Source organism: Miniopterus natalensis, chromosome 5 (assembly GCF_054644295.1).
Source record: "Miniopterus natalensis isolate mMinNat1 chromosome 5, mMinNat1.hap1, whole genome shotgun sequence".
Taxonomy (NCBI): Eukaryota; Metazoa; Chordata; class Mammalia; order Chiroptera; family Miniopteridae; genus Miniopterus; species Miniopterus natalensis.
Window position 1 is genome coordinate 39,076,320 of NC_142085.1, and position 144,179 is coordinate 39,220,498.

Here is a 144,179-nt window from a genome sequence, read left to right on the forward strand (position 1 = left end):
CCTCTCTAGATCATAAACTTATTCTTACTTTCCCTGCTATAGAGAAAATGAGTTAATTTTTAGTTCAAGTCTTTTATCTTTTCTAGCAATTTTCATTCTTAAACATCTCTTGATAATTGATTCCCAAATTATTAACTTGATCCTACAGTTTCTCCTGGACTCCAATTCTGTGTTTCTAACTCTCAGCTCAGCTAATTCTTCTTGTTGTCTTGTAATCACTTTGAACTTTCCATGTTTAGATATTTCCTTCAAACCTGTATTTACTTTCAGGTAACTGTCCTACTTCTATTTTTACTTATTCTTTCAGGCTATTAGATTAAAAATTTCCTTAGAGACTCAACCTCCACTAATTAAAGTTGACTAGGATTTGCCAGTGTCTTCTACTTACTTTTTTCTTTCTCTCTGTTACCATTATTTCAATCCCCCAGCTTTAAATAGCCACTTACAATGTTCGTGTCTTCAGGCTCCTTCCCTATTTGATTCCTTCTGATGTGTTGCTTGTATTTCTAACCCAAACTTTTAACATACACCTTTTCAGTCAGATATATTTAATGATTTTCCAGTGTCACATCTAACTCATAGTAGGTATTCAATAACTAACCTATAATAGTAAAAGTGGTAATAATAGTAAGCAATAAAAATGGTTTTTGTTGGTTTTCTCTTCTTAGTTGGAGAAAATTTTTTAAAAATTAGGTAAGAAGCCAATGAGAATATACCTAATTTGAGGGTTCCAAGGCCACTTCTTTCCTCTGATTGTTTAGATTTCTAGAGTTCAAAAGAGAGAGTTACGTCTGATGTTCTCATGCTAAAAAACATCATGAGATTATAGATGTCTACCATATTGGTGCAGAAGGGTACATTTTGACAAAAAGTTGTGTAGGTCCCAAAACCTCTTCTCCTTTTGCATCATTTTACTCATTCCCAGCATTTTCTTCTCTCCCATCAACATAACAACTCATATTTCAAGTAGATGTGGCCATATCTTCAAAGATGAAAGAAGAGTGAACTTCATGTCCAGTTTCCCCTTGATAGGTTCACGGCAACTTCTGCGAGGCCTCATAGACCAGTGACACACAACAGGTCCATAGACTTTAGAGAGTTTTAGATAGATTCAGGATATACATAATTGTATACTAATAATAGCAAAGATATGTGTGAACTCTATTCAGATCCTGTGCTAAGTAATTACATCTCCTATAATCTATGTAACAGTCTTATCTGGTAGGAATAAAATTATAATCCATTGTTTACAGAAGAGAAAACTGAAACAATAAGAAGAAATAACTTGCCCAAAGTTGCACAGCTAAACTAGGAGTCAAATTGGGTATGTTTGACTCTAAAGCTTTTTCTTTAACTATTATTCTGCTAAAGCAGTGCACAGCTTTGGTGTTTAGCTTAGGCTTCCTGACATGTCTAGCTTCATTCAATCTGAATTATTAGGGGAAAGGTGAAGCTACAATATTCTAAACAAAAACAGTGTACAGATTATTATCAGGTGACTCTGTTTTAACGGAAAAAGGTATGAATTATTTACTGGGCAAGTATTAGAAATTTCTGATCCTGGATAACAAAAGGAAGGTGGTATTAACAAAGTTTAGTTGGTCCCAGCTCTCCACTGAGGAGCATAAATGAAAGAGTGCAGGGTTTTGTTTTGTTTTTCTTTATTTTGATTGAGGAGCCACTCGATTCATTTACTGAGTCTTGGATTTTTAGGGAATTTATACCAGAATTATGGAATTAGACCACCAGTGAATTAGCCTGAATTTTTTAAAATAACCAGATTCTGCTCAAACTTTTTGAGCACTTCTGAGTAAATAGGTGTTAGAGTAAGGGTTTTACATAATACTTAATTTTAACAAAAATAACAGCAAGAGAAATTTATATTCACAAAGAAATGATGAATCTTCCCCCAAACAGTTTAAACTTAAATTCTAAAGACAGTTTTGACTTCAAGTGCACTAGCTAATTACACTAGCAAAATAAAATTATACAATGAAATTTACCCAATAACTGAAATAGATATGAAGCTGTTTTCTGAGCAGCAAGAGAGTTTTTGTTATCATTCTTGCGAAAAATCCTTCAGGCACCCATATCTATTGTTATTACACCTTTCAAACCATGCTGGAAACAGTAAAAATAATGTTTCTAATAATTGATTTGACCACATTTGGCCTAAGCTCACTGATGGTTCTCCAATGCGTGCAGAATAAAACCTAGACCATTTAGCCTGGCATTCAAGATCCTGCAGTCTCTTGGTAACCCACTTCTTCAGCTCCCTTTTCGCTCAAGCAAGCACAGCCAGCTTGCATGTTTGTTTGTTTGTTTGTTTAAATTTTACATATAATCTCATCTCTGCACCTTCATTCACGTATTTATTTCCTTAGGGGTTTCTTTTACTCTTTGTCTGTAAATTTACACCCTATTATTTACTTTAGGACCAACTCACAACCCATCTTCTTTGAAATTCTTTTGTACTCAACACAGTTCAGTTTTTTCTTTTGCCCCTCAGAATTAATGAACATTATTTTCTATAGTAATTAATGAGCTTTATTTTTATATTAATTTCTGATATCTCCCTTTATTAATTTCATTGATAATCTCAAAGAACTATATTTAGATTTTATTTGTTTATTGCTTTTATTTTTATAAAAAATTTAACTGGTTTCCCTCACTTCTGGTGGCAGTTTTTGTCTCTTGCTATTTTGAAAGTGCTGCTTCGTTGTCTTTTCACTTCTGTTTTTACACCGGGGCCTAACCTTTCATCTTTATCTTTATTCTTCTCACTGAATTTAGGATTCTCTGCTTCTCACTGGTTTTGAGTAATTTAGTCATGATGTGCCCGGGTATAATTTTCCGCATGTTTCTTGTACTTGGGGTTTATTGAGCATCTTGGATTTGTAAATTTGTAGAATTTTTTCAAATTAAAAAAAAAAAGGTGTCCATTAGTTTTCAATTTTTTTTGCCTTCCTCCTTCCCTCTCCTTCTAGAATACAAATTACACGAGTATTAAGCCATTTGGATATTGACCACAACTCACTGACACTCTTTTTATTTCTCCGTTTCACCTTGGATAGTTCTGTTGAAATGCTGTTAAGCACACTGGTCTTTTGTTCTGCAATTCTAATGTCTAACCTGCCATTAATCACTTTCAGTGAATTTTTCTTCTCATATAGTGTTATTTCAATTTCTAGAGGTTTAATTTTTTAACATCACTCATATTTCTATTTAACTTTTGGAATACCTGCAATTTAATTATAATACCTGTTTAATGTTTTTAATCTGCTGTTTTACATGTGTCAGTTCAGAGTTGGTTTTGATTGATCAGCCCTCATTATGGGCCCTATTTTACTGCTTTGTTGTTACCTGGTAACTTTATTGGATGCTAAACATTATGAATTTTACTCTGTTGAGTACTGAATATTTTTTATTACCACAAATATTGTTGAACTTGGTTCTAAAATGATGTTAAATTGCATTTAAAAGGTTGATTTTTTTTTTTTTTTTTCTGTTAGGATTTGCTAGGCAGGACTAGAGCAGTTATCAGTCTATGGCTAGATACTTTCCACTATTGAGGCAAGACTATTTTGTGTACTCTACCTAATGACCATGAATATTGAAGCTTTCCAGTTTGTTTAATGGGAAGATTTCTGTCCCTGTTTGAGTACTGGGCAATATTATCTCTGTTTTCAGACAGCTTTTCCCTCTGACTTTGGTAGTTTCCTCACACAGATTTGCTGATTAGTACTCAATTGGATATTCAAGATGGACCCTGTTCAAAACTAGAGATCTCTCTCTGTGACTCTCCTTTCTGGTTTTGTTTCCTGTGATTTCTAGTTGCCTTAATTTCTGCAGGTTTTCAGCTCTGTCTTCACACCTTAAGCAATTTTCCAGTCTTTGAATTCCTTTTCCCTGCATTGTGGCTCAAAAGTCTCTCAAGTTACTATTCGGGGACAATTTTAGATCTCATTTGTTTGTTTCCCATCTCTCAGAGATCAGTGTTCTTCTCTGCCAGATGTGTAGTGTCTGATAAACCTCTTCCATATATTTTGTCCATTTTTAGTTATTTCAGGCAACAGGATGGATTTAGTCTCTCTTTTACTTTGCTTTGGTCTGAAGTGGAAGTCCAAGATAGCTTTTTAATTGGCAAACAGTCCTTAAGAAAGTGAAAATATACATTGTTATTTTTTCTTCTGAAATTTACTCACACTTAGAAAATATCAGGGTTCCTGCTTATTAAAGTAATGATGGTAAACAATTTTTTCTTCAAAACCTTGAAAATAATTGTAGTCTCATACCGTTGGCCTAAAATAAATCATGGTGGAGCAAATGAGACTCCGCCAACAGGACAATGATAAAAATCTTAATATATTTAGTCTGTCTCTTCTTTTTGTCTGGTTTTCATGTTAATTTAAACTGTGTGAGATTCCAATTCTACTTGGGATTGGGAGATTTTTCTGCTCCTTTTAACCCTTGATAGGAATGTGATCTAAGATAGGGAGATCTAGTAAAGATGAGCTAAAATGATTTTTAAAAAGTTTTGAGTCAAATAGACTGTTTAAAGCCATAAACAATTTGGAAGAGTGTGTTAAAACAATTTTATACTACAGAATGTTTTAATTATGAGTAAGACAAACATATCCCAGCACTATAGAAGTGTCGATTCTCAACCTGGGCATTGGTAGAGGTGAAAGCTCCGATATTTGAGAGCAGGCCACGAAATGCACCAGTAGAGATGCTACAAATAAGATGTGGAGGCAGGGGGAGAAATCAAAATGGTAACACATTCCGAACCCCTGGAAATCATCCTAAACTCATCTCTTGCCACAGTAAGAGCCCTGGTGTTGTGGCCATGAAATAAATGTGGTGGAAGGTGTAGCGAAGTATTAATATTAATATTTCGTAGTGCGTTTTGCCACATGGTCCCTGCTCTGATAATCTGTTCTTGCTCTGCTCTGAGAAGCTATCACTGCGGATAAAGGCTTGAAATTTTCCTCCTTAATGTCATTATTCACACCCGACCTTTCCCAGTTACATTTGCCTATTGAGTCAAAAGGGTTGAACTGCGGATATGAAAATTTCAGCGTCAGATTTTATCGGCACCACGAAGAAGTGTCACTCCTTCGGGAGGAATGGAGGGGAGAAGGGGAGCGAGGGCTCTGCAATGTCAGCGCGGGCTGCGGGCTGCGGGCTGCGGGAGGGTGGCCTGCCATGCGTGCTGCTTTCCAAGTTTGTCGCTCCTACTGAATCTGCATTTTGAATTACTTTTCCCCTAGATGTGTTAGTTCTTTTTTCCAGGTTGAACCTTACTTTATTTTTCTTGCTAGGGCCCATTTTATTATTCCAACATTTCCCGCTTTAGTATCATCTGCAGAATTCATTTAGACCCTGTTTACTTCCCGCCTGGGCCTCTGAGACACAGAGCGGGATGGGCCGGGCGCAGGCCGTGCGTCCCCTCTGCTCCGTGAGCCCTCATCGCCCTCACCGGCCCACAGAGGTGAGGCTTTAATCTGCTGCAAGACTTCCCTGTGCAAGGGGATTCCTTAGGCTTCCCTATAGCACAAAATAGAATTGAGAAATGGAAAAGATAATAACAACAATATGTTTGCCTTTGCTTCTTGGGAATAGAGCAATCAACGAGCATTTATTAATCATCATTTGACATATGTCCAGAGCTTGGCCAAGTAACACGGGTGATATAAAGCGGGGTGAGCCTTGGCCCCCCTCCCTTGAGGAAGATATAATCTAATTTAGGAAAGAAAGCAAACACACACATACTTCTGAAACAATGAGAGGACCCCGTGCATGGATACAATGACTTGTGAGATATAGAATGGAATTGCTCAGAGAGTAAAAAATATCCACATGGATCATAAAACTCAGGGAAATTTTGGCAGAGGAGAAAGAGCTTCTATCCCAAGTATTCATTCATAAGTTTATTCTGTTCTGTTCCAGATATTTATTGAGCATCTACTGTATGAGAGAAATTCTCTTTGAGGAGAGAGAGTAACAGACAGAGCTGATTCTATCAATAAGCTTTCAGCTGACAAGAAACAAGAGTCACAAAATCATGTGGTAAGAGCTATCAAAACTTTTCTTTCTACTGTGCTTTTCCTGATACTAAAAGCCAACAAAGCAAGATGTGCTCTGCATGGGTTGTTAGGTTGACAACTTGTTCATTAATATATTCACTTACTCATCCTGAGTGTTTACTGTGTAAAAAATTAGACTACACATTGTGCAAACATGAAGAAGAATTGGACTTGAACTCTGACTTCAAGAATTCAGTCTAATATACACAAATATACTAAAAATGAGTAGTACAAAGTAAATAATTTTTGCATTACCTGGCTTACATTTTAGTTAGCACTGCGAACCTAAGAGAATAATAAAAATAATGTCTGTTATATGGGAAAGAGGTTTTAATTAAATGTGCTGGCAAGAAAAAAGTCTTGGGGGCTTGGGTGGAAATATGGCCTCACCCTGCAAGGAGGAGTGTGCAAAAGGCCACCAACCATGGCTGTCTTTTCCCTGGAAATGTCTGAATAGCATGGTTAGTATTCAGGAAAGTGTAGCAGCAGTAGCAGGAATGACAGCTAGTATATACTTAGGACTTTCTCTATGCCAAACCTTTAGTTACCAATTTTAAATTGCAGAATCTCATTTAATCTTCCCAGCCTTCCAATGAACTAGCTATTCATTTCCATATATCACATAAACTGATCTGAGCCTTAGAAACCTACTTGGCCGTTCATCCCCAACTAGTAGGCAGCTGGGCATGAGCTCAAACTCAGGCATCTCTAACTCTAGGCTCAAATTTCAAGAGGTGGGCATGGCCACGGAACCAAAGAGGTCTGGCTTTGCACCAGGGCCAAGGCTATGGTTCTTAACCTCACATGCACATTAGAAACACCTGCGGAGCTTAAAAGTACCAATGTTCTAATCCAATAAAATCAGAATCTCTGGGGGTGGATCTCAGGCATCAAAATTTCTAAAGTCTCACATCGAACAAAGCTTGAGAACAAATGTCTCTAGGTTCTTCCCAGAGTAGAGGAGAAAAAAAAAATATACTAGAAACAAACAAAAATATATATAATACTATTTCATATGGTACAATATAAATAGAATTCTGGGAGCTAAAACTTGCTTTGGGAAATATCAAAATCCTTGCTTCTGTGAATTGTCCCACAATAGGCAAAATCCGTACCATTTAAATAGATTATGACTTTCAGCCAAGTGCTCCAGGAAGTCAAAAGGCCTGTGTCTTCTTTGCCCCAAGTCTATCTGACTGAAAATTTTATACCAGAACTCCATAGTTTATCTACAAATTATTGAAAATTACTTGTATTAGGTAGAAGGAATAACTGTTTTGTTCAGAATATGAGAAGTCTGGAAGACTGGAGATCAGAAGAGGGTCCTTTAAATGCACACCGAGTTCCCCACCATAGTCACTCCATGGTTTCTCGTGATCTTTCTTTGGCATGCACCTCAGAGACACATATTCAGTAAGTAAAAAAAAAAGTTCAAGCATACATATAAGAGACCATGTGTGGTAGGCAGTTACATAGACATGAGCAGAGTAAGGATGATGGGCCAGATACAGAAGGTCACCAGAGCAAAAAGCCACTGGTGCCTAGCAACAAGCAAAACCAGGAAAACAAGAACCTCACCCCCAGGGTAACCTTTCCTCTCTTAGCATATCACTGGTCAGGCGGTTTAGACCCCCTGACCTTTCCTTCCTAGAGATACTATCTAGGTCTCAGTTGTATTTCTGCTCCAGGCCCAGAAAAGCAGCAAAACCAGACAAGTGACACCTTGGCTGACCTCAGGAGCAGCAGCATTGACTAATGACCCCCTGCCTTGGCACCATCCAATCAGTGGAGGCACACATTCAAAGGACACACCTGGAAAGCTGATGAATATTCTATTGGGATCTTCCCCTGGGATCTCCCCTAAAATCTCCACCCTTAAAAGCTTTTAGGAGAAGGACCCAGCATGCTCTTCCTCCCAGGAGTACCCTACGCCTTTCCCCTCTCCTCTTCTCTCCAAGCACGTTACCTTTACCTTCCTCACTCCCAAGCTCCAAGTGTCCTTCTTTCACCTCTGTAACTTGTTTCCTGAACCCATTTCTTTTACCACTCACTCGTTCCAACTCTGTGACTTTCTAAACATAGTTGAGTCTTGGCTCTGAATTGTTTCTAGCCCAGAACTGAAATACCCAGGTTGCTGAACCCAGGTCTGATCTGACCCACCAGTCTAACTCCTGGTGCCATTCCTACCACTGCCAACACATGTATGAAAAAAAAAATCTACCCTGAACATCATTAATGATCCATAGAAAATAATATTTTCCTTAAATTCAACAACTCTCCTAACTTATAATTTTAAAATAAATCTTGATTTCATAGTTGACAGGTAAATTGGAAGAGTGATAGCCATACATATCCAGGAACACATTGGAAATAAGGAAGTAGTTAGGAATGTCTCTATATTTGGATGAGAAAATTTATAGTTTCAACAATTTCCTTTGAGATAATTTTGTTCAGTGGATCAAAAATTACAATCTCATATCTTCATGAAGGTAAGGGATTAGGGCTATAACATAAATATATTAGATTGATCAAAATTATACAAAACATAAAATTCTTTTAAAATTCAATATTAGGCTTAAAATAATACTTTTCTTTTAAAACACAGTCTTTTGCTTATGGAGACTACATATTTTCCTAAATGCTGCAAATTAATTTAACATTTTTAAAGATGTCAATTAATTTATTCCTGTGAATTACAGGTTGTTAGATCCCTAGCCAAAACTTTTATTTGACAATTAAAATTGGTTCATAGAGTATTATTCTAGTCCAGCTAAATCTAATGACCTTTCTGCTCTCCAAGTTTCAAACCACAGATTTCAGGAACAGAGACCAATGAAATGTGTATCCTACATTCCAGCAAGTAAAAGTAGTGAGGAGCTTTTCCTGTGGCTAGTAAAGACCATGTTTCTTAATAGGAAAATGACTGTTTGAGCACTGTAACACATCAAGTCATTTCCTGGACTGTGCTTTACATGTGGCTTTCTATTATTATTTGATAAACTCACTTTGCATCCTTGATACCTCTGGCCTTCATCTCCATCTGCACTAGAAATCTTCACTTGACCTCTTTCTTCCATCAGTGAATTTAGTTCCTTGCTTTTAATTTTTTTACCCAAGTGATTGTTGAAAGGGAATGAAGGGTGTAGAGAATGGGAGAGTTAATTAAAAAGGAAATTTTCCCTAAGGAAATTGAAAGACATCATTAATACTTCAGTTTTGCTCAGGGTTCTGATATCTTTGTGCCACCAAGTTGTAAATTGTCAGTGGTTTCTGTTGACAGTCTGTAGCATCCCACATGGGACCGCTTCTCCCTTTCATGCCATCAGTCCTTTATAGGTCAGCCTACCATTTCTCCACATAATCTTTCCAAAAAAATTTATTTTTTCAATGTATCTTTATTGATTTCCGAGAGGAAGGGAGAAGGAGAGAGTTGAAACATCAATGATGAGAGAGTAATCACTGATCGGCTGCCTCCTGCACGCCCCCTGCTGAGGATCAAGCCTGAAACCCCGGCATGTGCCCTGACTGGGAATTGAACCGTGATCTCCTGGGTCCTAGGTCGATGCTCAGCTGCTGAGTCACCCCCAGCTGGGCTCCATATAATCTTCAGCATTGCTTTTCTTTGAAATTAGGGACTCAGAAACTGAATAAAGGAAAGGAGAATGGATGAAGCAGAGATGATATGTGTATACATACCTTCTCTCCCCATCTTAAACTTTTTACTAGCTATATTTTTAGTATTTGACTTATCTCCTCTTAAACACTTCAGCTTTATTCTTCTAAGAGACCACTAGTTAATATGCATTTACAGTTTATAAAAGGAATATTGTGAAGTGGAGATAACTAGCAAGGGTCATTCGAAACTAATTGAAATGTTAACTTACCATTGAAATGGATGGACACAGATTTTTCTTCATATATATCCTTTAATTAAAACATCAGTTTACTTGGTACTATGGTAATTACTCTGAGGTATACATGTAAATAAGAACATCTTGCACGAAGAGCTTACAGTTTTGTAGATGGAGTAAATAGTAAATTCCAATTCAAATATCATATAAAGATGCTGAGTGTTGTAATGGAAAGAGTATTGGACAGAGGAAGTCAGAACTACCTCCAACATCACCACTCCCCACCAAGGACCTGCTATAGGCTGAACTGTGACATTCACAAATTCATATGTTGAAGCCCTAACCCCCAGTGTAACTGTATTTGAAGGTAGAGCCATATAGGTCATATAGATGGGCCCTGACCCAGTATGACTGATGTCCTTGCAAGAAGAGGAGACACTAGGAATGCATGTGCACAGAAGGAAGACCAGGGGAAGACACAGCAAGGTGGCAGCCACCTGCAAACCAAGGAGAGAGAGGTCTCAAGAGAAACTAACCCTGCTGGCAACTTGATCTTAGAAAAACAGCTTCAAGAACTGTGAGAAGTATGTTTTTGTTGTTTAAGCCACAGGGTCTGTGTTATTTTGTGATGGCAGCCCTAGTAATCTAATTCAGAGATTTAAAGCAAATCACTTAAAAAAATATGTATGGTGCCAGGTGGGTACTGGAAATATCAGGGGAATACTCTGTAAAGCATGTGATTGTCTAACCACTATGCTGTACACCTGAAACTAATACAAAATAATATTGAATGTAAACAGCAATTGGGAAAAAAATTAAAAATTAAAAAAAAATCACTTTCAACCACAACCAGTTCTTGAAGGACTTAACCCTTGTATTTTCTGACAATTCTTGCTTATTTATTCTTGCCTGTTTATTTTCTTCCAGGCCATTTTTCCTTGCCTGTCTCTTACGTGGTCGGAGTGTGTCAGCAATCTTCTCCAGGCCTCCTCTCTCCGTTCTTCACATAACGCCAGGGATCTTGCACACTGCTGCAGCTTCAGTGACCACCCATTTGCTGATGGGTCACTATGTCCAGACTTCTAGCCCAGACCTTTGTTTGTTTGTTTCTGTTTTGTTTGTTTTTTTCTGCTACCTCGAATTGAAAATGTTCAAAACCAAACTTGTATTTATTTGTTTAGAGTTTCCTATTTTATTGGACTGATTCCTATTTTTATCAGTCAATCAGTAAATGTTTTATAGATTCTGCTTTAAAACATATCTTTTCAGGCTGCGGACCGGCCTTCATCCTGGGGTCACCATGCTCATGAAAGCACCATCATTCATGTGATGGGCTGTAGTAGACCCCCAAGTGGTCCCTTTGGGTCCAGTCTTAGTCCCTCAAATCCATTTTTCACATGAGAGCAAGTTCTGATACTGCCTTTAGGAGGACACAGATCTGCAGTGTTTTCCCATTGCTTTCAGGATAAAGACCAAATTTATTCACATGCTTCAAAAGCCTGCCCCTGCTCGACTGCATAGTCGTGGCTCTTTCCACACCGTTTATACCCCTCTGCGCTCTATGCTCCAGCAGAATTCTAGTCTCCCTTCAGACCTTAGTGCCTGTAAATTCTTACTGAAGTCTACTTTCATATGGTTCTTTTCTTTTGTTTTGAATACCTTTTTCTCCTTATTTCAAATAATTCCTCCTCAAACTTCAGGTATAACTGAGACCACATCTCTTTCAGTAATGCTTTTCTGCCTCAGCTCTTGCATAGCAGGGCGGGTGTCTCAGCTATGTCTTCTCATGACACTCTGTACATTCCTTACCATAGCACTTAACATATTTCACCTGTTATTTTCATCGTTTGCCTTCAGTAGTAGCTCATCATAATACTGCCAGTGCTTGACATCAGGCATGATTATTCTGGGTGAGTACCAAATATTAACCAGATAAATAAATAAATGAAACTCATTGAATAAGTAAACTAGAAATTATAGTGATGATCCACTTTGATGGTCCCAGTGGAAATCTCTTATGAAGGCAAATGATATGAAACATGCAAAAAGACTGAGAAAACACTATGTTGAAAAAATAGGTTTGTAATAAATAAATGTGGCCTTCAGCTAAACAGAGTAAGTAAAAAACATTTATTTAATTCAGACTGTAGTTAATGGTGGAATGATTATGAATTATCTTAAATTTTAAAACCTATAAAGCTCTTTGCACATGAGAAAATCCTTTTGGGTTACTTCTAAGTGGGCATATAAACTTATGTATGGATAGATATGCATAATGTTTCCTTTGTGTGAATTATGTTATATTCACAATGATATATTAAAATAGAAAAATTTAAAATATATTTGTTTTGGAAATTTCAACCCATAAATCTATAGCTATGCTGGGAACACACTAAAGTTGGAATGTTACTTTCTTTTCAAATAGTTTTTATTTTTCAAGCTTCAGTGCTTTTTTTGCAAAATTAATTTAGTATCCACTAATTCTTGCATTCCTGAAAATCTTCCAAGAGCCATGACTTTCAGATTCTACTCTAACATTACCTTTTACAAATTCTACTAGATATTTCATAATATTTGGATATTTCTGTGTTCCTGACCTTTTCTTCACATGGCCTGATTTAATAGAATAATGAATTATATTTGGAAAAGGTCTTGAAGGTTATCTTACAACAATTCCATCTTCTGTTATATGGTTCCCAGCCTTAGCTTGAGCATTTTCAGGGACTTGGCACTCTTTATTTTCTAAGGGAATTCTTTTCGGAATTTAAAATGTGTTTATCTTATTACTCCAAAATATTCCTCTGTGTTACTAAAATTTTCTCCTATAGCAAAATTGGTTGTCCATATGGCAATACTTCAATTTTTAAAAATTAATTCAAGCAATAAAAATAATGGATTTAAAATATTTGTCACTATACTTTTTCTAATTTATGCCATTTTTCTAAATATTCAATTAATGTAATTAACTAATATACACTATTAGAATGGTGTACTTTTTATCTATGTTTTTCCACACACATGCCCCTTTAATGTCAATATAATATTTCATGAAGATTATATGTTCTACCCCTTGTTCCACATTCTATACTAAGGTTCTTAGTTCTCAATGGGCCCCATTAATTAGCTTTAGAATTCTCCCACATCCTGGCTATTATTCTCAAGATACTCTCTTGTTGGCCAATGTCTCTCCTAAAGTGAACCTCCTAGAACCAGATTTAATGTTGTAAAGTTGGATTGGTAACAGAACACAGTTCTGAAATTCTCCTGAATTTGATATCATGCATAGAATGAGGAGGTCACAAGCTTAGGCAACTGTGTGGCTTCCTTCACATCTCTCAGCTACAGAGTGATAATGCCAGGACCAAAACTTATGACACAGTCATTTAGCTAAGAGTCTAGCTTTCATGGCAAATATTGGATTCCAATCCCCAAAATAGGTTAAAATTAAACTTCTGTTAAGTCAGGGCTCCACAATTTGTAATTGCTCTCTAAATCTTAGTGAGAACTTAACAAGTACACTTAATCTTCTAGTTTTTGGCTTACCTACGGGAGGCAATTTTGGATCATAATTTTGTTGTTCAACAGAGTACATCCACCATTCAGCTAAATCTGATTAAAATAGGAAACAGGATTAAATTTTGTGGCAGACCAGTGGCTCACATTCTTCCCCTCTACAAGACACTATTAATCATTAATGAAATGAAAAAGTTTCAAATCTGGCACCCATTCATCCAAAAACTATAATTTAGCTTATTTTAAAAATTCTACAAAGGTTATTATAACTGTCAAATGCCTTGCTTAAATAAATTCCATTACACTTAATTTATTATTCTAATTCAAGCAGTAAATAAATTTGGTTTATTATGATTTGTTTTACTGAAAATAAAGTTATTTTCCTTATAAATAGACAATTCTTTGTCTTTTCTTAATATTACAGCCTCTTTCTTTTTCTTGCTCATCTTCTTGCTTAAAAAAATAACTATAAATTCCTTTATATTATTCCTATTATTTGTCACAAGTCTCAGTTGGTGCTGAGATTTATTATCGTGGATGCTGTTTTTAGAGGTGCATATGACTCATGTTTATTTCTCCTTCAATAATTTGTCATATATCTGTGGTACATATTCTTTGAAAGGATTTTCTTTGACCAATCAGATCCATTACATTTTTAATATGAATACTTATTCACATTATTGTGAGAGGAAACATCAGGGTTGTGGATCAGGAATAGAGTATTACCATGTACAGTAATAACCATATTAGTTCTCTGTATCCCATTCATCCCCTTTCAGGGTGATGCAGTTAGGGCCAGACGGGCCATGTAAGTGCAAGGGAACTATGAAGGTGGGATTTATGTAGGCTTCACAGTGCTCCTCTCTTCCTGAGAGAAGGAGAAAAATCTTTGCTCTCTACTGGTTTAAAATCTTTGAAATATAAAGGAATGACTGAGTTTCATCCTTTGAATGTAAATGAACACTAAGCAGGTAAATCCTTTCAATCTCTCTGAGATCTCTCACAATCTGTTCAGTCATCTTTTCACTCCAAGACTTAATCTTTCTTTACACCAGCTTCCAGTTTTCTTTTCTCTGAAAGAACTAACCCTGCAGAAACATGAATATATTCATTTCCTTACACTCTTCATGAGCTCTCTAGTGCTTGTGTAGGGAAGCTCCAATTAAGAAAAATAGACATATAGCTCTCTGTTTAATATAAAGTTTAACAAAATGTTAAAATAATTTAGGAGCAGATCTTTAATACAAAGAAATGAAGGTCAATCAAAGGAGATAAATATATTGGACACATGTGGGGAGAGCAAAAAAAAGAAAAGGTCCATGTTATATTTTTTGTCCAAATGAGATCATTGCTTCCAAGTTTTCCATTTAGGTTGGTAAGCATCCTATATTTTAGATGGCAATTTCTCACATCTCAGAGATATGACTCTCCAAGTGATCCATGTTGGACCTAATTAATAGCTTGATGATACATATGGGGTGGAATCCTTTTCTACTTTTCTGCACATTCCTTTGTATCTTATCAAGATTATTGCCATTGACTCTTCCATCTACCATTGCATCTAACACTATTCTTCATACAGCAAACAGGTAATTTTCCAAAACTCTAATATGGTCTTAAAAATATTTAATAATTTCTTTTTTACTTAAAAAATATTCTTAACTATTGAATTTAGAATGCAATTCACATTGTTAACCCTTCCTGCTTGATTTGTCCCCAGCCTCTCTCTCTAGCATCACCGTTCCCTGTTTCCACTTACCTCACTATACTTGAGCCAGAGTGGTCTTCTCTGAGATATTTGAATCAATAACAAATCAAGATCTTTCCACTTCAAGACTTCTTATTTCAATTTGTTTTGTCTGAAATGTTCTTTCAAATGAAAGCCAGCTCCACCCAACAACCCCAAAATGTCTTTCCTTCTTCTCATCTATCAAGTCACAGCTTGTAGCAAATTTGGCTAATTATCCATCAACAAAAAATGTGTTCTCCCTTCCAAAGCATAGAGTTGTCAAAGCGAAGTAGTGCATTTCCCATCTTCCTTTCATCTACGTAGAGCCAGGTGAGTAGTTTTCCCCAGGGAATATGGGCATACATGCCATGTGACACTTCAAAGTTTAGCTGCTAAGATCCTCACCCCATGCTCCTCCATTCCTTCTGCACTTTCTGTATGACTAAAAGAGCAGTCCTCAGATGCAGCTGAAAGAAACATGTTGAAAATGTTCATGGCTCCATCAGAATGAGTTCTTGATTAATTGTGTGGACGAGTATGATCCCACCAACCTGTTTACTTACCCAATACTTGTACATAAATAAAAATAATCTTCTATTATATTTAACCAGTGTACATTTTGGGTTCTAATTTTTATAGGAGTCAGTCTAACATTACTATTAGAGATAAATATTAGTGTCAACAACTTAGAGAGCAGAATAAGTACCTATAACATTTGTGGTCTAGAAGACGTTGGAGAGCAGAATGTTACTAGCATGAGTCATTTGTTATTTATTGCATTTAGAAAGATACTACACAAAACAATGAACTTGGGAGAGAATTGATTGATCCATAGCAGAAATAAAAGGGTGCAGAGTCTAGAAAGTTAAAAAATAAGAAACAAGATTTGAAAAGGATATAAGTAACAAAGATTCATCAACAGTCCTCATTAAACAAAAATAGCTTTGAAATTTTTAAATTAAAAATTCTTTCCTTTTTGAGTTTATTTTTGTGTATGGTGTAAGTTGCTGGTCTAATTTCATTTGTTTGCAAGTACATGTCCAATTTTCCCAACCTTATTTATTGAAGAGACTGTCTTTACTGCATTGTATTTTTTTGCCTCCTTTGTCAAATATTAATTGAATGTTATGGCTTGGGTCGATTTCTGGGCTCTCTGTTCTGTTCCACTGATCTGTGTATCTGTTCTTGTGCCAGTACCAGGCTGTTTTGATGACAGTGGCTTTGTAGTATAGCTTGATACTTGATATTGTGATCCCACCAACTTTGTTCTTCCTTCTCAAGATCACTGTGGCTATTTGGAATTTTTTTTGGTTCCATATAAATTTTTCAAGTGTTTTTTCTAATCTGTGAAATATGCTGTTGGTATTTTAATAAGGATTGCACTGAATTTATAGATTGCTTTGGGTAGTATGGACATTTTAATGATGTTGATTCTTCAAGCCCATAAGCACATCATACACAAAAATAAACTCAGAATGGATAAAAGACTTAAATGTAATACATGAAACCATAAAAATCCCAGAAGAAAAATCTCAGCCATCTCTCATAACAATATATTTGCCAATACATCAACAAAACGAAAAGCTAGCCGACTGTAGGGGAGAACATATTTGCCAATGACACATCTGATAAAGGGTTAATATCCAAATTATATAAGGAACTCATACAACTTAACAAAAGGAACACAAACATTACAATTAAAAAGTGGGCAAAGGACCTAAATATACACTTTTCCAAAGAGGACATACAGATGACCAAGAGACATATGAAAAAATGCTCAAAGTCACTAATTATCAGAGAGATGAAAATTAAAAGCACAATGAGGTATCACGTGACACCTGTCAGAATGGCTCCATCAACAAATCAACAAACAACAAGTGCTGGTGAGGGTGTGGAGAAAAGGGTACTCTAGTACACTGCTGGTGGGAATGCAGACTGGTGCAGCCTCTATGGAAAACAGTATGAAGTTTCCTCAAAAAATTAAAAATGGAACTGCCATTTGACCCAGTGATCGCACTCCTTGGACTATTTCCTAAGAAACCTGAAACACCAATCAGAAAGGACATATGCACCCCTATGTTCATAGCAGCACAATTTACAATAGCAAAGACCTAGAAGCACCCAAGTGCCCATCAGTAGATAAGTGTATTAAAAAGTTGTGAAGACATTTACACTATGGAATATTATGCAGTTGTAAAAAAGTAGAATCTCTTACTTTTTGGGACAACATGGGTGAAACCGGAGAGTGTTATGCTAAGCAAAATAAGCCAGAGAAAAACAAGTACCACATGATTTCACTCATATATGGAATATAATAAACAAAATAAACTGATGAACAAAATAGATCCAGAGACACAGAAGTATGGAACAGACTAAGGGATCTCAGAGGGATGGCGGGGGTGAGGGAATGGGTGGGGAAGAGATTAATCAAAGAACTTATATGTTTATATGCATAACCTATGGACACAGACATTGGTATGGAGACGGCCTGGGGGTGGGGTGGATGTGGGGTGGAGGGGATCAATGGAGGAAAAAGGGAACATCTGTAAGACTTTCAACAATAAAGATAAATTAAAAAAAAATTATTTCCTTTCACTCAAAGTGTGTCATTTCACTTGATTTCAAGGTGGGTGCCATAGAGAGAGACATAAGGGCATGGAAACAAGGAAACAAATCAGACTTGAGAATTATGTCTAGGAGAAAATTCCAGTTGTAGTTACTGGCACCTGGTCTGATTGGAGACAAATAAATCAGAAGCCTACTGTTTTTGAAAGACTTGTGTTTACAAAGAAATATGAGTCTGGACCAAAGAATTCTTTGACTGTTCAAGCCTTATAGCATCTCCCTAGCTATGAAATTTATATGTGTAACCAGTAAGTAGTTGTGAAGTCTGTGCAGCCTTCAAAGGGGACATACTCTCCTACAACCCTTTTTAGATGTGCAACCCTCTGGAGGACAATAGACAAACAACAGAACTTCTTCCAGTTAATAGTAAATAAAGGACTTTTCATCACTGCCAGAGTAGACATCTCCACAAAAACTGCCAGTTAGAATACCATGACTGCTATGGATGAGTCACTGTCTTATGCTTTGTATTATTCAACATTTTGAATGGTAGTTTTTATTGCTATCCTTGCTCCACCTTACAAAACAGGTATGTGTGGTTGAAAGATGTTAATAATTGGCCTTTTAGTGCACAGGTCTTTAAATTATGAGAAGCCACCTCTGGAACTAATGGAGAAGATAGTGTATCTCTAGACTTTGTACTGAAGGCAGAAGCTGGATTGTATTTTGAATTGCTTTTTGGGGAATATAGTACAGAGTAATATTGGTGGTGAGATAATAGATTGTGGAAGAAATGGCTAACTGTCTACCAAAAATACATGTTTCCTCTTTCATATTACAGAGCTTTCATGGGAAACACAAGCAAAATTTCCTAGGCTCCTTTGCCTCTAGCTAGGATCCTGTGACCTGTTCTATCTAGTGAATAGATGAGACTTGGGTTACTTCCAAGTCTGACCCACTAAATGTCCCTGTCTTTCTCCCTCACCCTCCACCATTATTTTTTCTTCATTTCAGCCAGTTAGAGTAGAGACAGCTTCCTGGATGATCTTAGAAGCCATATATTAAAGATGGTAGAACCTCCTTCAATTTAGTTCTGAAAGATAGCATGGAAAAGGACTGTTCTGCTGACACGTCCATGTGTCCTATGTGTTACAAGAGCAAGAACTAGGTTTTTATCGTATTGCAGTGATTACACACGCATGCGTCTATTCCTCAAATATTACTTTCTCAGAGAACAACCCTACCCACATGACATCTACTGTAATGCTTGGACACATAGAAAATGCTCAGTAAATATTGTTTTGAATGAGTCAATTAATGCATAATTTTTAAAAATACAATTTTTAAAAAAACTCTTCATTTGAGTTTTGATTTTTGACATGATACTTGATTTCCTAAAATTTTACCAGTTAAAGTTTATTCACAATTTACACATATTCTCATTCATGCAAACATTTTCTTTTTTTACGTATGCTCAGTCGGGTTTCTGTTTCTCTCTCAACCTCCAATATAATAAATCTCAGTTATAACCTTTTAAAAATTTTATTTCCTCTGGGTAGTTTTTCAGAACTGTTATACACACACACACACACACACACACACACACACACACACACATCATACAGAAGTAGAATTCCTGGAATTAGCAGGAAAAAGTACTTCCTGGCATTACCAATTTATTCTTTCACCATCTGAAGAAAATTAATATTGTCTTAAACTACTGATGATGTGATGTTCTTTCTTTTAATATGATAAACACTGAAGGTTGTTGACCTTATTTTGACTGCAAAAATTTATTATTTGGTTCTTCACAAAAATATCTAGGCTCTTTCTCAATTTCACTCTCTTGGCTCATGTCAACAATGAATTGGCCATGGTCATTGGAAAAGGGTTTTCCTTTTTGTCTCAAGTACGTGTTTGGTCCAGTGCATTTCTAGAATCTAACTCCTTCACCATATGGGCTTAGAACTCTCCTAAGAACTAAAAGTATAAGAAATGAACAATACAGTATACACTGTATTGTTACATAAAGCACTAGCTTATTTTAACATGGAAACTTGTGATATTTATTTTTTATCAAGGCAAAAATATTCCTTTCAACATATCTTCTATTTCAAGTCACATACAAATTATCATGTCCTTACTATCAGAGTTTACATGATCATAGTTGAACATGTGGCTTTATTTTTGTAATTCAAAGTTTTAAAAGAAACAAATTCCAAGTCTTTGATTTTACTCAGTGTCTCAAATGATGGTGAGGTTTGGGATGTGGAAGTGAAACATGTGACAATAAATGTAAGCCCTTTATGGAATGTAGAGGATTCTTATTGGACAGGAGAAGCATCATGGAACAGAGGTTCATTCTTTGTATGCTTTGTGTGTGATTTGTTTAAAACTTTTCACTGAATTACAAACCTTCATTTTAGTACAACCCAAAAAGAAAAAGCTCCAAAAAATATGTTTCTGAAAATGATTTCATGAAAATCATTTTTGTATTTTGAGATAAATATATTTCAAGGGGAAAAAAATCACTTTCTTGGTAGGCTGCAAAAGCTAATAAAGTCACAGATTTACATGAGAATTTACTAAATGTGAATATCCTAAATTTCAGCTACAGAAAACTTTCAGTGAAGTTCTGTGCAACATAACATCTTAGAGCATTTTCCTTAGAAAACTTTACATTGTAAATTTTCTCTGCCTTTTTGTGATTTAAATCTTTTCACATTCACTTGACAGTTTCACAACCCAGGAATATTTGTCTGAGGACCCCAGGAGCCATCTCTGTGATATGTTGTGATATGTAGTCATTAAGAAAAATCGCATGCCTCTCCCAGCTTCTGCGGGAGGGCTGAGCCTAACTTGAATAAAGAAAATTAGCAAACACAAATGAACGAATCCCAGTGACCAGTCTCCTCCATGTTGCCCTTCAGTACTTTCCACTAGTCTATCTCAGAGTCTAACCTTTGGTTTCAGTGTAGTTGAGCTCGAGCTCTCTCCTCTAGGGCAGTAGTCTTGAACAAGGTCTTCTTCGTTTAACTCCATCTGATGCAGTTTTCCTTTGACACAACTTTCCAAGAGATAGTATTAACAATGATCCCTCTTAGACCCTGGTGAAAAAAAGTTAGGGCATTTTTTTAGCACAACCGTTTAGTCCATTTATACATATTGTGCAGCCTGCTATTCTCTCAGAAGAGAAGGAGTTGCCTGCCGAAGACCATGCTGCTGTGTGTGCTTGCCTGTGCATCATTATTCTTCTGGACAGTGGAACTGCTCAATAAATTTTGTCCAGTAAGTAAGTGGCAGTTACTCAACAGGGATATGCACACTCTGATGTCATTACAGCATCTGGGTTCATTGTCAGAGCAGTGCAGAACAGAGGATGACACTTGTTTACTATTCATGTATTCCTCAATTAATTTATTTGCCTGTGCATTCAACAAATACATATTGAGAGCTTCCTTTATGTTGTCAGTCCAACAGTCTTTGTCTTTGCCCTTTTGTAGTTTACATACTAGGAGAGACAGCAATGAACCAAAAACAATCATATGCACTGCCTCCCCCCCCCCCACACACACACAATTTAAAACTGTGGAAAGTCCTATGGATACATTTAGAGAGTGATGTGAGAGAATGTAAAGTAGGTGTTGATGTAATTTTTTATTTTCACTCTGCAATCTTTTAAAATTTCTAAAACTCTTCAGAAGACTTGATATTTTTTTGGTATGGTTATGTAAATGTTGTTCCAAATGTCATGAAATGGTCCAATATATTCTTGTCAGTATACCAAATTATTAAAAAAGAAAGAACTTGTGTATCTACTGAGACTCTTAAACTAGCTAGTATAAAAACAATTTAGCATATGTTGGAAACCATTATTGGTATCCTGAATTTCAAAGAATTATTTAAAATATTAAATAATGGATTTTGAATTCATGTTTTCAAATATGAAGATGAGTCTTTTGGGAGAGGTTATCTGGTAAGCTAACAGGCCTCACATGGCCAAATAGATGGGATTTTGAGACTGACATCAGTTTTTCTTATCATTCCAGGAAACAGAAGTGATTCCTATTCCAAGTAATATGAAAGAAAAGACCATGTGGCCATGTCTGACTAAGATGTGGAGATGGGAATTGAGGCTTATGCCACTTCTATGCCTTTCTTTTGGAGCAATAGTTCAGTGTGTGTGTGTGTGTGACCTCTAGAATGCTATCTTTAAATGAGTATATAGAACTAGAGTTATTTGTGCTTACTATGATTATTAGAGGAGAACTTACTATGTTTACAGATGACTAAAAAAATGTTTTCCCATAATGTTTTCCATTTGACCTATCCCAATGTTTGTTAAACTAATGTTCTTTCCTCACAGAGGTTCTTATGGAATCACCAGATAGGGCTAGATTGAAAATTTGTGACATACTTCAGCAGAGGTGTCAGCTAAAAGGATGCATGGTTCACAATGAGCAAAATTTCTACATGCCTAAACATTTGTTAGTCAAGGGGTCAATCCTAGGATATACACATGAAGTTGATATTTGCATTTGTTAGGGTTAGTTTAATTATAAATAGCAGAAAACTCAACACAAACTGGTATAACCAACAACCACAAATGAATTTATTGACCTTTATAACTCAGCAGTCCAGATAAAGGGTGCTTATGTGACTTTGCACAGTGAATAAATCATAGACACCTAACCTTTTTTCTGTGTTTTTGCTCCATCTTTCACAGACTTGTTCTTTTTCGGTTTCACATGGAGATCCTGGATCTTCTTTTATAATGATTGCAGTCCTGCACTTCCTATTATCTCATTAATTCACAGAAGAAAAAAAAGAAGAAAGAAAGAAAACCACTTCCCTGGGTTTCCCTGACTTGAATTGGGTTATGGGTCAGCCTTGAATTGAATTCCAAGGCCTTAGTGATGAGCTGAATCATTGAATTAACGCTGTTCAGCCACCTCAGCAACATTGCTACTACACCATGGGGAGAAGTAAAATCCCTTCCAGGGAAAATCAAGCTACTCTTGATAAAACATGGAACTAGATGTTTCACATTCTAAAGTTGAGAGACAACCTCTAAAAGTCCCTATATAATTTCTACGAAGACTGATTATCTGTCAGATAGTCTCTTCCAACATGTCTCACGGATACTGAAATAATCTCCTGGTAATATTCCTTCTCTTGGTGCTTTTTAGGGCGAACTCTAGGATTATCCTCTGGGATTTGCTGTACTCCTTCCCTCCAACCTGCTACTTTTCTTTTCCGCCCAAGGCTCTCTTACTTCTCAGTCTCTACCCATTTTGAGATCCATATCAACCTCCTATTTTATTTACCCACACAGTCACAATTTGATGGCCTATCAGGTAGAATCTCAGTGACCCATTATAACTGTACTCCACATCATTATCTAATGAAAACTCCCTTTTCTTGAAAACAGGAAGGAACCAGTTTTTATAAACAATAATTTTCTGATCTTTTCTTCCAAGATGATAGGGTATTTCTTTTTAGCCAGTCCTGGAAAAACATTCTCCTTCCTCAAAATGAGAAGAATGATTGCTTAAAATGCTAAAAGAAAAGGAAAAATTAATTTGAGTTTAACATTTATTTTCTGTTACAAAATTACTAAATTATGTCTTTGGAGGGAAGTGATGCAGAGGAATGAGAAGGGTGTGAATTACAAATTCATGCTAAGTCTACTCAATTTTTCTTATTTCAGATAAGTCAATTAAAGGGTAAGAGAATAGTAATAATAGAAAAAACACATAGAGCATCTGCTATGTGTCAGGCAATGTTCAAACATGTAATAATTTATTTAATTCTTTCAAAAGCTCTATGAGGTAGATAACATCATTATCCACATTTTGAAGAGAACTGTATCACAGATTAGCCAAACAATTTGCCCAAGGGCATAACTAATGGGTGGAAGAGTTGGATTGAGAGTCTGAACAGTTTAGTTTCAGAATCCATGTTTTTACTTCTAACACTATATATTATGACGAATGATTAAGTTTTCTCAGCTGGCAGTAATCCAAAAACTGACTTAGATGAAATGATGGAATATAAGGTTAGAAAGATGTTCCTATTTATTTTATTTTTTATACTAGATTAAGACCCAAGACAAGCATATTTGGGAGAACCTGAGACTTCTGTCTACTTCTATGATAATTCTAGGGAATACCAACTAGCTATATGTCCCATTTGGTGTTATGAAAGCTACAATGAGATCATTAAATGTGAAAATGTGATAAAATTTGAAATCTTTTAGCCCAATCTTCTATAATTTTTATATTATTTCTGTGAATCTTAACTACTGGTTAAATTTATTGTTCTGTGATGATATCAGTCTTGGTTAAAAATTTTGGGAAACAAGCAAAATGTAAACAGAATTGATCTTTCAATAATTCTTGGAACTTGATTGATATAAACTTCATAGAAAAAAGTAGAAATAAATGAGCTTAAATTATATGCTATTAAATTTTTTTCTATTCTCCCTCTCTACTATTTTCTACTGTTAACTTTCTACTATTAAACATTTGAAGAACTTGGACAAGTGTATCGGGTTTAGAAAAAGACTGAATATATGTAGAAAAGCATTGCACTCCATGATTATTAGAAAGAGGAAATACTTAAGGGATATATAAAACAAAATCTGCCATATATATATATATATTTAATAATCCAGAAACTAATTTTTAGCATACGATAAAATAAGCTATACATTTTTAAATGTAATTGTTTAAGTGATTTTCTTCCTTCAGTTGTAAATGTCTAGCTTTTTAAAAAGGCTTACCTTCTAAAATGTTGGAGTTTTATTTTTATATCTGGAAAAAAAATCTTTTAGTTATATGTTGATAATGCAAAAATTGAATTACATCACTAATGTTGCCAGATGGTTGGAATTATTCCATACTTAATAACATCTAAAACCCATAAAGTTCAAAGTTCCTGCCATCAAATTTCATATTAATTTTAAATTTGTGTGAGCCTTAGAAATATCCATGGCATCAAATCAACTGAAATTCTTCCTTATTTATATAATTCAAAGAACATATTTAATCTAATTTATTGATAGCATCCATATGTCTGAAAATGTAAAATATACCACTCTTTTGTCCCTTAAGCTCACCTACCATTCCTTAGAAAAGTTTCTCTGCTCTGTAACTATTGTACTATCAGTCAATAAACACTTTTTTATGGATCTGAGGACTGGAAGTAATCTGCAAGTTTTGTTTATATGCTGGCCCCTTCTTACTAGTGCACATATTATTAAATCAGCACTTCACAAAACTGACCTAAGTCAAAATTGTGATGTAAATGAGGTTGCCCTTGGTTTCTTCTCCTTCATTTTTAGTTTGGGCTCCCCTGCTATTGAGTCTAATTCTGATGCCCAAGGTTCTGATGTTACCATAGGCTGCTCACAGTTCTCTTGTTCACTTCACAGGGACCCGCTCACCCAGCCCAGAAGCAGCACTGCCCCTCCTCTGACCTCACCTTGGTCCCGCAGACCCACTGAAGATTCTCCCATTGCCTAGCTGATCACGGACCATTCCTACGGTCATAGAGAGATGGAGAATTAGCAAACTATTATCCAGGTATTGTTTGGGGAAAAAGTCTGAGTGATTTGCAAATGAGTAGATGATAAAAGAAAATGGTAAAAAACAAACAAAAAACAAAACAAAACAAAAACTGTGGTGTATACAGACATTTTATAATAATGGAAATAGTTGGTTATTGCTGAGTTTTTTTCTGAAGTGTGTTTTAAATCCAGTTTATTTTCCCACAATCATTGATAGATTCTATGAAATATTAATAAACCAGAATCAAAGGTTGCAAGTGAAGAGGTGGTTAACTTTATTTAAAACAACAATTTGATTATAAAAGTTATGTTTTTTAAGTATATTATGAAAATTAAGAAAATTAAAAAGACATTTAAGGAAGATACTCTCTTTGATCTCAGTTACTATGGGGAAATGACTTATTTATTTACTTATTTTTAAATCCTCACCAGAGGACATTTTCTCCATCAATTTCTAGAGAGCATGGAAGTGAAGGGAAAAGGGGGGGGGGTGGAGAAAGAGAGAGAGAGGGAGAGAAACATCAATGTGAGAGAGACACATCAATTGGTTGCCTCCTGCATGCCACTGGGAATCTAACCAATGACCCCTTTGTCCATGGGCTGACTCTCTAACCACTTAGCCAAACTGGCCAAGGTGGGGAAACCACTTTTGAATGTTTAACACACTTGTTTAGTATGACTTCTAGTCAAGTTTCTACTTAGTTAAAATCATGCTGAATATATAAATGAACAGCAATAGATGATTTTTCAAAAACTCTGCAGTTGAGTCTCACAAGGATCCAAGGTTGAGAACCATTGCACTTACCCAGTGTGAAATATTTCACACTTTATCCCTCACCAGACCTTCTTCCCTGTCATTTTATTCTAGGAATTATTAATGCTCTATTTTATATCTGTTGTTTTTTAGAATATCTGGTTTTATAGTTTTATTTGACGTTTCTTCTTCATTCTTAAGGTATTTGACTCTTGTGCATGAAAGCTTTTGAGTTACCTTTAAATAGTCCAGTAGCCTTATGTTATTCTTCTTTTTGATGATTTCTATAGATAATGACTGTCTTTATAAGTATTTAAGCAAAGAAAAATAATAAACTAAGGTAATTCTCTGCCTAGTTTAATATGTTTTATATGATGATTCATGTGGCCTCTTTTATTTTGTTGGTAGATAAAAACTATGTGCATTAAAATAAAATTTAAAATATTTAAAAAATTCGTTAAACACTTTCTAAGTGGTTAAGTTTCTCTTAAATAATAAAATATATGTTCCTTTTTATTGTGATGATAAATAGCATACTTATTCAGAATGTATACTACAAATTACAAATGCTTTGTTGTGTCTCTAATAGAATATTCTGAATGACAAAGAAGATATTAATGATAATATGTAGTTTCTTTTTCTTAAATCTAGCTTCATATTTATTATTAAATTTGAAATCCAGGGGTTTTAGAATAATCTCTTATTCTCAGTGTAGGAGATGTTAATCTGAAAATGGAATTTGAAACTTGCTTCTGTTAGTTAATTACATAAATTGAATGCTCAAAGATTTATCTTTATCAATAGTAAAGCAATAATAATAATGACGATAATAAAATAATACCCAACTCACTGTTGTTTTTTTTTAAGGAGTTTCAATGAAATAGTATTTATTAAATTATCATGGTTATTGCTTGGCAAATGGCAGAGGAATTTTAAAAAATCTACTTCACTGATTCAAACCAACCGTTAGCACTATTGGTTTGAATAAAGAAGTCCACATAACTTTATTAGGAGACTAAGGTAACTTTATTAGGAGACTAGGGTAGGTAAGTGGTCTATGAATTTTATCAGCAAGGGAGAGAAGGTTCACAAAATGTATTTTGTTAATATTTCACAGTATGGGTGACTCGCAACCTTCAAACATTGTACTATGGCATGAAATGACCTTCACAGGTTATTTAGTAAATAGTACTTGAAGTATGCCCGGGTTGCAAGGAGTAAAATGGGTGACATCAGTCTGGCATGACATTTCCTGTAAATTTGGAGTGTAACTTTTATTTTCTCATTTAGCTTTCATTGAGTGAAGAATGCAATTTCAATTGAGCACTGAATTGGAGATTCAGAGAACTAGAGTTTTATTACCAGCTCCATCACTGACATACAGTGGGACATTAGGGAAAAATTACTTTTCTGCTGTGAACATCAGAATTCCCTTCTTTAAAATAGAAATAAATTTGGTGGCTTGAAAATGATGTTGGATTTGGCAAATATAGGTGCACTCAATATTCTAGAGCATTTATTTAATGAATTCATGCTGTGTTCATAACGCAAAGAAATAACTAATAAGTATCTATGTAAATAGTAATGATGATGATAAAATAAACAACTATACAGGAGATTACATCAGCCAGTGTAACCACATTCATGCAGTTTGCTGTGTTGTGTTATGAAAGTGGGAGAGCAAAATCATCTGTCCCCAGCCATCCATAGCAGCCTCCTGGGTAATGCAAACTTCCATGACTATCTGAAGAAGATGACCTGAGTGCTCACATTTGATCTTGGTGCTTGTAGGCAGTGGTATCATTCAGTATTTGTATGTGTATGCACAAGTGTAAGTATATTTGTAGCTCTCCAAACTGTGCATTAAGGGGGTGTATGTAAAACAAGTCAGAGCAGAAAATGTGGGGCGAAATAAAGCAAGAGAGGATCGATCTTCATCAACAATGAAGCGACTCTAAACCAGTCTTCAAACCCATCAGAGGATTCTAGTAAGAGCTAGAAACCAAGAAGACAACCAAGAGGCTAGAGAGGTGAATAGTCAGACACAATAGGGAGTTGGTTAACTTGTCTACTGTTCCTGTGGATGTGTTAGGGTGGGAAGGATATGCATGTGGAGAAAAGCATGGTGAACCAGGAGAAGACTTTTTCCAAATCTGTAACTAAAAGGGAAGGAGTTTTTAATTAGGGCCACACTGAGTCTTAGCTATTTAGGATAAATAAAGTGAGTCTGGAACTAGTCTTAATATCTTGAGCAGAAGGGAGCAAGGCATAGGCCACCAGAGAATGTCAGTGAATGAGAAGTTTAGCGACTTTTCTAATTGTCAATGTCTTTGGTTACTTATGTATCCTAAACATGCATTTACATGACTTTAACCCATTAAATAAAACTATATTTAAATGAACATACTAATTATTAAAGAAGTCTGGAAGACTAAATTGGTAAAAATATCAAAGAACAATCTGGAGAAATGAAGCAATGAGATATCGCTAGTTAAATGCAATAAATCACAAGCCAGAAAAGAGTATAATAAAACAAAAAATCTTTAAAGATCCTGTTATACATAGAAAGGAATTTTTTTTTTTTTTTTTTTTAAATAATGGTAGACATAACTGGATAGGCTTCTTTGTTGTTAGGAATGATTCACTTGAAGCATAGTCTACAAAAATATAATAAAATTCAGACAAGTTAAGTTGAGCATAAAAATAAAAATCATCCAGTTTACACATATCTGTTGAGTGCCTATGATGTACCTGTCATTATTTTAAGCACTGGGGTAACAAATAGAACATAAAAATTATCCCTGTTCTCATGGGCTTTACATTATGCTGGGAGAGAGATAACAATAAATAAAATAATTTTAACAGTAAATAAATAAAAACTTAATAAAACAGCAACAAAAACAAAAGGAAATTTGCCAACCTGTGAAACTACATTCGTGAAAAATTTTTGTTTGAAAATTATTTAATAAGTTAACCTTCCAAGAAAAAATTAATGGATTTAATTAATATTTAATTCATATTTTACCAATGGACTTTGAAAAGGAATTCTGGGAAGATGTCAGCATGTTCACTCATTCCTGAACCCTTCTCCCTCTCAATTTCCATGTTTTACAGAACAGTATAACAAAGGGGGGGAGGGTAAAAGCCACCCTCAAGTGAAATCCCTCAAGTCGCCTCTGAGCCTCCCAAGAAAGAAAACAGGGACCAGATTCTGTTATCATTGGTGCACAGGGAGAGCATGGAACCAGATATTCCTAGGTAAAATTGGCTTTTTTTTTTTTTTTACTTGCAAAGTGTCCATCGGTGAAGAATATGATGACCAGTAGTATGGCTGAGAACCACTACTTTGATTTGTGCTAAGGCCCCAGCAGTTTTACCCATGATTACTTTTGTATCATCACTGTAAAAGTCAACTCAATTCTTCTACCAGCTCCAAAGAGTGATGAAATTCAAAAACGTTAATTAACACTTTGACTATTTCAGTGCCACTTGGGCTTGGTGCCAAATAGTCACATAATACAAGATCTTTCTGGATGGTTAGTTGTTGTCCTTACTAGATAAATACAAGCAAATAAGCAAGTCCATCCATGTTGATGGATTCGTTCATTTATAAGGAAAATAGTACAGTTCTGCAGATTAGATATTATCTCACCTCCATGTTTGCTATAAATCTTTAATTTGACAAGATACTATAATATTGAAAATTGACACTAATGTGATTGCTTTTACTGATTTTTCATTAGTAGGCATTGAGCAATGTCAATGGCCCAAAGCTTTATTAAACTCCAGCTGTTGTGTGTTCTTTAGTCAATGCAATATAATGACATATCCTGAAAAATGTGTCAGTGGCTCTTTAAGTCCAGACTGAAAAGCTATAACAAATAATTAGGCTGTTAAAGATTTTACCTTAACTGTGTTTTATTTTTGAACTGTGTTTTAAATGTTAAATTTTTTTTTTTAAGCTTATGAATGTTTGGTCTCAAAATGACATTGCAACTAAACTGGCACTATAAAACTATTTTAAAATGTTATGTTTCAAAAACACAATAAATAAAATTATTAGCATGTATAAAGATGAGGGAAATAACATTTTGTCATGGTTCTGTTTTTGGTTACAGTTCCACTCAGGTTCTTTGGAATAGATGCCTGTGTTCCATGAGCCAGATAACCCTCTAATATGAAAGTTTTGTTTTCCTCAGCATCTTTAGATGTAGACAGTGCATGGTCTGTGGGTTGAGAAAATGAATCTTCGTATCTCTTTTTAAGCCAATAATCATTCCTTAACTATAAGAAAATACATTTCTTGTATTTCAAACAAATTATTTTTACATTCTAAAATGATAACAGTTTTAGGTAATACCTAAAAATTTCAACATTTTAAAAAAACTTAAAAATTTGAAAATCCAGACAACTTTTACTTCTTTTTGTATTTTCCCATAGGTACGAGGATAATTTTAGGATTTCAAAGTAAGATTTTTTAGATGATAATGAGTTTACAAAGGTTGCAAGAAATATAACCAGTGACAATAATAGTACAATGTAAGTACTAATTACACATTGAGTTAATATATGAAAATATACATATTTATAGGCTAATACTAGATTGTAAAAACCAAGAATACACAAGCACATATTCCATTAGCATTAAAAGCAAATGACATCCTTCATGGCACATAGTTTCTGATAAAGTCCATTGTATTCTTGAACAATAATGTAAGTAAAAGGGCAAATAATGTCTTTATATTATTATGAAAATAATTTTGGCCTTGCAAACCCTTGAATCTTCCATGGGTCCCTAGACCATGCTTTGGGAATTAGCATGCCATTTATGGTACTTAAAATATACTTCAAAAATTTGATAATAATAAAATGAAAGAACATTATAATTTAGAATTTGGAGGAGCCTCAGAGATCATTTAGTGGCCTTCCTTGAGGAGGAGAGCATAGATTAGAATCTAGATCTTTTGCTTCCCAGCCTGTGCTGCATTAACTGCATAAATATGTATATGTATCCATATGCATGACACTTCAGAATAGTCTAGGATATCCTATATGATTAGTGTTCTTAAATATGTACTATCTGGACTAGCTACTTTGTCTATCTTGCTAAAAGGGAAGGCCACTGGGTTCTCAGAACATATTGGTTTGTCTGGCTTTTCCATAAATGATAGGAATTTATATTAGGATACATTTCCAAGACCTGGAAATGTTTTCAATAAACCATCAAGAGCGTTGGCTCAACCTTCTGTTCAGTTCATGCCTTTCGGGCTTCACAGAACACTCAATCTATAACATGTGCTAGAAACCTGGATGAGGCTATGATTGAAAACTTCTGCTATCTATCATCTGCCACTTTGCTTTTGCTTTCGCTCAGTGGTCCATTTCCACCTGCCTGGGAAAGTGAACCTCAGAACAGCAGCAAGAATGGGAGGTAAAGGTTAACCCTTCCCAGGTCTTCGAGCTGGCCTTCATGGCGTCTCTCTTACCCAAAATATCTTAGGGAGTCTTGGAATCTTCCTCTCGTCATTTGCAACACTCTGCTGAAAACGAGAAGTGTTTACATAGTATTTTACATGGTGAACTCCAGTATTTATGTGGAACAAAACAAGTTCAGTTTTGCTCAAACACATGACAAGAGCTCTGAAGTGTGCTTAGGGGGCTTAGAGCCCTGTCGGGAGGCGGATGCAGTAGCTGACTATTTTTATCACATGCATAGTGATATATGTTGGGTCTCCCCTGTCACACTGAATAGACCACAAGAGAAGGATTTTGACAAAGAAAGACCTGAATTTTATCTTTAAAAAATTAGAAAGGGGCAAAATACAAGTAAGAACAATTTTGGTTGTGTTTCCTTATTTGTGAAATGAATGTTTGGATAACTTCCATAGTAATTCTACCATAGTCTCTTTGGAAGGTGATAGCAGGGTGTCTTGGGCAAGAGGGTCATGGAATGGGCACCCCTGAAGTCCAAATCTTGGAAATTACTCAGTATTTATAAGCTCTAGGTGCCATCAGCCTTCTTTGTCTCTCTGGGACTCTAACAAAGGGAGCTGATTGCCCTAATAATTCTTTCTGTCTTCTTGTATGTGGCTGCATCAAATCTCACACTTTTGGCTCCTCCTGCTACGTCTTTAAAAAAAATGCAGATGTTTCTTAAAAGTGGCAAAAAGATCAAAGAGACTTTTTGTGCCTGATGTTCTGGAATGGGTCTGAGTTTTCTGGTAAATCCGATTTGGGCATATTAAATAAAACCAGAACCTAGTGGTTTGCAAAGGTTGCTGGTGAAAGTGTGGAGCCTCATAGGTCCAAATTGCAGCAAACAAGAAAAGTGCCAAGTTTACTTGTTTTTTCCTTTTTAATCGTATCTAGAAATAGAAAACCAACAAAATAGATGCTTCTACACATTTTGGCTGGTTTGTTTTAGAATATTAGTGCTTCTGCAATTAATTAGCTGAAGTCTATGCACTATTGATTGCTTCTTTTTTATTCTAAATATGACCAAAGAGTGTAGTTACCAAATGTAATGATGGCTCAAAGCAAATTTAATATCCAAACATAAAATGGGAATTCGCCTCATGTAAAGTACTGAATAGAAACTAAGGAAACAAATGGAAGCATCACACGTTCCTGCGCACACGGCGGACGCAGGCTAATGGGGAAGATAAAGCAGCCATGCAGCAGTGGTGCACGTAAGTCCCATAACATTGTGCAAAAGGCTTATGGGGTCTGAAGAGAAAAAGCTCAAATCCAGTTCATTTAGATAGATAATTGTCTTCGATGAGCTTAAACTACTTCTAATGCTAATCTCTTCCTCACCTGCTGGGGTACCTGCTTTGAGTCTCGGGCTTGGTGTCAAATGATTAGTAACCTCAAATAAGGTTTTAAATGATAATGAACATGTTTGCAGATATGACCTGCCTTGTGAGTTTGCATTTTAAAGCTATAAAATAGCCACAGGAATGAAACTACCGGTATAATCACAGCCAGAAGGATTAGTGTATTTGCTGCAGGTCCCTGACAGTCATACTAACATCCTTCAGTTCAGCCATTATATTTAAAGATAACAGTTGTATATTTTGCATTAGGTGAGCTCCCTGGAAGTGGACTATAGTTCTCTATTTGAAAAGTTCTAGAATATGAGCTGCTACCTGTGATTTGAACATTTCTTTCTGAAATGTGCATTATTCTGTTGAGATTTGGCCATAATTTTCCTATTGGGAAAGTTGATAAAATGTCTCATAATTGGGACACACTGAATTTTTAATTTAAGTATAAGAGAAGAAACAGAAAGGGGCCTGATACCAATAGATGACACTTCCACACTGAGTTTGGACAAGGGCTAGTCTGAGAGGCATCTGGTAAGCAGACTGGAGAGTCATTCCAATGTGAATGGAAAGGAAACTTGGAATTTTAAAATATCAGAAAAATGCACACAACTAGGAAAAAACCCCAACAACTTGAGAGCTGTATTGATTGTCTCATTGTGTACTAAGAAAGAAACTCATAAGTTTCTTTTCACTTCTAAAATTCTATGATCCTAGGATCTCACTTTCTTTTACAAAAAATGTACACCCTTTGGCACTAAATTCAAGTAAAGCCTTATATTTGAAGGAAAAAATATATTATTGTTCATATAATTTAATAAGTACTCACTGAACAACTTCTGTTCTTTAGACTTTGTGCTCTAGCTGGAGACATAGAAGAGTATATGATCAGGATCTCAGATGGATGACTCCCTAGTGAGGATCTAGATAGTCATTAAAACATATAGAACTATTTAAAACAAACAAACAGCAAACATTTGCAGGCCATAGATAGAGGTAGGCATTTTATTTTCATTTTAAATGTTCTTTTTCACCACTTTCATCACTTATTATTTGAAGTGAAGGTTTTTCTTATATTAAGGAAGTAACAATTCTCTTAAAACAAAAAACTCTTGAAAGGTTGTAAGAAATGACTCATGTGCTGCAATGATATTTCTAAACAAAAAAATGTGTTATTTGTAAATCTTAGGCAAAAATAAGGTGCAATGCATGTTTTCAACATAACTAAACAAGCAATGTGTGATAAAATAGTTATTAAAATATAAAAAGTGTATAACAAATTAATTAATATTTATTTCATATAGAATTCCTTTGCAATGAATAGAATTTTATTCTAATATGGTTTACTTTAGTGTTGAATTCTACATTCAATATTTAGCATGGGATTCTTATTTTCTACTCTAGCCAAGGGAGTTTACTTACTGATGTAACAAAAGAATATAATTTTATTAGAAAATAAAGATGGCCATAGATTCTGGACATGAATTAATAATAAGAGAGAAGGCTCAAGAATAAGAATATCCATACTTTTAAGAGGGGACAGTGGAGGAGCTAGCTGAGAGAAAGTTTTCTATTGGATATGTTTAAGAGAATGTTCTGGTTTTGCAGTACTGCCATTTACCACCCACACAGCCATTTTAAGAAGTTTTCCATTTTACTGAAAGATGACACCCATCCTGTTGTATCTGCATTGAGCCCCAAAGCTTATCAGTAAAAGTTATTGTAGCTGCTTAGCAGATGGCCTCCAGATATAACCCAATTGGCTGAGTTATTGCTCAGTGGGTGTTGTTAAGTATATGCAGTCTAACTGGTGATATGGTAACATTTATGATTTGGAAGTCTGGATTTACTTTATTTGTTGTCTCACTTTATCTTAAGAAATTAAGAAACTTCTTATGCATCTGAATGCAAAAAACAAACAAAACCCCAAAGTCATGTATCTTCAACTTTTCCTAGATTTGGTGCACTGTTGAATTTCATAAACCCTGCGCGGAGTAAGACTGTGAGGACAGAATGCCTGAGTCAAATTCTGGTCTTGATGCTTGTGAGCTGTATGTCATTGACCAACTTAACCCCCTCTGTTTCTCAGTTGCATCAGCCATAAAATGGGAATATTCATTGTACCTAACTAACTCTTGTGGATATTCTTACATTAAGTAAGAAAAAAACTAACTTAGAATAATACCATATTTTTATGATACTGTCATAAATTTTATTCTATTATCATGCTTAAAACTTCCCACTTCTCAGTGCCCAAACTTTATGTTTGATCAGGGGAAGATAGGCCTGGGTTTTTCTTAAACCGCTTTCATCTTCTCTGTCACAGTTTTCCTGTTCAATAATATTGTAACTGGTACAGTGCTTTCACTTGGGAGCTAACTCATCATATCCCACTGATGGCTTAAATTACACAGCAGCATTTGCATTATCATGAAGTTCTCCGGAAAATTCTATTGTTCATACTCATAAATTTTAGCAAATGGGTGAACAAGAAACACCACGGCATTTAGAGGTAAGAACTTTTAAGACAGCCTTTTGACACATGGAACAAATTTACCAAATCCTTTTTGGTTTTTTAAAATACATGAGGGGTAAATTACATTTCACCGATATTTGCCAGGAAACTGTATTGTTCATAAATTTAAATTTTAGACTGTATGTTAACTGAAACAATCATGTTTTGAAGTAAACATATCAGAATCAGCCTGAATACTTTTTTTAAACTGCAATAATGGATCTTAATGAAAAAGCAAGTTTTGTTTTGCTAAGTAACTGCTGGAAGTAGTTATGCCTTGATATTGGATTAGAGAATTTACATGGCCAGAAGCAAACTCAAACCTGAAGAGAATGAACATCATTCCCTGTCTCAAGAATGAAAACAAAACAACAAAATATCCTGAAGGTAGCACAGGAGCAAATGTCCCAGCAGAAAGCAAAACTGTTTTTTTGGAGCCTGCACATATCAGGTAACCTAATTGAGGTAAAAACCAGAAGAGGGAACAGACTTTAATGTGAAAATGACAGTTATTTTTGTAATGATAAAATATATAGTTTACTTTTTTCTTATAACAGTGAGAAAGTTAAGTCTTTTAGGACTATTGGGACAATTTTAGTTTCATGCTTTTTAGGTGCTTATAAAATGAACATTAATAATACATATTGGAAACAATTGGCAAAGCTTTTCTGATAAAAATGGGGCTATATGATTCTTATTTTTATCTCAATTTACCTGCTATAATTAAGCAATATATTGCTGTCCATTGAGAATAGTGAGGCATATTAATATTATTGTAATCATTTGTTATTTGTAATTTCAAAAAATGCTACATAGAGAATAGTTGATAATAACCATTCTAAGTTTTGCAACCTTCCTGAATTTGATTTTATAGATTGAATCTCAAAATACCACATTGGGATGGGGTACAGATGTGGAGCAGCAGAACAAACCTTTTAGTTTTGCTAACTTTTCTTTGATAATGTCATTTGTGATGACTTAAAAAAATCTGAAATAGCTCAGAAAGTGGTTCAGAATCTGGGGATATTAGAATATTATGGTATTATAATTTGTGTTTTCACTGTTTTTGAACTCTAACTTAGCCGGTATATTAGGGTTCTCTAGAAAAACAGAGCTGAGACGCTCTTTCTTTCTGTCTTTCTCTCTATAGATGATAGGTAGGTAGGTAGATAGATAGATGATAGACAGATGTAAATATTTATCTACGTAGAGATAGACATACTGATTTTAATGAATTAGTTCAAGTGATTGTGGTGGAATCTGGGAGTTTGGCAAGTACAAAATTTGCAGGGTAGACCAGCAGACTGGAGACCTGGGGCAGTGTTGACACTGCAGCTCAAATCTGAAGGCAGTCTGGAGAAGGAATTCCCTATTTCTCCAGAATGTTAGTCTTTCCAATTAATGCCTTCAACGGATTGGATGAATATGTTAATGTAGAAATAAAAGGCCAAAGTGAGAGGCAAAAAGTTGTTGCTCTTTTTTTTGTCTTTTTCATTTGTTTGTCTGTTTGTTTTTGAGATTTAAAAGAATAGCTATTGGGGAACCATTGATTCAGGTAGAAACTTGAATAATGTTTTGGTTAAGACAGGGGCTATTTATGAGAAAGGGAAGGGGAACAATTACGTCAATAAAAGGAGTCATTTCTATAGGTGCAGATAAGCTAACATAGTGATGCAAATTCTAAACAATGTCTTTAATTTTCAATCCTAACAAACAGTTGTTTGGAATAAAATGCTGCTTTAGGCTGAGTCCAAAGGTTATTTTGTCCAAGTTTTAAAGTTCCAAGTGTTGGAGGAGTAAGACTTGCAAGGCAGTTCCTCTGGGATGGCAGCTCAGACTGCATTTTAAAATGGGATCATTTATATTATTTTTCACAAGCCCCACCATTACGAAAGCCAATCTGCTTTACTTAAAAATCTACTGATTTAAATGTTAAACTCATCACAATACCTTCACAGCAACTAGTATTGGATCAAAATCTGGGTACTGTTAGCCTGGCCAAAGTGACATAAAATTAACCATCATGGCCGTCAGTTGGTGAGTTTTAATGACCTATACAGAGGAACAGGCAAATAAGAGACACCTGATAAAGACATGTGCTCAGAAAAGCTTAACATTAATGTGTGAGTGTGCATGTGTGTTTATTTACACATTTAAAATATACCTGACATATTTTGGCCTACATTCAGAACAATAAGCTACAAAGTTGAGATAACTACTTAATCAATTTTTACTTTTTTTATTTATATTAAAAATACTGTTTCAAAACAACAAGATTACATTTTTTTATTTCTTTCTCATATGCTTCCTGAGTATTTTATCATCTAGGGTATTGTGGAATAATTGATTTTATTCTAATTTACTCATAAAATGCTTGATTACTTATTAATTGGCTACTTCTTTCTCAGACTTCCTTGAATTGCATTAAATGTGCAATATCTGACAGTATAAGCAGTATATTTATGTTAATAGATTTTAATCTGACATTCATTAGTCATTGTTACAAGGGGCAACTGTTAGAGCTATCTCTAAGCAAGTTAGGAGATATTAAGAGAATATAAACAAATATTAATATTCAATTTTATTCATTGTCATTATGTTTAAATTATAGTGAAATGTACCTAAATATTTTTAGTCTAATGTAGAATTTAAAGGTATTCCTGTTAAACGGGGTTTTCTACATGAAGATTTCAGACAAGAAGCATTCACTTAGTATGTGGAAAATCCAGTTTTCTCCTGTGTTTCTTCTTTACTCTCACACTATTACTACACTCACAACACTATGACATCAGATGTGTGTGGGTTTTGTCCCCCTCCCCCCAGCAATTCTGGGACACCAAATGGGTGTCCTACAATATAACTCAATTCTAACATTATATACCTGGAGATAGCATCAGATCTGACAGGTTAAGGACTCAGTCCCAAAAAATTGCCCCCCACCTCAGATATCAATCACAAGTAGCTGGTCCCCAGGTTACTCACAACTTCTAAGTTGACTACAAATAAAGGTTCCCATCACCTCCTCCCCCTTGGATGGCATTACTTGCTAGAACAACTTACAGAACTCTGGGAAACACTTATATTTACCAGTTTATTAAAGGATATTATAGAGGAGAGAGATGAATAGCCAGATGAAGAGCTCATAGGGCAAGGTATGTGGGAAGGGACAGAGCTTTCATGCTCTCTCCAAGTGTACCACTCTCCCAGAATCCCCTCCATGTGTTCACCACCTGGATGCTCTCGGAACCCTGCCTTTTTGGGTTTTTATTGAGACTTTAATACATAGGCATGATTGATTAAATCATTGACCATCGGCTATGAAGTCAATCTCCAGCCTCCATCTTTAAGTTACATTGGATGGGCTTTCCAAAAGTAACTTCATTAACATAGCAAAAGACACCTTGATTGCTCTCAACACTCAGGAAGTTGTAATGATTTTGGTAGCTTTATGCCAGAAATGGGATGAAGACCAAATATATATTTCTTGTTGTAAATTAACAATATCATACTTAAAAATCCAGGGACTATATACATAATGCTCACAGTAATAATTCCTGCCCTTGTAAAGGTTTCTATATCGCATTTGAACTTTCAAACATTAGACTGACTGGCTTTAGAACCAGTTACTTTGTAGCCAAAGAAGCAATGACCAGGAAATGAATAATCCTGGAGATTCATTTCCTTTGTGGACTCCAAGTTGAAGTCTGAATGTTTATGGTAGGTTCCAAGTTATCCCTTTCTCTCATCCCATTCTTTCTTTCCATGTGTGGGACTAGCTGCATATATATGATAAGAAAGTTGCTCTGAAGATGTCACAACTTCAAGTTCTCTTTAGTTTTTTTCCCTGACAAAGTGCAGCAGTGACCATTTTCATAAAGCAAAAAGAGATATAACAGTAGAAGAGGGAAAAAGTAAGAAGTTATGCAGTTAATTGGGACAACATAGTTGATGACTGAGGGTCATAGCGGTGATAAGATAGAATGGAGGCCTTTGTGGCATGATCAAGAAAGCTGAGGCATCCATGCCACCTCTAATTATACTTTCTCCGCTTGCTTTAGTGGGTGCAAATTTAAGGAAAAGTGTCCACCTCCTGATTTGTAAGTGTTTACAATTTATGGAATTGTAATTATTTATTGTCAGAGTAAATGACTTACCTTATCATCTTGCTTTGAAACATTTCTTTGACGTTTTCTGATTGAGCTCATATTTAGGGTCCCATTGATTTTCCTAGTCATTTGGAGATTTTATATATATATATAAATATATATATATTTAATATATCTTTATTGATTTCAGAGAGAGGAAAGGAGAGGGAGAGAGAGAGCTAGAAACATCAATGATGAGAGAGTCATTGATCGGCTGCAGCCCGCAACCCGGGCATGTGCCCTGACCGGGAACCGAACCCTGATCTCCTGGATCCTAGGTCAACGCTTAACCGCTGAGCCATGCCCAGCTGGGCTGGAGATTATATTAATTTCCTATTGCTGTTGTGCAAATCACCTAAAAACTCAGTGGCTTAAAAAACAACATATATATTAATTTTCTCATAGCTCTGGAGGTCAGAAGTCTAAAATCAAGGTATCAGCAGAGCTGCGTTCCATTTATAGCAGGGTTGGGGAAAGTCAGGCCCACAGGCCGTATTCGGCCAGCAAAATCATTTGGTCTGGCCCTACCAAGGCCTTACCAAAGAGAAGCAATTCCAGCCATCACATGAGGGGTGAGCTAATTAAATATTTGACCAAATATAGCAGGCTAATTTTGTTTTTGTTTTTGTTTTTTAAATATGTCTTTATTGATTTCAGAGAGAGGAAGTGAGAGGGAGAGAGAGAGATAGAAACAATAATGAGAGAGTCACTGATAGGGCTGCCTCCTGCACTTCCCCTACTGGGGATAGAACCTGTAACCTGGGCATGTGCCCTGACTGGAATTGAACCTAGATCTTCTGGATCATAGGTCGATGGTCAACTGCTAACCCACTCTAGCCAGGCCAAGTAACCTATGTTTTATTAGATAATGCCACATTCACATAACTTTTATTATAGAATATTGTTATAATTGTTCTATTTTATTAATAGTTACTTTGTAAATCTCTTTATTTTTCTTCCCCCTTGCAGCTTTATGCCTACTTCATAAATTAAACTTTATTATAAGTATATATATATATATGCATGTATAGGAAAAAACAGTTTATATAGGGTTCAGCACTATCCGTGGTTTTAGACATCCACTAGGGGTCTTGGAACATAGCTCCCACAGATAAGGGGGGACTACTGTATTCTGCCTTACTTATCACCTTACTAATTTTTTAATAGTGGAAACACTAAATAATACAACACAATTACAATGACTATCAGTTATAAATAAAAAGGCTGATTTTGAAATACTGCATTAAAAACTTGATCAAACCATATGCAAAATCAGTGACAAATTAAAATAACATAGTTACACTGCTTAATACTGATTAAGGGAAAATAACAAGGATAATGACAAGATAGGTGCTTCTAAGGAGAATGATTTGAGTATGCAATTATTAGCTGAAGCCCTGGGGGAAACTGGTAAAGATCCTAGATATTGTTGTACTTCTTATGATCCTGTCATAAAGATAAAGTATAAAAAGAAGAAAATGTTATTCACAGCTCTCATATAACATGTGATGGGTTTTTTTTTTTTTTAATTGTTCATTCTAAGAATTAGGTAAATTTTTAATTATACTTTGATATTACTGACTATAAAATACAACAAACATCTAACTTTAGTTTAATTTTTGAGATTAAAATGTCACTTGACCACTTTAGATATAATAATTTTACCCTTATCTTAAGCAATTTCCTTTATATAGTTTTTCTCATTACAAACGACCCTCCGATATTAAAGACTTTCTGTATTTTGAGGTCTACGGCCCACCTTTAGCAGGCAGCAAAGCATTTGAGGATTTCTAATTCCTGGTAAACACAATTTAAAGTTGCTAGTTTTTTGGCAGTTTGTGGGACGTTTTGAAGTGGTAAACAAGACCACTGACAGAGAGGGAACTGAGCTTCCAGGGAAGACAGTTTTCTAAAAGACCTTCTTGGGTCTTGCTGGAAAAGGAGTCCTATCTTCAGAGAATAGACAAATAGGCCTCTTCGAGGGCTTCCAGGAGCCAGAAAGTCCCCTTAGAGATCCTGGAAGTGAGGCAGTGGCCACTTCTGACCAGCAGTCACAATAGCCAGCATCATCAACATAATTCAGGAGGAAGAAGAGCCAGAGAACTCCTTCAGGCGTGGCGAGGCCTTCCAGAGGCCCAGAGAACCAGAGACGCAGGGCCTTGCGTTCATTCTGTTGGGGTTTGAGTGTATGAAATTTAGTAGGGACGCTGAAAGGACAATTAACAAGAACACCTTTTGTTGTAGAAGACACAGGCTACTAAACCCTTAATGTACCTATGTTAATTGCTTAGCAAATCTGTCTGCAGTTAACTCAAGATATTTTGGGGGTCCTTTCAATGGTGTTCTTTCACTGTTCATTGAATTCCCCAGGTAGGAATACTTTTAGGTTTTATAAAATAGAAATAATTGAATTTGAGTGAACACAGCTAATTATTTGGAAGTTTCTATAGTAATATTGTATTAGGGAAAAAAAGTGTTGTTTTTTTTAAAAAATATATCTTTATTGATTTCAGAGAGAGGAAAGGAGAAGGAGAGAGAGAGAGAAACATCAATGATGAGAGAGTCTTTGAGCGGGCCCGCAACCCGGGCATGTGCCCTGACCTGGAATCGAACCCTGATCACCTGGATCCCAGGTTGATGCTCAGCCGCTGAGCCATGCCCGGCCGGACAAAAAAAGTGTTTTAAACAGTAGACTAGCAAGGGTAGTTTGAAGAATTGGTGCTTGAACAGGACCTTGCTCCATCTTGAGTGTTTGCATAAAACTTTGGAAGCCATTCTATTATTTCTTTCCCTCTACCTCTCACCTCTCACCCCTCTCTCTCTGTCTCTCTGTCTGTCTCACACACACACACACTGACAGTTTGTTTGTTTAGCCTTCTGCTTCCCCTGCTAAATTTTGACTTCTCTAAGGGCAGGAACTGTGGACTATTATGAACTTAATTCCAATTCTCTTAATTAAAAAATGGACTAAATAAATCCATGAATTTGAATAATTTAGTGTCACAGTTCCATAGGTGACTTTATTTTTCTTTCTCTCAAATTATAAAACAACATATTATGGTAACTTGGAATGTAGATCTAGTTCCACTAATGTAGCAATGTTTATCTCCTAGAGAGAAGGAAATAAGATGGTGTTTTATTGTTTTCAGATTTATGACTCTTCTAATTGATTATATGTAGATTTTAAGAAAAGGAGACCAAATAATATTTGGGGGTCTAGGGTCCTTACGGCAATAAAATCCTAAGTGATAAAAGCAGCTATAATTTACTACAATTTCCTGCATGTCTACTGTGTATTAGGCTTTTTTTCTAGATGTTTTACCTGTAATCTTTATATCAAATATACAAGATCCTTACTTGTAGCCCTTTTTACATAGGAGGAAATTAAGCTTAGTAATTTTCCCTGCATCACAGAGTGCAAAGCTTATAAATGGCAGAAACCTCAAATGTAAATTCAGAGCAGTCAGACCCTGAAGTATTCTGTTATGTCCTGGGTCTTATACATCCTTGCAAGAGATACACTCAATTTCAGATACAGGAGTGTGAGTCGAAAGGGACTATTCATTGGCAACTAGTAGCTAATTTTGGGTTTATGCACAGAGTCCTCTTTCAACAAACACTTCACTTTTGTGAATTCTGAGTAAAGTAACATCTGTAGACACTGTTGACCACGAAGTCTTGCTGACTCATGTGTAGAGATGTAGTATGTTTGTGCTCTCATTGAGTACAGAAAGTCTCTAAGCACAGATGACTAAATCATCCCTCCTCTCAATTAGGCCTTTTACATGTGGTGCTCTGGCAGCCTGTCTGCCTCTGTTCAAAGTGGAGAGGAGGTTACCCTTGTAACTATGTTTAGTGTTGGATCTGGCAGAATAAAAAAAGCCAAATAATCCTGGCAAATACAGAGACCACTATGTTTGCATTAGGTCCAACCATTGTTTAAGTCCTCATAAATAGGCTTTTCTTTGTTAGATATAATTTAAATTTATATGCTATGGTGTCCTGTTCTTACCTATAATTCACCTAACTGCAGCTGGCCAAGCTGTGGATCATTTGCAGATATAATGTCTGTCTCTCAGTGGTGTAGGCTTGATACCGATGGCTGCTATCTCCCTGGTTTTCATAAAGAATGATTTGGGGAAACAATTGAAGGGACTTTTGAAGCATAACTGCCTCATAAACATAACATATTTGTCTCCATAACACTTTTTCCAAATATATGAACTTACAAATGGAGATGATTTATCAGTATTTACATCAATCCCACCAGGTGGGTGGAAGCTAAGTATCATCCTTAAAATTAACATCTGTGTCAGCTGCATGCTGAGTGTTGTATATACAAGGACTTTTCCCAAGGGTGCTTCAAAACACTGCTTCTGTTTCCCTCTTCACAGGTCCTTTGATAAATCCAAGTGCAGAATGAGGCAGGTTACAGGCAAGGCACATAGAGACTAATAGGAGCACTAGATTGGCAAGACTGGTGACTCAGGTTTTCATTAGAGAGTTGATAATAATTAGCTGTGTAATCTTGAATGAGATACTTAACTTCTCTGAGCCTTGGTGTTCTCATCTAAAAATGGGAGGCTCAACTAATTGACAAATGAGATTCCTTTTGGCTCTGACATTCAGTAGGTTTACTGACAAATGTCAAGGAAATATGAATGATTTCTCATCAAAACTTAGAGGCTTGAGAAGTTTTTAGGCCTTCATTTGGTGGGGAAAGCAGAGATAAGGGAGCAAACTATCAAAGCTGGGCCTTTTGAAACTGGCCTCTAAGGAACAAGGGGTGAACAGGGCAGCCCTTTATGCCTCATACCTGTCTTGCAATTTCTGTCATCATTGTATTTTTCCTTTCTCTTGCTTTCACGTCTCATCTTTTCATTCCCAGCTCCCTGTGGTATTTTCTTAATCACTCACCCAGTGATAACCATCTGACTTGTTTCTAAATTTGAGCCTCCCACAACTCTAACAAATTTTACAATTTTCTTCCAGATTAAAATTCTTGAAGCAAAACCGTATCACTATCCCATAAAAGATTCAAACTAAATAAAACACCAATAATTAATTCCTACTAAAGACAAAGTTAAAGCAAACTCTATTTACCTTTATAATCTGGCTCAAATGTTATTTTCCAAAAATAACTGTCATGACTCTTCACAAACTCTATTTACATTTATAATCTGTATGTTCCAGCAAACTGCCTCCATGGAGTTAGCTCCCTATTAATGTGCCTTGACGTGACTGACATTTCTGTTTTGAGAAAGTTTCCAGAAATGTCTTTTCAACTCCATCTTCCCAAATCTCTGTATACCAAATCAAATCCATCCTTCAGGGTTCAGCTCAATTACCACCACATTCTCAAAGTTCTCCATAGTACTCCATTTGGAATGCTGTTTTCACTTCATATTCCATGGCGCACTTACGCTCTTCATATTCGTATCTCGTTATTTCTCTTTTGATGCTTAGCAATCCTTCCTCTCTCTAGATAGATAGATAAATAGGTAGATAGATGAACATATATATCATTATATATATACATATATATATCTTCTGAGTGTTCTTTCCTCATTTCATATTGCCTTACAAATAGAGATTGCTAAATAAATAGACAATTCATCATCAACTTGTATGCCACATTATGATTCTAAATGGGAAGGAATAGAACTAGAAAATAGAAAAAAAATGATAAATAATTAATGGATTGTATTGTGTTTCTTAAATGGAAGCTTGTTTATCTATTTTTATGTTTTTAAGATCCTGCATCATTACTAGAACTTGAGAACCCCCTTTGTTGCTTAACCGATCATTTCATTACTATTTATTTCTCGGTTGAATGATCATTTTCCTTCATAAAATAAATAGCTTCTCTGCTTCATACTACATGGCATATATGTAAAGTTGCCCACTTTCATTTGTGCCTGACATGGCGCACTGATTTGATTTTTCAGTTCAAAGGGCCAATATATAAATTATGTAAATTACATAAATTGTCCATCCAAGCTGATCTACTGCATGAGTGTGCATCTATTTTGATGCTGCCTTGATAGGGAATAATGCAGTTGTACTCTTTGTGGTGAGAGTTTCAAGGAAAAAATGTAGAAAATATACAGATCTTTAAATAGTTAACTTGCGCTTTCAAAATTTATGATAATGTTCCTTTCTTTATAAGACTTTTATTTTAGTCATCCTTTAGTAGAAAAGATTACGATTTATGTGGGTTGAAACAAAGTTTGTTTGAGCACACCAGTTACTGCATTTCCTCAAAGGGTGATTCATTTTTCCCTAAGACAATTTATTTTACTTCTCTGCAATTAAAATTTTCTTCTCATGAGAACAATGGAAATGAGTACCAAGAAAAAATTTATAACTACCAGCAATGTAAGTTGTGTTTGGGGATTAAATTGGAATTTAAACCTTTATAGTACAGTTTCATCTTAATTGAGTAAAATATATGAGCACTCACATGCTTTTATCATAAGAAAGAGCTCTCTCTTCAAACTGAAAAATTAGGGTGATATTTTGCTTGTTTTTCCTATGATATGGAAGAAATTGGTCATAAATGAAAAAGATTGAAAAACTGGACATTAAAATGTTAATTTATTTAATATCGCTTGTCAGAACAGTAGAAGAATATACAATATATATACAACATAACTGATAATGATTATAAAATGGGCTAAAACTGTATGCCTAAAATATATTGTGCGCCCCTCACACCCTGCAGCAAAAAACTAACACCATTACTTTATCCCCCAGTTATATGGTGGAGTTCTCTAAGGATTGCTCACACTACAGTTTTTAAACTGTAGTCGCTATACAGTCTCTGGCCTCTTCTTACTTCTGCTCTTAGGGTCCCAGTGACTGGAGGCTGCTGCCTATAAATCAGTTCGGAAGTCTCCCTGCTCTCATTGCTAATGATGCCTATCATGAGCACAGCAATGCCCGGCCAAAGTTGCATTCTCCATATTTGCTTTCAGAACCATAGACCCTTGGGAATCTAGACGGGAAGGAAAAATGACCTCATTTGTTACCTAGTATTTTATTTTTTAAAAAGCTGCTTTACAGGGTTTTTGTTTTGTTTTGTACTTTATTTTTCAGATGTTCCTAAAAGCTCCAGACTACAGTTATATCTGTTTCTAGATAGAATACAGTTATATCTGTTTCCAGAATTCCAAAGTCTCTTGTGGAAACACTTTTTTTCAACTTTTGTTTGTCAATATTTGTTTTGTCCCTGTGTGTGCGTGGGAGTGTTTACCCAAGCTCTTTGCTGTAGTGGGGGTAGATTATTAGTCTCTTGCATCAACCATCCTTCTATTCATGGCATTTACTGTGTGACTTTACACTTGTTGACAGTGTAGTCAGTAGAAAGTTATTCATTTGTAACAACCCTCTTTTTCTGCATAATAAGCAATAGCAACATATCTAAGCAGCATGCAGCAATGTGGTTATTTTTACAGGTATGTTAACCACTGAGGGTCAGGTGACTCACTAGGCTCTGTGGGTGTCTCTGTTGCAGGAGCAGTGGCCAAGAAGCTTACTTCTTGCTGCAGATTTGTGGGCTGACTGAGAGAAGGTCTCTGCTTCTTGTGTCTGTTATCCTCTTTGGGCCACAAGATTCACCTAAGTATGTTTTTTGTTGTGACAATGGTAAAAATACGAGTCAGCCAAAATGTTCAAGGCTCTACTCCATTCTTTTGCAGAAGTAAATGACACAGCTAAGCCATAGTCAAAGGATACATTGTAAACTGGATTTCATTTTTTGCAAAGTACCTATTCAAGTCTTTCCCCAACTTTCTATTGGAGTGTGTCTCTTTTTCTGCTTGAATTTAAGGAAAATTTTGTATATTTTTCAGAAAAATTATTTCACTTTCATGAACATTTAACTCCCAGACAATGAATCCATGTTTTCATCTAAGAGAACCTATCTTTTTTCAAATGAAGGTGCTCTTACATGTCCACCAAAAGGGGAAGACTCAAAGTCTCCATATTCACTAGCTTTCTATCTCCAAGTGAAATTTTCCACAGTTATTCACACTACTGCGTTTTTTTGGTTTTTTTTTGCCATGATATGAGGAACTCCTTGGTCAAATCAACAATGTTTGGATTATAATGATGGTGCAGGAGGCATTCCATTAGTCCACAAATGATGAATTTAGTAGAATCAATCAATATGGAAGATAAATACATATCTAGTATAAGTGTAAATACTGGTAAAGAGAAGTTACTGCCCACTCCTTAATGTAAATGAGTCAATAATTAACCTGTCCCAGGTTCTTAGCTGGTTTCCCAAGTAACTGAAGCCATATCAGGGATTCACATTGACCTCTTCATTTATCTGGTTGAGCTTTCAACAGTAACAGTATCTAGATCAGCCTTAGTGAGAGATCATCCAGGTTTTACACTAGTCATCATCTCCATTCCAACTACCATAGCTAGTTTGTTCATGCACCTGTTGAATAAGTATGGTAGCTGAAGAGAAAAAACATGACTGAAAGCCATAGGGTAAGTTGTACTTTTTACCTGATTTTTAATACAGTTTGTAGGTTTTCACATTGGATACAGTTAAAATTCTATGTCCACTCTGAGAGGCATATTTCCAGATGTTTTTGTCATTCATCTTCTTATTTTTTTCTTTCTGCATCCCAGACCAACATAACAACCCATTAGCATTGCCTATGAATTGGTGTATAAGCTCTAAGTCATGTTATTCATTTTTTCATTAAAATGGGAAGCCATATGTATTGCTTGAATTTTGCTTACTAAAAATATTTTTCTTCACCACTTCCCTTCAGAGTCACCCCTGAGTAGTGCTATAATGTACCAGTATTTCATTCGTTCTGGTGACAACGTATTATGCAGAACCACTTACAAAACAAGTCTCATTTTTTTCTTTCTTTGTTACCTAATTATAGGGAACTTCACATGAGGTCATAAGTGGAGGCTGAAGAAGGGTCGGTGATACAACAGGAAGAGGCATTACAAGAATCTGATCTATCTGCTTCAGCAACATATTTGTGTCTTCTGACCTGTTAAAACATAATATTGTGTAAGTCACTTCCACTTAATGATACTGAACTGCATTCACTTACTCTCATGGCTTCTTGGATCAGCTAACAACTAGTATATTTGAAAAAGGACAATTTATAACACTCACTTCTTTATTCTTGGCCATTCTTTCAGTCTCTACCAAAGTTTACTAACAATCAAATAACTGCTTCTCCAAAAAGAATAGTTATTCACCCAAGAGAAAATAGTTTTTCTCCAAAATGTTGTGGTTTTCACCGATTGTCCTATTGAGGCCATCTAGGGACTGCATTAGAACATCCTTATTTGCCATAGATATTTTGATTGGTTCTACTGGGTGACAGGGCTTGAGTGGAAAAATTTGCACCAGAGCTTGAATCTGTTGCAGAGCAGTCTTTTGCTCTGGGTCCCGCTCACAATGAACTGATTCATGTGCTAAGTAAAATGTAAGAATGCCACACCCAAATGTGGTTTATGTTGCTTTCTACATCTGAAGGGGTTCATCATATATTGCACTTTTCAACAACTAGTAGATATTACAGAGTACAGCAACCTGCCTTTTCTTTAGGCAAGATGCCACAGACCACTGAATCTCTAGAAATTGTACTAATATACTAGGGTCTTAATTTTTAGAGAGTTTATATTCCACCCTGTGATATACTTGACATAAAGAAATCTTACATCTAGGATATCTGGTACTTCTTATTTACAGGTGCAATCATAATGTCATCAGTGTTGTAGATCAACATGATGTTCTTTGGTACTGTGGGCTACATTATGACATAAAGCAGGAGAACTAACTTAGCCCTGAGGTAATGCAACAAAAGTGTATCAATGTCCCCAATAGGTCAAAATCTAATTAATGTAGATATGCCTTGCTATGCAGAAAAGTTTATTTCCAGATCAATAGCTGCATACCACATGCCACTGGCTGTTGATTTCCTCCAGTAAAGATACACATCTGGAGAAAAGTTGCAATTAGACTCACTCTTTGATATATTAACAATAACCCACAGTCATAAACCCATCCAGCTTCTGCATTCTACAGACAATGTAAACAGGGATGGGCTGTGAATCATTACCCCTGTATCTTTCAAGTTGTTTATGTTTAAAGTAGTCTCTGTAATTCACTCCAAAATGTGGTACTGCATTTGGTTTAGTATTTTGGCAAGGAGGGTTAAATTTAAAAGCTTCTACTTGGTCTTTCTACCATATTAGCCCTTAGTCCATGAGTCAGGAAGCCAGTTTGTGGATTTTTTTTTTCACTTGCTGAGTCCAGCTATTTCAACTATAAATATGGGAATTAACATGTGGGGACACCACAGTATGTGCTCATTGATTAACTGGGCCCAGGATAAGATGGACTCAGGCTAAACCTCCATTTATCACTGACCGAACTTTCATATGGACTACAGAACTATTTTATTCCCTCCAAATTAACATAAATTTAGAGCCAGTGTCCCCAAAGTCTGGTTTTTCCAAGTTCATAGTCATCCTATGTAAATAGCTTCATAGACCCTTAGAAATATCTTGCAGAAATAATTACAGTATATATGTGTATTAGTTTTATCTTGCTGATATAAAAAATCCCCACAAATTTAGTAGCTTAAGAAGACACAGATTTATGATCTTACATTTCTATAGGCTAAAAGTCTGATACAGGTCTCACTAGGCCGAAATCAAGAGAACCCTATGTTCCTGTCTGCCAGCTTTAGGAGAAATGTTTCTTTGCCTTTTCCAGCTCCAGAGGCTGCCCTCATTTCTTGGCTCCTGGGACCCTTCCTCCATCTTTAAAGCCAGCAGTAATGCCACTCTCCCGCTATTCTTCCCAGCCACCTCTCCCTTTGACTCTGACTCCCTGCTCTGCCTCTCTCTTCCACATTTAAGGACTCTTGTAACTACCTTGGATTCATCTATATGAAGCAGAAAAATCTTTTTATATTAAGGCCTGCTGCTTAGCAATCTTAACAGCATAAGCAATCTTTTTATTTTTATTTTTTAAAAATATATCTTTATTGATTTCAGAGAGAGGAAAGGAGAGGGAGAGAGAGCGAGGAACATCAATGATGAGAGCCATTGATCAGCTGCTTCTTGCATGCTCCCAACTGGGGATTGAGCCACAACCTGGGCATGTGCCCCAACCGGGAATCGAACCCTGATCGCCTGGATTCCAGGTCGACACTCAACCGCTGAGCCATGCTCGGCTAGGCACCATAAGCAATCTTAATTCCACTTTGCCATGAATTAGAACAAAGACATCTTTGGGAAATCATTATTGTGCCTACCACAATATTATGGCCTGATTGCAGAGTACTTCCTCAGGGAGATCAGGTTCCCCTTCTATGGGGAATTGCTAACTGGGTGAGAAGAGGCTTTTTTCTTGTTAATCCTAAATTTTGTTTTAAAATTTTCAATTATAGTGTACATATGATTATATTAGTTTCAGGTGTACAACATAGTGAGTAGGCATCTATGTAACTTACAAAATGATGAGCCCGGTAAGTATAATACCCATCTGACACCATACACAGTTATTACAATATTATTGACTGTGTGCCCTATGCTCGGATTTACATCATGTGACTGTTTTTATAACTGGCAACTTGTACTCCTTTATCCCTGACTTTCTACAGTGACAGTTCAAATAAGATGTTGGTTGTCATATCTATAGCATATTCTATGTGGGAAACACATCCTGAGTAACACCAGCAGTAGTACCCCAACTCATTTATGATATGTAAGTAGGAAATTGGGAGAATATTAACTTTTTTTTTTTTTTAATTCTTACATAAGGATATATTTTTATTGATTTTAGAGAGAGAGGAAGGAAAAGAAAGAGAGAGAAACATCATTGTCAAAGACAATCATCAATCGATTGCCTCCCCGATGCACCATGGCTGGGGATCAAACTCACAACCTAGGTATGTGCCCTGAAGGAGAATCGAACCACAACTTTGTGTGTACAGGACGACATGCCAACTGAGCCACTGGACCAGGGCAACATTCTTATTTAAGACACTACTATACAGCAAACCCATTTTTGATTACTTTTAAATGTATACATATGCATATTCATTGTAAAATATTTTAATAGTACAGTAAAAAATCCTCACAAATATAGTTATCCATTTTTTTATTTTCAAAATTTCCCCTTGATCCTGTCTATACAAGATCCTGTTAAACTGTACTATGGGAGAGGATATAAGAAATATGTAGCAAGGGTACAAATATTATTTAACTTACAGAAAACTATCCAACATTATTCCAAAAAAGTTTACAATTTTATTTCTCAATTTTACCCTGCTTTTAGTCATGAGTTCCTTAGAGGAGTTATAAACCAAAGACTTCTCCAGCACCATCTGGTGTAGATTACTGCAGACGTTGCTGGTAGAGAGACAAAGGTCTGTGGTACTGATCCTCTTTGTGTATCATCTAATCCTTACTACAGAATCCAGAGTATATCTGGGCTCTGTATAAAACACAAGAATGCTGAGAGTGAGCCAGAGCAGAACAAAGCTCTAACCAATTCACTGTTTCTTGTTGAGGATTGTTTTGCTTCAGTGGGCAGAAATCTGATTATCTATAAAAGGCTAAAAGTAGTCTATACCCTCCAATAATGGTTTACTGACTACATTTCTTTTCCTCCTTGTTTGCTCACTAAAATATGACCTCTTCTCTTCTACTGAGTTAAAAAAAAAAAAGTGTTCAACTTAAGTGGAAATACTGTCAGGATGAAGATGAGCTTAGAAAATGAAATCCAATGTTTGTGCATTCATTTGACAAAAACCATGATTACATGTGATGTGTCAGACATTGGGATAAGCATTGAAAAATCCAAGGATCCAAGATGCCTCTTTAATCTCAAGATGCGCCCAGTCCAATGGTGAAAATAACAACAAGATAAAACAATCATTAGCACGGCTGCAGGAACATAGGCCAAATTTCTTCTATTTCTTCATCAGGAAGATAAAAAAATTAAGGTACAAAAAAGTGACAAAGTTACAAGGTGGTTTTCCAAGTTTGAAATTATTTATACATATGCACACTCATGTATATGTGTATATGTATATGTATGTGTATGTGTAATGTATACACACACACATGTCTTCTTGCTCTCCCTCTTTTTCTTTCTCTCTCCTTTACTTTTCCCTATAATTATTAAAGTTTCAACTAACAAACAAACAAAAGAAAAACAGATTAACTGATTATATTCTGCAGACCTTAATAATGCACCTATGTCACATAACATAAGGCATAGGAAAAATCATCAAACACTTTGAAGTTCTAACACTTCATAAAGTAAAAAGAGGAATTACATTTTAAAATTTAGTGACTTTTTCATAAGGGTCAAATCTCATCTGAGGACAATAAAATATTGAAAACATCAAACAGAAAATAATAAGTTAAACTTAATTTGAATCACACTAGTAATATAAATATATAAGAAATTAAGAAATGTGAGGAGTTTCATATTACTTTTCTCCAATTTTCCTTGCTTGTTTTAAAATGAATTTCCACTATTTTTCAAACCATAATGAGTTTCTTCAAGATTTCTTTTGAAATCATGGGGCAGGAAGATGTGTTTTATCCAGTGAACCATGAAATAGGACTTGGAAGAATAACATCTTCTGAGCATCTGGACTGTGACTGGTACCCGTTCAGAATCACATCTGTTTTGGTTCAATATAAGTGTATCCCACTTGTGAAAAGTCACAATCAGAGAGGTTTTAATTGTTAGATATTGGTTTTAAAGACTCACTCTCATTGATATGCATTCATTATATAATGCTTTTATAAAATGATAATTTATATTTAAATAATTCATATGTCATTGGATTTGAACTTACCAACTGTAATATCTTTTCTAACAATATATTACTGAATAATTTTACAGTTTACTTGGACACAAAATACTTCTAATTAAATATACACACAGCAGAGTCTTCCAATAATGACTGTGTGAAGAAATTGTTGATTCCAGCCATAAATAGCAATTTCACATTTTAAAAATTAGAACATCCAGGCCTGGTGTGACTCAGCTGTTGAGCATCGACCTCAGATCCAGAAGATCACTGTTTGATTCCTGGTCAGGGCACATGTCCCAGTTGCAGGCTCAATCCCCAGTTGGGGGTGTGCAGGAGGCAGTTGATCAATGACTCTCTCATCATTGATGTTTCTCTATCTTTCCCTCTCCCTTCTTTTCTCTGAAATCAATAAAGATATATTTAAAAAACAAACAAGCAAACAAAAATTAGAGCAGAATATTTAAAAACCAGAACAAAATATTTAAAAACAGTTATTTGAAGGCATTTAAAAATGAATCAGTCAGAAACTTGAAAGAAGGGCAAATTTGTCAGTTTCTTGTTCGAGGATGTTCCCTAACCTGATGTCTCCCAGTTTAGATAGTGGTAATATGCAGTATTTTTGGCTCAAGTTGTATATAAGAGAGTTCTGAAGAGCAGATAACCTGGAACACATTGCACACACGTGAAAGATCTCAAGGAGTCCAGTGCAAAGTGGACAGATATTAGAGAGTACCTAACTTTGAAAGAAACTGGTCCCAATAAGATGTGCATATTTGCTGTACTTTTAGTATATTTCCAAACATATACAGCTTGGACGGGTTTTGAGCAGACCTTGAGGCTCCTAGTGATATTGGGAGCAAAGCCAATGTCAAAAGAATTAAACCTCAAAATCTGAATATACACTTTGCCTGATCTCTGAATGAATACTAAGCTACACAGGCTCGGGGAGACTCCCAGAGACAAGCTAAAAAAGTAAATAGCAGATAGAAGAAAAAAGCTTAGTGGGGTCATCAGCTGTTACCCACCAGGAGGGAGAAAGCTTTCTCTGTTTGAATCTTGGCAAGTTAAGCAGCTACTATAACAAAATAAGTGCAAAAAATCATCAGTAGGAGGAAAAAAAGACCAGACTGGAAAGCCTCAAAACAATGAAACACAAAATTGTGAACCACATTTAGGAAAGAAAGCAGTTATTGAAAATTGACTCCAAATGGACCCAGTTGTGGGATAGAGGAGATAAAGTCTTCAGAGCAACTATTTTAAATTTGTTCAAAGAATTAAAGTAAACAATATATTAAGAATCAAAGGTAAATCTGATATTAATGACAAAAAATAAGGAATCACAATAGGGAACTTGGAATTATAAAAATAAAATAACATGAAATAGTAAGCTAAAAAGTGAAATAACTGAAATGAAAATGTACTCTATGTTCTTTAAAGCACACTTAAGATAATATACAAATAATCAGAAGACTTGAAGTTAGATCAATAGGTATTTTTCAACCTGACCAACAGATAGAAAAAAGATGTTAAATTAATAAGGTGACAGATACCTGCGGTACAATATTAAATGAACATTATTCTTGCAGTTGGAGACTCAGGGGAAAGTAAGTAAAAAAGAAGACAATTAAAAAAAAAATGGTTAAAAACTTCCCAGATTCAGGGAAAAACATAGTACAAATGCAAAGAAAACTGCACATAGGCATCTTGTATTTAAACTGATTTTTTTTAAAAAAGCCCCCAAAATGAGAAAATATTGAAAGCAGAAAAAAAAAATTAACATACACTAAGTTTTCACTTTACATTGTCAATAGGTTCTATAACTTTAAGTGAAACAACATATAATGAAACCAATTTACAATAGGGAATTGATATATATAAGAGTTAAGTTCCTCTGGCCACTCATCAGCTTTATAACGAAATGATGTTTAACAAAACACCAGAACTGCACTTCAAGAAATACTACAGAAAATCATGCTGAAAAGTAATAGCATCAGTTGGTAAACTGGATGATTCAGGAAAAAGTGAAGAACACCAAAAATGATAATTATGCGGGTAAATATAAGAGTACATGTCTATACATGTATATATGTTTATAAGAAAAACATACATACACATATACAAATATAAGGTGTCCCAAAAACATGTATACATACTTTAACAGCTGATAGCTCAATTTTGAAATGAAATGTATTTTAATAAACACTGCCTTTATAATTATTCAAAGTGTGTGTATATATTTGGGGGAGGGACCCTACATATATGTATGTATATTTTTTTCTCTAAACTTCTTTATGAGACATATTAAAACTTTATGAGACTGATTAAACAAAAAAATATCTAACACTGTTTTCCTGGGTTTTTACCACATATAGATGGAATGCATATGATAACAATGATAAAAAGAACACGGAAGTGTAAATAAAACAATACTCTTGGAAGTTTGCTGTTATAGCAGAAGTAATCCAATATTAAAGCAAAGGAAGCTGTAGTAAATTTATTATGAATATTGTAATCTTGAAAGCTAAAATATGTGAGAGTAGAACTAAAAAGTCAAAAGATTAATTAAAATAGTATGCTAAATGTGTTAACACAAAATAAGGCATGAAAACAGATAAGAGAAAAACAACAACAACACATTAGACAAAGGAGAACAAAAAACGTGGCAGACCTAAATCCAACCATATTTTAATTACATTAAATATAATGGACTAAATATTCTAATTAAAATGCAGGGATTGCCATACCAGATAAGAAAGCAAGGTCCACCCCTATTTTGTATAAAAGAGATACAATTTAATTAAAAAGACACAAAAAATTAAATGTAAAAGGATGGGAAACTATATATCCTTTAAACAAATAAGCATAATAAAGTTGGTTGACTATATTAACAACAAATAAAACTTTCAGATAGAAAGTATTACCTTTTAAATTTACAAAGTTTGCAAGAAACCAGAACAATACACAAAACCAATTGTATTTCTATATACTAGTAATGAACATTGGGAAGTTAAAGATCAATCTCTTTCCTCCCCCTCCCCCTTCCCTCTGAGATTGGTCAGCCTGTCCCATGCTTCCATATTTCTGGATCTATTTTGTGCATTTATATGCATAACCCATAGACACAGACAAGTGTGGTAGTCCTGGGTGTGTGTGTTGGGAGGGGACAAAGGAAGGGAGGGGACATCTGTAATACTTTCAACAATAAAGATAAATTTAAAATTTTAAAAAAGAAAAAAAGAGATCAATTTCCTTTACAATAAAATCAAATACTTAGGAATAAATTTAAGATGTGTAAGACTTCTACAGTGTAACTACAAATCATTGTTGAGAGAATTGAAATAATGCTTAAATATAAAGAGTGATATACCATGCTACATATTGAAAGATTCATTTTTGTTAAGATGACAATAATCCTCAAATTATTCTATAGGTTCTATACAAAATTAGCCAAATTACTCACAGGATTTTTTGTAGGAACCACAGGTTGATTTAAGATTTTTATGTTTAAATTCAAAGAATCAACAAAAGCTAAGACATATTTAAAAAAATAAAGCTGGCCTTATAATAATATATTTCAATATTTTTGTAAGGTAATTGAGAATGTGGTATTAGTTTTAAAGACATTTAAGATAAACCAGTGAAACAGAAGGGAATCAACTGAATTGATAGAAAAAGTAACATGTTAGGAAAAGTATATTCCTAGGAAAGGGTACTGGAAAAAATAAATATCTCTGGAAAAAAATTTACCTCAATTTTTACTTTACACTATGCAAAAATTAATTCAAAATCAATCATAGTTCTAAACAAAAGAGATAAAAATCATTTAAAAAATTTAAAAACATAGGGTTAAATCTTTGTGACTTTGGTTCAGGCAAACATTTTTTGGGTAGAACACAAAAATCACAAACCATAAAAAAATGATGAATGGTTTACAATAAAATTAAAAACAATTACTCTTTGAAAGGCATGGTTAAAGAAATGAAGAACAATCTTCAAACTCTAGGAAAATATTTCCAAAAATCTAAATGTCAGTATTTAGTTAATTCTTACAACTCAATAATTAGTAGTGTTCATCAAGAGATTTTAATAGACACTTAACAAAATAAGTTACGCATAAGAGGCTATACTCTACATCGCTAATGAACATAAAAAATAGCCGCTATTAGACACCACTAGACTCAAACATAGAATAAGACTGACAGTACCAAACGCTGGCATGGATGAAGAGCAAATGCAACATAGGTTGCTGGTGAAAATTCAAAATGAAAACAACTTCAAAAGACTGTCTAACAGTTTCTTATGTAATTAAACCAAAGCTACATATGATCATCATATGACTCAGTGATTCCACTCCTAGGTAGTTATGCAAGTAAATGAATGAAGCATATGTTGATGCAAAGACCTATATGTGAATATTTATAGCAAAATAATTTATAAATGCCAAAAATGAAACAGATGTCCACCAACTGGTAAATGGATAAGCAAGTTGTGGTATATCCACTCAGTTAAATAATATCTAGCAATATAAAGAACAAACTACTCTTATATGCAATAATATGGATGAATTTCAAACATTGTATTTTTAATGAAAGAAACCAAACTCATATATTTCCATATTCATAAAAACTAGAAAAGGTAAAATTGTATTGAGTACAAGCAGATTCATTATTGCCTAGAATGGGAGTGCCAAAGGATATGAAAAGACACTTGGAAGATGGAAATGTTCTATATATTGATTTTCATGGTGTGTACCTGCATATATGGATTTTTCAAAACTTATTACTATACACTTAAAATGAGGAAATTTACTATATGTAAATTACACTTCTATAAAGCTGTTGTAAATGAGCTTAATAAGGAAAGAATGAAACATTATTGAGAGTATATAACTCTATTCTTTTGTTCCATTAAATCATGCTGCCTGATTTTTTTTTTTACAAACTTCTTATCCCCTTTAGTCGGTATATATACACTCCGATTCTTTCTTTTCTTCCCTCTAATCATCTCTTATAGTCATTTTCTCTAAGATGTACATCCTATGACTTCAACTGAATGTAGATAACACTGTTCATTACTTCAGTACTAATACTAATCTTTCTCCTGAGACATAGTCTCACACTCCCACCAGCTTTCCAAATATTCATACTCCTATGTGTCAAAACATTTTTATGTTCAAGGTGAAAAAATAATATTTAATATTACCCCAACCTGTGTAAGTCATTATAACTTCCCTTTGCTGAGTCTCAGCTATTACTAGGCACTGTGAAAACTAGCAAACTTATCATCTAATTATTTTAAAAAATTGTTAATTTGTGATTGCTAATACCCTTTTATAAATGACACATCTGAACTCGGGGAAATTAAACAAATTGTCCAAATTAACAACTAATAAGATGTAGACTTGAGATACCAATGCTCAAATTCTATAGCCTAAAGTAATTCTTAAGCCCGTTACTTTAAAAACAAAACAAAGAAAAACCATACAAGCTTGAATTTTGAGCTATTATATATTCTTCTCTTCTTCTTGTACCATATGGTGAGAGACAATATAGCTACCCCTTTTTTCCCTTGTTCTGCATTTATTTTCTGTTTGGCCTTTATTAAATTATTTAGTAACTGAGTCTATCCTTATCTTTTAAATTGTGCACTAATACCAACTATATAACCAGTTAAAAGATGTTTGAAATTCTATAGCTTTTGTCCTCTGAACATTTGAGAAAAGCAAAGTAAAATTTTAAAAGCATAGGAGTTTGAGTCAAGGGACTTAGATTCATTTTTGAGGTTTTTTTTTTAAAACCTAGCTTTGAAATCATGCGAAAATGTTTTTGAAGATCAAATATTGGTGTGCATGTGGTAATTCATTTTAAAATGTGTAGCTATTAGTTTTAATTATTACCAATGCATGGCTTTTTATACACTGTCATATAGTGCAGATTTCTGATATTGAAATTCTCATATTGAATTGGGACTACTCAGGAGTTAAGAAGACATCATACATTGCTATACTCCACCTGTAATGCCACCAACAACCTTCAACAAATAGGCACTCAGTAAACACTTTGAAATATATGGGTCATGTATCATAGAAATGTGCACTAGAAAACCTCTATGATCTTATTCACTAATATCATCCCCCCAAATTTTAGTTAAAAAAATAAATATAAACAAATAAATATACACTTTGAAACTATTCTTAGAAAAAAATGTCATACAGGGTGCCCTCCCCCAAATCTATACACACTTTCAATGATTATAAAGTCAGTGTTTATTAACATACAGTTTGTTTTCAAAATTAAGGGAGTTGTCAGCTGTTAAAGAGTGTATACATTTTTGGGACACCCTATATATATGTGTGTATATATGAAATGTAAGAAAAAATGATAATACTTTTCATTATAAATTTAATGTGTAGTGTGTAAATGAAAAATTCAAGTTTTTTGCACATTTTAGACTAGTAAATTCCATTGATGCATTACAATATTTTCAAAATGTGACTGTTAAGGGTTTTTTTGGTCCATTCCATAAACAATTTTCATGAGCTTGTAAATATTTGGCTCATTTAAAAATGTTAACTTTTAAATTTCAAGTATGTTTTCCATCTGCGGCTGAGTTAAGGATAAAAGATGGAAACCACAGGGAGATGCCACATAACTTTCTTTAGTTCAGTTTCTTCCTTTTCATTTTAGCCTAACATAATTGTAGAATGTAGGTCAAATTCCCTTCTGAATGATAACCATGTTTGTCATCACTGATTAAAAAATATGACTCATATGCAACTCTTTTAATAACAAAACAGCGACATAATAAGAATGACATCTATCCTTTAGTAATGTGCTGAGTATTGCATGCATTTTACATGTGTGATTTATTTTGATCTCCACATCAAATTTATGAATTATTCATTGTTTCCATTTGTAAATGAAGAAGTTATAGCACAGAAGGCTTAAGTAAATTTCCCAAGGCCACTCACCTGGTATATGGAGGAACCAGTTTTGGAGCCCACACAGCTTGAATCCAGACCCCACAGACTATGATTAAAATCTTGAGGAAAATCAACTCATCTCATAGCATTTAAAAGGCCACATATGTGTGACAGATATTAAACCATAAAATCTTATTTTGGCCAGTTATGTGATAAAGAGGGAGTGGCAGCTCATATATAATTAGCTGGACGGTAAGATGCTGGTGGTAGGCTGAACTGCTGTCCCCAAGGTATCTGGGAACCAATCCCTAGAATCTGGAGTGTTTAAAGAGATTTTGTGGATATCATTAAGTTAAGAATCTTGAGATGGGGAAATTATTCTAGACAATCTCAGTGAGCTCTTTTTCAAAAGTCATCAAAAGGGAAACAGAGGAAGATTTCACACAGAAGAGGAGAGGGCCATGTGGCCATGGAGGCAGTGACTGGGGTGATGCAGCTACAAGGCTAGAAACACAACCACTGGAAGTTGGAAGGGCAAGGAACAGATTCTCCTTGAGAACTTCTAGAGGGAATGCAGCTCTGCTGATGTCTTGAATTTGGCCTAAGAAACTGATTTCAGACAGTTTCCATAACTGCAAGAGAATAAATATATGTTTTTTAATCCACCAAATTTGTGGTAATTTTTTATAGCAGCCATAGGAAACTAATACAACGCCAATGAAGCTGCAGACAACTTGTATGCACTCAGATGTTTCACAAGGAATAAAATAGCCATACTCCTCTTTCCTCCATACAGGTGAGAGTAATGCCAACTAATTTGTATTCAGCTTGTATTCTGTGCCTGGATCTGTGTTAAAAATGCTGCACACTTTCTTATTTCATCCACACAATCACTCTATGTGGTGCTTAATGTGATTATCTCCATTGTAAATGACTCAATTGAGGCATTCAGAGAGACGAAATAAATTTCTCCTGTTTACCCAGGTCAGACTGAAACACACTTCTGTCTTTAGACCATGTATTGGTTTAAGCATCACATTATAGTACCTTTTAATCAGGTGCATTGTTAACATCTCAGTCATGGCAAAAAAAATTGTTCTGGGAAAAATCTGGGTACAATCAGAAAAACAATGATAAATATTGATTTAAAAGCCCCTGGCCCTTTGTCTTGTTTGTATGTTGCATTTGAATTAAAGACAAATAGATTTCTAATGATGATATGTAGGAAAAGAGAAGATGGGGTAGTTTTACAATCCCCTTCCCCACCTTGCTAAACACTTGAAACTTAGAAATTAGCCTCTGAAATTATTCACCCAGTAAATCTGACAAAAACATAAGATTTTCAGGAACCTAGATAAGTAAAAATATAGATGAGGTAGAAAGCTATCTAGCTAGCTGGATTCCTTTTATTAGGTAAGCAGATATGATTCTTTAATTCATTTCAGATTTTTCTTTTGACTTCCAATAAAAATATACTTCTCTTTCCTTGTGGAGATGAATTCAATATACTGAAGGATACTCCTTCCGACATTCTTTAGACTATGTCCAGAAGAAGTATACTTATGACTTTGCTTATGTGCTTTCTTCCATGGGATTTAACTGAGAAAAATAACAACACACATAAAATGGTTGTTAATTATATCACAAATCTGAGCAAGAATACTATATTAAACAGTGAGTTTTCAGGCATTCTAACTTGCAGTAGCCAGAAACACTCTTCAGTGATCCTAAAATCAGCAAGTACTGCAGTCAGGATGACTGAAAGAAAAGCCAGAGGCAATGGGGGAAGAGGCAACCTGTCCAGCTGTAACTGGAAAGAATTTTAAGTTCACTTAGTGAATGTTTGGAGTTAGTAATAGCCATTGTGAATGATGTATAAGCAACAAATTTGGTTTGAAACTTGCTGAAATATAGTTGCCAATAAATCATTGAGTTAGAACAAATAGGTCATTGGGCTTATTGGGCTCAAAAGAAAGATCTAAATCGCATAAATGAAACGGAATCTCTAATTCACATCATTTACAAAATTCAAATGTAGATAGGTTAAAAACCTAAATATGAAAAGTGAAACTTCAACATTTTAATAAAAATAACGTTTAATGAGAACTTAATTGTATAAACTCAGAGTTAGTCTAGATTTCTGAAACAAGGGCAAAACTTACAACCCAAGAGCAGAAAAAAAATGGATACATTTTACCACAGTCAAATATCCATGCATCCAAAGAAAAGCAGGAAAAGATATTTGCCAACCATTTCATATGAAAAATTACCAAATAGAGGAGTTAAAAAATTTTTACTCAAAATAAAAAACATAAGCAACCCAATAAAAAAGTTCACAGAAGAGGAAATACAGACAACTGATAAACATATGAAAAGCAACTCAACCTCATTAGTAATGAGTGAAATATTAATAGAAACTATGGGGGATATAGTTTCATACCCATTGCATCAGCAAAAATTTAAGCCTCACAATAGCATTGTAAATGAGGTAACAGAGCAATGAAAATTTCTGTATATTGTTGAGAGCTTGTAAATGTATACAACCATTTTGGAAAGTAATTTAATATTATCTAATAAAGTTGACTATAACCTTTCATTGCTAACTACATACCCTAGAGAAACTATTGTGCATGTGTTTCTGAAAAATATACAATAATATTCATAGCAGCATTGATTTTAATAGAAAATCTGAAAACATCTAAATTTGCCTAACAGAAGTAAAAAGTCAATCACAGTACATTTAGGCAATGGCTTACTATGCATCAGTTAGAAATAATGAACTAAAGCTACATGTTTCAATAACCTTAAGACTAAACTTGCATGAAACTTGAGGGCATTATGCTAAGTGAGATAAGCCAGACAGAAAAAGACAAATATTGTATGATTTCACTTATATGTGGAACCTAAAAAAACCAAGACTTATAAATACAGAGAATACACTGTCAGTTGCTAGAGGCAAGGGATGAGAAGTTGGGGAAATATATGAAGGTAGTCAAAAGTATAAACTTCCAGTTATAAGTTCCAGGGATGTAATACCCAGCACGGTGACTACAGTTATTAGTGCTGCATTGTATATGGGAAAGTTGCTAAGAAAATAGATCTTAAAAGTTCTCATCACAAGGAAAAAATGTGTAACTGCAAGAGGAGATTGATGTTAACTAAACTTACTGTGGCAATCACTTCGTAGTATGTATACCTAGATCAAATCATTATGTTATATGCTATATAACTTAAACTTATCTAATTTTCTGTGTGCATGAACAGCTCATTCTTGCTTATAGCCGAGTCACAGTCCACGATATGCATGTACTACAGTTTGTTTATGCATTCATCTTTTGAAGGACATCGGGGTTGTTACCAGTTCTTGGCTATTATAAATATAATTGCTACGAATGTTCACCTGCAGGGTTTTTTTGTGAACACAAATTTGTTTTTCTGGGGAAAGTGTCTAGGAGTGCAACTGCTGATCACATGACTGCGCATACATAATTTTTACAGTAACTGCCAAACTGTTTCCAGAGTGACTGTGCCATTTTACATTCTCACCAGCAAGCATGAGTGATCCAGTTCCTTCACACCCTTGCCAGCATTCGACGTTCTCGGTATATTTTATACAAGACACTGTCATTTTAATTTGCATTTCCCTAATGACTTATGACATTGGAGCTCTGTTTACAGGTTCATTTGCTATATATGTACCTGCTTTGTGAAGTGCCTCTTCATGTCTTATGTCCTATTTTCTAACTGCATTGTTTGCATTTTTACTATTGTGTTTTGAAAGTTCTTTTTTTAATTATAGATACTAATCTTCTGTCAGATATATGGTTTGTAAATATTTTATCTGAGTCTGTAGCTAGTCTTTTATTTCTAAACAGGGACCTTCACAGAGAAAATACTTTTCATTTTGATCAAGTCCAATTCCTCAATCTTTTTTTTATGGATCATGCTTTTGGGGAAAAGTTTGAGAATGGTTTATATAATTCCAAATCAGGTTTCTCTTGTGTTCTTTTTCTAAAAGTTTTATACTTCTCAATTTTACTTTTAAGTACAAGATCTATTTTAAGTTAAATTTTGTAAAAGATATGAAACTTAGGTCACAATACACCTTCTTGGTGAAGTTTATTTTTAAGTATTTTACTGTTTCTGATGCTCTTATAAATTAGATTGTCTTCTTATTTTCCTTTTTGGAGAGTTCATTGTTATAAAATTGCTTTTTGGATTTTGACTTTGTATTCTAAAACTCTACTGAAGTTGTTTATCATTTCTAACATTTCTTTGTGGAGTCTTTACTTCTTATTTTCTGATTTAGATACTTTTTTTTTTCTTGCCTCATTGCTCTGGATAAAATGTCTAGCACTATTTTTAATAGAATTGGTGAGAGTGGACATTACTGTCTTGTTCCTTCATTTTTAGAAGAAACTATTTCAGTGGGTTTATTTTATATGGCCTGTGTTATGGTGAGGTACATTCTTTCTACATCTAATTTGTTGAGATTTTAGTATGAAAGGATGTTGAATCCTGCCAAATGATTTTTCTGCACCTAGATAATTTGAATTTGATTTTCTCATTTATTCTGTTAGTGTAATGTATCACATTTATTGATTTGTGTATGTTAAACTATTCTTGAATCCCAAGGACAAATTCCACTTGATTATGGTGTATGATCCTTTTAATCTGCTTTTGAATTCAATTTACTAATATTTTGCTGAGGATTTTGCATCTAATATTGGGTGTATAACTTTCTTTTGTTGGTGTCCTTGTCTGGCTTTGATATTTGGCATTATGAGGTAATGCTTGTAAAATGAGTTTGAAAGTATTCCCTCCTCGACAATTTTTTTGGGAGAGTTTGAAAAGATTTAGTTTTTCTTTTCTTTTTAAAAATATACCTTTATTTACTTCAGAGAGAGGAAAGGAGAGGGGGAGAGAGCTAGAAACATCAACGATGAGAGAGTCATTGATCGGCTGCAACCCACAACCCGGGCATGTGCCCTGACCGGGAATCGAACCCCGATCGCCTGGATCCTAGGACAACGCTCAGCCACTGAACCATGCCTGGCAGGACGAGATCTAGTTTTAATTCTCCTTTAAATGTTTTGGAGACTTCACTGTTGAAACCATCAGGTCTGTGCTTTCCTTGACTGGGAGGTTTTTGATTACTGATTCAATCTCCTTACTTGTTATTGGTCTGTTCAGATTTTCTAGTTCTTTGTGACTCAAGTCTTGGTAAAATGTATATTTCCAGGAATTTCTACATTTCTTCTAGGTTATCCAATTTGTGGGCATATAAATATTTATAACAGTCTCTCATGATCTTTATTTCATTTCTGTGGCATCACATGTCTCCCTTTTCATTTCTAATTTTATTTATTTGAGTTTTCTCTCTTTTTATCTTAGCATGTCTAAGGGTTTATCTATTTAATTTATGTATTAAAAAAGAACTGAGTTTTGTTGTTTTTCTATTGTTTTATAGTCAACATTTTGTTTATTTCTGCTCTAATTTGTATTATTTTCCTTTTTTCTTCTAACTTTAGACTTAATTTGTTTTTCCCTCTCTAGTTTTCTGAAGTGTAATGTTTATTTGAGATCTTTTTACTTTTGTGATATAAGCATTTATCACTTCCTTCTTAGTACTGTTTTCGCTGCATCCCATAACTTTTGTTGTTATGCTTTATTTTTCATTTGTTTTGAAATGTTTTCTCATTTTTCTTTAGACTTCTAAACCCATTGTTTGAGTTTTTCAATTTTTCTTATATTATTAATTTCTAGGTTTGTACCATTGTGGTGGGAAAAGATACTTGATATGATTCGATTCTTCGTAAATTTATTATAACTTGTTCTGTAGTCTGCCATGTGATCTAACCTAAAGAACATTCACTGTGTACTTGAGAAGAATTTGTATTCTGCTGTTTGCATGAAGAGTTTTGTAGGTGGTCTATAATCTGATATTTCCTTACTGGTTTTTCTCTGCGGTTCTTCTATTCATTGTTGAAAGTGGGGATGAAGTCTCCTATTATTATTGCATTTCTGTTTATTTCTCCCTTCAGTTCTATTAATATTTATTTTATCTTTTTAGGTGTTCTGCTGTTGGGTGCATATATATTTATAATTTTGATATCTTCCTGATGAATTGGCCCTTTTTGTTTCTTGTAACCATTTTTTATTTAAAGTCTATTTTGTCTTTTGTTTACCATTTTCATGAAATACATTTTCCTTCCCTTCATTTTCATTCTGTGTGTGACCTTAACCTAAAGTGAATCACTTGCAGACAACATATAGTCAGGTCTTTTGTTTTTATCATTTCAGACACTTCAAATAATTTGACTGGGGTGTTTAATACATCTATGCTTCCTATTATTAATAAGGAAGGTATACTCTTGGCACTTTGTCAGTTTATTTTATCTTTTCCCCCTCTTTTCCTGTTTTTGCTATTTTTGTGTTTTGTTAGCTGTGTAGTGATGGTCTTTGATTCCTTTCTTTTTTTTCTCTTTTTTATAATATATATATCATTCCATTCTCTTCTGAACTGCAAGGTTTGTGCTGAGAAATCTGCTGATGGCTTTATGGGAGAATCACTTGACATGATGGGTCTTTTCTGTTGCTATTATAAACTTTTTCTTTTTGCCTTTGACTTTCAAAAATTTTTTTATGTGTTCTTATAAAGACTACTTTGGATTCCTCATAAATGGCATTTCTTGGGCTTTATGAATCTGCATATTTTTTTTCTTTAGATTTGGAGGGTTTTGCCATTATATATTTCAATAAATTTTTTGCCCTTTTATCTCCCTTTCCTTCTGGGACTCTCATAATGCATATATTATATTAATTTACTTAATGGCTTCCCCTAAGTCATTTGGGCTTTTTTCACATTTTCATTGTTTTTCTTCTTGTTCCCGTGACTGGATAATTTCAAATGACCTGTCTTCAAGTTCACTGATTCTTTTGCATTATCAGATCTTCTGGTATGTTGAAGCTCGGTGTTAGATTTTTCAGTTCACTTATGGTATTTTCAGCTTCATAATTTCTGTTTCACTCTTTTGTATGCTTTGGATCTTTTTGTTGATATTCTCATTTTCTTCTTGTATTTTCTCCCCATTTTTGTTTAGTTGTCTGTGTTCTCCTGCAGCTCACTGAGCTTCTTTAAGATGATTATTTTGAATTCTTTGTTACATATTTCATAGATCTCCATTTCCTTTCTGTTGGTTACTGGAGATTATTTTTCATGTGTGAATGTTATATTTCCCTGATTCTTTGTGCTTCTTGTAGCTTTGTGTTTGTGTGTGCATGTTTGGAGAAGCAGCCACCTATTTCACTTTTAAGAGCTGACTTTAGCAAGGAAAGACTTTAATCAAGAAGACTGGCTAGAGATTCTGGAAGTCTCGCAAACATTTTTATGGGGTATGCACATTCCACTCCTCTCCTTCCTTCCTGGGAGAGAAGTCTTAGGATTATATGTCTTCTTCCAAGCCTGCTGAGCTATGCTGGGTACTAAGAGCCACCCTCCTCTTTCCCTAGGACAGTAAACTAAGATGCCAGGACATTGGTCACAAGTCCCACTTCCCTCTCTCCCTCCTCAAGAAGTCTCTTGGTTATGTACCTCATTTCACTCCTGCAGATGTAATCCAGCTGCTAAGAACTCCACTGTCTTCGGAGATTCGTGCCTTCTGCTGAGAAATGTGTCATCTGCTGAGATCCACACAGGCTGCTGAGATCTGCACTATCTGCTGAGTTCCTTGACATCTGCTGGGGACTGAGCTGGCTTCTAAGTGCCGCACCAGCTGCCAAGAGCCACCCATGCCTCTTCTTTGTTCTTAGCTGCTCCAAAGCATTCCAGTTATGCCAAATTCCTTGGTACGCTGGGTGAAGCAAGACAGAAGATTTTTCAGGCAGCATTCCAAAAAGCTGGGTATGTTGGATACACCTCTCACTCTTTCTAGTCCCTGCAGGAGAAATTAATGGCATCAAGGGATATTTCTTGATGTTTAAATGTCACCTTGGAGAAGAGGAAGACATAGGTAAAGGTAAATTGTTTTTCTTACTTGTTTCAATGCAGTTGTTTTTAGTCCCATGTGTCTCTGGGGTACTGCAACTTCTTAACTAGATTCTGAAGTTCTCATAAAGGTATTTTGGTTGACACATTGCTGTTAAATCGTTGTTTTGGGAAGGATAAGGGTCAGAATCTCTTATTCTGCCATCTTGCTGACATCAGTCCCCCTCTTCAAAACTTTTTGAGATATATGTTTGTCAGAATTCCTCTCTCACTTGTATCTGAAATTTCATTATTTATGTAAGTTCTATTCCCAGTAGTGTCTCCTCACAGTGTTCTCTTTCTTCATTGAATATTTTGGGGAGCCCTGTGGGCCCAGGATTGTCTCACAGTCCCCTTTGCACTTGCCTGCATATTGGAGACTTTAGAGACTCTCCCTAATTTGTCAATTGACTCTTTCGCTCATAGAAATGAGGGCTGGTTAGGAATTTTTATTTCCTAGATCTCAAACCTGCCTCTTTGTCTTTTCTGTGCTGTTCCCACACAGCTCCTCTTCCTCTACAGCTTTTCATGCTACATTGGAGTTGGCCTTGTTTGCTCATACTCTGAAGCTCATAAAAATGTCTTTTACAGCAAGTTTTATATTAGACATTATTTTTTCTTTTTCTAAATTGAATATATTGGGGTAACATTGATTAATAAAATTATATGTCTCAGGTATACAATTCTTAACACATCATCTGTATATTGTATTGTGTGTTCACCACCCCAAGTCCAGTTTCCTTCCATCACCATTTATCCCCACTTTATTTTCTTCTAGCACCCCCTACCCCCTTTTCCCTTTGGTAATCACCATATTGTTGTCTGAGTTTTCTTTTTTTTTTTCTTTTTCTATCCTAGTTGTCCTATCTCTTTTTAATAAAGGATTGTGAATATTCAAACTTAGTGCTACTGCTACTTCATCCTGCCCCTTCCACATATGACTTTTTAAAAAAGAACAATATTAAATACTTAAAAGTAACATAAAACATACAACACAATTAAATAATGCAAAACAAAAGTGTAATTTGTTTCAGTTAAAACTTCCTCTGGAAAAGGGCTGTTTAGGTCAAATTAGAAGCTATGAAAATTTAAGCAAAAGAATCAATCAATATCTTGGTTTGGAAAATGGATGATGTCAGAAGCCAGAAATTTATAATTCCAGAGGAAAAACTAGACGATGTTACCTAACACAGAAGATTTTAATTGAATTATATGCCAGAAACAGTAAGGCAATAATCTGATATGAGCTCAACAAATTTAGGACAGCCAGAAATAATGTGGGCACAATAGGCAGAGCCCTAAAATAGTGGATTCTTGTAAAGTGAATTGCAGGATGCTGAAAATAATCTAGGAATCTAAAAATACACTGCCCAAATAACCTTGTCTAAGCAAATCTCTAGCATGTTAATTTTCTTTAATCCCAAATACTTGCCACATCATGCAGGTTATCAGACCACTTCACTAACGTGTTCACATTGACTGGTTGCTTCCCTATTGCATAACTTTTTAAACTCAGTGGTATTATATCAAAATGGTTTAATCCAAACGACAAACCAAGACTGCTTCATTTCACAAGACGGTAAAATGGGTAAGAGCGATGTAGTAGGATGTGTCAGCACAAATATATGGAAGAAAAAGATGTGTAGGAACTTGAGGAAGTTCAGAAGGATGCTTCACACCAAGATCCCAAGTGAAAATTATTATTTGTTTAATTTACTTGTTTTAATGGGGAGGGAAATGAACAATTCATGATGCAAGAACATTATAGCAAACTAGTATATAATTTATGTTTAAAAACTATAACACTTAACCCTGGCAGATAGGGCTCAGTCGCTTGGAGTATAGTCCCATGCACCTGAAGGTCCTGGGTTTGATTCCAGTCTGGGCACATACCTAGGTTGCAGATTAGATCTCCGGTCAGGGCGAGTACAGAGGGCAGATCTTTCTCTCTTTCTCTCTCTCTCCCTCCCTCTCTCTTCCTCAAATCAATAATAAAAAAACTATAACATTTAGAATCACCACTGTCTTTTAGGGTCACTCTTGAATGAGTTGTAATATTCTAGCTATTCATTTTTAGGTTATGATAGCATATTATAAAGACTCAATTGTTCACTAATTTCAAGTTTTTACTGCCTCAGTCAACTGGTTGTAAGGAATACCGAAAGTGAAAAAACCCACATTTTAGTTTCCATCCACTGTATCACACCAAGAAGTTGAGGATAATAATAATAGAGCACTCACAATCAACAGGCCATGTTTTTTGTGAAATTGCAAAAGTCATTTATCTGTATCCTTCTACATTTTCAAATTAAGCAAGTGGACAATTAAGTAATAAACATTTTTTTATTTAGAGTTTACTACACGCCAGCCATCACCCGAAGTTTTAAACTACATTACTTGATTTATAACATATCATAAAATATATAGATGGTATCATACTCCTTTTACCAATGTGGTTATTAGCATGGAGAGAGATAAATAAATTTACCACAATCAATTACTGAGTAGACAGAAGAGCTAGGATTCCAGTCTAGCAGTGTCTAACTTAAAGCGCAAGCTCCAAACCTTACTCTACCTCCTTGTCAACTTCCCTAGGACCCATTGCAGCTCTAACAGTTTTTTAATTTCCATGAATAAAAAATAGCAATAGAGCTGAATTTTGTTACGTCGCTTGGAGTCAAGTAATTATTGTGTCCAATAAAAGTTTTCTATCCTTTGTCTCAACATATTTTAAGTTCTATTTGTAGATCCCTGTCCTCCTTTGCTCCCAAACATTCAAAACTGGTTTTAATCTTTTTGCATGTGTTTTAGCTTGATTCTTTTGGCTATCTCTCCTGAAATCTGTAACAATACAATAGTGCTACAGATTAGTTGACAGCTTTATGTAGAAATGTCATGTTTGGCAGGCTTTAATCTAGAAAAGCTTAAAGGACATTTGTCATCTGCCAAGTGAGGTCCTCACAGCTTATCTTCTTCCACATTCAAAAATGATATATTGTGACCTTCCACACTCCTACACTCTTGGGTGTACGATTTCAATGACATGTTCACTCTACTTCCCCAAGGGTTGTTGCTAATCTTAAAACTGTTATAAGAGTTTTCACATTTAAATTTTTTTGTCTGTTACTCAAGTTATTTTTAAATATTGTTTTTACCCTGCATTCACATCTCTAAGGACTTGCTGTGGGAACATCTGTGATTCATGTATTTGAATGGATTTAGGGGAAAACTGAGCCAAGCAAAGGGAATCATATTTATTTGTCATGTTAAGAAAGAAGGTATTTATGTATTATTACTTTTGCCTTTGTGGTATGCAGATTAGTTTGAGACAAAGACAATGGAGACCCTGCAGGCTCACAATAAACTTTTACCTCTTCTTCAAAGAATTTAAATTAGGGGCCTTGCCCATAATAAGAGTTATCACTAGAAATAACTTTTTTTGACCTAGTTATGTCAGGACAAACTACTAATTATTGAGTATCTGTTCTTAACGTCCTGCAATGATTTTCCTCCTTCTGAAGCACCAAGTTACCTTACCTCAGAATGTCATATGTACTTCATTTTCACTTTCTGTTCTTCTCTTTTATTTTTAAAGTTTTTATTTTTTTCAGAGAGAGGAAAGGAGAGGGAGAAAGGTAGAAACATCAGTGATGAGAGAGTCATTGATCTGCTGCCTCCTGCACGCCCCCTACTGGGGATCAAGCCTGCAATGCAGGCAAGTGCCCTGACCAGGAATTGAACTGTGATCTCCTGGGTCATTGTTCGAAGCTCAACCACTGACTATGCCCACTGGACTCCCTTCCTGTTCTTAAACCTCTCATGTGTGTGGTTTCTCTGACTCATGCATGTGTGATTCCCTTGTGTATGTATGTAATTAAATTTGGTTATTTTCTCTTGTTCATATCTCTATGCCAATTTAATTACTAGACAAACTGAAAGAACATTGAAATGTAGAGGAAAGTTTTCTCCTCCATACAATCAAGTCTCCCCCCCATTTAAATGGACTTAGTATTTGTTTCATATGAAAATGAAACATAGCCATGATCATTTTTTATTGCAAAAGCAATATATTTCTTATACTTAATATTCTAAACACTCATTTCCTTGCTGTTAGTTTTTTAAAGTGGCATGTATAACTGTGTTTATGGAAAGAGCAGAAATAAATGCCACTTATTTATTGCTGTGCTAATTTTATTTAACTTTTACATATAAATTGAACCTGTACTTTGTGTTTTCATCTACTTTTAAATGATAAATGTTGGAGGAAATATTAGTGTTAAAATTTGGCCTATATTGCCACATATTGGTAACTGTTTGGATGTAATTTGGAGTTAAGGGAGGTACTACCCTGGGAAGTGTCAGACCAACTGGCATAAATGTCAAGGAGGAAGTACAGAATTGTTTAGGTTAAAGGGTCTATCTATCTATCATCTATCTATCCTTCTATCTATTATCTATCTATCTATCATCTATCTATCTATCTATCTATCTATCTATCTATCTATCTATCTATCATCTATCTTCTATCATCTATCATCTATCTATCTATCTATCATCTATCTATCTTCTATCTATCTATCATCTATCTATCTATCTGTCTATCTATCTATCTATCTATCTATCTATCTATCATCATCTATCTATCATCTATCTATATCTACCTATCTATCTATCATCTATCATCATCTATCTATCATCTATCTATCATCTATTATCTATCTATCATCTATCTATCTATATCTATCTATTATCTATCTATCATCTATCTATCTATCATCTATCATCTATCAATCAATCTATCTATCTATCTCTATCTATCTATCATCTATCTATCTATCTATCTATCTATCTATCTATCTATCTATCTATCTATCATCTATCATCTATCTATCTATCTATCTATCTATCTATCTATCTATCTATCATCTATCTATCTATCATCTATCTATCTATCATCTATCAGTCTATCTATTATCTATCATCTATCTATCTATCTATCATCTATCTATCTATCTATCTATCTATCTATCTATCTATCTATCTATCATCATCATCATCTATCTATCTATCATCTATCTATATCTACCTATCTATCTATCATCTATCATCATCTATCTATCATCTATCTATCATCTATTATCTATCTATCATCTATCTATCTATATCTATCTATTATCTATCTATCTATCTATCTATCTATCTATCTATCTATCTATCTATCTATCATCTATCTATCTATCTATCTATCTATCTATCATCTATCTATCTATCTATCTATCTATCATCTATCTATCTATCTATCTATCTATCTATCATCTATCTATCTATCTATCTATCATCTATCTATCTATCATCTATCTATCTATCTATCTATCTATCTATCTATCTATCTATCTATCTATCATCTATCATCTATCTATCATCTATCTATCTATCTATCTATCTATCTATCTATCTATCTATCTATCATCTATCTATCTATCTATCATCTATCTATCTATCATCATCTATCTATCTATCATTATCTATCTATCTATCTATCTATCTATCTATCTATCTATCTATCATCTATCTATCATCATCTATCATCTATTTATCATCTATCTATCTATCATCTATCTATCTATCATCTATCTATCATCTATCTATCTATCATCTATCTATCTATCATCTATCTATCTATCTATCTATCTATCTATCTATCTATCTATCTATCATCTTATCTATCTATCTATCTATCTATCTATCTATCTATCTATCTATCATCTATCTATCTATCTATCATCATCTATCTATCTATATCTATCATCTATCTATCTATCTATCATCTATCATCTATCTATCTATCATCTATCTAATCATCTATCATCTATCATCTATCTATTTATCATCTATCCCAACACTTCTCATATTTTGTTGGGTATGAATAAAACTCCTTCCTTCTGGCCACACACTTGAGTCTCAATAAAGCTCCTGTCATTGAATTGATAAATAATAAAGTGAAGCTAGCATTTCATATCCAAAGGTTATTTGAACTCTTTTTCCATAGGGCTTCAGTAGGGTAATTCAGAGCTGATGGCAAGAAAAGCACTTATTTAAGAGATCTCATATATGCCTGGGTGGGTTCAGATCTTCAAACCTAGAAGCATTACTGCTTCATCTATGAGTTATCTTGGGAGTTTTTAGTAGTGTAGAACAACTCAGAGAGGCCTCTACAGAAATCAACCCTTGGACTTCCAACCACCAGATTTGTAAGAAAACAAATATCTGTTGTTTAAGTGACCCGGTCTGTGGTATTTTGTTATGGCAGCCTGAGCAGACTAACAGACCTTCCCCCTTCTTCCTTACTCAACATCCATAACCAATTATTATAATCATTTCATAACTCCTCACCTTCCTTACTCCTTCCCTGCTCCATATACTTGATGAGTAAATACATGACCAACTTTATCTTTCCACCTATTCTGCACCTGCAAAGTGAAGATGATTAAAGAAAAAGACACAAACCATGCTGACCTTCAATTCATGACCACAAACTTCAAATGACCTAATAGCACTGCCCATAAATCTCTATTTAGTCTACTTATTCTCCTACTCTCTTCAAAATTACACATCTTTCTCATTAAAATTCTCGCATCTTCTCCCCTCATTCAATATCTGCTCCTTATCTTGCTTTCTAAACCATTGAGCAATCAGAAACATCCAGGAAAGGACTTTCACAAACTTGCTCCATCACATGTACCCACCTAACATATTCTGTACTCAAAAAAGTTGCCTTCCTTCCTGAAACTGTAAATAAACTGCTCATGCCCTTCACTTGCATACTTCAACCACTCTTCTTTTATGTAGTCAAGAGCATCTCTAGCAGTTCTTTATATTACTCATTTTCTCTCTACATTGAACTATTCCCCCAAGTTTGTGGTTATATCTTCCATCTCATAAATCTTCTCTTGATTTTACTTACCCTCCTACTACTATCTCATTTTTATGTATTCTATACTTACTTTTATTGTAGTGTCTATAATTAGCATATGCTGGGAAAAGTATATTTAAAAGTGGCTATCTCAGAGTACTGGAATTATCAGATTCTTTTTTTTTTTTTTTTTTTTTAATATATCTTTATTGATTTCAGAGAGAGGAAAGGAGAGGGAGAGAGAGACAGAAACATCAATGATGAGAAAGTCATTGATCGGCTGCCTCCTGCACGCCCCCAACTGGGGATTGAGCCTGCAACCCGGGTATGTGCCCTGACCAGGAATTGAACTCCAATCGCCTGGATACTAGGTCGATGCTCAACCACTGAGTCACACCCGGCTGGGCATCAGATTATTTCTTAATCTTACATGTCTAAGCTTCATATATATATTTTCATGTGCCTGTACACATCATAGTTATGTAACCATATAATTGCAACATAAATACATAATTAAATAAAATTACATTATTTATTAAATATAATAATTGCATGTAATTAAGATGCAAAATAAATAAAACAAGATGATATTTTCTCCATAATATTGGCAAAAATGAGAATATGACCATGTTTATAGAGTTGTAAGTGGCACAGCTACTTTGAAACACAATGTGACAATATCTAGCAGATCTGCAAATGTGCATACCCAAGCATCCATCATTTTTATGTCTGAAAACATACTCCATAAGAAACAAGGACACCTACAAAAGGATTTGTATTGCAAAAATATTTGTAATTTTGGAAAAGTTGAAACAACTTAAGTATCCATTAATAATGGGATGCTCAAAATGTTGATGCTGGTTCCAGATAGATCAACATGAGAGATGTTAAAAGTAATGTTTAATGAAAATGGAAAAATGGAGAGTGATACATACAACATATTACTATAATTGTTTAAGAACACATAAAATAATAATCTTATACTAAATAGATTATAAGGATTCTTATAAAAGTCAAATGGTAGTTGTCTCTGGGAAGTTCAAAGAAGAATAGTGCTGAGGGGAGTCATTACAAGAGACTAGCTAAATCTCTAAATATTTATTTTATTTAAATAAAAATAGTAAGAAACAAATATGAAAAAATATCAGCTGTAGATATTCTAAGTGGTGGAAATGTTTATTTATATACATTATCCCTTTATTTTATTTTATATTTTATTTTATCTTATTTTTTAATTGTTCAAAATATTGCAGATGTCCCTTTTTCTCCCCATTGACCCTTTCCACCCCCTCCCCAAATCCCGCCTCAGTCCCTCACTACACTATTGTCTGTTGCCGGGGTACAGCCCCAGCAGTCCAGGGGTCCCCAAACCTGTGGACGGCGTCAGCAAAGAATGAGGGAAGGACACGGAGCCAGCGTTCAGAGCATCAGGACAATCAGCTTCTCTTTTTTATTGCCTTGCTACAACTGTATTTATACTGTTTGATTTTATTGCTGGTTAAACAACATGACATCATGCTTTGTTCTGGTTTCTGTTTTGGCCTTTCACAGTTAATGAATTTACCTTCTTATCTGACCTTTGCTAAAGAATTTACATCTGTTTAGGTATGTTAATTTTTAGTCTTACCTATTGTTTATATTTCTATAGGCTATTCTACAGGTTAATCTCTAGTTTGTTATTTATATTCTGAAGTTACTACTCTATTGCTCCACCACATAGCTAAAAGGAGAATAACTCAGCCAGCTTTTCTATGTGAAGGTGATGCGAGTCCTGAGCGAGGGTCTGGAGCTTGCGCGTGACTGTTTTTAGCTGTGGTGACTGGCCGCCTGTCTGGCACCCAGCCTTGGCCTCTCCGCTTACATTCCCTGCAGCTGTCCGTCTTCACTGTAATATTCTGTGTATGATTATTCTGTGTATGTTAAGGGGTCAGGTGTAGGTTGAAATAATCTCTTTCCTAGTCTGCTCTTGTGGGGATTCCCAGAGTTTTCCATGAATATAAACATCCCCCAGTAATACATTCCTTAGTGGGAACTCACTGGTGGCCTCCCTGCTGATGGCCCTGCACGGCGAGTCAGCAGGGCCCGGACCCAGGCCTTTTCCCTGGTGGGGAACTTCCTGTGGTAGTGGCCTAACAAGTCCTAAACTTTCTGCTGACAGTCTGAGTCTGAGTTCCTCATAAGCGGCACATGACATTTTTGTACTCCTTGGGGCTTTTACTGAATTATGTCTTTTCCACTCCCATCCAATCCCCCTGCTAAGGAAAGGTTTCCAGCTAGGGCAATGCCCTTTTCTGGTGCAGTGACTCGGATAAGGGCACAGAGCATTAGAAAGGGGAACAAGCACAGGAGAGGGATATGCCATATACCAAGTCCCATGGAGCATTGGCTGTGCAGATGTCTCCTCCTTAAAGGACTGTGTCAAGCAGCAAGGACGGATCGGCTTCCAACGTCTGTGTCCTTGGGTTATGCATATAAATTCTTTGGTTAATCTCTCCTCACCCACCCACTCACCCCCACCGTCCCTCTGAGATTCTAAAATTTCTTTTTAAAAATATGAGAGAAAAAAGATCAGCAAACACATGAAATTGAAAATACATACCCCATCCAGCCTGGCTGGTGTGACTCAGTGATTGAACATTGACCCATGCACCAAGAGGTCACTGGTTTGATTCCCAGTCAGGGCACATGCCCAGGTTGCAAGGCTCGATCCCCAATGGGGAGCATGCAGGAGGCAGCCCATCAATATTTCTCTCTCATGGATGGTTCTATCTCTCTATCCCCCTCCCTTCCTCTCTCTCTAAAATCAATAAAAATATATTTAAAAAAGAAAGAAAGAAAGAGAAAGAAAGAAAATACATGCTCCATAAAGGAATATAGATAACCTTAAGAGATCTCATTTACAAATGCTGAGATAAGAATTATTTCAATTTAATAGTTTCACAACCTTAAATTTTTTCAGATCATTATTTTTTAAGTGACATGGGTAGGAAGAATCATTTTTATGTAATTAAGATGACCAAAAAATAATAGGGCACCAGTAACTCCAAGAAATAGAACTATTCTGAAGGGCAACAAAATTTGTCAAGGCTGAATATGAGTAAAGTCAAAAAGAGCCTGGAAGCTTTGCTGGAAATAAAGAGTAAGGATCTATTCAAGGGTCTTGGAGTTTGCAAAGCTGAAACACGGGAATGTTCCTAAGAAGGAAGAAAAGCTGAGGGTTCTTATAGTAAAAAGTGCATTCTTGCCAAGAGTCGTCTACATTCTTACCCTCTGGATTGGTCCAAGACGATGATCCTCTAGATGACTGGCTGTCTGAGTGGATGTCAGGTGGTTGGGCCACGTAAACTTTCTTTCCTTAGTCTTTAGGGGGTTATCTGGAGGTTTGATGTGTATTTAGACATTAATTCAGGAAGGAAAAGTTTAAAACTTTAAGTTCTTAGGCTCCTTAAAGCAGGAATAGAATCATTTCATTCTTCAACCTACTTGCATTTAGTAACTTAGCAGCTTGACTATAGTGATTCTATTTTATTTCTTTACTTCATTCCTCAATTCCTCTTCGGCATAAATATTATTTTAGGCTGATACTTTTTAAAAAATAGCAGACGCAGGAAAGGATCTGAAAACTGAGTAGAAGTTACCTTTTTATAAGAGACATTTACATTTATGAGGAAAGTCTCCCTTTGAAACCGTGTCTCCTTCCCTGTACCAGTAACAGAATGACTAAATCTCTAAAAACTCTTGCCAATGGAGAAGGCAGACTTAAATCTGCCCAATAACCTCCTTTACTGTGCTTTGCTTGAAAACTTTCCATAACTGTCTCCCCAACCTCGCATATCTTATGTTTTTAGCTCTAGATGGTATTTAAGGTGATGGCTTGGATCATTTGGAGAGTTACTCAGTTTCCCTGGGTCTCTCCCATGTATTCAGGTGTTATACATGTTATTAAATTTCTGTTTGTTTTTCTCCTGTTAATCTTTTGTTATGGGGGAAGGGATCTCAGCCAAGAGCCTAAAAAGGTAGAGGAAAACTTATTTATCTTCTCCCACATTGTGTGGAAGAATAAGATGGGTTTTCTTTGAAGAGTTAACATGAAAATTTTGTTTTTATTATTACAATATTATCAACAAATGAAAATGACTCATTTGTTTTGCCATAAAGTTCAATTATTTGAGATACCTTAAAGCGCCACTTAAATTAACTAAATCTAGGTTTATATTGTAAGAAACATAGTTCTGGGTTTTACCAGCCTTTATCCTCAATTAAAAATCTGTAATGACTATTTTTAAATGGTGAAAAGAGTTAAGGATTATGTTATGTTCTTAAATTGCATAACCTTATTTGTTTTTGCGTGTTTGTATCAATCCTTAATTGTTTCTAGAAGCTCAAGTAGTGAATGAAGCCTGAGTAGAATTTATTAAACACACATTTGAGACTTTTCCTGTCTAAACACACTAACAACACTCATTACTTGGAACAGTAATCTTGTATTTATGTTTCCTCAACACTTTTAAGAGTTTACTTGCTTTTTTATTTCTTATAGATTAGAGCCAGGCGACAGCTGTCTACACATAATTTGAGTAACCAAAACACAGAACTAATTAGCTTTATTACAGCAAAATAAAATTGTTACGAAACCCTGTCTTGAAAAAAATTTCATGACTGAAACATATACAATCATAACCTGCATATTGTGAGAAGTAAAACTTTGATGAAAACAAGGAAATTCACATCACCCTCAATGTGAATTTAGTATATTTTATTTACCTAAAAATTACAAAAATATATTAAGAAGATATATGATATCATACTATTGAAGTTTGTTTGGAATATTCTCTTACACACAAAAAAATAAGAATATATTGTTTTAACCTTTATTCTATATTCCAAATTGGGTCTACTAATAAAATGATTTCTACATGTTAGAATTACTACTAACTAACTTCTAAATTGCACATTTTTTTTTTTTTTACAATGCTGAAGGAAGAGATTTTCCTGTGTGATCTATTTTTTCTCCTGAGCAATCCCATGCTATTAGAAGCATTATTATAGATACAACATAATTAGAATCTTGAATATGTGTACTACAGTTAACCAAAAATACTGGCTCTGAATTCTTGTGGTTCTACTAAAAACAAGTAGAAAACTAACTTTACCTAGTAAATCTCTAAGCTCTGTAGTAAAGCTTTAATAATTCCAAACTATATTTTTGTTATTGATTTTTGATCTATTGCTTTCATAATGGAAATGGAGCATGCAACATTTCATGACAGGTTACTAGGGAACATTTTAACACGTTTTCTTCAGAAAAATTCTTAACATACTTTATTAGACTGACCAATTATAATTAAAATTTAGAGCTAAATGCTTAGAGCTAGACATGAATATGAACAGGAAAGAAGTAGTAAAAGAATCACTCAGTGGCTTTCTGGGAGAATTATACTTGTTCTACCTGACAGTAGTAGAACCTAATCTCCTTTCATAGTGCACATTTCGGATATGTCAATAGAGCAAACATGAATGAATGAAAAACCCAGTCAATCCTCATTAAGTATGTTCTCAGTTCCAATCCTGAAAAACCTACATCCTAAATCAGTCCTCATTTCTAGCTGTGTATTTGAATTATTTAAAATTTTGCAAAGATTGACTAGCCCTTAGTAACTCCAGGAGTTTCTGATGTGGGTGTTTGGATTAGATTTTTATTTAGAAAATAACTTTTATTTCTACCCCACTTTATCCATTTGTGACACTTGTGGTGGTAGGGAAAATCCAATGTTTTTACCAAGTTGAAAGTAGAAGGGCAGAGGTTTTGTTTCAACTTTGGCCAGTGTCAAAAAAAAAAAAAGAAAAAGTGATTTCAGTAAATCCTCACTCATCATTCTCAAATAGTATTTATGTAATGACCACAACAGTAAGCTATCAAACCAGGAAATTATTGTGTAATCAAATTAATCCATCAACATAAACAACTTTCTGGGTTCTAGTTTGCATTTTACACCATTCCAGAAGTCATTGAGAAAAAGGAGGAAAGAACAAACATATTTTTAAAGAAATAATTCTTTAATGGGTCTTGATAACTTTTAATCTAATAAGAATAGTTTCAGCATCAGCTTTCACAATTTGGCAATGGTTGTGTAAAAGAAAAGAATATTTAAACCAATTCTGCTCTTATAAGCTATTTCTGAAGCCATCACTTGAGCTCTAATTTGATTATATTTACCATGCAGACAAACAGGTAAAAACATTTTTATTTTTACAGATAGATTCAATGAAAAAGGTATCATGGGGGAAGGGAGAAACACTATTTTATAGATATATCGGTAAATTTTATCAAAATACATTTCATGCAAGCTTACTTTTAAAATGTTTTACTTGTCATTCCAATCTTTATGCTATTGGTCTACCTCTTTCTTGACATTTTACAGACGTGTTTTGTGAATACCATTTCATGGTGAAATAATACTTTGGAAGGTATTAAACGAAGCCCAGAGCATTCTACCATTGTAACACACACAGGCTATGTCTGTCCACTTGGGTATATTGGACACCTCTCTCCACCACTCTGGTTTTCCCTCTGGTCCTGCAAGGAGGTTTAATGCTATTCTAACAAGTATTACAGCTCAAACAAAGCATATTCTCGGAAAGCATTTCTGCACTCAGCTGGCTTGCAAACTTCAGTGATTTGTAATTGTGCACCTATAACAATAAATTAAATAAAAAAGAATTAACCAAATTAAATCAAATATGCCAATGTATTTTTGAGGAAATATTTCAAACAGTGAGTATGTAAAAAATAGGTCAAACTTTTTTGATGGAATGAAGATAAAACATTTAATAATTTTTTCATAATTATTATCCAAATTGGCTGTTTGTAAATTTATGTATCTCCACCTATACAATATATACAATTTCTTTACCTTTTTTTCAGTGATATTCAAAGGATGAGAGAAATACATATGAATCATAGGATATTTAAAAGAACATAAAATGTAAAACATAGCGTCACTTGGGCTTTGCCAGAGAATGAGGTGTTTGTGTAAGTGAATGTTATAATAAATGAATTTATTTTTTCTATCTTGATAGAAATATTTAAGAACTGCATTGCATTCCCTCCATGATAAATGGATTATAGAAAACTACACATTTTTTAGTATCAATGTCCTTGTTAAATACATGTTCTTATTGTTTGTACTGCAATAGAAGTAGGTCCAAAGGGGCCATTAAGCCTTTAGGACATTTTACCATTAAATTCTAAAATCTGCTTTGTATAATTTTTCCTCTATTTTCTCTAATATTTATGCAATCAACAGTCTTTTTTCCACTGCTACATGTGTAGCTGATACTTTTAAAATCCTCTTATCCATAGCACCTTTGTAACAAACTGCGTCAAATCTGTGAGCTGGGAAAAGAGACGGATAATTTTGTTAGACATGTGGCCAAATAAAAGGGAATGTATAGTGATTAAAAACAAATAAGCTGCCTATGAACAGAATAGGTGAGATTTAGAGCTTGACATACATGCATTTTTCTTGACCCTTGTGATGTCTCATTTTCTAGTTTATGTTTTTCAATAATATTTCCTATAGTTGAAAATGTTCTTTAAAAAATGTTCTATATATGGTTCAATTTTATTCAACCATTGGTGAGGTCACATTCTTTTTAGCAGAACATAAAGTTAAACCTTAAGAATGATGGAAATGTGACAAAAGCAATCAATCACAAAAGAGTTTATGAAAAGAAGAGATAAGCATTCTTTACAATAGAACATTTATTGAGCTATTATAATGTGTAATAGCTTCTTTCAGGAGATTACAATCTATAGACAGAAATGCATCTTAAGCACAATAGAGAAATATTATAATAGACATGTAAAATACAGTAAGTATAAAGAGGAGAGATGAGAGGGAAGGTAAACAAGTAGGAATTTAAGATATCTAGTCATCTTAAATCTAAAAGGAAAACTGAGGATATTTTTAGTCAGGAATTTATTCTGAAATTCATAGGAACATTCTAATTGGTGTACAGCTATTGTTTTTTTCTCTGTTACTTTAATGTGTGTGATCCTTACGTAACACATTTTACCAATCCTCAGTTGTACTATAGTCATTATATTCATATAGATTAAACTATTGTTATTAAAATAGTTATTGTGCATCATTATTTATTATGACCTTTGCCTTTCATTATCTTGAAAATTTGTTCTGGTTTAGTTTTAATTTAATTAGAATAATTTCCTAAAGAATTTCCTTATATAGAATACAGAGCTGGCAAACATTCTGATCCTTATATTATTGAAAAAAATATTTCTTTAGTCCTTAGACTACTCTGGATAGAGAATACTTGGATTGCATTATTTTTCTTCATCAAGGACTATAAGCTTTGCTCTCTTAGACTCTAGTGATGTAGATAATAAATTAAAACACTGGACCTGGCTGGTGTGACTCAGTGGTTGGAGTGTACCAATCAGTGTGTCTCTCTCACATCGATGTCTCTGTCTGTCTCAATCTCTCTCTCCATGTCTCTCTCTTTGACTCTCTCTCCCCTTTTCTCCCTCCCTCTCACTCTCTCTGAAAATCAATGGAAAAAATATCCTCTAGTGAGGATAAACAAACAACAATAAGAACAAAACATTTTGATTGACTTAAATAAAATATTCTTTCTGCCTGGAAATGATATTATTATTTATAATTAGGCTCCATTTCAAGAAGCATAATACTGCTAAATAGTAGCTTAAAAATTGAAGTTCATTTTTTCCCATGTAAAAGAAGTTGAGGGATGAAGAGTCCAGTGATCTCTCCTTCTAGATGTGTACATCCCACCTAGATATATATTACCCACCTATATCTATCACAGATCCACATCATTTCAGAGACTGGAGGTCTTCCATAGATCTCTCCACTATCCCCTAAGAAATAGATTTTGTCCTCATGGTCCAATCCAGCTGCTGGGGCTCCAGTTGTCATACTCCTTTTCCAAAAAACAAATTAAGAAGGAAAAGAAAATGGCAACTCTTTTTATTTTATAAAATCAACCTCATTATGTTATAAATTTCACAAAATAAAATGCACCAATTTTTAGTTTTCAGGCCATTTTTAAGTTTTTATATGTATATATTTGTATAAGCACCACCACAATCAAGATTTTGAACATTTCCATCATTCCAAAGAGTTTTCTCATGCCTCAGCCAGTTAACCACTTCACCCCCATTACAAGGCAAATAGGGATATGATTTTTATGAGTGCATTAGAGTTTAGCTTATTCTAGAATTCATAGATATGGGATCATATATATTATTTTGTATTCGATTTCTTTCTCACATAATGTTTTTGAGATTTATCAGTTTTCCTTGTGTATTGGTAGTTTGTACCTTTTAATTGCTGAATTGCATTTTATTTCTAAGTTGTTACATTTAGAGCTCCCAGTACATGTTCTTTGTCTGGTCTTGTGATATATCTCCCTATGAATGTGAAGTTTAATATTCAACCAATGACTCATGGAAACCTCCATGAAGATTTCTAGAGTTCTTTTTCTACATATCTCACTCTTCTCTAGATCTATGACCTACAAATTTCAGACACCCAACAGTTTCAGTTTTGTCAACTCACCGAAATAGTTGGTCATCTGAATTTTCCCTTCCTGCACCAATAGCTAGAAAGTGCTCCTAGGTAAAAAGCTAGGGCAATTGTTGGGCTTGCCTTATTTCTTTCTATTCTTCTAGGATCACAATTCTATGGTGCCTTTTGTCCAGTGTCTAAAAAAACAAGTGCTTAGCCTGTGTGGCTCAGCAGTTGAGCATCAACCTATGATCCAGGAGATTACAGTTCTATTCCAGGTCAGGGGACATGCCTGGATTGTGGGCTCCATCCCCAGTAGGAGGTGTGCAGGAGGCAGCAAATCAGTGACTCTCTCTCATCATTGATGTTTCTATCTCTCTCTCTCCCTCTCCCTTCCTCTCTCTGAAATCCACAAAGACATATTTAAAAAATAATAAATAAATAAATAAATAAATAAATAAATAAATAAATAAAAAAAAAAAAACAGGTGCTTAGTTATTTAATTTAATTTCCTAGTAGTTTATATTGGAAGAGCTAATCTGTTATCAGTTATTCCATATAGACTAGAAAATAAGAGAGAGCCCCTTGTCACTTAAGTAGACATTCTGGAGTTCCATTTAACATGTCAGCTTTTATTTCATTGGCCAGAACTGAAGTCATGGCTGCCCTTAACTTACAAAGTTGACTTGAACATATAGTAATATATGTAAGTGAAAATATATGCAACTAAAATATAGAATTATTTTACTAAAAAAGTAGTGGATAGTGAAAACTGGAAGGCAACTAGAAGTCACAATTACAAAAATCCTATATGATTTTCTCTGTATTATAGGTAAAATATACAAGAATATTGTTAGGAAAAAATGTATAACTCTTGAGAAAATGGAAAGACAAATCACACAAGAGGCAATAAAAACTGTGATGCACAAATAAAACTCAACTATCTAGTAATCAGAAAAATAGAAAAACCACTACCATGAAAGGTCTGGCAGTAAAATGCTGGAAAAAATATGAAGCAATGTAAACTCTTATAAACTGCTAGTTAAAGTTAAATTTAGTAGCATTATGTTGAAATGCAATTTAGAAATATCTAGTATAGATGAATATAGGCATACTATATATTATAACCATTCTATTTCTAGAAATTTGCCTTGTAGAAACTTTTTCACAGGAATACAAGGAGATCTGTATGAGAATGCAGTTAGCATTCTTTGTAGTAGCAAAAATATCCAAACCAAATGCACAAAAAAAATAGATAAATTCTGGCATACGATTTTATTTCATATAATGAAATACCACATAGCAGTGAAGAAAAACAAAGCTTTCATAGAATATAGATTTCTCTGAGAACTGATGTTAATATGTGTGAAAACTTTCCACATGGAAGTGAAGCCACTGGTGCCTCTTGGCTAATGTTGGATTGAGAAGTGGTAAAAACTGGGATGAGAATTTCTTCCCCAGAGGTCCATGGTTGGTTAGTTTAGGAAGCTTTGTTGAAGCTACTCTACTCTCAGGTGCAAGATGCATAGGTTGTTCTCAGTAAAGTACCATAATTTCCCTCCAATGCTTCAATCTCTTCTAGGAGCTGCTCTCCACAAAGACACAGGACTAGCATCCCATCCATTCTCCAAACAGATTTTCACACAGGACTCATCCCTTTCTCCAACTCAAAATCGATACAATAGCTCCACTATAAGCTTTGCCTCAGATTCCACTGGCAGTACAAGACTTATTTTTTTAAGTATCTGGGTTTTCTAGGCTCTATCTACCAAAGTCTTGATCAAAAATTATCTACTTTAAAGGCCTCAGCTATATGCAATATAACTATATGTGAGCTATATATAAATATTTCTATATATCTATCTCTAGAAAATAGGTAGACAGATGATGATAGACAGATGATGATAGGTGATTGATAGATTAGATAGATAGATAAATAAATAGATGATAGATAAATTAGATAGATGGTAGATAGATGATAGATAGATAGATGATAGATAGACAGACTGCTGTATCCTTCAGGCTCTGTCAGCCATGATTGAAAGAACAGTGGAGAGTGGTAATGGACAGGGTACTAGGATCTTTTTGAGGCTGCCATCTTTCCACATTTACAGGTTTATAGCACTTATTCTGCTTTCTAATCTACAGATCATAGCAAAAAAAATAAATCATTAAAGTCTCCTAAGACATGGTGAATAGCATTTAGAATCTTACCAAATATTAGGAGATACTGTTATTTCAAAAGTGTTGATGGTATTAAAGATCCAAACCCTCCTAAGCATCTGTTATATTGATGACATACCTGTATTTTATTGCTGTGTATTCTCAGCCATGACCATTGTCAAGTGACATTGAAGTCCTTCATTGTCCAAACAATTTCATAGGCAATCGTTGATGATTACCTAATGGTTACAGTTTCTCAATTTCATCCACCCTGCTTATTCGCTGGAAAGATTTCTTTTTAATGTCAGTAATAGAGATTTTCTTTCATTAAGAGTCATATAGTTCATCCAAATCACTATATTCTTTGCATACCTCAAATAAATTTTCTTTAAAAATATCAAAATGAAATAAAGCTAAGCCTCTGAAAGTACAAGTAACCTTTCAAAGAAATTCCAAAAATATACAGAAAGACTTTATGCTATCTACCTATTAAAATTGCCAACAAAGAGAACAATTGAAAAAATCTGCTTTACCCATTACTGAATAGTATTAGAGTTGTTAAAACAATAAGCCAAAACACTTTTTGAAAAGGAACATCCATTGGCATTAGCTCTACCCTTGAAACTTCAAATCAAGCAAGTGAAAATAATAATCCAGATGAATTGGCAATAAAAATTAGGCTGTAGGTCTGTTTTTATCATTGACAGCTCCTAATATTTCCAATTTTCTAAATAACTTACATCACAAATGTGTTAAAAAGGTAAAAAATAAAACACCCAAAATGCCATATTTGTGGAAAAATTGTTTTATAAAAAAGTGATATTTTGGGCAGCATTTTTGGCGCAATACTTGAATCCAATAAACTGAGACTACTTCACTCTGAACATATATTTTTGTTTCTTTTTAGATATCTCTGAATAGTTATTTTTTAGACTTTCATATTTTTAATATGTAATTATTATAAAATAGCTAAATATATTGATATAAACAAAGTAATCTTTAATGCACATTAGTATCAACTGGGGATATTTAAGAAATCCAATACCTTAAACTGCACCTTAAACTATTAAATCAGACTCTGTTGGGGACAATGCAGGTACTCATAGTTTCTAAAGTTCTCCCAAGTGTTTCCAACAAGCAGTAACAAAGTACTCAATAACACCTTCCAAGCCTACTCAAGTGACTAGATGCAACTAAATGATCACATAAAACTTATTTGTACTTTGTAGTATTATTTTCATATAACCAGTATATGAAATTATATTTCAATATTTGTTTTCTCAAGAATGTCTCTTGAAATTATATTAATATCATAAAAAAGCTTCTATGATTATATCTTCAGTGATAGAACAAAGATAAACTTCAAATCAACCCAAGAAAAATTATCATAAATTCAAAGTGAAGTAAAGATTCTATTAAGACAAAGATGAAGACAAATTTTCCACATACTGCTTAATATTTAATTACTCACCACCTCTTACTGTTTGGTAGAATTAAAAAGTTAATATCTAAACAACAGGAAAAATGAAGGCCTGCTAATCTCCAGTGAAGATGAAGTTTGATGGATATAAATTTGAAGTTAGTTAGTTGAGGTTCATGATTTAAAATTTTGCTGTAAGAAAAAAATAAAATAAAATACAAAAAATAAAATTTCTCTGCAAAAATGGCCTTCAAATAGCATTTAAAATGAATGTTTCCCTTTTCATAGCAAAATAAAGTTTATGTATTATATCTAGAAATATTTGTCTTTATTTCAAAAATGTTTTCAATTGAAGAATTAAAAGTCACATGAATATTTACAGGTAGGTAATTTGAAATCCTAGGTTTTCCAATTAAAAAAAAAAAAAAAGTCCAAAGATTTTTTAATGTGAGAATGCACCAATTCTTAGTAGCAAAATGGTTCTGGGACCCTGATTTTCTGACTCCTCACATAAGAGTGCCTTCACAGGGCAGACAATGGAAGACTGTAAATATGGCACAAGCTGATGGAAAATGGTGTTTTCCAAATTATATATAATATATGTAAAATGTAGGCCTGAAAATTTATCTGAATAGAGCCAGAATTAAATAAAGAACTGGAAGTAAACAACAAATCACCAAATGACTCCTTTATATTTTGGTTCAAAAAAATCAGAACTTCGTATTCTTTGAGTGACATTAGGGGACTTATTCTATTATCATTGTGCTTCTAGGCACCCAAATCACAAAGTAGAGCATCTCCTTCAGAACAGGGATGCTGTGCAACCAGAACACACCTGGTCAACTGGTTTGACTTTTTATGTCAGCAACTGTTCTTGTTAGATGTGGCTGCCTGGGGACTGGTTAAGAAATCCAAGGTGGCTGGTTAGTACTTTTGCCTAATCATTTATTAAATATTTTGTACGCCATTCCTGTTGACAGAGATATTAAAGAGCACATAATTGCAAAAATGCTCTATGAAGACACTTATTACATTAAGACAAAAAATAAAGACAAAATGTTGACACCACTGAAATTTTATCATTGAATTACAAGAAATTGCTATGTGTCTTTGAAACAAATATGTGATAGTGGTTAAAGATTAGAGAGGTAGGCTTTGAGAAGTGTGAAATATTTTAAGCAAAAAGAGAAAAATAAATTATAAGCCACTCCATTATTTTTATAATGGGGCTAAATAGCAATCCTATTTGAATACACACCTTGCTAGAACACATGCAAGCTTTTGCATATCAACACCTACTATTAATGATTTCTGAAGACTCATAAAACATAATAAACTGCTTTGACCCTGAGGAAATTACACTTGCAAATATACTCTATAAATAGAACATTTATATGCATACAATGTGTTTTGTTTTATTACCCAGCTAGCTCACTCTGTACATCATTTAGAAACTGATTTTGACTTTACAACCTTAAATATCTGATTGATTATTCTACACAATGGATAGTTGATAGAACATTCACAGGTCAACAGAATTTAAAACAATAATTTATTATTTCTAAACCAAGTCCCAAGCAAATGAGGAATAAATGAAAGTCCTCTAACTTGACTTCTTTCTGTAATATGACATTAGCATCTGTCATAAAATAATTAAGTGGCATTAATATTGCACTTAGAACAGTGTGAGATACCAGCTGGTACTGATAAATGTTGGTAGGTGTTGAAAATTAAAAAGTATGCTTGTAACCGGATTGATAAGAACTTTTAAGCTGTGGTGCTGTTATTTGTTTTACAACTTAAAATTTCACCACGTTTCCTTCTATTGTTAGGTCAGTCAGTGTCTTACAAGCACTAAGTAAAACCAGACAATATTTGTTGCTTTCAATGTCAATGGACTTTAGAGTAACATGTGGCAAATATGCACCCCATGGAATGCTTCATGTTTCCAATACTCTGTTGACTTAAGAACTTCCAAGAGTCTAGTCTTCCATTCACTGTTTATTAGATGGCTCATTCTTAATGTGGACTTTATTTGTGAAGTCCAATTTGTTGAGTTAAACTAAAATGAAAAGAAAATTATACTTGTGGTAATAATACTGCTCATAAATAAAGAGCTGATGGTGATGAATGGCAAGATTAAACAAGGATTGTCTTCAGGTTCCAATGGGAATTATAAAGACTTGCTGAAACTGCTCATGGTGTTGGAATTTCCAGAAGCAAAAGTGGAACGTTTCAGCAAATTTGTGATTTCACCTGCTAATCAGCAAGAAATTAGAGATGGTATGATGAGATAATGATAAATCATGCTTAAAATGAAGCAATAATTTTCCATTAGATTTTATTTCTAGTGAGCCCTTCTTTCAGATGAAAATATGTCACTTTTTAAATGAGACTGAACTATCTTGTTGGCAAGCTAGAAAATGCACCCTGGTTGCCAACCTGAAATACAAGAAGTCAAAAGCTCAGAATTTCTCCAAGTGATGTATTTCCCAAATTCTCAAACATCACCACATACTTCAAGATCCATGGCAGCATTCCAAGCAAGGTCAAGGTAGGATATTAAGGGGAAGAGAAAAGAGAGGGATTTCATCTCTCGCAGAAGGAATGACACAAACAAAATCTCAAAGAGAGCAAAGTGGAAAGTACATTTGGAAAATGGAGCACAGTTCAGTGTGACCAAAGGTTAGGGTTCTCTGTTTGGAAATTAAAATGGGAAAGCAGTTTTTATACTGATAGAGCCTCAAATGAGAGCCTAAGGAATTTTGACTTTATTTTGTGGGAGATGTGAATCAGTAAAAGTTTTTGAATAGAGTGAGGAAACAACTCTAAGCAAAGTTGGGTTCTCTAGAGAGACCACATTGGTTTGAATGTGCATAAAAGATCAAAAAAGAAATCTTATATTTTAGTATTATGATATTTTTGGTAAAGATTAAAGCACTGGATAAAGATGTAGCAAGAGCATTGTCTCCAAATGGAAGGATATGGCCCAGTTGACTCAATCTTTTATATTTAGAACCACTAGGTATAAGGAAGGAGCTCTAGCAGAGTAATGAAATAAAAAGACTATAACCCTACTTGAAAACATTTTTTTGTTTCCAGCTTAGTGTCAATGCAAGTTCAATCCTAATAATGAACACAGTTGTGCCTTTTCAGGCTTGTGATTCTAACAGCAGACCTCACTGATGAGTTCCTGAGAAAATGCAATATATAAAACAATGATGTACAGAGACACTTCTAAACATATTCGCTTCCTTTTCTCATATAGGAAATTGGCATTTCTGGCAGGGACAGAAGAAAGGAAAAAATACCAAACACCTCTGACCTTTGAAAGTCAGGAACAAAGGGCTAACATCTTAAAAATAAATAAACTTTCATGCAAGTTTGCATCCAAATACATTTCTTGTTCAATGCACTTTTTAAATTTCCCTATAGAAGAATTCAAGTGGTAATGATGCCTAACATTGTATGGGCTTGGGCCCTAGGAGTAGGCAGTACTCCTGTGAACTGTGATTAATCAAATGAGAAGAAACTCTAAAAGGAAAATGTCGTCATAAGTCTGTGGCATGCAAATGTGGTAATGTTGCTTTTATTTCAAATAAATCAAAGCACTCAAAAAAGTCTGAGTAAAAACAATTTTTAAGACAGTAACTTACCAAATAAATGACTGCCTCAAATATGGAAATAGAGTTTCCAGCATTGGGGTTAGGATACCCACAGTTCCTGCCATGTTGTATTGGTGAAGTTTCCTTAAAAAGATGAAAATTGTCAGGATTGTGTTGCTCTCCTGATCTAATAGGTCCTATGTGCAACCACGCAAAGAAGGAATTGGAAAAACAGAAGTGTGTTAACAGTAAAGTCAATATAAGTGAATCATGCATCACATCAGGCAAAGGCTGGATTACTCCTTTCCTCAAAAAATCTCACTGCTTAAATGTGTGTACTTTTCATCACGACACTAAGAAATCATCACGATTTGAACACAACTCTTAATGGCGTTATTATTTGCTATATATGAGCAGCCTAAGTTCACCCCAACACACTCCTGATTCTGGAACAAGTTATACCTTTTCATCCTATTTTCTTTCCTTTTGCTAATCTCTCAGCCAGAAAGTATATTTTTCTTCCACTCTGCTTTAAAATACTTCTTATTTTTCAAGCCTAATTAAAAAATCTAGCTACCTTCTGTTTTGTGAAAGTTAATGACAGAAGAATAAGACAAGCCACAGACTACAAGAAAGTATTGCAAGAGACACATCTTATAAAGGACTGTTATCTAAGATATACAAAGAACTTTTAAAAGTCAACAAAAACACAAAGGGCCAACTAAAAAATGGCCAGTAAGCCTTAATAGGCATCTCACTAAAGAAGATATACAGATAACGAATAACCATATGAAAAGATGCTTCACATCATATGTCATATGACAATTGAAAGTAAATCTAGTTCATTTAAACCAGGATGTGAGAGGTTTTTGACATGTTGTATTTGTGATTAGTGATATGTTTTTGCATATATTTTTAGTATTTCTACATATACTTAATTATTCTGCTTATTTTTATTAAATTATATTTAATTAAATTATATTTAACTATTATGGTGAAGTTATAACCCTTTCCCAAACTTTTTAAAAAGAGCTATTACTTTACCAAGTGCTCTATATGTAATCTCTAAGTGTTAGGTCTCCAGATGTGTTTAAAGAGATTTATTAAAAGTTTACATAATTGAGTTTGACAGGCATTTTTTTTCAGGATATTCAGTGTTTCACAATTTATTATCATTATCATGTTGTGACAGAGCCCCATTATTTAAAAGCAAGCAAACAAACGTGACAAACATTTTTTAATCAGTGGGTTTGGGTTTTTGGGGGATTTTTTTGTACTTAACATGGGCAATTTTCATTTAAACTATGAAAACTATCAATCATTGAAGTTTTCTTGGACCTAAATACCATTTCAGCAGAAATAGACAAAAGCATACATAGTTTTATAAAAATATTGGCTGTACTTATTAGCTTTCATTATATTAAAGTGAGAATGTTTATAAACATAACTAAATTATCATATCAGGAGCCTTTAAAAATTTCCTTATTAAAATTCATTTTGGGCCCTGGCTGGTGTGGTTTAGTGGTAGAGTGTCGGCCTGCACACCGAAGGGTCTCAGCTTCCATTCCTGGTCAGGGGCATGTACTTGGGTTGCCTGTGGTTTGTTCCTGGCCCCTGTTCGGGGTGCGTGCAGGAGGCAACCAATCAACGTGTCTCTCTCACGTCTCTCTCTCTCTCTCTCTCTCTCTCTCTCTCTCTCTCTCTCTCATGTCTCTTTCTCTCTCTCTCTCCCCCCCTCCCTTCCACTCTCTCTAATAAATCAATAGAAAAAATATCCTAGGGTGAGAATTAACCAAAAAAAAAAATCATCTTGGCAGCATATTTAAAATATTTACCATTAGGTGAATAGCTTTTGATGAGGAATGCAAAGATACTCATTTAATTTATACACTTGATATACATAAACTACATTATTATGGATTAAATGACTAAATCATTTATATAAACTAAAACTTAATTTTAAAAAATTGGGTTTGAAATACATCATAGTAGGATTTATATAAAAAACACAACTACTTAAGACCCAGTCCCCATTTGCTTTGTAAGAAAAGAAACTAAATAATTTGAAAAGGACCTTTTGAGAATTTTATACTAATATTTATTGAACTTTCATATTATATCAAACCCTGTATTATATAATTTAACACTTAAGTCAGGTTATAATTAATATTTAAGAAAAATTCAATTATGCTAAAAAATAATTTGGTTATAACTGTACACACAAAAGGAAGTACCAGGCCACTTAGCATTGTTTTTGACTTCCTCAAGAAAATTCTTGCCATTTTATCTTTTCTCTTTAGCTTTTGAATCCTTGGAGAAATCTTCGGAAGTAGAAGAGGGTTAGGGGGGAAAAGTGAGCTAAGTTGTTGCAGGGGTAGGAATGAAGATTTTCAAATATGAAGTATAACAGACTACTTTGTTTGCTACTTTTTCCCCGTACAAGTTTCCTCTAATAGTTCAGATTAGAAGAATTGCGGAATTTTCCAATTTCCTTTCCTCTTTCCTCCCCCTCAACACACTTCTGTCATCACATACTCTTATTTTTAATATTATTTCTCTTGAGTTACAATTCAAAGAAGAAATACTTTGGATAAGAATCATAGCTAAACTCTGATCTTACAAGATCTAAATGAAAAACACATCTCAAGTGCCTTATTAATCATCTGAAGTTAGAAAATTTTGGGCAAGTGGTAATCATTGTTCTAATAACATGAAATCGTGTATGTACACTTCACGATCGATTAAATCAGAAACAAAAGCATCTCACTGTGTCTTGTAATTATTCACAAGATGGACAAAAGAAATGCTTTACCAAGGGGGTTTATAATATAAAGAAAAGGAATGTGTGTTTAGGAAATCATTGTCCATTCAGATCAGTAGTGGTTAGTGGTTATTTTAAGCCTAAAGCAACAAGTATTTAAAACGACTCCTCTCTGCCCATTCACACCCTAATAAACCACAGTGAAATTAGACATTTATGTAATTTCTGGGCTGCCACATTAAGTTATATGCATTCAAAATTAGGTTGTATTAGAAATTATGTACCAAGAACCTTAGGGGACTGAAAGTAATTGCTCTGTTTAGAAGGTGGAATGCAATTTTAGATCTTCCATTCCTGCTGCATTAGGGCCAGGGTTGCAGCAACCTTCTATAATTTAAAGCCATTACTGAAATCTTCATAGCATGAGATGATTCCTTTTGCATCTCTGAAAGCCTTTGTATATAGTGGCTTATTTCCAAGGATTTTCCCACAATGACATAGTAGTTAGCATAATGTGTAACCCAGAAAATATGTCCCATTGTTATTGAACACTTATTGGGTATTTCAAATGGCCAATTTTGGGTGTATATTCTGTATGAGGACAGCTGAGTAGGACTATCAGAACTTCACAATAAGACATAAAATACACCTAATCTGGCTATCATTTGCTAAGCATCATAACAGCTTCTTTCTTTAATAAAAAGAATTTTATTATCACACAAAGAATATTACCAAGTTTTATAATAGTTCACAAAATTTTATGAAAAGCCTTTTTTTTTTTTTTTTAATAATAACAAGCTGAAACTCTGTCTGAAGCTACCAAATTCACATTTTCATCCTACTGTACTTGCTTTGAAGATCAACTTCATAACGGAGAAAGACCTCTACTCTAAATACCTCTCTAAAGAAGATGGTCCACTTATGTAGAATGGGCCACAAAATAGCTTGGTTAATACTGTTTTATCTGATTTGAATGACACATTCTATTAGCCAAGGATTCAACAAGAAATAGATGATGCAGTCAAGTGAGAACATTTAAAGAGAACTCACAAAAGATTTATTTACAAATATGTAAAGTTTATAAAACACAAAAAGTGCAGTAACCTAGTGCAATAGCATCTAAGCTCTTGGCTAAAGGGGGCAAGGGCAAGGCACAGCCCCTGGTTCTCTGAAGGTGACAGTTCATGTGACGTGGAAGGGCACCTCAACAAGGAGACCATTAAACAAACACCATTTTTTCCCCGAATACAATATGAAACACATCTCCTATATAAAAATTGGAAAATAAGTAAAATACATCGTGGTATAAACTGTTCCTTTTTACCAGCTATTCTTCTTCCTATTGATAGTGAAAAACAATAGCAACACAAACAAACAAAAAAAACCCTCCTTAAGCACACTTGAAAAATAAAGGAATTAGGGCAGTCTTTGGGATAGTTTTATTTTGTGACTCATATGATGATGCCAAAAGCCCAGTTTCTCTCTGTTTCTCCGCCTGCCTTTGTGTCGCCATTAACCTAAAGCCACTGTCTCAAGGTGGCAAAATGGCTGCAGCACTTCCAGGCTTCACATCAGGAAGAAAAATACAAAGAGAAAACTGGCCCTTGCACATTTTTTTCTTTCAGAGCATCCAGAAAATTTTTACCTGCATCAATTGGGCCTGAATCACCTGAACCAATCTCTGTGGTAAGAAGAGAACCATATGCAGGTTAGCTTAGGGTGGGATTATAGAAAGCAGTAGCTGGCAGAGAAATAGGATTACCATCCCTCAAACTGACATCACCTCCAAGGGCATGGTAGCAACACTTAGGAACAGGCAGAATTAATATTGTGAAGACAATCTCGGTATCGAGTATTGCACCTTCACTGCCTACAACCCCTTTAACAGATTAGGAGGCTTAAGCAGGTCAAGAACATTTCCTAATGACATTTAGCTACTAAATAACAAGGCTGGTATTAATTTTCAATTTCCTAGTTTAAAATCCTATATTTTCCAACTACTGTAAATTGCTGTAAGAAGTAATTACCTGCTGTATAAAAGGTCCCACAGTCTTCTGAGTAAAGTTTTAAAGTATAAATCACAGGATCAAAAATATAGATAAAATTGTTAATTCAAGTAAACTCAATTTAAGAAAATATTTTTAAAAATATAAGCATTATTAATCAATTTTATAATGGATTAAGGACTGAAGTTCACTAATACATTTTGGAAACTAAATTTGAAAGACAAAGTAATTTGGAACAAGAATTACTACTACTCACTGAGTACAACATATATAAGTATTTGACTATTCTATACATAAAATTGGGACTATCAATGAATTTGAAAAAAATAATCAGATTATAAAAATTATAGAGAGGCAGGAAAGAAGTAATCATTGTGCAACTACTGTTTCTATGGGTAAAATGCTAAGTATTTAAAATATACTTAAATATGCTTGTATATTTTTGATCTCCTGAATTCTATGAATTGCTTAATTTATCATTATCATAACTTTTTAATGTTTTTGCTTGTGCTTTTGAATTTTTATACATGGTAGATAGTAGTTTTATATTTAATAAAATTTACAAAATACTTAATTCTAAAGATATTTAAATGTATCTTTTTCTATTTATATCCTGATACTATTAGACCAAATTATGAATCTAGGTGTTTTACTTACTCTCCTCTAAGCTTTTTGAACCAGGTAAGTATCAAGCCCTAAGCAAAAAAACTGACTTCCATTTCACAAGTACACTGCAAAAAGCACAGAGATCAAAGAAAAAAGTTGGAAGTGAAAAGTAAGATCTTACAAGTTCAGAGAGATAATTTCTCTCACATCGAGACCAATTTTATCCTTTGTCATGCACTGCACACTGCTAAGTTGAAAAAACATCAAATAGATAAAATGTTTGGCTTTTCATATTATGCTCCCTGGGAGTTAACAAGGGTTTATAAACCTACTTTTAAGCCCCAGGCACTGAACACAATATTGGCCTTCCTGTTGAAATATAGAATGAATTCAGTATTTGGAAGAGAGTGAGGACATTTTATTGATATGATGTTAAGTATTATTATTATGTCAGACTTTTCTTTGTTTTTAGTTTATTTTTATATAAAATGGTCAAAATTTTTATAGTATAGCCTAAAGTAATTCTTGCCCTTTCTAGCAGCTGGAAAAAAAGCAGTTGGTACTTAAATTTGGAAGTTGTGGGAGCGTCGAGTAAAATATAGTGAAGAAACATGTATGATGCTTTCCAAAAAGCTGCTTATTATGACCAAATTGTAGTGGCAAAGCACTTCTTTTATTAATATTTCATTTCTAGGCCGTTTCCTTGTTATCAAGGAAGTATTTTAGCTGTGTGTTGATATACTGACCTTAAATTCGGTGTTATATAAAGCTTGAAACAATCAAGAAATCCACTAACCTATACCATATTTAGATAATATAATTTAAACTTTAAATTAACCATGGTTTCATATTTACTGAACATGGGCTATATACTACCTCTTCGATAATTCCTTTGAGTAGGCAGAACATACCACACGTGTCAAGTTATATGATCACACAAGATGGATTTATCCGTTCATGCCATGAAAGTCTAATAACAGCTGAATTTGGGATGGTCCTGGCTTTCCCCCCTCATCCGCTCCTTATTTAGGCCAGCAGTGCAGGGTCTGTAGAGAATCACTGCGCTCAGTGAGACAGAAATGGTGGAGAGTATTGGCAGAGTGAGGATCGGGGTTAAGTTTCTCTTACCGCCTTCAGTTCAGTTGGCAATCTGTCCCCGTGTAGGTGACCTTTGGGTTGCCTTCAGAGCATGACGAAGTCGAAGTTGACTTTCCTCATAAAGGCCACATTCCTGCCAAGGAACAGAGCAGGTCCCCGAAGCTTTTCTGTGCAGGAGTCTATGGAGAAAACACAAAGGCAATAATTAAGAATATAAATATTCTTAAAACTCTCTGAGGCTTTTAATAATAGGTGATAGTAGGTCTTTGGGATTGGAAAGTGCCAGATATGTTTTGTCCTCAAGCTCATTTTAAGGCTCCCAGTGCCTTCTCAGAAATCTACTGTTCTTTTTCCCCCCACTCACTTTATCTTTTAGCAACACACTCTTTTTATTAAAACAATCAAAATCCCATGGCTTAAACCTGAAGCATAATTAATTTAAGCCTTTCAATTTATTTGCATAACTCAACAGAGGTAGGAAAGGAGTAAATAAACATATGTTGAACAAAAATTGTCCCATGTTGACAAAATGTTAAATATTTAATTCATAGAGGAGAGGATCATAAAATTAATTAAAATTCACCCCATATTTATCTCAAGAAGATAGACTAGAAAAACAATTGAAATAAGAAAATATATGATACAATGAAAATTATACAAAACAATATACTGTTTATATTAAAATATTTGCTAATAATTTAAATAATAATTCCTTCTAAGCACTTAGTAAATTATTTTAATTTGAGGGCTTGCCTTATTTGCCACTGCATAACTGTCTTTTCAGAGTCCCTCTCTCTCTCTCTATATATATATATAGATATATCTATAGATATATCTATAGATATATCTATATAGATGATGATAGATGATAGATAGATGATGATAGATGATAGATAGATGATAGATAGATAGATAGATAGATAGATAGATAGATAGATAGATAGATAGATAGATGATAGATAGTCATTTCCATTTGCTTTCAGAACAGATTAAAACACACGTTTACAGGTTTTTCATTGATTACTCCATCCTCAGGTTATGAACTGAGGTAAGACATGCTCATCATTAAGCTGTTTCTCAAGATTTTCAGGATGGATTATTGTTAGGAATGTTCACTATAGATGAGTAAATTCATTTCAGTTAATGGTTACGAGTTAAAGTGTATCTCAGAGGATCAATTTTTTGACTAAGGTTCTTTCCCCAAACTTAATGTCTAAATTACTTCTTGCTTTACACCTTAGGGCTGTGTTACTTTTACACTTATAAAGTAGGCTTCTAACAATTAATTATTATTTTAATTACTAATTTAGTGTAATAAACAACTATAAAGAGATAAACAATCTAACTTAAGAAAATATATTTTTAATGTAGTCTTTTAGTGTAGTCTTTTATATTTAACAACTCTGCTTTGTTTGACAATTTTAATATTGGTAAAATCATCACAAATATATTTAGCATAAATCTGAGACAAACTGCTCTGAATAGTAAATTGTTTGCTTGAAAATGAGAACATGATATGCTTCAATTATTTATTTATTTATTTTTTTTATATCTTTATTGATTTCAGAGAGAGGAAAGGAGAGGAAGAGAGAGACAGAAACATCAATGATGAGAGAGTTATTGATCGAGCCTGCAACCGGGCATGTGCCTCGACTGGGAATCGAACCCCGATCTCCTGGATCCTAGGTCGATGCTCAACCGCTGAGCCACGCCTGGCCGGGCTGCTTCAATTATTTTCAATTATTTTTTTTAAGATCTTAAAACTAAAGTCAAGTCACAAGTTGCTTATATAACACTTGGACAGGTTTTTTTTCAATATATCCAGAGATATTCAGAGTTGAAATATATTTGGGTACCATGTTCATTCATTATTCTTGCTTTTACAGTGACAGTTCATTTTAATGAAACTCACTATTTCTCATTTGGTACAAATTGGAGTACTCAATACATTACTACATTTAAAAAACATTGCAATATTTACTATGTATTGCATAGTACTTACATCGCAATACTTACTACCTAGACTGCCTTAGTTTCATTTCTTATTCTATTCCCAAGGATATCTCAACTTTTTATGTATATTCAATTGTCAAATACGTATGGATGACTTACCAAATCCTATTTTCTGCTCAGCTCTCTCTTCCCAAGTTCTAGGCTGCTGCTATTCTGGTGGAAATCTTCACATGGATGCCTTCCAGATCCATTAAACTTGACCATCCCAAACTAAATTATCTTCATCTTTCCTCCTTTGCATTCCTCACTTCAGTGGATGGCATCCTATTTCACCCAGTTCTAAAACCACAAACATGAAGAGCTCTTCTTGCCTTTTCTTTTTACCTCACTGCTCTATACCTAATTGATGACAGAGTCCTGCTGACTCTACCTCCCAGGCCAGCGTTATTAAAATAGACTTTATCGCATCTCCTGCCTACCATCTTGGCTGCCTCTAATTCACTCATAGAATGCTGCCACATGTTATTTCTTCCTGAAATACAAATATGGCCATGACACTTTTCTGCTTCAAATCCTGGACACTGCCAAATATTGCAAGTGTGCTCCCAGGATTTATGGGCCCTTTCAGCACTTGACCCGTGGCTTCCCCTTCGTGCTGTTCTCGAGGCAGCCTCCTCCCTTCTGCCACGCTGCGGCCAAAGAAAACGCACTCAGCTCGACGGCTGCACAGGCCCTGTGTCACTGCCGTGCCTCCCAGCAGGCAGGCCCGTGTAGGCCCGGAGTTCGTCCACTTTCCCTCTCCCTCCTTCCCCTTTACTGGCCTAAATCTAAATCAAATATCTGTCTGCCTGTGTATGTCAGTTCCTCTAAGGCTTCTTGTGGCCCTCAATGAAATCTAACCTTCAGATTCAAGAAGGGGTCTCTTAAGTGTGTTCCTATCGCACACTGCATTTTCCTCTCACATTATCCATCACGTTTTACTGAAATTGATTCCTTAGTTGCTTACAAAATTGTTATTTTATTATATCTCGCTCACTAGGTTGCAATCTACATTCAAAAGCTTGTCAGTCTTTTCTTGATATTATCCTCTTTTGCCTAGGATGATCTATTAGTGCCTAGAGAATATTTATTGAATATATGAATGGCTGAATGATGGTATGAATAGTAAATTTGAGCTGAAAACCCAGGAAAATGCAGAAAGTGATTGATAACAGTTTTGCTAGAAACTTTTTATGTATTCTGATACTTGCTTCTCAATTCTAGCTCAATTCTAAAGTCTAATATATTAAAATTGATTCAGATATATTACATTTAAATACAGCATGGATTTGATATTATAATTAGAAATATATAAGACCAAGCTAAAAGCTTATTAGACAAATGTTGAAAGATATCTTGCCAAATTGACCTCATGACATTATATAATTTCATTTATAACTGAAAATTAGTTCAGCATACTGACATACTCTTTTTCTTTTGTAAATTTAGGGTGTATTGCTCAGAGTCTTGTGTTTATTGCAAACATGATGATTCTTTTCCTATAAAATTTATTTGAGTAGGAAAGTCTTACCATGAACAGTATTATAAACAAGGAAAAAGTTAGTTAATTGCCTATTTTTCATGAAGCTCCAGTTATTGAAGATTATGGTTTTTCTCTTGTTAAAAAATATTTTTCCTCTTATAAATTTGCTCAGAGTAACTTGATTTTATATGGGATGATTCAAACCTCTATCACCTATATTACTTAGTTTCCTTTTAGAGATTAAAGAAAACCTTTCTTTGGAGGAGACGTACAATTCTGTCTTAGAAAGGGACTAATCTGTCTTCATAAACTAAGTACCAAGAAGGCAATGACAGTTTTAAAAATTATCAAGGAAATTGTCCAAATGGAATTAGATTTTGGAAGCGTTGCAGACTTGTGTTAGAAAATGATAGACAAGATCCCATAATTTAATTTTTTGCACATGTGTAAGGATGTATTCACCAAAGAGCTTTTTCATCTTCATTGCGAACCAATGTATTATGACCCTCATAGACTAGAACAGTAAACAAGTGCAGAAATTCACTGGAGGGATTGCAATATTTATTTTATTCATGACCTAAATAAGAAAGAATATACAAAGAAAAAGGCAGGGTATTGTGATCATCTTGGCATGATGAAATCCAAAACCTGAACTCAGCCCTAATATTTATTTTGTTACTTTTGTTTGTTTAGTTAAACCTTTCTTTTTCAGAATTCTCTTTTACCGCTGACCATTGGCAACCCACTGTCATAAATTTTCTAAACAACTAACTGCCTTATTTTACCTATTGTATATGTAGTCTATAAAGTTTAGATTGAAGAAGATATGATTATTTATACTGAAAACCCAGGAAAATGCACAAACTATTAAAAAATAATATATTGGTAAAGTTAACAAAACATAATCAACATTTATAAAATAAAGAATTTTTCTTTACACTAACAATAATCAACTAGAATAGTAACAGAAAGTAAGATAACCATTCCAATAGTAAAAAATAAGTCTACTAAATATTTGGTGTTTAGGAATAACCAAGGAATGTTACTAATGTAATAGGGAGCATTTTAAAACTCTATAAAAGAATATAATAAAAGACATGAATAGAGGAGGAGCTTTAATATGGTCATGGATGGAAAGACATTTCCTTTTGAGGAAAATATAAAAGAAAAGAACACACTTATTTTTCCATATATTAAGATATACGACAAAGCCATAGTTATTAAAAGTGTGATATTGGTACCAAACAATAAAGACAAATAGAACAGAATAGTGAAACTATACTTAGTATATAACAGAAGTATAAAAAACAGTGCTTGCCCGGCTGGTGTGGCTCAGTGGTTGAGCATGGGCCTATGATCCAAAAGATCGTGGTTTGATTCCTGGTCAGCCCACATGCCCCAGTTGCAGGCTCGATCCCCAGTAGGAGGTGTGCAAGAGGCAGCCGACTGATGACTATTTCTCATCACCAATGTTTCTATCTCTCCCCCTCTCTCAGAAATCAATAAAAATATTTTTTTTAAAAAGTAGCGCTTATCTAGTTGATTGCACTGAGAAAGTTGATTCATTTTATGGAAAAAAATTAAGAAGCATTTTTTATATCACGTATACATATATTGAAATAAAAACTCCAAGTGATTTAATACCTAATAAGGAATCTAACAGAAGAAAATATAGGAAAATATCATCATAAATCTTAAAGGCTCCAAAAAGGTCAACTTATGAAAACAAAAAGAAAGTAAATTTTCAAATCTGCAAGGAATACTTATAATGTCAACATTGCAAAAATTCATAGCTAAAACAGAAAAAAAATTAAGCTAATCTGTTAAAAATAAAGAGCATCAATTAATATAAATATTAGCAAATAATATGAACATTAATTTACAAAAGAGGAAACCTAAATAGCAAATATTCATGGTAGAAAAATATCCAACTTGGCTAGTAATCACAACTGCACAAGTTAATTTAATAAAATACTACTTTATATCTTTCATGTAGACAAAAGTTAGAAAGTTAGATAGTATTGAGCTTTTAATTTTTTATTTAAATATATAATTTTATACACATTATGGATGAATGTAAATGTAATATATATGACCCAGCTATTCTATATAGCCCAGAGAACTGTTCACACTGGTCTCTGAAGAGACATGAATGAGATTATTCTAAACTGAGCAGTTTCTGAAGCAAAGGATTAGAGGCAGCCTAAGTGACACTAAAAATGATATATAATGTATTATAAATCTATAATATGTACTAACACATAGCAGTCAAAAGCAAAGAATTATGTGAATAAGAGTGACATGACTAAATATAAGAAAGAATTTTGAGGTAAATTTTGAAAGAGAATGTTATCGATAGTGCTATACTAGTTATAAAAATTCGATAGACACAAAATATGTATTATTGCTTCTGAAATACACAAATACATAAATACATGATTGGAAGATAAATTTCAAGGTGTGCATTAAATTCACTAAAGTTAGTGCCTATTAGAATAAGTTGATAAAACTGAGATAGAAAAATAAAGATGAACACATAGGTTCCTGTTGGAGCCAATAACAATGGCTTGCCTTGGGCTGAAAAACATGATCAGTTTGGTCCTGTGTACTTAGGACCTAAATTAAATTAATAAAAATATGAAACCTATTTAAAAATTTTTGGACCATATACTAGAATGTGATTTTTATTCTCATTATTTACTAAATATTTCTAGTAGGAGATAAAGCAAATGACTGCATTTGGGGAAAATGAAATCAAACTAAAAATATTATACTAAGCTAGACACTAGTTCTGTCATGTACCAATACTTATTCAGCTGTCACTGGTGAGTAATATACCCATAATGAAAATATTAACTGTCTTTTTTCTTTTTTAATCCTCACCCAAGGATATATTGTTTTTTAAATTGAATTTTAGAGAGAGAGGAAGAGAAAGAAACATTGATGAGAGAGAAAAATATTGAGCAGTTGCCTCCCTTCCGTGCCCCAACCAAGGATAGAGCCTGTAGCCTTCTGGTGTACAGGACTACGTTCCAACCAACGGAGCCACCCAGCCAGGGCCTAGCTGTTGTTGTTTTTATTGTTGTTTTTTAAACAACTTTTTACACTAATTACAGTCATTTTTAAGAACTGAAAGTTTCAATTTACCAACAGATAACTAGAACACACTAATAAAATTTCAGGACACAAAAAGCAGTTTACATAAATTTGAGAGAGAGAGAGAAATGTGCAAATATCTATTTTAGTGAAAGATTTTAACACATCTCTCACAATTATTGACAGTTCGAACAATTAAAAATAATGACGTTTTTGAAAGATTTGAAATATGTAATTAAAAGCTTGATTTATTGGAGCTTATATTCCTTTAAAAATATCACTTACCAAAACTGATTCAAGAAGTAATAACAACCAAGCATCTAGGAATAAACACAATAAATTAGGTATACATAGAAAGAGTATAAATTTGTATTAAAGGACATTATACTGTCTTCACAGGTAAGATGATTCCATAGCATAAATATATCAGCTTCTCCAAACTGATCCATAGGTTTCATGCAATTCCAATAAGATTGAGGACTGAAAACAATACAGATAAACCTGTAAAAAAATAAGAATAGGTTGTAAAGCTAATTAAGGCCATGTGGCATTGGCACAGGCACAGGCAAACCAAAATGGGATGGAATAGAGTTATCAGAAACACAATCAAACTTGACGTGCAAGACACTGGCTTTGTTTGATGAGCACTTGGAAATGACTGGACCAGTAAACAAATGGAGTTTATTTATTGTGCATCATTAAAAAATAAGCAAAATGGGCTTTCTACCCCATACCATGCATCAGATTATTTGTTCATGGATGAAAAGCTCTAATGCTTATGTTAAAATAAAAAACAGAAAAGAAGGGAGCAAATGATATGAAATATACCTCATTGAAGAGTCGATAAAATGATCCATTCACATAGGAAAAATATTAGCTTTGTTTAGAACTCAGAGAAATAGTAAAGACAACATTATAATATTATTTAACACACGTTAGTTGGGCAAAATTTAAGGAGTCTGCTAATTCCCAACGTTGAATCAATGGAGACTTTTAAACCATTCTGATAGGAGTATAATTTGAAAACATGGATAGTCATATAATCTACAGCAATTTCACTGTGGTGTATGTACAACAAATTCTAGAAGATGCATTAAGAAACATATACAAGGATATTTATTGCCCTATTACACAAAATAGCAAAATCTGAAAATAGTCCAGTTTCCTCAATGGATGGACAAATAAAATTGTGTTTTTGAAAAATAAAATATTATAAAACAGTGATATGTGCCCTTATATTAAAACTATTGAAATGCCCGGGGTTGCGGGCTCGATCCCCAGTAGGGGGCGTGCAGGAGGCAGCCGATCAATGACGACTCTCTCATTACTGATGTTTCTATCTCTCCCCCCCTCCCTTTCTCTCTCCGGAATCAACAAAGATATTTAAAAACAACAACAACAAACTATTGAAGAAGAAAGAGAGGAATAATAGAGGTCAGGAGAAAAAGGAACGACTAAAGACAAATTCAAATATTACTTACCTCTTTTAGAGGAAGCAGAGGCAATGGCATAAGGAATGAGCACATAGATTTGGGTAATTTTAATGGAATTCTGGTTTGGAGATTGGATAATAGGTTCATAGGTTTCCCTTTTGTTGTGAACTTTATAGCTTCTCCTTATAGACTGCACATTTTCCTTTGTATAAATTCAATATTATTATGCAATGTAAATAAACTAAAAATCACACATGTAATTCACCTTCATATTTCCAACCCATAAACAGTAACAGCACACAACAGAACTTTCATACATATTTAATAAACCACAGGATGAACGATTAAAAACACATTTTAAATATTTACAGTGGAAGGAGAAAGACTTCAAAATACTTATGAAAAGAAAGAGGGCAAAACAGTGTAGAACAATAAAGCATTTTGATAGAGAACAAAGCCCAAGTTAGGACATAAAAGAAAGTCTAGGACTGAGAGGCATTACTTAAGGCGCTGAATCCACTTAACCAGATGTCATTTCACTTACAGGTAAAGAGAGCTGTAGAGCTCTTTGTATTTATAATCTTAAAATCTTCTTAGGGCCAGAAGACTGAGGCCAAACAGAAATAAGCATCATCAAAATCTAAGAGGCAGGATTTTTTTGTAAAACATGTAACAGGAAATTTAATTCATAAAACAACCTTTTCGGGCAGAGGCCATCAGAATTTTAAGATTCTTAACAATTATCAGATACCCTTTCAAGTTACTAAAATGCTAAGCTTGTTTTTAGGCAGTGTGAAATTCTCAGTACCAAGATATCAATTACCCTATTTTTATTTTAGGTTGACAAAGGGAAATTAAAACTAATTACTGTGTTTGTGTGAGTGCTACAATTTGCTGAAGGCTTACAAACGAGTAATGTTCAACTGATAATTCAGAGAAAAAGCCTTTATCAAATGGATATATTTCTTTTGGGTGGTTTTGCAAATATGTGATTGTTTTACATAAAACTCTTGGCTAAGCCACAGAAAGAGCTGTATTACAGTCTAAAAATATACTTCTCACACAAATCAAATAACACAGCAAGACTCTCATCACTCCCCAGCAAGCCTTTACCACATAATTAGTGTTTAAGAGCCCTTCTGCAGAGCCAGGTGACCTTGGTTCAAATCTTGCCCCTAGAAGACCTATCTGTATGACTTTGGGCAAATTACTTAATTCCTCTGTGACTAAATTTCCTCATGTGAAAGTGGGAAATGATAACATTTAATCCATAAAGATATTGTGAGAACTGATGTCCAACACATGGTAGAAAAGTCAATAAATAATTGCTTCTTAAATATTTTCATGGTGTTATAATAAACAATGAATAATATTCAAATAACATCAAATATTATCTTTGAGTCTATCAATATTCCCAGACACATTGTTTGGTATGGTGGAGACTTAGTAAGGAATTTCAGAATAAATATACTTGGGGATATTGTTCATCCATTTTCTAATAAAGTCTTTCTTGGCAATCTATTAGCACTGATTGTATGGAAAAACAGCTGGGGCTGGGTGGAGGATAGAAGTCTGAGTTGAGGTTATAGCATAAATGTTGCAGCTATTCTCCCCTCTCTCTCATATTGTCATCTCTAAACTTCACACTAATAAAAACTAATAGGCTATTGAGAAATTCACTGAAGTCTTGATGCATTCAAACAGCATTTATCATGGACAATGGTCACCATGCTGTTGTCAGTAAACGAAAATGTCCCAGGTCCCATAAGCCTGTTGCAAACACAGGTGGGAAAACAAGGAATCAAAAGAGCAATATTTTTTGTAATTTTCCTTTAAAAAGCCAATTTAAAAAAAATCCCCTGAAATTGGGGAAGGCGCTGAGTATTTTCTCTTCTATTATCTGCTGCCTGAGCAGGGAAGCAAATTACCTTATCCCCAAATTTATTTGTGCTACAGTGATTTGTGGTAGTGAGTCAAATTAGGAGTTATTCTCAATTGTTAGGACTAGCTTGTAGAGCTTTAGAGTGTTTCTAAAAAATGACATCTAATATGCCATCATAAAGATTGATTTATTGAGGGAATCTTGGTGAGAACTGAAGGCTACATACATTCACTTTTTCTTTCACTTAGCATGTACCATATAGAATGGATATAAATTTAAGCCTGTGTGGTATTAAAAATGAGCATGTGTGTACCTGCCCACACTGTATGACTATTCACGGTACAGCTGGAGGGATTAAATTCTAGTACAACGTGAACTTAATAGCTATGATTGCTTATACTCTCCTGAGGCTAGGCTAGTTCCTTTTGAAAGGATCTGGCCACTGCCGATATTGAATTCAATGTTTGTTCACTTTAATCGAGATTTCATTACTCAATCTTTCAAAAGCTATTCCACATGAAAATATCATTCCCTTCTCCCTTCCTTCTCTGCAGCCACCAACCCAGGAAAAGGGGGATTTAAAGCCGTTTCCAGAAAACACACAAATATTATGATACAGCATGATCTGGCTTTCACATCTTAAAAGCTGAAACGTGCCTTTGCTCACTTGCAGTAGGCCATGAAATAATTATGTTGTGTGCTAAATGGCACTTTTCACTTTTCATTTGTGCTTCAACACTCCGTTCTCAGTAGATCGTTTAGAGAGGATCAGCATTCTTTGGAAACTAAAAACACACCACAGGTCAGGGCAGCACGGCCTGATGGGAAAAGAATGCGGCCCACAAAGGTGGCCTTTGTGAGACGTGACGACACGCTGGTGTCTGTTACAGAATTGGCAGGCTCACCGCTTCCCCTAGTGTCTGCTCCTGAAATACTAAACTCATCTGTGTTGCAAGGCACGACTCAAGGAAACAAGTAGGCTTTCAAGGCACCCAACCCTCTGTTTCAGAATAAGGATTGATTTCACACATTTGGGTGAAATCCTTCGGTAAAGGAACGTGATGTTGTGCAGTGGGGTTTGGGGAAGGACCATGCAGTTTATTGACTTTTTTCATGGGATTAATAACTCCCAAGGTTCAAAGTGATCATTGGAATAGTAGGAACATTGACAGCTTCTAGAAATGTATTGAGTGCCCTTATACATTATTCTTTCCAGTGAGTCTTGAGCCGTTTTATCAAAGGAGGCAACTGTAGAGACAACTATAGCATTTTATACTTGGTGTTCATTTCTTCAGGCCTATTTTGAAAAGGCACTTTGAAGTTCTATAAGCTACATTATTAGTAGCTTTACTAGCATTTGAAATGTTTTCTATTTGAAAAAATTCTTAGGGATTTACACTTCATCTAATTAGCACATTGAATTTTCTTTTTCACTTCTACCTCACAGAATAGGCAGCCTGCCAACTTTAGCACTGAAGTTGAGTGATCTAAACTGTTACATCTAAATAAGGCCTAATTCCAATGGCTAGACAACTCTGCATTCCAGTGTTGTTTTTTTAATTTAATGTTTATAGTGTCATTTTAATATATTTCTCTCTCAATGTACAATTACCATATTCTTCAGCCTTGATGGAATATGTAAGAATGTTCTGTGTTAGAATTATGAGGCAGCAAATATCTTTAGCACCTTATTTTTGAGGCAATTTTAAATATTTTTTTAAAGCACTGCATTGTTTTCTGCCATTACTGTGAGAAAGAGTAGTATTAAACATCATTTTTATTTACAAAATGAATTAAGGGTTCTTAAAACTGCATGGTTGATTGGAGCCAATGTATATCACTATTGCCCACGATTTCAAAAGGAAAAACTTTGGCATTTTCTGAAAGAATCCTAGTACTTTTGTTTTCCCCCCTCTCTTTTTTATCAGTAGATGTGGGTTTTTTCTTAAAGTCCTGGAGGCTAAAAGTTCAAGATTAAGGTGCCATCAGGGTTGGCAACTAGTGACTCTCTGCCTGGCTTGCAGATAGCTGCCTTATTCCTGTATCATCACGTGGTCTTTCTTCTGCGTGCAGATGGAGAGAGAAGGAAAGATCTCTGGTATCTCTTCGTTCTCTAAGGACGCCAGTTCTATCACATTAGAGACTCACCTTTTGACATAATTTAATCTTTATTATGTCTTTCTAGGTCCTATCTTCAAATGTTGTCATATGAGGGTCAGTGTTTCAACATACGAATTTTGGGAGTACACAATTTAGTCTATAACAAGGGACAAAGAAACATATGCATCTCATGGAATACCTATAGATTAAAAAAATCAATATATGCAACTAAAACAAAGCTATTTTAACAAATGTGAACACTTACTAGATATCTGATGACATTAACAGTTAATTTTTTAATAAGTGATAATGCTAAGTGGAAGTGTTTTTAAAAAATTCTTATCTTTTGAAGTTACATGCTGAAATATTTACATATCAAGTGATATGTCTTGGATTTTCTTCAACATGGCAACCTTAATTCATCCCTCCCCTCATCTATTAAGGTAGCGATGAATTAAGGTTGCCATGAGTTAATAATTGTTGATGCTAGGTTACAGGTACATGGAGAGCTCATTAGACTCTCTTCTTTTGTGTAAGTTTATCATTTCCCACAATAAAAATAAAAAATAACAATAACTATGTATGCCTGTAAAAAGAAAGACTAAAAATTTTAAAAGAATACTATATACAACTCTATGTAAATTCCTTTAAAATATATTTATATTTAAAAAAATAAAAATAAAAAATGTTATTGACTGTCTTTAGAATTAAAAAGTTGAAATAAACTAACTGAAATATTAAATATTAAAACAAATTGTCAAACTCCCTTCAAAAAAGATGCCACAATAAATGGCTTTATAGGAAATTTCTTTCCAACTATCAAGGATTATAATATTTGTGTATTTTAGAATTTTTACATCATGTTGGCCATTAAAGTTCACAATCTGATATCGCCTTGTACTCCAAAATGATTTGAAAGAACACACTATATTTAAATATAGAAACAAAATTATAGCATAAGGCAAAGAGAGTAATGACGCTATCAATAGTCTGACTTTTTTGAAAACTTTGTCAAAGGTAAAGAGAAAATAAGATTAGAATGAAAAAGGAACAAGTCAGGGTTGAGGAACCTCCAGACTCTTGCAGATTAAGGAGGGGTATTTGGAGAATTTAGAGTTTTTGAAAACTGGATATTTGGTAAACAAAGCTGGAGATAGAGTGGTCATTGAGCAAGAAAGGCAGGAAACTAAAGAAGGCAAGAGCCTGGAGTCAAGCCGTGGCTTTGGACTCTACACTGTTGTGGTGACCATCTATGGGGACAGCTGTGGCCTGTGCAGCAGTAGATGAAAATCTGCCGTGTTTGCTGATGGAAGCAAAGCATTCGATGATACCACTTTTCTTAAGTTCTTCTTTAAAATCACTTTGAAAAACCAAATTAGTAGGCTGGGAGTAATTGTGAGTGAAAATAAGGGCTTAAAAAAAGAAGGAGGCTTCCAATTATTTTTGCCAAACTGACCAAAGGCAACCACCAATTCTTTGATGAGGGAGAACTACCATGTCATATCTAAATTCCACTTTATAGTAATTAAAAGTTGATGAATAATATATTTATACTTAAATTATTACATAAGCAAAATATATGAATTTCTCAACCCATCGTGTGGGTTCATTCTTTTGCCATATTCATGAATCCTGGCTTAAATAAATGCTGTAGGCAGGACCTAGGAGCACGTAAAATACACCCATGTGTTTTAGACTGAGTCTTTTATGTTGTTTCAGATTTGTTTCAAACATGTGATCTGAACTTTCCAGGGCTCTCGTCTTTGCTTTTTTAATGCTTTATGACAATTTAGCTCCATTCCTTCTTTCCCAATTTCCTACTACCAGCCACTCTGTGCCCATCTGAATTTGTGCCACGTTTTGCACTCACTTTTCTACCTTTAATATACAACTGTTTCTTACGAAAAAATAACTTAAATTCACTCACCAACTTATGCACTATAGTTGTAAGTAAAAGGTATTTCTAGTGCCCAGCTTCTGTCCTGTGAGCCAGAGTCACCACAACACCCAAGGAGGTTTGGGAGGAAATGCAACAGATATTCTGGTATCTATGTAAAGTGAGAAAAATCTCAGCACTATCACTTCTAGAATATTTATGTGCATGTGCTGCATCTTATGAATGTATCCTACCATTTGAAAAAGACAGGGTTTCCTTAAATATCAGCTGTTTGCAGGATTCATTTGTCCTTTTAGTCCTATCCAAATAAGCAGGTTAATCCTATGAGAGTCTCTCTGATCTCAGCACCCAGTGAGTAGAACTGATAGACCTTAAGTTCTCTATCGTGAAAGACCAAGGAATGGATGAATGTCTATACTCATTACATAACTGATTTAAGTTTTACCTTAAAAGGAGAATTGAAAAGTCTTGCACAGGACTTTGTATTTTGCATTCTTTTAAGCTTATATATGCTTACTAAGGTCAGGCCAGGCACATTCCTCACCAAATGGTCAGTAACCTCCTCTCTAATGGTGTGATAATGTGGCATTATGCACCATACGCACGTAAACAAGAGGATTTTTAGTAGTTGTCTTTGACTAAAAAAATGGTTTATAAAAAACCAAAATATTATGGACTTACTTAAAACTAAAATGACCGTATGTCTCAGTTCTCCGAAGTAAATAACAGTTTTAATTTATTGCCTCAAGTTATTTTAAGTGCTTTCTTTCAGTATAAAAAGTATTCCTATGTGGAAAATAAATTAAATAATCTCAGGACCTGAAACCTGTGGACTCCCACAGATGAGCAGCATCCATTTTATTTTCAAGCCAGATAAAATAACAAAGTAACCACCCAATGCAGCTTTCTGCAAAAACAATGGTGGCCTGCCAACTTCTAAGATGTTGTTGTTGTTTTCTTTTAATCTACCTATATAGCAAGCAATAAATGGAAAAAATGCTGTGTGAAAAAAATGATAGGACATGACATCAAGTAATTAAATTAAATATAGCCCAGCCGGGCGTGGCTCAGCAGTTGAGCGTCGACCTAGGATCCAGGCGATCGGGATTCGATTCCCAGTCAGGGCACATGCCCGGGTTGCAGGCTGCCGCTGATCAATGACTCTCTCATCATTGATGTTTCTATCTCTCTCTCTTCCTCTCCTTCCCTCTCTCTGAAGTCAATAAAGATATATTTAAATTAAATATACCCACTTGTAATTAACCAGAATAATCTTTCCCATGTAATAATAAATAATGTTTTCAAAAACTTAATGAGGCAAATGGAAATTCCAAAAGTGAGAAAAATCTATGTGAATGCCAACTAATAATTGATGGTATAAAAACTTTAACAGTGATTAAAATTTAAATACATATTATATCAAAATTGTCTGCAAATTTTCTCTAATACTAACATTAGAGATTATCTCTGTATAGGTAGATTATATACCTTTTATTTTTCTGTGATTTTCTTCTCTTGTTTTTCACAATGAATAATATAATAGAATTATAGGAAATTATAAATGAATATTAAGTCAACCTCTACTTCTAATGTCCAAGTACTATTTCTATTTTTCTAAACTATATCCCACAGTTATATTTCCCCCCATTGAATTAATTAACACATCCATCACCTCACATATTTACCTTTAATTAATTTATTTTGGTGAGAACATTTAATTTCCATTCTCTTAGCAAATTTTAATTATGCAATACATTATTATCATGATATTCTAATTTTACCATTCTATTTTCTAATGAGCCTCCATTTGTCAACAATTTAGTTACTCTGAGATACAGATGATATAGAAAAGGTAAAATAAATGCAGAATTATGTCTGACTTCCCTCCCCCTTGATTAAGTTTTCAAATCATACTTTAATTCATTTTCAAAATAAAAATTTTCACTTGTTCATATCTGTCAAGTGTCTTTTTGTTTTGGTATCATTGCGAACCCATGGAAATTAACATATTTGGTAAGTTCAGTGAGTTTTAGTTACCCTTATTAGTCTTCTAATTGCCTCAACTTTGGCCTTTTGGGTCTTTTTTAAGGTGGTTTCTGAGTCCTTATTTTCTACTATGATAAGATATTCCATGTTCATTGTGTATATTTCCTTCTTTAAATTCAGAATCTACCATTTCTCTAAAGAGCATGGTTATCTTTGTGAGGGAATGATATTGAGGCTCCAAAATTTAGGCACTTCGAATGCTTCTCGCTATGAGGTTGGTTTAGGTATTTCAGTGTTCAGAAATAGGAAATAGCTATTTTTTAAAGAGAAAACATATCTTGAGTTTATGCTGATATTTCAAATTGAATTTAGGATTAGAATTTTTACTTTTTGATGTTATGTGTATATCTCTTTTCTTTTACATGAAAATCTTGGATCCTAAACAACATTAGCAAGCTTATTCTACTTCTGTAAATTCTCTCCATTTATCTCTAATTTTTTATGGTTGTACTTCATCTTCCTTGCCAAGATATTTAACACTTTTTACTTGCCAGAGGTTTTTTTTATTAGGAATGAGTCTTGCATTTTGGCCAAGTTTTTTTCAGAATCTATGGAGAAATATATACAATTTGTCTTCCTAGATTTATTATTATTATGTGTTATATTAATGGATTTCTTAATATTGAACCAGTTGTGCATCCTTGAAACATATTGGTTATTATTCTGTTAATGTACTGTTGGATTCTATTCACTATCTTTTCATTTAATACTTTTGCACTTATATTCATAAGCTGTACTAGGTTTTAATTAATTAATTTTTAAAAAATATATTCTTATTGATTTCAGAGAGAGGAAAGGAGAGGGAAACAGAGAGACAGAAACATCAATGATGAGAGAGTCATTGATCGGCTAGCCCGCAACCCGGGCATGTGCCCTGACCAGGAATCAAACCCTGATTGCCTGGATCCTAGGTCGATGCTCAACCACTGAGCTACGCCCAGCAGGGTTAGGTTTTAATTTAATTTGTCACACTATTCCTATCAGATCTATATATAAATGTTATACTCGCTTAGTCAAAAGAATTTGAAAGTTTTCCTTCATTTTTTGTGTTTTGGAAATTTTTATGTAACCTCGGTACATGTGAAGTTTTGTTAGAAGTCTGCTGGGCCTAGTTCTTTTGGGGGGGTCAGTTACAGCCGTGTACAGAAGCTTGCTCAAACCAGCTTTCAAGAGCAGAGTTATGTTTCCAAGAATGTAATGAGCCCATAGTTGAATACAGAAACTATTACATAATATAGAATCGGACAGTGTTCCACTCTGCAACTGTACAAAAGGATAAACGCTAGTAAGAATTCACTCAGTGGTGAACCTATCAACTCCCCAAAGTTTTTTGTGTCCCTTCATTCTTCCTCCCTCCCATCCCTCTCCACCCGCAATCTCCAGGCAACCACCAGAGTGTGATTCATTCTCTTCATTCAGCATAATTGTTTTGAGATTGTTTTTCATTTTGTTCTATGCACCAGTAGTCCATTGATATTATTGCTGAGAAGCAGTTCGTTTTATGGCTGTTCCTTAGTGTGTTTATCCATTTATCTATTGATAGGCATTTAGGTTGTTTTTAATATTTAGCTATTGCTGAATATTTTTCCATGAGATTACTTGCGACTTGTATACCTTCTTTGTTGAAATGTCTGTTCAGATCATTAGCCCATTTTCTGTTGGATTCTTTGCTTTTTATCATAGAGTTTGAAAATTCTTTATATTTTCTGGATACACATCATTTATAAGACATGTTTCACAAAATTTTTCTTCTATTTTGTAGTTTGTCCTTTCATTATTGTAACTGTAATTTAAACAGGAAACATTTTTTATGTTGAAGTCCAATTTATCAGTTTGTTTTTTATGGATTGTGTTTTCTAATGTCATGTTTAAGAAAAGTTTACCTAACCTAAGGTCATAAAAATTTTATCTTTTGTTTTTTTCTAGAAGTTTTATATGTTTAGGCTTTTAAATTTTATATTTTGATCTATGATTATCTTGAATTAATTTTTTGTACATGGTACAAAGTATGTATCCAAGTTTATTTTTCTGCATGTGGATCTTCAAATTTTCCAGGACCATTGTCGAAGATGCTGTCCTTTCTCCACTGAATTGCTTTTGCACCATTGTCAAAGTCAGTTGTCCATATATATCAAAGTATATTTCTGTGCTCTTTACTCCTTGAATCTGGTTGTCTATATTTATGCCAATACTATGCTTAGCCTTTCAATTTGTTCTTTTTCAAAATTATTTTAGGTCTTTTGCATTTCCAAATGTTTTAGACATGACATCAATTTCTACAAAAATTCTACTTGGATTATGATCACAATTGTTTTGAATATACAGATCATTTGGGGAAGAACTGGCATTTTAACAATATGAGTCTTCCAGCTCATAAACAAGGTATCATTCCCCATTTATTCTTTCTTAATTTTTTCCTCAATGTTTTGTATTTTTCAATGCCAATGTTTTGTACTTCTTTTACTAGATTTATCCCTAAGTACTTTCTATTTTTGATGCAATTGAAAAATAACATTGCTTTATTTGTTTTTATTTTAATTTTTGGTTTTTAGTTATACAAAATTACACTTGATATATATTTTTACAACTTGAATAAACTTTTCTTAGTAGTTTGTTTGTTTTTTGTAAATGGCATCAGATGTTCTACATAGATGAGCATGTCATTTGTGATATAAACTCTTTACCTCTCCCTTTCTAATATGGATACCTCTTATTTCCCCCTTTTTTTAACCTCTTGGACCATATTGTATATAAATGGTTAGAGCAAATATCTTTGTCTTTCTTGATCTCAGGAGAAAAAGAATGTTTCTTATCATTAAGCATGATGGTAGCTTTATGTTTTTCATGGATGCCCTTTATCAGGTTGAGAAAATTCCCTTTTATCCATACTTTGCTGAGAATTTTATCAGTAATGTATGTTACCCTTGTCAAATGCTTCTTCTGCATGTATTAAAGTTGTCATAGGTTTTTCTTTCTTAATTTGATAATATGGTGAATTACATTGATTGATTTCAAATGTTAAAAAACCTTGGATCCTTGAAATAAACCCTTATCTGTTTAATACATTGTTGGATTCAATTTGGCTAAAGTTTTGTTTAGAATTTTTGCATCTTTGTTCATGAAGAATGTTGATCTGTAGTATTTCTTTTTCTTGTAATGTCTTTGTGTGATTTTGGCTTCAGAGTAATCCTGACCTCATAAATAAGTTGAGAACTATTTCCTACTCTTGATATTTCTGGAAGTTTTTCTGTAGAACTGGTAACATTTATTCCTTAAATGTTTGCTATAATTCAAAAAGGTTTCTTTGTGGGAAATTTTATCAAGAACAAATTCAATGTCTTTAATAGATACAGAACCTTCCACATTGTTTATTTCTTTTTGAGTTTGCTTTTGTAGTTTTGATTATCAAGGAATTTGTCCATTTCAGGTTATTTAAAAAAATATATGTTCATGCACCACATAACAATGTTTCAGTCAACGATGGCCCATGTATAAGATGGTGGTCCTGTAAGATTATAATGGAGCTGAATTTTCTATAAAAAATGAATGGAAATGTGGTTCAGGAGGAATTTTTTTCTGCAACCAGAGCAATATCTATGGAGCTTGGCAATAGATTCCCTCTCACTAACAGCACCTCACATTTGAGTGCACAGATTACATCCTAATCAGTCAACCACTGACCTATTTCAGCACAGAGGAGCCTGTCCCCCAGTGCCACATATTCAATGGCACTACAATCCTCATAGATCCAGCTCGATGGCCTTCAGAGGACATTGCTATAAACTCTTTGTTGAAGACCTAAGATCCTGTACAGGACATGGGTCCACAAGAGCCACCTTAAAAAGTATCATTGTCACTGCCACTTTAGTAAAAGCTTTCTGAGGTAGTGTGGAGCCAGCCTGCCTCTCTCCTTTGGAAATATTTTCAGGTTTTAGTAATGTAAGCATAGATAAGTTTTATTTCTTCCATCAATTCAATGCCAGAGAGAGCCCTTTGTGACAGATAAAATCAATGTAACCAAAACCAAATTTCCAAAGTCAAAATATTGAGTCCTCAGTCTACAGTCTTTCCATGCTAAAAACTCTCTTTTTTTAAAAAATAAATACAACAGAGTTCGTAATTTGAACAATGCTCTAACATGCAATGGCTAAGACCACATTGCCACGGTGGGTGTCTGTGTTCTTTTGTCATCCCACCTTGATTTCTTCTTCCTCTTGATCTTCAGGCCACCTTTCACTTCCCGTGTCCTTACCCAGCCAATTTATCCTCAAGGCTTCTAATCACCCCAGCCCATGTCCCTATTCATGGAGCAGCGCTGTCAGATTCAATGTTCTACTTCCAACCCTGTCAGAAAGAAACAGGGAGGACTTGGGGGACAGTGTTTACAAAGCCTGTACTAGTGTATGATGATGTCTTAGACCTTCACACTCATTCAGTGCTCACTCACTAATCGCTATGAGCATCTCCTCGTTCATAGTTAGTGCCCTATACAGGTGTAACACTTTTCATATTTTATAACACATTTTTACTGTATCTTTTTGATGTTTAGATATGTCCAGATACAAAAATACAGTTGTGTTACAATTGCCTATAGTATTTGGTACAGTAACACGATGCACAGGTTTGTAGCCTAGGAGCCCTGGTGGTGTTGGGGTGGAAGGATTGAACAAAGAAGAAAAAAAAAGACAAAGAACTCATGGACACAGACAACAATGTGGTGATTGCTGGGGTAGAAGGGGGTAGGGGGTAGGGATGTGGGTGGATGTGGAAGAAGGTAATGAAAAAAAATAAAATAAAGGGGGGGAAAAAAGAAATAGACTATACCATGTAGCCTAGGTGTGTAGTAGGCTATACCATTTAGGTTTGGGTGAGTGCACTCTATGATGTTCAAACAATGAAATCACCAATTTATTTCTTAGAATGTGTCCTTATAGCTAATTTTTTTTATCTTCACCCGAGGATATGTTTATTTATTTTTAGAGAAAGAGGAAGGCTAGAGAGAGAGAAAGAGAGGAAAACACTGATATGAGAGAGAAACAACAATTGGTGGCCTCCCATACTTGCCCTAACTGGGATTGAACCTGCAATCAAGGCATGTGCCCTGAAGGGGAATCCAGCCCACAACCTTTTTGGTGTATGGGATGATGCTCCAACAGAGCCACTTGGGCAAGGCTAATTTTTTATATTTGTTCTGGCATCACATTTTCTCTATGGAGATTGCTAGTTTGTGAGTATATTTTCTTAATTGGCCTCTCCTCCTTCCCTCCTCCTTTTTTATGATATAATTCATGGTACTTACTTTTATATTTTTTTCTAGTTGAGTTTTCACTTCTGACAGGATTTTTTTTCTTTAAAATTTTTTCTGAAATGTGTAAACTTTGTCAAATCTACTTTTTGTCCAATTGTCTCATTCCTAAATTTTTCTGCCTCTGATTTATGCTTTTCTTTCAAATCTTATATAATTGTCTTAATTTCTCTTAGCCCCTCTTAATTGCCTGATATCTCCTCAATATATGAGATTATAGTTTTTCACTGTTTTGGGGAGTATGTCTTTCTAACTGACCTTTTCTTTCTGTAGAGTTTTAAAAATTGTAATAGAACTTTTTATTATAATAGCTTCATCTGTTATAACCCAATCTTGCTTATATTAAGATGAATTTCCCTATGCCCTTAGGAAAGAGAGTGATCTAGAATAGCTTTTCTAGCTACAGGATTCTAGGGTTGTTACACACACCTCTTTGAATTTTTTAAAAATCCTCACCTGAGGATATGCTTATTGATTTTAGAGAGAAAGGAAGGAGAGGGAAGGGAGAGAGAGAGAGGACCAGCTATGTGAGAGAAACATCACTTGTACTACTCCCTTCTAACAGTTTCATCTGGAACACTATTATGGAGGCTGACAAGTCCCACGATCTGCATGGTGACCCGGCAAGCTGGAGATACAAGAGAGCTGATGGTAGGCTGCAGAGTCAGGGAGAGCCACTGTCTCAGTTCTAGTCCAAAGCAGGAAAAAGTTGATGTTCCAGTGTGAAGACAGGCAGGAGGACTCTTCCCTCCTGGGAAGGTCAAACATCTTTGCTCAGGGAACAATCAGCATATTTGTCCTATTCTGGCCTCCAAGTATTTGAATGAGCCGCACCCACATTAAGGAGGACAATCTGCTTTACTCAGTCCGCTGATCTAAATGTTAATCTCATCCAAAATCACCCTCACAGAGACACTCAGACTAACATTTAATATTTGGGCACTCCAAGACAGTTAAACTGACATAAAATTAACCTTCATACAGGGACTTTGACTATTTTTTTAGTGTTCATTTGACTCAGGACAATCTAACCCTCCTGAGCTCTCCTTGCACCCTTACCTCAGAGTCTGCAATGCCCCTTCCCAGTTTTGGATGCTATTCTCGTGTAGGCCCACCAGACTTTGCACATAGAGTGAGATGTCTTACTCATGAGAGTAAACATTTGTTGGCAATTTTGGGGTTCTCTGGCTCTCAGGATTGCAGAAGCCCCTTTGCCTCCCCTGTGCTTCTTTCCACTATGACTGATACTACACAGGTCTTGCGGCAGCATGTAGCTGTTCATGTATTGAGGTTTGCAGGGGGATCACCTTTTAATCTACGTGTGCAATAGATGCTGTGTCTGAGTTTACATTTTGCTATCTTAGTTGCTGTGGTGTTTATATGGATTGAAACAGGGAAATTCAAAGATTATACCATTGCTGCTATCCTATGTCCTCTTCTGCCAGTAAATATATTGAGTATCAGTTCTCCGCTCTTAGAGCTGGGGCAGTGGTGAAAAAGAGCAAGACTAGCCTTATATACTTGTGGGAAAGAGAGAATAATTTGGTAGAAAATTAAATAACAGCACTTCAGTTATCACTAAGTGCTATGTGAAAAAGTAAGTTAGAGAAACCTAGGGAGAGGTTATTCTGGAGATGCTTGTCATAGAGGGCTTCTCTAAGACAGTGATTTTCAACTGAGACCAAAATTCAGAATCAGAGATCTGTGAACAAAAAGGGGGTGCTGTAATAAATTATAAATTCCTAACTGGGTAGGTGATGGGGCGTAGTCATGCCCCAGGCCTATAAACTTCTTTAATGAAAGGTTTTTAAGGCAGTCCACTCCATTGTGCTTATGCATCTAAGTTAACACACCTTTGAGATGCCATCAGTAATACCCCCCAAGTCATAACCATCCTAAGAAAGCATATAATCTTGTTAACTATCCTGTAATCCAATCCTGGCCTTGCTTTCTCCCACCTCTATATGATCTCCCTCTTGTTACCTCCTTAATTTCAAATGCATAAAAGAGGCTGCCAAACTGTTATTCTCTGGAGCATTTGAGATCTTGCCCCCTGGCATAATGTCATCAGTTTGGCTCAAATAAACTCTTAAAAAATTGTCTACAGGTTTGGACATTTCTTATGTCAACAAAACTGAAGATAGAGATTTTAGACACAGGATAGATCTAATTTAAAAGCTGTCTGGTGGGATTATATTGGCAGGAAGAAGTCCAGTGGGCCTAGAGCACAGAGAGGAGACTAAATATAACTCGTAAGTCTCTTATGAATTGGATTTACATGAACCAGTCCCAGGGAGATTGATTATCTCAGAATGAACTTATTTTATTGAGTTTCTAAATATCTTAAGTAGAGGACTAGACTTTGGTTGTTAATAGTCAATTAAAGTATTACCCTTAGAAGACCCTGACTAAGCAGCCAGCCAAACATCTGTAAACACATTCTTTCCTTGAGTTCATTAAATGGACCCTGACTTTAAAACAACAGTAATGTTTTGTGGGTTCTAAACTGTGCATGTAGACATGTAGCAATACTATAAAGCATTAGGCCTGTTGTATCTTAAAAGTTCTTTGGAAAGAAATATTGATGCTCTATAGAGGAAAAATCTTGAAGTCAAAATTAAATATAGTATTTTCTTTATATATTATAACTTGGCTCTGATTTCTTGATGCTAGGAACAAAGGATTACTGGACATCTTGAATTTACTAGCCCACCCTCAAGAATTTGTGTTAATTCAAACCAACTTTAAATCTATTTTTCAAATTCAGCACAAGGTAAAATATCAATGTTTTTGGATAACATTACATTTGAAAAATAATTTGTCTATATTGTCTACTTTTTTCATTCTTGATAACACACTTTCACACATATCTTTGTGGTTTCTGTGTATAGTCTTTTTCAGAAAAAGATATGTTTTTCAAAAATAAGTAATACAAGTGAACAATTTCTTTCCTAGTTCATGAAATTAAAAAAAAAAAAAATACATTGTCTGAATTGGCAAATCTCTTTGGCTTATCATTCATGAACTTTTCCCCTTGAAATATGATGATGAAGAGGAAAACACTGACTCAATGGAAATCTCACTTTATGTGCCAGTTTAAAACTGTCCGTAAGAATAATCAAGGTAGTTTTATGTGTAGAGTTAAATATACTATACTTATGTGGCAATTTAATTCATTATATTTATGTATGTTTTGAAAATTTAATTCCTGTATTAAGCACCTAAAAAAACCACGGAAAATAATTTATATTAATTCTGCCAAGACAAGTATATTTTATAGTCTATAAAGGCTAAAGAGATTAAGATGGGAATAGAAAGTAATTTAAGAACTCAAGAAGTAGAGGAGAATTTTGATTGCCTGATATAAACATAAATAAACTTGATTTATAGCATTTTTGAGTCGGCTATTGTGATTGATTATGTATATAATCTCCCCTCCCTGATTCTCAATTGTAACAGGTAACCTACAGAGGGCTTAGAAAATGGATGAAGTTTAGAGCTACTTGTTTCAAGAGCCCCTGCTAAAAAAATTTACATTTCAATTTCTTCATGAATTCCACCACTGCTTTGGTGAAAGTAAAATCACAATGAATGCAGAGCACTTTTAATTTTATTCCTTAATAACCTAACATTTGATCCTGAAACAGAAGTTAGTTTTAAAAATTGATTAAGAAAAAACTGTTAAGACTGAAAATTCATTTGACCTGTGGGGTGATCTAGGGCAATAAATATCTTTACATAGGTGGGCTGCTGATGTTCTGCTCAGAGTATTTTAATTATATGTCAGATTTATGTTTGTGGTCCTCAGACCTAGGAAAATTACACAAGGCCAGTCCCATGCCTCCCTTCATTTTCAATTCCCTTCCCCCTATTTGTACTTTTAGAGGAACTTCTTGTTCCCATCAAATGAGTCAGACCAGATGGGAATGCTAATTTATTTTTAATGAATGTGTGTCAATCCAAAACTGAAGGGGTTCTGTCATTCTGGAGAGCACAGCTTAGTGTTTTGGCAGGAAGGCCTCTGCCTTCAGACACTTCTACCTAGTTTCTCATGCATTACATTATTTTATTAAGAAAAAATATCTTTTAATCAACTACTGGAAATAAAGCCTCAAAACCAAATCTTCCTATGTTATGTTTAAACATTTAAAAATATATATTTTTATTGATTTTTTTTTTTGAGAGAGAGAAGAACGGAGAGAGAGAGAGAGAGAGAGAGAGAGAGAGAGAGAAACATTGATGGGCTGCCTCCTGCAAGCTGCAACCTGGACGCGTGCCCTGACCAGGAATCAAACCAGCAACCTTCTGGTGCATGGAACGACGATGCCCAACGAACTGAGCCATACCGGACAGGACCTATGTTATATTTAAATGACCAACATAAGTAACTAACCTAACAAAACTTGATGTCTTCCTTCATCTCAGATTTTAAAAATAAGAGAAGGGCACTGAAAATTCTACGGATACTTTCAGGATGCTAAGCAAGCATGATATTTCCCTTTTAATGTAACTTGAGATTTTCTCTCAAACATGGCTGTTTGGGCATGAAAGAAATGAATTTGCATCTCCTGTTTGCCCTAAAAAAAGACAGTACATAAAGTCTCATCCAAGGTCCATGTTGATGAAGTCCCATGGAGAAAACGTTCAGAAAGTTTGCATTCCAGACCCATTGCGGCCATTCCTCTAACCCCAATACTTTTGATGGTTATTTAAGATTTTGATGCTCCTCATCTATAGAATGAGTCTCAATTCCAACATTCAGGCATGTAAACAATGAAACAAAAGGTCAATTTGCGGCCAACATTTGAAATTCCATACACCTTGCTGTATATCAAATCTACGAGACAATCCCAATGAACTGCTTTACAGATGAATTATGTCACACAGATTAGATGCCCCATTTCCAGGTTTGAGGCAGAAAAAGAATGAGATTTATTTACTCTTTGCTTAGGAGTGAATAAGAAAGTACTAAGATTTTTGTACTATAATTAAGAAAATTGAACCATAATTGAAAAAATAATCTTTTGTCCTGTTTTTCCCCAATTACCTCTGTTTCTTCTATAAAATACAATCGCTTTTCTTATAATGGACTTTCCCTTTATTTTAAACTAAGCATGAGTAGAATCCATGCACAATTCCATCCCTGTACATTCTATATTCATGCCCACTAGATAGAGATATGAAGTTAGTAGGAAGTTTGGATGGATGAAACAATCAATTTTTAAAAACACAATTATTGAAACATTTTAAGTGCACAAGACTGGTTGGAAAAATTTTCCCTTGGAAAGATCCTGTAACACTGAGAGGTTAAACTTGGATTCCTCTTCAAAAACTGAATCCAAACTTAGCGCTGTATACAGGATGTAAAAAAGTCCATCTGGCCACACTGGGGGGAAAAACAGTCTGAAAGGGACTGAAGCAGAGGCCGGACTTCACGCTCCATCACATTTTGGAAAGACAGGACCTTCATCAGACCGTGGGGCCTGCAGCCTGCCAAGCAGTAACAGTGAGGAAGAGAGTCAGATTTACTTAGACCTGTTTCACTTAGAGACAACTGGAACTATTATTTGTGTTAAAGCAAAGAAAAGCTGAGGGTCATTCTAAAGTGCTTGAGTCTGTATAAAATTTTCAAAGATTATTTAAGTGCTATTGATTTTAAATATTTGAAGACAATGGAATAGAATTTAAATATAGGGAAACTCAATTTTTGGAAGAAGAAAATGAAATGGAAATGTATACGCCATCTTTAAAATATATTACATTTGTGAGGTTAGAGATAAAACATAATTGAGTCTACAGCCTAGTAGATTGTCAGGGGTTCTTTATTTCATGTGTTTTTTAGTGGGGTCATTTGAATATGTTTTCTATTAATTCATAGGGCAGAAAAGAATCAAAACAATATGACTGCCTCTGGAGGAATGTGGTTTGAGTGCTTGAGAAATGAGTATATATTTTTCTCCAAGTATAAAAAGAATGGTGCAGGGGAGGGGAGAAGTAATTGTATTGATGGTCTCTCATGCCTAGTATTTTCAATGTTCTCCCCTTAGCTGCTTATGCCGCATAGGTAATAAATTTTGTACATGTGAACAGGTATGGGATCTGTCCTTGAGGCATGGATTATAGACTGAAGAGGAACTATGAAGTAGCCTGGTGAGAACTCTACCCAAAGGGTGTAATTTGCTCTGAGTGGTGACCAGTCGAGCTAATGAGATCACCTATCTCAAGATATGTCATTAATGAACAAATAGAGACAAATGATTGTGTTCCATGAGCCACAAGACACAGAGAAATCAATAAGCAGATGCTGTAAGAAACTAGAAATTGGATGATGACAGAAAAAATTAGTAAGGAGAAATCATGAAGCAGAGCAGAGAAAGCAGGAAGCTGCTAGCAGTAGGAATATTCTGATGAACTATATGCAATATCTGTTTTTGTGAGCCAACTACAGTAAAGTATACACAATTTTATATGATTCAATCTTGAAAAACTACTTTTAATCAGAAAGTAGTTGGATCTATATAGTGGTTGAAAGTATATACTGGGAAGATAGCTTCTAGAGTTGCCGAGGCACCACAAGAACTCCCAATAGTGGGTTCTCCTGGTATTTTTGTCCAACACAGACTAAAAGATGGCTCCCGAACTCTCGATTTGATATGGCAGTGAATGTCTTTGTTCTACAAGATCGAAAGGAATCTAACAAAGTCATATGAAGTAAGTATGGAATTAGTAACATTGACATGCCCCCACAACTATCAACAGAAAATAGTCACCTAAATGGAAGAACAGGCCACCCTTCGAAGACATACCATAGCTTTCTTATGTCTTGATTGTGGCATAGGCACTACCCCAGACATAACAAGATTTTGAGAGTCCAAGAATAATCAGAAGATTACTCAGTATGTAATCTTTCAGCTTTGAAAGAAAAGTGAATTGTATGAGGCGGTTCAAAGTTCTCACAAGCAAAATTTATTTGCCTTGAGAAAGTTCAAATTCTGCAACAGAGATCACAAGAGATGACATTCTTTAAACAAAGGAAGCACTATAGTAATAACCTATAAAGCCACTGGGAACAGTGTTCCTGAACGGGAATAGGCTGTGGAAATGAAAATGGGAGTTAAAGGTTAAAGGGAAGCGCCAGGAACAAAGAGATGGAGGAGGCTAATGGAAACTTGAGGGAGGAGAATGCCTATCTTCAAGGCTCTTTCAGTTTTGTGTATCAATTAGGGACAAATCTAATATTTACATAGCATTTCTGTCCTTCATGTGCTTACTGCTTACTGTTTGAATGGAACATACTCTTTAATTCTTTTACCTTTTATCTATCTGTGTCTTTATATTTAAAATACTTCCCCTGTAGGTGAAATATAGTTGGGTGTTGCCTATTTTACGTATTCTTATTACTAATTGGAGTTTTCTGCCTTAATATTTAATATGTGATTTTTCATTTGTTTTGGTTGTCTTCTCTGATTTTGTTCATCTGTTTTTCTTTCTTGCTTTGTTATGAAATATTGAATTACTATTTTAGTGTCATTTTTATATATTTATTGGCTTTTGACTCTACATTTCTGTGCCATTTTTATTGTTTGTTGTAGAGTAACAATAAAACCTTAATTTTTCACAAGTTATATTTAACAATATAATACTTTATATTAAATGTAGAAGCTTTCACCAAGTTGGTGTGGCTCAGTGGTTGAGCATCAACCTATGAACCAGGGGGTCACGGTTCAGTTCCTGGTCAGGGCACAGGCCTGGGTTGTGGGCTTGATCCCTAGTAGGGGGTGTGTAGGAGGGAGCTGATCAATGATTCTCTCATCACTGATGTTTCTATATGTCCCTCTTCTTTCTCCCTCTGAAATCAATAAAAACATATTTTAAATATAAAATAACAATAAATTTTTTAAAAAGTAGAAGCTCTCCAACCATACAGATCTCCCACCCCATTATTATTTATGATATAGGTGTCATATTATTATATCTATAAATATTATATCCCCACAGCAGTGTTATAGCTTTTGCTTCAGTCATGTGCATTTTAAATAGACTATATTAATATTATTTATATTAATCCATATATTTACAAATTCTAATACTCTTCATTTATTCCTGAAAAATTAAAGTCCTTGTTTTATAATCCCAAATTTAGGGCCATTTTGAGTTTGATATCTATTGAGTGTCTTTTTCTTTGAAATTGGGTTATATTTTCCTGGCTTTTCATATGTTTAGAAATTTTGGATTTTATCCTGGACATTTTGAACCTTATATTATGCAGACTCTGATCCTGTTATACTGCCCTTAATAGAATTGAGGGTTTATTGTTGTTTGTTTGTTTGCTTATTTTTGTTTTTTAGGATTTTATTTTTGTTTTTGTTTTAGCAGACAATTGCCTTGGTTGGACTGAAACTGAGACCATTAAGCTTGCAGTGGCTAATGGCTCAGTTCTCCGTTTAGTTACTAGCTGTTTTCAAAGCATGGTTAAGGGCTAGCCAAGCACTTAGGCTAAGTGTATGCCCCAAACTAGTGGCTTCCTCCTCTGGCTGTCATGTTTCTGAAATTTCCCCTCATTTTCCAGGGACCCTATTTGTCCCAGTTACCCCTTACTTGGTTCCTCCAGCCAGAATGATGGTGGGTTTTTCTATCAGAGTTTCAGAAACTATGGTTGCTGTTAGAGTAAGTCCACATACTCACAGACAAAAATTGATCAATAATGAAAACTGTAAAGTCACTCCATGCTCGTCACTTGCTCCAAATTTCACTCACCTTCAGAATCTACCTGCTCTTCATTAGTCTCCAGAGTCTATTATCTAGTAGTTATTTGCGTGTGTTTTTCTAGAGTTTATAGGTATTACAGTAGGGAAGGGCCAATTTCATAGGTACTCACAACTCTATTTCAGAAGCAGGAATATTAATGGTTAATCTTTATTTCTTTATTTTGTTTGCTGCATTATTGTTGCATAGATGCCTTGTTGTTGCTTTTCATTTTGCTCATGATTGTCGTGGGCAAATTGACTGAGACTTTTTCTGTGGTGACCTAGTGTGGGTGACATTTTCTTCACTCATTCTGACTTTTTATATACCTATTTGCCTTTGTATCAAGCTTCATTTCGAGGGCTGATATTGTACAGCAATTGTTAACACTATGTGTTTGGCATTGGGCTGCAAATAATTTCTATATGTAAACCTTCTATGTGAAAATTTTCACAAAAATCCCATATTTATATGATTCTTCCATTTCACAAATGAGGAAATCAAGACTTGTAGAGAATACACATCCTGTTCAAGTTTATATAGCCAGGAAAAGGTAGAAATAGAGCCAAATTTAGTAGTAATCTCCAGAGCCACAGTATTAACCAGACTACTACCTATCACGATTACACTTGCGTTTGTATAGGCTGAGGGGAAAGGAGCCTATATTTGTTTTCTATTGTTGCCAAAACAAATCACCACACACTTGGTGGCTTAAAACAACACAAACATATTATCTTGTTCTGTAGTTCAAAGTCTGTTATGGACTTCACTGGGCTAAAATCAAGGTGTTAGCAGGCTGTGTTCCTGTTGGGAACCTTTGGGTGAAAATCCATTCAGCTTGTTTTTTCCAGATTCTAGAGGCTATCTACATTTCTTTTTTTTTTTTTTAATTTATTGGGGCGACACTGGTTAACAAAATCACACAGGTTTCAGGTGCACAATTCTACAACACATCATTTTTACACTGTATTGTGTGTTCACCATGCCAAGCCAGGTCTCCTTCCATCACCATTTATCCTCTGATACTCCAGCAATCACCACACTGTTGTCCATGAGTTTTTTCTCTTTTTTTTTAATTCTTTTTTGTTCAATTCCTTTACCCTCCCCATCCAGCCCCTCATAACCCCCTCCCTGACAGCTGTCAGCCTGCTCTCTATCTATGAGTCTGTTTCTGTTGTGTTTTATTAGTTCATTTTATACATTAGATTCCACATATGAGTGAAATTATATGATTCTTGTATTTCTCCGACTGGCTTATTTCACTTAGCATAATGCTCATGGTCCCCCTCTTTTATTTTAAAAACCAGAACATAACATCTCTCTGACCCTCCTTCCATAGTCACACCTCTTTCTCTGATTCTATTCCTCCTCCCTCTTTCACTTTGAAGAAAATTTGTGATTACACTTGGCCCACCCTGATAATCCAGGATCATCTCCCTATCAGAAGGTCATTAATTAGCAATCATAATCTCATTTGCAATTTTATTTCCTCCTTCCCATGTAGCCTAATACATTCACAGATTCTAGAGATTTAGACTTGAACACCTTTGTTTGGCAGGGGGAGGGGGCATTAAATAATTGCCTGCTATAGAGCCTGTGGGACAGAGTTGAGTAGAACCTTAGGTCAGTTGGACTAGGATCTACTCATCTTTTTGTACTATTAGGAAAAGTCCTATAATAGAGTCAATTCCATCTCAACATAATTATATCTTATTGTGGAGGAGGAATGGGAAAATGTGACCAACATGACAGAGAAAAGATATTAGAGTTATTGGATAGCAATATTTTGACAATAATGATTGTTCAAAGTTATATTGTTAAACTGCACTGCATTCTGTGAGCAAAACTGTCTTATCTTTGTCTTTAAGAATTATTTTTTTTTCTGTGAATCTTCATTACCACATTTGATAGTTATTTTCTTTGCTTGATCTCTTGGGGCAAATTTAGGTTTGTATGAGTCTATAATTTATCCTTGGATATTGTCTAATAAGATCTGGAGAGCTGTTAAAAATAGTGACTATAATTCAGAAAGTGTTTTAATGGAATAAAATAATTTAAGAAATATTTAGTATTGTAAGTGGTTTAAGTCAAACTGCACATGGACTGATTGAAAACATTAAACTATAAAACAAGTAGACTTTGGCTTGATAAAATTAGTTTACCTTTATTAACTATGGTTCTAAAAAATCAACTCAGAAAAAGCCTGGTTATAAGTTAAAAGGATTTTGATTGATCTCAGAAATACAATGTGTTTTTTTGTTGTTGTTATTTGTTTAATTAAAAGTTTCTTAGGTAAGATGGGGGGATCAGACAATATTACTACAATTAGCTGAGTCAGAAATGGAGATATGATGCTCTTTTAAATTATTAAATCTCCCAAGAGGCATATCAATATGAAATACAGGTGAATAATGAAGAAGACAACATACCATTGTTGATATTGCAGTGAGTGTTTTGGCTTTTAGGGAAATGGCTTACTGTGGAATGCAGAGCTCCAGCTGAGACGCTGCGTAGCTCCTTGTTATTGGGCAGTTGAAGGTCAAAGGCACAAGAAGGACATGACTCTATTCTTTACAAAATCTCTAGGAATGGAAATACCTCAAAATTGTTATTTTTTCCCCTAACCACAGAATATTACTCCATGTACTTGCCAACATTAATAAGCCTTTTCTCCTGACCAGCACAATTATCCCTGTAAATCCTGCTCTTTGAAGGGACTCAAGGAACTAGTAACGGACAGTGACTAAAGAAGGCTGTTTGAGTGGGGAGGAAGCAACTCTGTCATCTTGTGCTTAATGGTGGCCGTGGGGCTTCACATGTACTCAGTTTACATAACATCATGTTTTCTGCAAAGCCAAGCCAGTATTTTGTCCCATAATCAAACTTCTGAAGTTATATGTCTTAGTTTTGCAATCCTTTTGCCTATTGAGGGAATTTATAATGTTCATTTTTAACAGATCTCAACAGTACAAAAAAAAAACTGTAGGAAGAGGAAATGCTTACTGCACTTACTGTAAGTTCTCAGAACACCTTGCCCACTGCACACACATAGACAAACACACACACACATACACACACACTCACATGTGTATACAATAATCCCCCAAGATGTTTCTACAATTGAGGTCAATTTATCATGTCCTTAATTATTTCTGTACTTGTCACAAAAACGTTTCTTGATTATTCTCAGCATTTAAAAATATAGTAGTCCATAAAGTTTTATGCATCTCAGTGTTGTTTATAATAGTAATACAACAATAAAAAGACAATTTGATGTATAATTAAGAAATTGTTAAAAAATTATGATACTTCCCTACAAAAGAGCACTATGTAGCCATTAAGTATTTTTAAATGCTTAAGTTGCCACTTTTTATCTATCATTTTTAACGTACAGTTTCACAGTATGCTGGATGTTATAAATAGTCTAAATATCTATGGTCATTTACTATGATTTTATATATATGTGTGTGTGTGTGTGTGTGTGTGTGTGTGTATTTCAATGCATAGGTAAAGCCTTTCAAAATATATAACAAAAGCATTAACAGTGATTATTTCTGGATTGAGTACAAAATTACTTTTTTACTTCCCCTTTATATTTTCCAATATGTTTTAATTTTGCATAATTATATTACCTTTATAATAAAAAGGGAACTATTTTTAAAATATTAGAACTAAAATCTTTTAAATGGAATTTGACATATAACTCCACAATGAGAACTGAGTAAACAAAATTTAGAAAAATATACTTCAGATCTTAGGTCACCATGAAAATCTCTTTGTTTCCTCACCAACACACATTTTTTAAAAAACTTAAAATGTTTTATTTATGTATTTATTTATTGGACATTTTAGAACATGTCATATGGGAAAAGCAAATGATATAGAACTTGTTCTCATAAAAAATGAGAACTAGAATTAAATTGATTTAATTAATAAAAGGCTATTGATGTTGAATTTACGTGTATTTATATCATGATTCATATCGTATGTGTGTTGTTTTTTTTTATCTTTATTGATCTCAGGGAGAGGGAAGGAGAGGGAGAGAGGGAGATAGAAACATCAATGATGAGAGAGTCATTGATCGAGCCCGCAACCCGGGCATGTGCCCTGATCGGGAATCGAACCCCGATCGCCTGGATCCCAGGTCGAGGCTCAACCGCTGAGCCACGCCCGGCCGGGCCGTATATATTTTTTAATGTTGCTTTTGTCTTTAATTCTATAGTGTTAGTTTTTTCCTATTTACTAAATTTACTTTAAATCATTATTGGAAATTCTAAAGTATATTCCATAATACATATACATTTTAATTTAATCATCTCCAATTAAATTTTAAGTTATTAAATTATCTCTAAGAATTATTATATCAAATTATTCTCCCATTCACTAGTATTTGGCTATGATGTGTGTATTACATCTTTCAGAGCTGAGTTCACATCTTGCTAAAAGCTTTCAATTTGAGCCCTAGCCGGCTGCACAGTGGTTAGAGCTTCGGCCCCAGGATGAAGGGTCTCAGTTGGGTTCTAGTCAAGGGTAATGTGCCTCAGTTGCAGGCTCAGCTGGGGAGTCTGTGGGTTTATCTCTCCCTCTTTCTCCCTTCCACTCTCTCTGAAAAGCGATGGAAAAAATATCCTCGGGTGAGAATTAAAAAAGAAACTTTCAACTTGATATGTGAAAATGGTATTTGCTTTTCCCTTAATTATGTTTTTAAGAAAACTTTTAGAAAAAATTTTTCTAGAAAACTGCTTCTTTTTGTGAAAATCATTGGGATAATTTTGCATAATTTAATCCCAATACTTAGTAAGAATCTCAATTCAAATGAGAGCTCATTCAGACACTTGGAGAATATTAGCTTTATTGACAGTAATTTTATTCTTTATAAAAATGGTTTTGGCTCAAAAACCTGGGTATCTGGCAGATTTATTATCAGTTTAGATCATTGTATTAACTTATATTCTATGAGTAATTTAGAATTCTAACTCAATCAATTAAGCACAAATAGGCTTTCTAAAAGTACATTTTCATATCAAGCCTGCTTATCTTTCTGGACTAATCTATACTAGTTTTTGAAGGAAAAAAAAGATGATTATGTGCCCAGTTTCTAGGTATTCTAAGTACATATTACTACGGTGTTAGTCTGGAGTGGAGTTTCCCGACTATTTTTCTTGTTAAATAAATTTGTATTAAATATAATCCATAAAAGTTTGGGTCTGCTTCTTTTCAGTGTTGAGGCTAAGCTCAGCTAAGTTATAGTCAGTGAAATTCAAATACAACAACCAAAATTAACTGGAAAGAAATATAAAATTAGCCTGGAGTCTCTTAAATAATGTTAAAGGGTGTTTCATTCAACACACACACTGAATCTTCTTAAAAATCACTTTCCTTTGACTGTTCTCTAATGACAGCTAGCTCCAATATCTTTCTCCAACTATCTTCTTTTAAATTTTCTCAAACAAGTTTGAGCTGTGTATCAGTTACCTATTGTTTTAATAATGTTGCAAAGCAACAACCTCCAAACCTCAGGCATATAAACAATAAATATTTTTAGCTCACTAAAGGCTTCATTTGATTTGGATTCAGCTGGCACATGCATCTGCGGTTTACTATAGGTTTGCTAGGCATCTCTGCTGATCTTGGCTGGACTTGTTCACATGCTGGAATCAACCGGCTGTTGATTGACCTAGAGTGATCTTGACTGGGATGGCTCCAGGGCACTTGAGTTTGTTTCACGTGTCTCATCCCTAGCACTTTCACCCAGGCGTGTGCTTTTTGTGGCGATGGCATAAGGCAAGAACCATCAAGCCAATTGCACATGCACTTTTCAAGTTTTTGTTTTTATCATGTATGCTAACACCTTATTGGCCAAAACATGTCGCATGACAGAGCAAAAAGTCAGCGTGGAAGTTAGTGTTAAATGCAACGTAGATAGTGGAGAAGAACCAGGCCATTAATGTAAGCAATCTGCCAAAGGCCGTTTTTTCTTTTTTAGTGTGTGTGTGTGTGTGTGTGTGTGTTCTCTGCCCATTTGCAATCTTCCCTTTTCTAATACAACTTTAGATAGCCCCTTAGGCTTTCTCAACTTTGCCCTTCAAGCCTCCTGTGGTTTGTATAATTAAAACGCAGACATAGTAAAGACAGAACTAACATGAGTGTAGGTATAGGAACTAAAAGAATAACCTGAGGGGACAATAAATAAAATTTATTTTGTTTGACGAGAGGGGAAAAGACTGTGAATTTTTCTTATGTTAATGTTTTTTATCTTGTCACCAAAAACAATGTTGGAAAATAATATATCCTAAGAGCATATTCTTCCACTGCAGAAGCTACCCCCAGAGAAAAGAACAGACTTTGCTCTGAGCTATTAGGGATTCATTGCTCCTTGGCCGGCCCATCTGAATGCAATATTACTCAAAATCAGATATCCCACTGGAGCAATACTATAGCCCAGATGGTCGTATTATAATATCTACTCTTCCGTTTTCTCCAGGCTGAAATAATTTTTCCCATACTTAACGACGAATAGCCTTGGGGTGAAAACTAGTATATTAGCTGGTGCTTGAATAGATCCAAAGCTTCCCTCACGGTTAACGTCAGTGTCCATGACCTTGGAAAGTTAGCATGTGGGGAATGAGTCAAATCCTCAATTTTTACAATAAAATATCATCCCCCGGGACCATCTGAGATTCAAAATATGAATCACAAACTATGGGTTATAGAATCAGATAGAAATCATTTTTTTCTGTCCCCACCTCTTAATTTCATTTATGTTCTTTGCAACTTTCATTAATAGCATGTGCCTCAATTTCTTCCTCAATAAAGTAGCTGCAGTGAGATGTACTATTTCAGGAGTAAATGTACTAAAATGTAAGCACCTAATGCTCCTTATAACAGGAGTATCAATACTCTTGATTCCTCTCAAAAGTCCAGCTAATGTATACTCTGGAGAAAATTACTAAAAAAAATGATATCTATCTTTTCCCTGTGGCAACACTCCTCAACCTTGGCCGCGTATTACAATGAGAGAGAGAGACAGACAGAGAAGGAGAGAGAGAGAGATCGATCAGTTGCCTCCCGTATGCACCCAGACCGGGGACCAAACCCTCAGCCTTTTGGTGTACAGGCCTTCGCTCCAACCAACTGAGCCACCAGGCCAGGGTATGTGGGGAGTTGTTGAAAAACTATGTCTGGTATCTATTTTGGAGCAAGTAAGTCAGTATCTCTAAGGTGATGGAGCCCAGGTATTTTTTTTATTTTATTTTTTAATTCCCAAGGTGATTGTTCACATACAGTGAAGGTGGAGAACTATTGCTCTAATCCAGTGGTTCTCAGTGTGGCTCCCAGACCAGCAGAGTCAGCAACAGCACCAGGAACATGTCAGAAATACATGTCCTCAGGCACTCCCCGGATCTGCTAAATCAGGAATATTAGGGGTGCATAACAACGGAGTGTGTTTTAACAGGTCCTCTAGGTGATTGTGATGCACAATAAAGTTTGAGAACCAGTGACATAATTAATGGTAATCAAATGTAGTGGATAAAAGAGTCACTTGACATTTTTGCTTAATAGGTGGACTAGTGTGTCAATATTCACAGAATTTTACACTAAAAATATTAATTGTATTGTATTATTTTTTAATCTAAAAAAATAACCCAACAATATCAATTTGAGGATCTTACCATGAGAAATTTTGAATCAGCGTATCTGGTTTGGAGCTCAGCAGCTGCAATGTTAAAGCATCGGGAAGATCCTGCTCCAGTGGACCCACCTCTAACGTGGATAATGTGACCTGTAGTCCTATAAAGATGTAGAGCAAAGAGCACGCATGGCAGTGCATTGAACCAACAATCCATATGCTCTTTCTTCACATCCTCACAAAAATACCTGAATAGAAAAAAGCTTTCATGCTACTTTTGATATAATATCCTTAAGGGTCAAAATAAGAAATGGCTTCATGAGAAAATATTTCTGCATGTCCTCCATAAATGTTTTTATTATTTAGTAATCCTCTTTATAAAACCATTATAATAATTTTCTTATAAAATTTATTTCCAAATGAATTGTCTTCTATACTGATTCCTGAAAACAAATTTTCTTATCCAATAATTAAAACAAAATATTATTTATATTTCACTTTTGTTATAACCATCCCAGATAATATAGAGGCACATTTAATGTCATTTGTAATACTATATTGATTTAGGTTTTTACATATTCCTTTTCTAAATAGTAATTTTCTATATTGACAATTTTTCTGAATGTGTCCTTTGTTACATTACCTTGAACTCTTTATGAGCATAACAGGATGAGAACTCCTGTAATAAATAGTAACCACCCAGGTAATTCAAGTGCCATTTAAGACATTCAGTCATCCTGAGATAATGAATGTGGCTCACTGAAGAAATTTTAAGAAGAGAAAAAGCAGGTACTGGGTGGTTTTTAAAAAGGCACCTGGGAATAATTTTTAATACAAAAATACTGATGGTACTTTTGTGTTTAGATGAAGTTTGCAGTCAGCACATTTTGTCAATTGAATACATTAGGCAATACGGATGACAAGATCGTATGAGAACTCCATTTCTGTGTGTGTGTGTTTGGTGAGGGGAAACAATGTATTTTCTAGATTATATAAACAATATAAAAAATGCATGACCCATTGACATGAATGTCCCTGAAACTGAACCTATGGCTCTAATAAACTCTGCTGCATGGGCCACACTCACACACTACAAGTCTTTGCCTTTGAGTGGAATTGTTCTCAATCCATCTCTGTGGGCTAAGAGTCAAAATTTAAAATCTCCATACACAGAGACTTTAAAACTTACAACATAAATATCAGAATGACCACAGGCTCTTTTCATTGGGCCTCTTAATAAGTGATTGAGGCTCACAGCCAGGGTGTGTATAAAATAAAAAAATAAGGAAGGTTAACTTGGGATACATCTATAGACCTATAGAAGGATTTCATTTGGTTTTTAAAGGCAATCAAGTTTATGAATGTTTTCTTAGAAAATCTGTGAGAGAGAGAAAATCAACATATTTTACATATTTTCCACACTTCACTAAGCTTTTATTAAACCAGGGATTCCAATAGTACATGTAAAAATTCATATTTCTATATTCATAGAAGTCCCTGGACTACTCCCTTCGTGTATTATGGTGAAAAAAATACCATTTGAAAAGACAGATGTTTATGATTATCTTTTTTCTAGAGAACATGTGCCTTTCTGAATATGCCACGTGCAGGGGAGAGTCTCAGAATACAGAGAGACCTGATTTATATGTGTATGCAAGGAATTTAATTTGAAAAATCTTAAATATATTTTTACATTAAAAAATTACAAATTTTGTTTGAAAAATAATTAACCATATCTTATCAGGCAGACACTTTTTTGCAATGCTAACCACTGTGAAGAGTTGCTGAATTTTCAACTGAACTAACTCATTTTTTTTACAAAAGATTTTTAAATTGATTTTTAGAGAGAGAAGAAGGGAGAGGGAGAGAGAGAGATAAAAGGAAGTGAGAGCACAACATTGATTGTCCCCCTACCAGGGATTGAGCCTGCGACCCAGGCATGTGCCCCGAGCAGGAATCAAACTGGCAATCTTTAGGTGCATGGGACTATGCCCAACTAAATGAGCCACACAGACCAGGGCAGAACTAACCCATTTTTAAGCAGTTATTTATACATTTTATATTTCTAAACCTTCAAATGTAACACATACATCCAAGTGCAGAACAGATAAACATATAGCTTAATAAATTAGCTACACTGCCATTTTTCGAATAAAATGTATGAAGTGAATAAATCATTATTAGGTTGCTAAACTGCCTGAGGATTCAGCGACACTCTGGGAATGAATTTCAATCTCCTCAGGAAGACCAGTCTAGTAGGTGTCTGGGTTTGGCACTGATGAAGATAAATGTCTGGTTTGTAATAAAGAGTCTGACTTCCTTTTTGACATTTGACTGCTGACAGCTTTTAAAAAAACTGCTGTGAGATTCCTAAAGGCTATTATTTTTGTGTCCATCACTAAAAATATCCCTCTTGAACTCATTCTTAGAAATCTCATGCAAAAAAAAGTTCTAATTTAATTTTGTATTACCCAACTTAATAAAATAGTTTTAATTTTGTAAAATTGGTATATGTGACCCTGGCTGGTGTGGCTCAGTTGGTTGGAGTGTCATCCCGTGCACCAGAAGATTGCAGGTTTGATTCCCGGTTGGGTCATACGTCTAGGTTGCCGGTTCGGTCCCCACTCGAGGTGCATGCAGGAGGCAACCAATCGATGTCTCCCTCTCTCTCTCTCTCTCTCTCTCTCTCTTTCTCTCTTGCTCCCTCCCTTCATACCTCCCTCTCTAACAAAACAACAACAACAACAACAAATTGGTGTGTGTGCGGCTGAATAGAGAATTTGCTTTACTGCTCCTAATAATGTAAAGTACAGCTCTTCTGTATATCAGTTATATATTATTTTTCAAAACAATTCAACTCCTGTGCTATATGAATAAACTTATCCAAATTGCATTTATTAAGCTCTTCTTATGTGCCAGAAATTATACAGGCCCTTGAGGTATTTACACAATATGGAACTCCTGTGGTCTAAGCAACAGAGAAGACCAGCACATGACAGTGTGTGCACAGTGAGGGTGTGTAGGGAAGCCAGAGAAGTATCTGGGATTGATCTATGAACAGAAGATTTTTTAAAATATCAGTTCATTGGATGAGAATGATTTTCTTTTTTAATGAAGAAGGAGACTAAGTGTCAAAGAGGTCATTTCACTTGTCAAAGGTCACGGTAATTCGAGAAGACATTCAGGTTGGCTCGACTGTTGCCAGTGTACTTTCAGTTTTATTTAGTCTCTTAGGAGGAATATCTATGAAAATACAAACCAACAATTCTTTTCATATCAATTTTTACCTTTATTAATTATTTTTAAAATGTTTTGCCCTTCTGGGGCGGGGGGGTTACTCTGGAAATGAAAATATATGTCTTTCAAAATAGATCTAAAGCCCTAACTGTGAGCCTGAAATTTCTGAGAATCTCCCACTATAACTTAGCTCATATTTTTTGCAACACTTAGTTAAACTTACTTACTGGTAAAACTGAGGAGTTTCCCTCTGTTTCTTGATTTTACACACACCATTAGATGCTCATCACTTAAAAGTAACCTGCTTTAGAACAATGGTTATATGTTTCTTTGGTTTAGTCTTCCCATTTGGGATATGAGTCAAATGTTAATATGTTATGTTAAAATATTACATATATTATTTGAAATAAACGGTGTTTCATTGTTCCAAAATATATTTTCCTTAACGACTTTATTGTATTCCCAGGTATTGGGAAGAGAGTAGTAGCTAGTTTATTTTTCCTTTTCAAATCCATGCCTACCATGACCCTTCCTATTGCTTCTATAAAGTAAGAAAAGTGAATTAGAAAATTAGCAATATCGCTCCTAAGAGTGCTGAACTTGCCATCAATCATGACAAGTTTTATAAAGGAGTGACTCTAATTTTTAATATAGCTTTTCAAATGCAAATTTGGAATCTTCTTATTTGTTAAAGCAGGCTGTTATGACTGTATTATTTTGGAATGATGCACTAAGCTACAATTATAACCTAACAAACCATCTGATGAATTATTTATGTATAATTATGGAGAGTTAATTTGTTTCCCTTGGAATTTACAGGACACAAAATATTTTCATATATGTGTGATAGTGTAGGTTTATAACATACAGTCTCAGAAACATCAAGACTGGTGTCCCTTGATGGAACGTGCATTAGAAAACAATAAACAAATATGTTAAATAGTTGAAGATTGGGCTGTTCTTGAACCCCAACAGTGACCGTCCTCAAGGGAATTCTAAGCAGTCATTTTATATCATGCTACACTGTGAGAGGGGGTGAGGTAGAGGTGGGAAGGAATAAGTTGACCTGGCTAGGCTACCATCGAATGGCCAATGTTCTTCTTTAGGTTCCATGTGGTGAAAACCAAAATAGAAGTTCCTGTTTGAGACATTACGGGGCAGCAAGAAGCATCACACTGGGCAAGTCAAATAAGAGCCTTTGGGGAAAATTAGAAGGTTAAGAGGGCATTTGATGTTATGACTGAGAACTGGGGAAGGATGAGGTCAGAACAGATTAGGAACAAATGTGGAAGCTTCTGAGCAATTATTGTAAAGAACACATTTGCACTTTGGGCTAGCGGGTGCATGGCTGTTAATTGGTTTGTAATGGCTTGAAGAATAAATGATACAATTTGTGATACTGGCGGTTTTGGATAGGGCTACCTAAACCACCTGTGTCCTCTGCTACCAGGGGTCCTCGAGCCCATTACCTGTTGCCAGGAGACCACCTGAGCTTCCCTTTCTTCTTTTCATTTCCCCTCTATTGAAATGCAAGGATCCAGACAAAGGCCGAGAGAGCAACCTGCGCTCAGTGTTTAGCTATCACTGTCCCTAAGGATGATAAATGCTGTTTTCACCCTAAAGCATGTCTACTCCACAATTCATTCATATTGTGTGTTTGTATTAGTTGACTACCAACCTCTTCCTCTCACATAACGCCGTCATTACAAAATTCATATAGAAATCTGACAGTAATTGGATATGCCGCTTAAACGGCTAATTTTTGCCCCTTCTTGTGCATTTTGATATTTAAATTCACTTTGTTGTTGTTTCTCTTTCATGCTAGAAACCTCACATTAACCTCCAGAATATTATAAAAGTTTAGTGATATCATCTCCACATTTAAATCTTAATATGGTTATGAAATGGGTCCATAATGCTTCAATGTAGAAATGACTAAGGTAGAATTTCTTCTTCTTTTTCCAAATCAGGTGTCTGATAAAGAGAACACATAAACTTTTAAGTAGTCTGTTTTAACCAAGTAAAATAAAATGAGAATTGTTAAATATATTCTTTTTTTTAATGTTTTTTTAAATGGATTTTTAAAGAGAGAGAAAGGGAGTGGGAAAGAGAGAAAAGGAAACATCAATGTGCCCTGACCCGGAATCAACCTGACAATCTTCCCCTTCCCCCTCAGAAGAGAATGATGCCCAAACAACTGAGTCACACTGGCCAGGGTAGTTAAATAGTTGAATATATTCTTATAAAATTTTCTATCAAAGTCAAATTTTATTTTTTTAAAAATATATCTCCATTGATTTCAGAGAGAGGAAAGGAGAGGGAGAGAGAGAGAGAAACATCAATGATGAGAGAGTCATTGATCGAGCCCACAACCTGGGCATGTGCCCTGACCGGGAATCGAACCCCAATCACCTGGATCCCAGGTTGACACTCAACCCCTGAGCCATGCCAGGGCTGGCCAAAGTCAAATTTTAATGATTCAAATGTGACTAAATAGCTATTGATGGTTTTGTTATTTTAAGTTTTTCCTAAAATACATGAATATTATTACTAAATAATTAAAAACACTTTATATAGAAGGAAAATCTTAAATCACTATGACATAAATGTAAAGTTGGAGAAACTACCCTTGGGTATCATAGAAGTCCTGAAATTATTCAAGGATTCCTTTGGCTATATTTGTCAGAAAGTGCCAGAATGCTCCTATGGCAGGCCTGGTGGAATCGTCAGAGGAATGCTACTCAGAAGAAGAAACCCAGGAAATAACCCAAACAGTGCCTGTCATAATGACATCTGCACTTAGATCCCATTTTTTGTAAACTTTTGGGATGTTTCATTAAATTCCTCAAATATGATGGAAAGAGCAAAACCAGCCTGTGGTAAATCTATTAAGGAGGTAAATCTGTTGCCTGTATTCTTCCCCTTGCCCAGGGATGTTCCAGTTGATCTGAATGTCTAAGTGAACTTTCATTCTCTCCATCTTCCCCTAATCCCTCTGTAGATCATTCTGTTAATGTCTTTCTCAGTGAGTCATTAGATATCAGAAACATAGTGGAAAGTGGTCTAAATCTGTCAATAAAACATATTTATTTTGGTCCTGTTTTTCCTACCTAATGATTCAAACTGAGTTTTCTCAACTTTAAAAACGCAATGTTATTTAAGCCATGGTATTGATATGAGGAACAAATAAAGAAACATCTGTAAAATATCTTAATGAAGTCTGAAGCACTTAAAAATCCAAAGCAGCATGTGATTAATCTTTAAGAATGAATCTCCTTTGATGAATCTATCACTTTATTAAACCTCAGCCTCATGTTTGCATTGTGTTCACGTAATAGAATAGTCAAAGAGTCTAACCGTGTCACTTCAGAGTTTAAGCTGAGACCCTGGAATTGAAAACAGGCAACAAGTGCCCACACCTTCAAAAGAGAGATGATTGACTATTCATGCAATACTTGCTTAGAGATAGGAATGTAAGTTCTGCTATTTTTAGTCTATCACCCAGCTTCTTATCAAATAATTCTGGAAGCTGATAAAGATGAGAGTGAGAGAAGTTTTCTTTGTTGAATTTGTCAGTCAAGTAGAGAGTCATTAATGTGTCTCATTGCCTCCTCATTGGAGAGGAAATTGTGGGACTCTTCCCACCACTTTAAGCCATCATATGGGGATCCAAGGTTCAAGTGCATCACGGACCTGTACATAGTGTCTTCTGGAATTTGAGCCTCACAAGATTGATGCTTGACTGCTAGAAGATTGACTAGAACTTCTATTGATAAGGTTAAACTGGTTTCATTAAAAGTGCCTGCATTTTAGAATTTGGCAGAAGAAAGGTGCCAAGCTTCTACTGGGATTAAATATGTACAACAGAAACTACCATTCTAATTGCAGATAATTCTGTAAATAGAACTTCCTGCTAGAGTATATTTTATGATTAATTTTACCTTTGACTAAAAGAAAATTCAAGACAACATTAGCTTAAATAATGTAGCTTATTTCTTTACTTATTTGGCAGATAAATAGCCCAGGGCTAGAATAACACTCTATAATGTCAGCTAGCCAGCCTCCATCTTTTTGTTCCACCTTGAATGTTCTCAAGGCAACTTGTGGTTCAAGGTGACTGCTTTTAATCCTTGTAGGTCTATACAGTCAACAGCAGAGGCCAGACAGCAGAAGGAAGAAAACAAAAAAAAAAAGATGTGAAGGATACTTGCTAGAAATTTTACATATAACAAATATCTATGCCATTGGCTGGAATCAAATTACATGGTCACACAAAACTGAAAGGTAGCCAGGTGATCATCTTAGAAGGAAATGTGCTGTCAATTATAAACGAAAGAATTAGTCTGAATCTGGTGTCCCATACATGAAACTCCAACTTAATTATAAAGTGGCTAAAACTATATTATGCCCTTTTCACAAGTTAGATTTCATTTCACATAATATTGACTGTGGATTTGCTACTGTCCTTGTATCTGACCATTAGCTGCCCTCTTTCTTTAGACCACCAACACCTACTTTCCATACTTCTGCATTCTAAACAGTTGGATGCAGAACAAACCTTTATTTTGTCTTAGGAAAAAATTACAATAGGGAAAATATTGTGGTCAGGAATAAATTATTTAACTTACTAAACCACATGCTCATTCCACAGAATTGAACTTCAGATGAAGGCATCTGGCCTTGTTTTTTTCCTCCAAGAATGTAAGATTCTGGCCTAAATTAAAGTTTTCAGGTTGTCAAGCACAAAGCCTTTTGGAAACTGATCTCAAAAGAACTGTTTTGTATTCACTAAGATAAGCCCCGGCTGAGTTGTTATGTGACAAATGGAACCTCTCCACTCCAGACTTAGACTCTGGCACAAGTGCCTTTCCGCTCCCC